Source organism: Streptopelia decaocto (assembly GCF_964273445.1).
Source record: "Streptopelia decaocto genome assembly, chromosome: 4".
NCBI classification, from domain to species: Eukaryota; Metazoa; Chordata; class Aves; order Columbiformes; family Columbidae; genus Streptopelia; species Streptopelia decaocto.
Window position 1 is genome coordinate 62194053 of NC_138658.1, and position 108852 is coordinate 62302904.

At 40.6% G+C, this 108852-nt stretch overlaps 4 protein-coding genes across 5 annotated transcripts in view; 2 read left to right on the forward strand and 2 right to left on the reverse strand.

The window, feature by feature from the left end:
* FGFBP1 (fibroblast growth factor binding protein 1) overlaps positions 1-468 on the forward strand; it is a gene marked incomplete at its 3' end in the record, with an annotated part of 746 nt that extends 278 nt beyond the window's left edge. Inside the window, exon 1 of the mRNA XM_082050814.1 lies at positions 1-468. This exon is cut by the window's left edge and continues 278 nt beyond it. Within this exon, the coding sequence (XP_081906940.1) occupies positions 1-468 (468 nt within the window).
* A 10052-nt stretch (positions 469-10520) lies between these two features.
* LOC309439431 (ADP-ribosyl cyclase/cyclic ADP-ribose hydrolase 1-like) lies at positions 10521-39952 on the reverse strand. The gene is made up of 11 exons (XM_082052012.1): positions 39605-39952; positions 24420-24549; positions 23642-23777; positions 22762-22844; positions 21016-21092; positions 20224-20316; positions 17980-18066; positions 12842-16048; positions 11482-11743; positions 11302-11365; positions 10521-10775 (listed from the first exon to the last, which is right to left on the reverse strand). Exons 1-8 carry the CDS (start codon positions 39841-39843, stop codon positions 15967-15969), a joined length of 927 nt encoding a protein of 308 aa, XP_081908138.1. The 5' UTR covers positions 39844-39952; the 3' UTR covers positions 10521-10775; positions 11302-11365; positions 11482-11743; positions 12842-15966.
* Positions 39953-54296: 14344 nt separating this feature from the next.
* LOC309438735 (ADP-ribosyl cyclase/cyclic ADP-ribose hydrolase 2-like) lies at positions 54297-68263 on the reverse strand. 2 transcript variants are annotated; one of them, XM_082050527.1, is made up of 10 exons: positions 67908-68263; positions 64016-64145; positions 62789-62924; positions 62224-62306; positions 61532-61608; positions 61004-61096; positions 59279-59365; positions 58715-58774; positions 56518-56583; positions 55473-55600 (listed from the first exon to the last, which is right to left on the reverse strand). In XM_082050527.1, coding segments are annotated over exons 1-10 (903 nt in total). In that variant the 5' UTR covers positions 68078-68263; the 3' UTR covers positions 55473-55599. The 2 variants fall into 2 exon arrangements, with proteins under 2 accessions (XP_081906652.1, XP_081906653.1); XM_082050526.1 differs by lacking the exon at positions 56518-56583 and having other exon boundaries at positions 54297-55600.
* A 3490-nt stretch (positions 68264-71753) lies between these two features.
* Positions 71754-107618, forward strand: FBXL5 (F-box and leucine rich repeat protein 5). The gene is made up of 11 exons (XM_082052026.1): positions 71754-71912; positions 84707-84922; positions 86733-86828; positions 87632-87815; positions 90169-90351; positions 92749-92874; positions 93781-93929; positions 94124-94206; positions 95856-96578; positions 99181-99329; positions 106972-107618. Exons 1-11 carry the CDS (start codon positions 71787-71789, stop codon positions 107046-107048), a joined length of 2112 nt encoding a protein of 703 aa, XP_081908152.1. The 5' UTR covers positions 71754-71786; the 3' UTR covers positions 107049-107618.
* The last annotated feature ends 1234 nt before the right edge of the window (positions 107619-108852 follow it).

Sequence of the window (108852 nt, forward strand, 5' to 3'; positions counted from 1 at the left end):
GCTGCGACTGTGCATGTGGAGTGCAAACAGGACGACAGCGAGTTCTGGTGTGAGTTCTCTGGAGACCCTTCTGCCTGTCCACAGTATGCAGCAAACCAGAAATCCTACTGGAAACAAGTCTCCCGATCCCTAAAGAAGGAGAAGCAGATTTGTCAAGACCCAAAAAGTGTCCTAAAATCTAAAATATGTAGGAAAGGCTCACGAAGCGCTCATCTCAAGCTGACCCGCTCAAGCCTGCTAACGTCAGTGGGTCCTGCGAAAGGGAACGCAATTCATCACACAAAAGAAGTTGTTCAGGCTCCAGCAGCTGCCTCTGTGACTGAAAAAAAGCTGGAACACAGTCCTCAGGATTGTGTTGAAGACATCGATTATATTGATCAGAAAAAGGTGGCTGAGGAATACTGTCCAGAAAGCTTGCTTTCTTTGTGCAACTTTTTTGTCACAATGGTGCAAGACAAAAAATGCTGACAGTGTTTCTAAAGCTCTCTATCATCAAAGTCCAGTCTCATCTAAGTTACCACAAACTATTCCAGATTTTATTCTTGTGTTATATAGTGTATATAAGAAAAAAAAGGCATATATTTTTCTGATTTTGTATATACACAACAGACTACACTTGACACAGTTGAAGATGTTATAGATTTTATTTACACATAGGTTGCTATACAGGTGTTACTAATGGATGTTACATGCTCTACACAGAAGTATATAAGTAGTCTCCTTGCCCCTCTTTGAGCTGTGCTAGCCAAAGTGATGAATTCAGTGCCATGCACTTCTTGGTTATGTACAATACTTTTGATCTAAAAAGTATGAAGAAAAATAAATTTCAAAATATATTCAAAATATGCTCTCTCTGTGTTTAAATTGATTTCTCTGTAAGTACTAAGCCTTTATCAAAGTCTGATCTTTCACCAGATCTCGGCAAAGTGTTGCTTATAAAGCAGTTGTAAAAATACTTCTGCAGCTTTTCAGACATCAGCTTTCTCAGCCAGTGCAAGCAACATTTTAATAGGGAACTACAGCATTATTAGTTTTTGTCATTGTGATAAGGAAAGGCAACAAGATTTTCAGATTTTTCCATAATTTTGTGAAGAGTCAGTTATCCAGTCTCATTCAAGTATGTTAGAAAACTTTGCAAACTTCAGTTCTCGCTTTTCTTCTGTAGTATGAAGCACGTTATACTAATTTTCTGGCATCTAAACAGAGATGGAGAGATAAAATCACTTACACAAGTTGGTACCTATGCCCAGGACTGGACTCCTTACTCAACCAGCTACAGCACTTGTGCTCAACACTGCCTGAGTGTTCTTTTGAAGTTTCATTTTCTCTTATCTTTGTGTATAGACTACACTAATAAATATCTTTCTATGCATCAGACTTCACCTATATTAAAAAAAAATCCAAACTCTACAAGAATAGAGATTTTAGAAAATGTAAAGCTAAATAATGACATTTGAGCTTGACTAATATTTGAAACTCTAGCTAGAAGAAATGAAATGCACAAGTTATGTTTTTCTGGTGGCATACAGCTGGGAAGGATGGTCTCCTACCACAGTGACACACTTGGAGAAACTTGAACTTTCTTTAAATACAATTTTCCTGAGCGTTTCTAGCAAATTAAAATAATATTTCTGTCTCTTGGGAAAATATAGGCAGTTACCTTCTGCAATTATCTCACTGCTAGAATATTTCAGAAAATATTTTTAAGATGTTATGAGTAACTAACTTTCTGCAACTTCCCTCTTTTCCTTCATTGTCACATACTTACTTGTTAATTAAATGAGTGAGTCTGGGGAGGGCATTTTAATGCCACACTGTCTCGTTGCTACAGCAATAAAGGCCCTTGGCATTATTTAATATTAGGGAGTATTTTCTCTGCAATGAAGAATTAACTTAGCAAAAATACTTAAATTTAGATGGAAGTCCTCAATAAGGGGGGGAATATGCTACTAAACTCACTGCTTTGGGGTTTTTTGCTTGTTACTGGGAATCAAGCCTTCTTACACACAGTTAAAATTATTTTGGTAGAGTTGGGAAGAAGGCATGGCTTCAGCTTGGACATTAGCTGCAGTATTTTAAAGAGGACAGTATTCTGGAGGCTCTCATAAGTACTTTTTACATTTCTTTGCTACTTACAATATTGCAATGTCTAGGTGACTAATATCTTGAATGTGGGCTGCTGCTATTAGTCAGGCAAACTGTGTTTGAGAAGGGTTCAGCTGAATTTTACCAAGTCTGAATGCTAAAAAAGACGCAAGTTTTTCTTACTGAAGTTCCAGTCTCCGCATGCCCTGTGGAAACACTGGGTATCACAATGCTGTGCAGGAGGAATTCCATTGGACTGATGCCCACAGCAAAGCAAAATTCCAGTAAAAATGGGCATCGATACTAACTCCTGTGTAGTCTGGAAAACACAGCTGTTCTGGTGCCAAGCAGGATGGAAAACCAGCTGCCAGCTCCTTATTATTGAGGCAGAGAGGTAAGTATTGGAAGTGCAGGTGAGTTCCAGCTGCTAGATGCTTTGTGTGTTGGCCTACAGCACTTTGCATGAGGAGATTGTTGAGATAAGGAAGTCAAAAGGTGCAGAGGAAGGATTAGGAGCACACATTTGGCTCAATCAATCATACACTGTAGCAATTAATTATGAATATCTAATCCAGTCTGTGGCCACCTGTATAACAGCCCCAGGTCACAACCAGAGCACTGGGCAGGTCTGGCTTGAGAGGCTCTGTTGCTCCAGATGTTTTGGAAAATGTCCAGCCCTCACTGCCCTCAGCGGCCGTTCCCCTCATGTGTACTGCAATAAGTACTTCATTGCCTGATGTGTGGTCTGCCCTGCTCTGAGCTGCCAGGAGGTTCTGCTCTCCTGTGGCTGCCAGCCAGCCAGACACACCATGCTGGCAGTGACACATCCCAGAGCAGCTTCCAGCTCGGGATTCCAGAGCTGTGAGTTGCATCTCCATGTGCAGGAGTGGCAGCTCCTGGACTCATGTGTGTGAGCTGCACGCTCCTCTCCAGGGATGCTTTACCTTTCTGCTGCTTCATCTTCTTGTTTTCTTTCAGGACTGGCTTAAATTTTCGTGCATGGCTCTCTGCAGGAGTAAAACATGCTCGATCTCAAGAGCTCCTGGGCACATTTCACCTGTGATGCATGCAGTTGTGCCAGTATCCTACAAGAAAAGTGTGGAGCATCAGGAGAGAAAGAAGACCTCAGTGCAGTCTTTTGCCTTGGAAGGTGGGCTAATGTGAGAATGCAGATCTCAAAACTGTCTCAACCAAAGCATGGGATTTTTAATGTCTGTGGGTACGCGGTTTTGACTGTTTTTCAGAAAAGCACATTTCAGAATAGTAGGGTCCGAGGCAAATATATCTGGAGTCTTACTTCATAAACAGCCTTTTCTGTAATTGTACAGACCACAAGTCGACAGCTAAGTGCATTGCACTTACCAAGCCTTGTGTTTGAGTCCTACATCTACAAAGCAATCACTTGACAGCAATTAAGTATGAGTTGCTTTCTTCTGGACATTTATAGAGCCAGCTAGGTCAGTATAACTTTGGTGCTTCTGGAGTCAGGCTGGTTGGGATAAATAAACCCTTTCCTGGCATTTTTCATCTTAGGGTCTGTGGTCCATACAAAAAAGTTCACAGCTGAGCTCTATTCTGTGCCTCTTTGCCCCAGGTGCACCAGTTGTCATTGTGTCAAACCTTATGTTTGAATAACTTGGAGTAATGGTGGTAGTGACTTTTCTAATGCCTGCCATAGCAGGGCAAGTGGGAACACAGGGAAGGAAAACAATTAAAGGATTTGAATTATGTCTGTGCAGCCCAAGTCCTCTGTCCTACCATAAAGAAAACATAAGGATCTCTGCTTCCTCAGCATCAACCTGAGTTATGGAAAAATCAGGCCCATTTTACAACTGGGAAATTAGGTATAGGAAGACTGCATACCATTGACGATCATGAGGAGAAAACCAGTGGCTGAATCAGGAACTAAACAGAGGTCTTTAAAGTTCCCTTCTCATGCCTGATGATTAAATCACTCTGCACAGGAACTACATTTATTTGTTCTTGAAAATATCCTGCTAACTTCTAGGTATTTTAAAATTAGGAGTATCTTTGGTGAAAAGTAGTTTACTTTCTAGGCAACATAGTTTTTCTCCAGTCAGCTGTGGGTATTAAATTTGAATATTTACTTGGAAAGAAGTGTAAGGCTTTTGAAGACAGGAAATTCATTCTAGCTTCAGAGTTAAAAAGTTTCAGGGATTTTTTCCCCTGTTCTTGCAATATGGAATACTTATACATTTGGTAACTGCTTTGGACTATGGATGATCTTTTTAGGTGGATGCAACCCCTACCCCCCTCCCCACTCCAACAAATTCTCACATTCTCACCAACCTTTGGAGAGTCAAAACATTTATTTTTTTAATAAAAGGGGAGAGAAAAATTTTAAAGTTAGGAAATTTTTCCAAAGTTAACTCCTAGTATATGGCAGTCTTACCTAGAAAATTTAAGAGGTATCTAAGTATTGAGTAGGAAACGGGGAGACATTGTTAATGCCCAGCAAAAGGCTCTGGCAATGCAATACTGCTTGAGAATCCATAAAATTTCAGCTCCTTTAACTTTAAAGTTTTTACCCTTTTATTGTTATCTGCAGAGTATTTTCTACTCATTTTCATGCACAATTTCACTTCAATGAGTTTCCGATCCTTTTGCAGCCTCCTTTATGCATTCACCACTTTGGCAACAGTACAGATTAGATATCTAATCTCAAAAGTTGCATGACTACCTATATGAGAATGGAGCTGAGTGACTCAACTTTGCTGCTTCCAGGAGTGCCCTACCCTCCTCTTCCCCCGAGGGGGCCAATGAGCACCTACCGCCTGATATCACCTCACCTGAATTTGACCAACCATGGCCGAGACTGAGTGTTCAGACAAGACACATTTTACGCTTCTGTGCTCAATCCATGTAGACATAGCTGAACCTAGATAATAAATTTCACTCCCTTTTCCACCTTTACCTTGTTTTTTTTCTGATGGTGCCCCGAGCAAGGCAGCTCAATACTTGTTGGTAGCTGCTGTACCTCACCCATGTCTTTGCCTGGTATTCATTCCATTTCAATATATTGTATTGTTTGTTCCTGTAGGCTATTTCCAAGTGATACCACTCTGATTAGCACACTGGGAATTGATCAAGTGGAAGAATCCAGCTTCAAGGATGGGAAATTCAGCAGGTTCCAGCCTGCAGAGGTGCCTTGCAGTCTTGTCACTAGGGTGGTGGTGCCATCCCTGGCTGGAGCATGCATGGCTCCTGCCTGTTTGCACCGTGAATAGTACAACAAATCCCATGGATCTCAAGACCACTGTAGGTATTCCTGTGTTCTAACATCTTTGAAATTCTTCCTTCTCCCTCCCTTGAAAGCGTAGGGAAACTTTGCACCCCAGCTGCAGTCATGACCTCTCTTAAAAGAGACAGAGGAGAGAAAGCACAGTGCAAGAGTCCTAGCAGGATTAGAGTTATCAGACACTGAACCTTTAAAGGTTTCAAAAGGATATTCAGGTGTCTCCCTTGCTCCCTGCATTGCCGTTACCACAGTGAGATAATACAGGGTCACACTTAAAGAGAGGGGACTGGACATGTCACAAAGCTTTTTACCTGTTTGTAAAGCTGCTACTAGCAGAAAAGGATGCCTTAGGGCCAAGCATATCTCTTTAATGAGGATTCATGTAATAGGTTTCTCTGAAAACATGCTGCTGTCCATGTAAAGTAAGTGTTTTATTCAGCTACTAGAACTTCCAAAGTTGTTTATTGATCCCACTAGAAATAGCTGGTTTAAGACAAAGAAGTGTTAATGAGTAGGCGGAAGAACTGTGAAGACTTCCCATGAAGTTGTTGCTACCTGGCTGCCTCAGTCACTGATCATACCAGACCTCACTCAGAAATGACAGACTTAATTAACCTGGAGCTCCCAGTGGACCATGGAAGTCTTGCACTGATTTCCAGGCAACAAACAGGCACATCAAAGGGACTTTGTTATATAATGAGAGCATGCAACATGTTCAAAACTGTCTGTGAGGGTGCACATAGGGGTACTCTGTGGTGCTTTGTGTATGCCAAGGGAGAGGAGAGTTGTTCCAGTCAGCCAAAACCTTTGATCTTAAGATGAATCTTAAAATCCAGGAACTACAATATTATCTGTAACAGGAATGTATTCTATACATCCATAATATGTGCACTAATTATATATAATGAGTATGCTTAGATAATAGAATATTATTTATATAATACGAGTTACCTTCACACCTGTTGCCTGAAGGTGATGTAGTTTCTGGAGTCACTCTAGAGCTGGTGTGATTCCCTGGAAAATCTTAGACTGCTTTTGGGCTACTCCACAGCAGCTGAATCCCCAGAGATGGACATGCCATGGCAGCTCTGTTCCTACTCCTTGTTCCAAAGGGTTCTCCAAAGGATGGCTGCAGTTCCAGCCCTCTCAGTATGAGTCAGCATAAAACCACAGACAAGTCCACCTCAGCAGTTCAAAAGCCAGATAACCAAATACACCCCCCACCACCACCCCCTTATTAATCCCTTAACAATTGCATTCTAACTTAACCTCATAAGGGTGACCCATGATTTTTAAGAGTTTCAAATTGGTAAAATGGAGGGATAGCTTCCAGGCAATGGAAGGGGAATAGTGTTAAAAGAAATCACATTTGTAAACTTGTCTTTTTTTCAAACTAAAAGAAGAAAAAAATGTATATGCAAAATAAATGCTAAAAAATGATCATATGAGATTCTGTATGTGTGATGCTTAGTGATGTATAAAAATATAATTCACAGAAAGCATAGACTGGTAATTTATGTCTGCTTTGATTTCCATGTATTTTTTCAGGGTATAGGGAAGGCTCATAGAAATATATTTTTAAAAGTTCTATGCCTATAATTAAAAGGCTTTGAAGAACAGTGTGTGTTGCTACATTATGCAGAAAAAGAAAATAATAAAAGGAGGAAAGATCTGTTTTAACATACAATAATTTTACTAACAAGAGTAAAACAAAGAGATGTAACAGTATTAAAAAGACTTCTTAGAACCTGAGTGGATAGTTTTCCCTCAACCAGCTGGAGTATGTTTCCAAGGAAAGTTCCAGTGGAGTTTCCCCTCTTCAAAAGCTGGCAATGTTTAACTGGATGCTGCTGCTATCAGATATAATATTTCTTGCTTGACATTCACCTTATCTTCAGGTGAATATTCAAGTATCAGCTTATTTTATAGCCCTTTGTCACAATGAAAGAACTGAAGAAGATGTACATAAACCAGGATTACTCCAGAAGCACATCACACAAATGTATGCCTCCTTCCTCTCAAAGAACAAAGGAAGTATGTGTCAGGGCCATATGAAAAGAAAAATAAACAAACAATCAAAAAACCAAAACAAACACCAGAATTGTATTAGACCAGGTTAAGTGAGGCTTGGTGAGTCATTACAAACTCCTGAACTCACAGGTGCTTGTTGGCTTTTGGAGCCCTTCCTATTAAAAACTGTAGGCATTTATTTTTCCTAATTTTGTTTCAGTTTTGTACCTGGTACTGCAGCACTGAGGTCACCTTAAAGTCTGAATTTAGGATTTTATTAGGAGCTGATGATATCAGATCATACCTGTGTAGTTCATTTGAATTTACCCCGTGCTTGCTCCTGTAGACAGTTCTGGCAAGGGTATAGCCAACATTTCTATTAGTATCTTGGCTTCAGTCTTTGGAAGCAGAGCAAGATTTACTTAGAGATGAAAAGTAACTCAGCTTCCTACATGGCACCCATCTTCATATCACCCTTCTTATCTCTTGCCAAATGAATGCTGAATTTGGCTTCTCCTTTGCATTTGAAAACATTGTATTTGTATTCCTTGAGATGCCCTGTGTTTTCCTCCTGAGGTTTACATAGTTACACAAAACCACTGTTCTCAGGGACATACATCTATTCAACACTAATGGAGCTTCTCTTGACTTACACAACCACTAGTCAGAAGTAAATTTGGCTAATAGCCTATCATTAGTACTAATTTTATCCTTTGAAATAGCTACTATAATTTACTGTTGACCAATAAGGCAGAGGTGGCCAAATAATTAACTGCTTTCAAATAGAACTAATTGAATGACTGAAAACAAGACCAAAGGAGAAAGTAGCAAAGGCACAAAAAAGTCTTTCAACAGCTCTTTCTTTCCAGACTCTTTGTTAATGTAATGAAGTGTCATATCTTTTAGGCTTCTTCATGAATACAAGACACAACTTCTGCATGAGTTCAGCAAACACTTCAGTCAATATGACCCACACTGATACCTTGAGATACCTGACCTATAGAATCATAGAATCATTTTGGTTGGAAGAGACCCTCAGGATCATCGAGTCCAACCATAACTTAACCTAACTCTAGCACTAAACTGTGTCCCTAAGAATCTCGTCTAAATCTGATGAATATGAAAGTTCTTCAGGTTCCAAGAATATGCAGCTCAAGTTTCTTCACAGTGGCTGCCAGCATGTTGGACAGCGCTTTTAGACAATATATCTTCTACTTTGATAAGGGGGTATCAAATGATGATTTGTTTTGAGCATACCTTTCTCCCTTATATTTGCCTGAAATATCTGTTTTGAGAGAATTGCTAGTCCATGCCAAAGACTAAAATAACTAAGACTATGTGTCAACATAGTGGTAGAATCTGTAAGCTAAATCTATTCCTAGTTTACGTAAATTCAAGTTTCTGGACTTATATTAAGTATTAATTTGGGTTCAGAATTTGCTGATTCAGTGTTCATTTACTTGAGTCACCGCAGAATGGCATTTGGAAACATCATGAAGCTGAGTGACCAAGAGCTGGCAATTTCACTGCAATTTCTGAATGTTCTCCTCGTAAATCTTTGATGAATTCCACCAGCACCTACACTCTCCAAGAGCTCAAAATATCAACACTTGTATTGGCTTCTCAGTTCCTCCAGAAGCTGGAAGTGTTTGTGTGGGTGTATGGCTGAACAGAAGCAATATGAACAAACATGAAGTGAGAATCCAACTACTTCCTAGATTCTGGAAGAACTGATACATAATGCAGAGCCAGACGATAAACTTAATCCAAGTCCCCCGTTAAAATTATCAGTCTAGTGGACAATCTACTTTATTCACTAAATGAACCAAATAGCTTTAATTTATAAGCAAAAGAAATCAACTTATAATTTTGAGCATCTTAAAAACCTTTTTATTAGATTATATAATCATGTGAACAGACATGTATGGAAAAAGGCAACTTAAAATTATATGTTCATAGAAATTATGTAAAACATTTACGTGCCTAAGAAAGATCCAGGCATATTTTTTTCTGGTTGTTATTGCAACAGCTACATCCAGTTATCATGGAGTGTTAACTCCCACTCTTTGGCTTGTTGCTGCTGATTTTTATTGATGACGGGAAGTTCTTACGAATGCCATTCCCAACTTATTGTTGTTAATGAGCAACAGTCTCATCCAGTGGCTACTAACATGTCACGGTATCGTTCTTAATTGAAGTCCAGAAAGAAACAGACTTCACTGTTTGTAGTAACACTTGAAATGTTTATTTTCTTTAGGCGTGTTCCCACTAGTTTAAATGTTCTCATTAGTTCACTCAATTATGACAAGTTACTGCTCATCATAGTCACCTCAGATTTCATCTACCAATTAAAACCATGCAAGAGACTAAAACATATCTGCTGTTTGCTAGAAGCGCCTTTGAGACTAGACAATCTTACGGTCCTGTATTTGGGGTGATAAGTGTTTCCAAATGCCTCTGGTCCCTAGAAGTCAATAATAGGGTCTAAAACTTGACTTCTGAACTCTGGGTGTTATAAGAAAATGTATTTTCATGGAGTCTGGGAGTCTTTGCATTTGATCCATCAGCTGATGAATTAGCTGAATTATGCTTCAGAGCTCTGATGGAGGATGTCTAGCGCTCCTTCTACCACGTGCCATTTTGTCATATGGTACTAAATCACCGAACATACTGCTGGTTCACAGGAAACAACACATAATGGGCACAATCTGAGTGGTGCATTGCAGTGCAGACCACTCAGGGGCCACGTGGGCTCTAGACAGGAGATGTAAGAGAAATCTCCTTTGAAAATAGTTGTAGAAAAACAGTTACCAGTTCTCCTCTTGTACCAAGTTGATTTATTACACATTGGATATGCATCTCTCTGGTAACAAGCAGCACATCATAAGAACAATGTTTTCTTTGTTCTTTCTAGAACCCAGCTTGCTTTATCGAGACTTGCAGAGACCTCCCACTGAGATGCTAGTGTGCAGCGAAATCTGTCTGATGAAGGCATCATTAGTGGTGAGCTCCCAGGTAAGCTCCAGCTTGGAAAAAGCATTTGAAAAATATCCTTTTTCACCCACAAGGAAATTCATGTGCCTCTTTTGTGGCCAGCATCTCAAAATCAATGGATGCAACAAATGAAGCAAGCTGGCAATCCCAGCCAACATTTTGTGCAGACTTCAGTTTTCTGCAAAATTCAAAAAGTTTCATGTCTTCTACATCCACATTCAAATCACTTAAACCTGTATGTTGCACTAAAGAAATATATTCCCTGGCCCCAACATCGCTTTAGACTTCCAGGTTGCACTGGCAGCTGAGCAGGTCTGCAGTATTCATCCTGCCTTAGAGACAAAACTCCATGCTCCAAGGAAGCTCCAAAAGCTGGAGGTGAGTCCCTTTCATATGCCTTGTAGCTGAACTTGACTCGTACTTACCACTGTAATGAAGACACAAATTCCAGTTAAATGGCTGCAGTTATCACAAAGGTGTGCCTATAAATATTCAGCTTTTGACCAAAATTTTTGAAAAATCAAACAGCACTAATAATATAATAATAAGTAATGGTACCTGCTGCTAAACTTTTTTTTAATGGCCATTCATATAAAGAGACAGATCCATTGTGGAATGAAATATTCAAACAGTCATGCCTAAGATTTTAGTTTAGCCAAAAGCCAGCAACTATTCATTGTTAATTCATTATATGTCATCTGCTAATGAAGAAAGATTAAGTGCCTCAGGATATATGAGGGACGTGTTTGACTGCATGTAACGTACCAACCAAATCCTTGTAGTGCTTAGTTACAAGCAGCAGCACAGAGTGCCCTGATGGGGAAAGCTGTTGGCATTTTGGATCAGCAGTGGCAAGATCTGACATAGGAGTAAGATGGGAAATAGCAAGCAGCAGCAGAGCAACAGCAGTGGTCATGCTGAGCAGTGTTGCAGAAGTTAAGAGTTTAACTTACCAGCAACCCCGCATGGTCATTCTCAACCACAAGGTTTGTATGATGATGGTGAATACCTTGTTTGCTATTAATAGAGCAGAAACATGTTATAAGAAATACTGTGGGGACAGGGGAAAAGAGAAACTTGTTGCAGCTTGATTTTCCACTGGGGAAATAAACGTGCAATGTGCATGGCCTTACCTGAACTTCATCTCTTTTTCCATCAAGAATTGTTATCCTGGATTTCTCTGAGGACTTCAGGTATTTACCTAGGATTCCGGACATCTAGTAGATTAAATAGAGCCAAAGGAAAACAACATATAGTGGTATAGTAGGTTAACACCTCCTGGACGTATAATATGTTAACAACTTTTGGACATCCTGTTGTCATTTCACATGCTGTCTGCTACGAGAGTCAAGTGCAATAGTTTCATTAGAGGAACCACAGAGAGCAGTGATGACCCTGTGTCACGGAGGTACCCCAAGGTTAGTTCAAGGAACAACAGGGTCCAAAACAACTTTTATTAAACCAGTGAGAAACAGGGTTTTAGCACTCCAAAGTGACTTAAATAAAGGTTCGGATATCAGTTGAGGAAAATTATTAAGGGGCAGCAACTAATACAACAGGCGGTTCACAGTGTGCATACACGTGGCTTCACTCAAAACAATGCCGGAGCTGGTCCTGAGTCCGAGATGAATACACTTGCCTAAACATGGTGTGGGATTATTTTTAAAGAGATACACGTACTCTTAGTGAGTACGGGAAGTGTACACTCACGATTCCGCGAGGGTAAATTTATAATACACTCGCAGTCCTGTGAGGGTTAATTTACTTACACGTGCAAGTGTGCACGGAATCCTACACGTGCTTATGTGGAAGCACGGGAGGAAAATACACTCGCGATTGTGGGAGGGGCTCTCGGCGGCCGCTCGCGATTGTGCGAGGAAATAATTTATACACGTGCTCATATTGAGCACGGAAAGTTATGCGTGCAAATGTGCACGGAAGGAAAATACACTCGCGATTGTGCAAGGAAATAATTTAAAGTACATGTGCAAATGTGCACGGAAAGTATAAATATACTCGCAATCCTGCGAAGGTTAATTTACTTACACCCGTGGCGGCAAGGCAAGCGGAGTCTCAGTCCTGGGGAGCGGGGCGGGGGCCCGTGGCTCCTGGCGGCAGTGGCTAAGCTCGTGCTCCGAGAGACCCGCGACAAAATGGGCCGAGTCTCGATGAGAATCCCATTTTTATCTGATCAGATCTGACTGTAGGCATTCTAGAAGTTTCTCTGCACCCCCACACTGGCTGTGGGTGCCCCTGAAGCCTCCAAACATCCCACACACTGGCCGCAGGCGCCCAGCGGCTCAGTGGCGCCTGGGCACTCCCTTCTCCTAATGGCCCTGGCCAGGGTGCTCTGGGGCCCAACAAAAGAAGCTGTCAGCCTCAAGTAGCAGAGAGAGAGGGACATGTGCCTACTCCTTCCATACTGAAGGAGGGAGGGGGAGAGAGGGGGGTTTGCATTCTGCCACACCCTGTCATCACTGGAACCTGTCACACCAATGCTAATCTTACCTGTGTTACCTTGGACAATAGCACACATCAAAGGATGCATCTAAGTAACCCCAGCATAATAGCTTAAATATATATGTGAACAAGGAGAATCTTTATGTATTTCATGTGTTTCCTGATCTCAAAAATAAGTTTAATAATAGCAAGGCCTTGTCAGGTTAAATACATCAAAGACTGAGAAAGCTGCAATATTGTGGCAATAGGGTCACAGAAGCAGCTTTCCCAGTGCTGTGTGGTTCTGGAAGTCCATAATATTGCTATCACCTTATTACACAATAACTCAGATTCCTCTCAGGTTTCTGAGCAGTGCTCTCTGGCAGTGTTAGCTATGGGCCTGGGGCACAAGTTAGCCCATTTTTCTTGGACAAGTTGTGACAGATGTTAGCTTCATCAGATTGAAAACATGTTTTCAAAACCAAACATGTTTCATACTATATTAAGAAACTATATTTCTTCCATGTAGTGGAAAAAAATCATTGATTATTTTTCCTTTTAGTTAGTTTTCTGTGCATTTGGACATTTCGTATTGGTTTGAGGGGATTTTTGGTTTATAAATTTTCAGCAGAGCAATAGGATATGGAATTATACCTATCCAGCAGGGTATGTCTGCATGGCGTATCAAATGTGTGATCACAGGCAATCTAAATGCTTCTCTTTTCTTGTTGGAAATAAGATCACTCATTTTCTGCTGTACGTGTAACCTGAGCAGCACAGCCTGGAGTGTGTGTTAGTGGGACACCTATGCTGCATCTGTACTCATAAGTGGGACAATGTTAATGCTCCTTAGGGCAAGCAGCATGGCACAGCAGATGACACCAAGCTTTGTGGGCCTGGGGAGCCGTACTGGGGAAAGGGACTGAGGCATATCCAGAGTGTGTGATAGCCACAGTACCTGACCTGACTCTTCTCCCTTTGCAACAGGTGCTAATGAGGGGAAAGCAAATGAGCCATTAGTATTCTGCACCCTCTTCCCAGTACATCTACCTGCAAATCCACAAAATTTGCAGCCCTTCTTGGCAACAGAAAAACCAGTCAGAATGAAACCAGGCAACTGCCATTGTTAATTGTGTTTTATTGCCAAGTTTCCTGTGAAGCTGTGTCATTTTTATATACTTTTAAAAGAAAGACCACCTGTTACAAAGCTGTCATTTACTCCAGCACAGTTGTCTGTATTACTTGTGCATCTCAGCTTTCAAAAACACAGATTTGCTTCTTAACATTTTACTACGTAACCACTGATAAGAACGGTCATCTTTCTTAACTAATATGGCTGAGAACAACATATATATTTGGATGTCTGTGTTGAAAAGGAACAGGATGTTTCACTTCCATCCACCTACAAAGATGACTGCTGTGTACAAGATGGAGAGTGAGGTAGCGAGAGTACAGTTAGAGGAGAACACGCACTGTGACCTTCCTCTGCTTCCTGAGTGGGAATATGTGGACTTCCATATGTTGAATGAATTTCTGAGTTATTTTTAGGAAGTGGCTTGTTTTCATGTTCAGTTTGAGATTAAGTAGAATGTGAAACTGAATTAACGTTCACCATCAGCAATTTTATTATAGATCTCTGTTTTGCAGTCAACGTTTTGTATTACAATAAAAGAGGTACAAAAGTGAGCACAAGGAAGAACGCTTGACCTATAGTCAGAAATAATCTATTTGAAAGTATTGGTATATGTCTGCATTGATGCATCTAGGCAGTTACATAACAGAGTGCAAATAAAAATACATTTCACTTAATGTAAACATTATGGGTGAGGTCATGGGTTTGGTCCAGCTATGCTCAGTGCAGGATTGTGTATTACAAAGCAAAGGTTTATCTAGAGATGCTCAAAATCAGAGCAGCTTGCATAGTTCCATATGGATGCTTCACCTTCTGGGTAGTCACTAAGACATATAGTATTAAAACCTTCTGCCTCTGGGATCATGGAAACCTCAGTCTGCCTAAGGGATTGGCAATTACTGGTTACAATTACACTGCAACACTTAGGAGTATATCTGTAGTAAAGCCTGTTCTGTTCACTTAGTGCCAATGGCACTGCACAAAGGCACTAGAGCCGAGGCCACAGGCTGGCCTCCGGTCTTTATTTTGTTATAAACACTGCACTTGAATAGGCATATGAGACTAGCAAAGTGGAAATCAATGAAACCTGCAGTTTCAGTGTGCTACAGCATGTCCATGCCTGTGAATTATACACCGCAAGGCATCACCTTTCACCTCAGAAACAGAGGACAAGAGAGACTTGATGTTTGTCTCTGTTCCAGTGGGTGCCCAAGCTGTGGCCTCAGGGACCTTTTACGAGTGTTGGAAGGCTTATCCTTACTGCTATATTAAGAATGAAATGTAATCTGAACTGCAGTGGTGTTTCCAGTAGGATTTTATTGGGGTTGCCTGAGTCACTCTTGCTGTTTTTTCTCCCTAGCTACACACTCAACCTGTTCTACAGATGCTGGCAACGCTCTGAGCGGTTTCTGGTCTTTTCTTGGCTCAGCTCAGCCATTTCTCTACCAGCCACTTCCACTTACTGTAATGCCCATTAAAAGGTAAGAACCGCTCTGCCTCTTCCCTCACTTGCTTTACCTGCTCAGAGGTGCCACAGTCCCTGGGAAAAACATGGTTTATACCATGTGCCACTGGCCAATGTTCCCCTCTGGGGGATGTTGCATTGGGACGCAGGGACAGTGTGGCATGCTCCAGTCATTTCCCATCCAGACTTCCAGCAGGGAGGAAGCCAAGCACTGATCCAGGAAAGTTCTGCCTCTGCTGGGAAGTCTCTTTCCTCTCTGTGCACACCCCAGGGCCCTGCTCAGCGCCTCTGGGCACCAGGGGAGCGGCACAGGAGGGAGCAAACCAGGGCAAGGCGTCTGCCCTCAGCCACTGAACATGCCCACCACCCCTCTGAAATAGTATGTTTGTTTGTGTGTGTGTACAGTAATCACAGTTAAAGTATCATCTCCTGCTATTGGGCTGTTAGTATCACAGCAAGGATTTCTGGTTGCGGACTCTGTACACACCACGCTACTACTTATCACCCTAAGCTATGTAGCCACATCTTTTCCAGCTTTACACACAAATAATGGGAGTCTTCAGTAGTGCGGAGGACTGTGTTTCATGGGGTTGCCGTGGTGTTGTTGCAAAGTCTGCAGTCTGTGTGGTCAGGGTTATGCACACACTGAAGGAGCTGAACTGGCCTGTGATAAAACACAAAAACAAATATATATTGGGTAACCACTTTGCAAGTACAATAGCATAACTCCACAGTTACTAAATGCAACATGGAAATCAAGGTGCACGTTACATCTCTGCTCATCAAGTGGATGTCTTTTATTAGGATAACATTTCTTAGATCTTGCTGTAGAAAGATAACTTTGGTGTTTATAGGTGCTAAGGACAAGAGCAAGTGAGTATGAAATAAAGTAGGCTGTGAACTCACAGCATGTCAGCTATGCGGAGATAACAAAAATAATTATGAAAAAGAGTTCAGATCTCTTGCACAGACTATGGAGTTACTGCCATGCTGGAAATTCCCCATCTTGCTTACTCAGTAGTAACCCCTATTGCTACAATGTAAAGCTGTTGCTAACCATGTCAGATATTAGATTTTTTTACTAGAAGTACATCCAGTGAATCTATTTTTTGAGTTACTTCTGGAATACACTGTTGACACGGACAAAAGCAAGAGAAAATGATCAGCATCAATTGCTGTGAGGTATGAAAAGCCAGAAGCTCAGCTGATCTTGACCTACACGGTTCTGTTTGCAGTGACTTTGGGGGAGTGAAGCTAACTTCCATGGCCTATCCTGAAGAGTTGTACTGCACATGTAAATTGCTTATTTTATTATTGCTCTTTATATAAAATAGTAAAATTAATTGTCTGTGTTACTCTACACAGTTGTTTATATTCGTGTTAGTTGAGCTCTGACAAAAAGCCCTACTTGTTATTCTATCTTCAGAAGCGAGTTGTGAGCCATAGCAACAAGTGTGTCAACAACCCTTCCTGATGTGTCAGGGGATTCTCCTTGCTCTGAACCACGAGTGATCTAAGCTACCACATATTTCCCCTTCCTCTCTTGCCCCTTAGCTTATTTCATCATAGCCCAAAATAATCTGTACCTGCCTGCAGGTCCTGGGAGTATTGGTCAAAGGCTGAATTTACCCAAAGGGAAAGCGAGTGCACAAGCATCACAATTTGGCAGATTTATGCACCACACCAGTATTATTTTTTTTTCACAATCTACGGAGCACCCATTAATCATGTTCAGCAATGCCTAAACAATAATATATTGCTCTGCCTTCAGGATTGAAGTCCTATCAGTAGATAGTGCATTTGTCTCCTTTGCAGGCCAACTTTTCCTTACTTAAAACAAGTGTCATGAACTCAGTAGTTTACAGAAATGCTTGTTTACTTTAGAAATGTTCTTATCCAAGTACGAGTTCTTCACTCAGAAAAGCTGTTTCTGACAGATAAGATATGGGTAATATTGAACCTTTGCTGCTTTTCTAATGTCACTAAAGGACACTTTTGCTCTGTGTGGTCCCTGAACTCACACAGGGCCTCAGGTTTTTGTATGTCCTTGGTAGGCAGACAGAGACTTAAGGCAAGTCAGAACTTGGGCTGCTGTTTCCCAGACTCCTGTTTTTCTCTCCTGGCAATAGTGAATTACAGTAATTAGTAACGCTTATCACATCTAGTGCTTCACTCTCTGACAAAGAAGCTGGACAAAAAGTAAACTCAAACTGTAGTGAAGGAAGTAAGGGCTATCCTTGACATAGTGTGTCATCTACATGCAGCTGGGAGGAAAGCTGCCTATTCAGTTCTGATTATTGTAAGTAAAAGTCCGGTCAGATGAAAATCTGTTGAAGGAGGTTGGATTGCTCCTTCCCTGAAGGCAACTGAACATGCTCAAGGGCAAGTGCAGGGCAGAGATCAAGCCCCAGACCCCAACAACATGAGGTCTGCAGTGTGAGTGGAAGCCCCTGAGAAGCACACAGCCACAGCCAAGGGATGCGATGGCAGTAAGAGGGAAGGCTGCTCTAGCTTGCTCTAAACCTACAAGTCTAGAGGGAGATGCAATATTAGTTTTATGTCAGTGAGTTGTCACCAATAAGTGCAGGTAATTACCTGTAATTGTCCACACAGGTGATCTTAAAGTTTCGCTCTTCTAAGATGCTTTTTAACCTCTTTATGGAATGACCTGAGCAGGATTCACTGGAGAGAAAAGTCTTTCGTTACTTGTGTTCCATGTTTGTACAAGAAGCTCAGCTAAATTCCACACTATGTCACTTTGCTTTATTTCACATAAGACTCTTTAAAAGCTAGTTTGCTAATGTGCTGTACATCTTGCACAAGAACTTTGTGCAGGAAGGTATGTGTGGGAAATAACCCGGTTCCATTGACAGTTCAATGCGCTCTAGAACTGCTCCAGAGCTGCTGGTTGCCTCCATCCACAGGAGCATGATATAAGACTCATTCAAATCTGTGGAAGAACAAAGGGATCAAGTCCTCTGTGTGATGAGAAAGGGCCAATCATGAAAACCAGGTAGGACATGAGAGTGAAGAAAGAAGATAGAAAACGTGGTAGGAAGTAGACTATGAGCTCCTATCTGTTCGATTCAGTCTGTGGCTGCTATTACTCTATTTTGACAAGGGGCTGTTTCAACCACTCTTCTACTGGTACAAGCCCTAACTTGTCTATTTTGTTTCCATCCAGCTAGTGGTTTCATGAAGCATGTAGCAATGTCATACCTTTGAGATCTTTATGCTTAATTTGCTTGAAACAGCCCAAGGAGCCCCAGAGCTGTAGTAAGAGGATTGACAAATGTCACAGATGCAGAGACACTGTAAAAGACTTGTTACCTTGGGATAAAAATCATCTGCTGGTCCAAGTACAGGACACACATCAGAGCAATAATACAATATTGGGGCAAATCCAGTTCCTAGCATATGGTATTAGCAGAAAGCAGAGCCAACTCTTCTTTCTTCACTAGACTTGCCAGATTTTATCAGTGATTCAACACAGAATACAAATCAGAAGATAAAAGGGATACGTATATTGGAGCTATGCTCCCACTTTCTCCTTGGAAGTAAGTAGAAAATAAAAAGGAAACTGCCATGAGCTTGGGACCCAATGAGTATGTGTTAAGAAGGCTGGCAGGGCACCAGGTTGTTGAACCTGTTGTGGAGGAACATGATGGCTTTTCTGATGTTGGGAAATCATGGGAGAAAGGATAAAGCGCCATGTTTGGGGGAGCTAAAGTAGGGATTATTCAATGTCTTTCCCTTCAGCAAGCCTCTATGGAATGGGCCACAAGACTAGGTCTGGCATGCTGACCACAGGACAGATGCCTGCGTGTGAGCTGTGATATAGATGTCAGCTTGCGTGACAAAGAGACACTTCTGGGTGTCTGGGCTAAGGGATGGGCTGCAACACCAGAGCTGGTCTGTGTCAGATGGTGGGGCTGTCTGAGCAAGGGGCTCTGCTGGGTCCACACATTCCTGAGCTGCACTGCACCATCACAGCCAGCTGTGATGTATCACAGCTGCTGCCCCTACCACGGGGTTTCTTAGGAACCAGAGAAACCACAGCAGTGCATTAGAACACCAGAACCACAGATAGGGGTCTAAGGCACTGACCATCATGCTCAGTGCTTGAAATGGGATAGATCTGCAGGTAGATCTGATCGGGATGAAAAAAGTCACTCAGAAAGGCTCAGGTGGGATTTGAGGTCACTGTTCTGGTATCAGTAATTCCATGGTAAGCATTTACACTACAGATTTGTTATTAAAAATCACAGAATCACGTAGGTTGGAAGGTACTGCATGAGATCATCTCCTCCAACCAATATCAGCTAGAGCAGGTTGCCAAGGACCCAGTTGTGTTTTGGATATGTACACAGATAAAGACTCCACAACCTTTCTGGAAAATCTGTTCCAGAATTCGAAACTATTTTATCAAAACTTGTTCTACTCAGCACAGTTATATTATTCCTCTTAACAAACATATTTGCCAGCAGTTCACTCTTGCAAACGTGGTAGGCTCTGTGACTTCAGAGCTGCAGCCTCAATAAAGGTCTGTAGAGCTCAGTGGGGTAGGAGGGAATTAAATGTCATGGGACCTCTTGAAAGCAAGGAACAAAATCTTTGTCTTAGTTATAACTGTTCAGCAGTACCTACTAAAAATACTAAAGAAAACAACAGTACAAATGTTATTCTTTCCATTAAAGTAAGCAGCTAGGAGAGTGAACGTAGAGCAGGTTTTGTGATCAGGTTTAAGACAGTGTCACTCTTAGACAGTCACTCATCAACACTGAGCTGTGCCATCTGCCTTCTACACACTGCTCATTGTTTTGTTCTGGCGTGACTTACCTTTGAGGTCCACCAATGTCATGCATAAGCCAGATGTGTACTTCAGAGACTTTATCTGGATTTAGGTTAAAGATCTCAATACTTCCAAAGATGCTGTAAGAATGGGACATGAAAAAGCAAAACATTCCTAGTTATCTGAGAAAGACATGCAGAGTATGTTCCATAAGTATTAGCGCTTATTAGTCCTGCTTTTATTTTCAGTGAAAGAACATTATTTTGCCAATGGATTTTCATAGACTACTTAATTGCCTTATGGTAAAATATTTTCTCCCAATCCTCATTTAACTTTCAGGAGAACTTTTGAAACTGTCTGCAGACTGAAACAAGCTGAAGTTTTTCCATCTTTAGTGCCTGTTCAGTTTATTGGCTGATGACTTCACTTGGTGCGAGGGAAACTAACACGGCTGTTCCCCCAACCAGCGTAATCTTCATCTCTCCATATTATTGAAGGCTGCATTTCCAAGCAGGTTACTCAAGGAAGCACAGTCTGGATGGGTAAAATCCAGTCAGCTCCACGCCATTCATGTGTAATGAATAAATAAACTGTAATAATAAAGTTAGTTTGTGCAGTAAGAGCATACTGGATACTCCACCCTCATACCCTCTGAAGGATTTCAGTTACAGCCATGTACAGAAGGAGTTTAGTGAATCATCAGCTCTATAACAGCCAGTGGCTTAGACCCCTATATAAGGTTTCCAAAATTAATTCTGCACTGGCAGTCACTGGCAAAGACACGTTGACCAGCATGCAGGCCCCACAGAAACATGGATGGTAACATGTTGAGTGAATACCTGCTGCTTCTGAAAGCTCCAGCTTCTACTGACCCATTGAGCATCACTTGAACCACACCACAGGCTGCTTCTGCAAACTGAACAAAACAAATTGACATTATGTTCTGACACTACTTGCAATGCCAGATCAGACTTGGGGCTAGTAGATATTACTGTAATTTCTTCAATGCCACTAGAGCTGACTTAAACAAGAGGATGTGGCCATATTTTTGCAGAACATTTCAGTGCAAAAAACCCCAAACCTCTAAAGGCTATGGCAAAACTGTGATAAAACTGCATTAGCTAGCTATGAGTCGGCAGCCTGTGGTTGCTAGGATGGGTATAGCAACTTTGCTGTCACTGCTGTTTTCTGTTTTTACAGGGCTTTCCAGAGCCTCAGCAGCTACAACTGTCTGATGGGGCTGTATTAACTTGGAATAATCCTCAAACTGCTTTAACTCAGGTGGTGAAGACGAGCCAGAACAGAGATAGCACTAGTTTAAGGGTATACAAACCATCATGCATTCTTTACCTTGTGACTCATGCTCTGTGTTCTCTTGTGGCTTGGGATTTTCTCCCCAGTGGTTTTAGCAAAACTCATCGAGTTTTGTTTGATTTGATTTTTAAATTACTGGATCACATAATCACTACTCTTTTATTCTTTAAAACTCATGTCCAAATATTTAAAGACTACAACATGAATTACCCACTCTAGATCTGCAATCCTTTGGTAAGACAAAAAATTTTTGAAAAGCTAACATGGGTGACTGTACTTCTCAAATCTTCCAAGTCCTCTTACATCTAAACAATGTGGCTCAAACTCAGATCTCAAGAGCAGTAAAACTACAGGGAAGTTTCATTATGTGTAACTTTCTAATGTAATAAGTATGAGTTTTAGTAGATCCTAAATTTATTCAGACTCAAAAGCCTGCAGTCAAGCAAGCCTGACTCTGTATCGTGATTTATCCCCATGGACTCCAGAACTGAGGGGATTAATGAGACCATAGAAACTGTTTTGAACTCGGAAAATTTAGGTACACTAGTTTACCCAGAAAACATTTTTTTTATGGTGAGTAGACTTTTTCTTACGTACATGGGAACTGAAGCATACAGGAATGCTTGTTTTCCGCCTGGGCAGTCATCTACTCACAATCACATCAAGGGTGAAGTCTTGAGAGAGATGTAAAATTAAACTGATTCAGGGGAGCAGTTTTTTCTTATAGTTTTTTTTTCTGTAAAGTGCTGATCCAACAAAGCCAGGGTAACTGCTTAACTCAGACTAGCAGGGTCTCAGTCATCTGACGGGAGTTGGCACCTGCAGACGGGTGGGTACAGCACAGGAACCCTGCCAGATCCCGTGTGGGAGGACATGCTCTTCACGTTCGTGCCGGGAAGGTAAAAGGGGATTCTCAGCTGCCTGGAAAATTTCCGTGCCAATTTGGGCACTGCTCTCAATGTTAACATGCTAAAGCGAGTTTTATTTTGTCAGTTTCAGCCCTGTGATTTAATTAAGGTGGTGGTACACAGTTTCTGTGCACAAATAAGAAAGTCCAAACTACACTGACATTAAATATTGTACAGAAAATATGGGGCCGTGGAAATAAACATTTTCAATGCTATGATTTTTAGCACCTGAAGCTAAAGCTGATATGAACTTCTACTATTCCATGTTTTAAGTCCAATCTGCAAACCCACATTTTTGGCAGTGTCAGGAACTTAGTGCCTTTCAATATTCTTGGATTCGGAGAGATTTATTCTAGATCTTACCAGCTTAGATGCCATTTTCCAAAATACAGAGCTAGGGTTACTCTCACATTCACTTCGTTTTGGACAAGACTCATAGTTGATTCCTGAGAAAAAATATGTTTATAGAATAGATAGGGTTAGAATGAATATTGTTGCAATGTTTATATGGCTTTGAGAGCTGATTAATGATTGCAAAAAGATTTCCTCCCACCAAAGCAGGAGGGCTACATGAAGAAAGGGCTCTAAGAGGATTTGCATGTGTTCAAAGTGTTCCTGTTTGCTCACCCACATTTCAGGGATGCAGCTGCAGGCCCTGTATGCAAATCATTTCAGAAAACGGAGAATGGAGAACATACAGTCCTAAATGTGAGAAACAGGTTGGCTCTTGACAAATACTATCCGATTGCATTGAGAAATTAAACTTTGCCCAAGATTTTCAGTAATTCCAGCCCAGTTTAGAGGTTGCTAGCCTTAAGCACCAACCCAGGAGCCATGCAGCAGCAATAACCCCAGGATACCTACAGGCTGACCCCGTCACTTTGGCCTATGGCCAAGAGCTATTTGAATGGCATTCTTGTTTTTCAGTTTGTCCCATAGAAATCACAGGAAGAAAGCACATAGTCTAAATAAGGAGGGCTAGATGTGACCATTAGTCCAAGCAACAACTTGGTATTTTAATAACAGTCAAAGTTGTGGTTTTTAAATTAACCTGAGAACTAAGTATAATTTTCAATCTTCTACAATGTGGGACAGAAATACAGTTATGGTTTTAAACTAAATTACAATAAAATAATATGTGAAAAGGATTGTGCGGTTGTGTTTAGGTCTAGATAAACAAGACAAAAGAATAATCTGAAATTCCAGTGTTCATATTTGTTCTGCAAAAAATAGGACTTATTACCTGGGTCAGAGGGGTCTCCACACCATGAAACCCTATCAGCCATATAACCCAACAAGGTGTCCTCCAAGGTAAGGAAATTTTGATTGGATTTTGTATAACGATGGACAAGGTCACTTGTCTTGCTCCAAAGCAGTGACTGTGAAATAAGGTACAATGTCTAATAAGTGATAATTATATTAGAGCTGGTCAGGAAGTATTCCTGGAGAAAAACAAAAGGTTTTCCTGATAATGAAGGAGTTTTAGCTTTTATTGAGGGGCTGCAAGTTTACTTTATTGGGTCAGTTCTTATTTCTGCAGCCAACGCTCCCATTTCCAAAATCTTTTGGGGCAGTTATTTTTTTGTGGAAATGGATGTGTTCAGCCTGTAAAGCATTTTGAAAGGTTTTGGCTAGTTCTTGCAGGATATATACCTAATTTGTTGTGTGCTTTTGAGCTGCACATAGAAGAGCAGCTTTTTGGAAGCAGGTCCCTCTAAAGGCATGACAGCATGCTCCTCACAGAGTGCCGTGTGCTCAGGGAACAGGGGCGTCTCCATCACTTCACCAGCACAGCCCCGGTACTGAGGTTTGGGGCAAGCCTCACACAGGGACAATTTCCAGCCACAGAGAATGAACAGGGTCACTGGGATCCAAAGCTGACCACACTACTGCAGTAAGCCTGAGAGCAAAATATCATCCTCATCGAACTACAAACACTCACAGTCACTACAGACAAGATCCCAGAGCACTGCACAGACACGTCGCTGCACAACAATCCTCCTTGTGTATTGTACGGTTACCTTGTTACAGGGTATAGGATGAGTCGCCAACTCCATTAAAGGCTCATAATCCTCTGATGTAATATTACAGGGATTCTTGTAAATGAACGCGTGTTTTAATGATTCCCATATTTTTAGGCAATCCTTATCTCTGTTGAAAGATTTAAACATAGTTAATTAGTATTTATGACTGTGAAAGGATGTCCTTCTGTTGTGGTCAACCACTATGATCAGACATTAAGAGAGTTCCCACTATGCTCAGACACCAAAATACATTATCCACTACAAAATGCAGAGAATCTTCAGCAAATTGAGTATAAACTGACGAAAGAGCAGTTCTAATATCACTATTTCTCCTGAATTTTAAATTACTGAAAATTGCAATATCTGAATGCCCTCTGTTTCTGTTCCTTAAAAAGAGCAGCATTGATATAATGTAACAAGAAGATCAAATTTCTTGCTTTCTTGATTTCAAATTTCTTGATTCATACCAAGTCATGAGAATAAAATGTGGCAGAACGTAGCTTGTACATTTTAAAAATACGGCTGAAGGATACTGCCTCCTCAGGTCCAGTGAGCTGAAAATATGCTCCCTGCGGAGCATTCGACTCCACGGAAATAATATCTATAATTTTATCTAAAACAAAAGCAGAGGTCTGGCAGTTTTGGACCTGATATTACTTTAATTTATGCACTAATTTGCAGCTATTGACTTCGCTGGAGCCACAAGTGATTTGCACACGTGTAACTGAGATCCAAATCAGGTGCTTAGTTTTTTCAGTCTCCTGATCCTCCACCACGTTACAGGTCCTGGCCCTCTTGCTCTCACTGGCGTGAGTCAGAGGAACTCCACTAAATTTATGAGGAGAACTGCTTCATGCCGTGACATAACCCTATCACCTTGGCCTACACTTGTTTCTTAAGCTGCTGCTCTGTCAGCTTAGGAAATAAAGTTCCTCTCTGCTGACAGAAGCAGGGCTCCTTTCTTACTACCAGGAGGAAATGTGTTGCACTGGGCAGGCAAGCAATTGTATCTCCTTGCTGAAGTAGTGCCATGCTCCCTTCCTGAAACTGCAGCCTATACTAAGGTTTGGGATGGCTCAGGACATTTGTTTTCTTGTACTTGAGTTAATGAATGAAAACTTCTCATTAAGATAATTGGTAATTATTGTCTGTCTGGTATCTGTTTTCAAGGCTGTCCCCCCTGGGTGCACTTCCCTTCTTCCTCATGCTCCCACAGTTTCAGGCCTATTGGAAAGCTTGCCCCTCTCCTTACAGCTGTGACAGTAATGCAGTGATTTTGCATCTTTCTCTTCCCTATTTCTATGTAAATTTAAAACGCTGTCTGCATTATGCTGCTGTCTGCATGTCTGAATGGAGCTATTGTGACTGTCTTTGACTCATCCATTCTTTCCTCACTGTTTGCAATCACCTCCCAGTGTGTTCCCACTAAAAGCCCTTTGAAGAATGGACTTTGTCTTCTGTGAAGAAGCTAATGCCTCCAGAATACTATAAAAATAGCACTGATCAATTAGTACATGACAGACATACAGCTGCAGGCTTTGTTATCAGCTGGTACTGGTAATGGGTAGGATGTGGAATTTGATTACTCTTAAAAATAGGCCTAAAGAGATTAAGAAAAACAGTAGTAAATAATTGAAAATTTCCAAACATTTTCAAGTTAATCTTCTCTACAGTTGTCTGATCTCATTCCTACTACGGAACTTGATCAAGATCTCTACTGAGTGCCCATTTGAGCATCAGAGGGGCAAACTGGAATGCAGAGTTGAGCTGTTTGTTTTACACCGGCCATGTCTAAACTCCCGGATCCAGAACCTGTCAGCTTCTGTCTGTTTCCTCACTGCCTGTAGATAAATTCTCTTCCTTCCCTTCCTAAATTTGGTAGAAAATAAACGTTACACAATGAGAAGGCCAGACTTTTCTCTATCTGTGTCCAGAAGAAATCCAGGTCACCTGGAAGCACCATGTACTAGAGGGAAAGCCTCTATCAGACACACTACAGGGTCCCAGCCCAGTACCGTACCAGGAAGGACCAGGCAATTCATGGCAAGATGTCCCTGGCTTTCCTTTCTTTCTGCCACTATTTATGCAGTAACAAACCTAACTTAGCAATATATATATTGGTTATTGGGAGGTCAAACTACCAAGGTGGTTACTACAGCAGGTTTCCATGCCCCAGCTTCTTCCAGTCCCCCTCTGTGAAGGGTCTGTGGTGGATACATCCTCATCTCTCACTTTTGGGGCAGCCAAGTACATTATGCTGCAGAGCTCTACCTGGGCTGAAAATATCCCACAGCCTGACCTTGCTGATTCAAAACAAGCTTGGGTATTGCCACTGTACAGTGCTGTCTGAAATGAGGATAGGGCCTGGGGACAGGGACAAGGGAGGGTGTCCGGCTGTATGGCCAACCAGGGCAGCTCTGGCCACATAGAATCATAGAATCATTTCAGTTGGAAGACACCCACCAGATCATCGAGTACAACCATAACTTATCTCTAGCACTAAACCATGTCCCTAAGAACCTAATCTAAACACCTTTTAAACACCTCCAGGGGTGGTGATGCCACCACTTCCCTGGACAGCCTGTTCCAATGCCTGACAACCCTTTCCATGAAGCATTTTTTTCCTAATATCCAATCTAAACCTCCCCTGGTGCAACTTGACACCATTTCCTCTTGTCCTATCACTTGCTACTTGGGAGAAGAGACCAACACCCCCCATGCTCCAACCTCCTTTCAGGTAGTTGCAGACAGCGATCAGGTCTCCCCTCAGCCTCCTTTTCTCCAGGCTGAACAGTCCCCGTTCTCTCAGCTGCTCCTTGTCACACTTGTGCTCCAGGCCCCTCACCAGCTTCGTTGCCTCCTCTGCACTCTCTCTAGTACCTCAATGTCTTTCCTATAGTGAGGGGCCCAAAACTTAACACAGTATTGAAGATGTCGAATTTCATTTCTTGCCATGCCAGTCAGTTACAGCGGTGGCCCCAGCTGTGTTAGGGACCACACCTCTTGTTCATAGGAACCACATTTACCTCCAGGTAAGTAAAGACTAATAACAATGATGATTTTTTACTGGGCTGTTGTCTTTTATGCAGAAGCCTAAATGCACTTTCAGTTACAGTCACTGTAGAAATAAGAAGCCAAACTGCAGATGCTCTAGGGAACGCAATCACTGCTTTGCTGTTGCACTGTCATGTCAGAGAGTATTCACATGTTCTACTTAGCAGAATTTAACTTGGGTGTATTAAATTTTCTGCTGGAGGAGGCTGTCTCTGGCCACAAACTGTGTAAATAACGCACAGAGACCATTGTCCCATCTTTGGTACTTTATTAAGGGTTGGGAAGTTGTAAATACCTCTCCTTGCCTCATAGGATTAAACATTACCACACTGAATCAGCTGAAATAGAGAGCTCCTGCTGATTAAGGGGTGACATTACAGAATAGGCAGCTGTCCCCTTTGCTTTGCACAGTCAACAGTATCACAAAGAGAATTTATAGGTTTATATCTCATAGACATTTATATGGCTCACACTTTCTAATCTGTCAAATGATTTGTCCTTCTGGCAGGACTCTTTTTTTATATACATCTATTTAAGCTACTCCTAAAATCTGTTATTTGTAAGTGTTAACAGCCACAGGTTACAGCTGGTTACATGGTCATTCATCCTTTCATATTGCAAAATTTTAAAGCTTAGTCTCAGAAGGCAAAATATTTTTCAAGGAATCATTAAAAATATCTGGGTTTTTTTTTATTTCCAAAACAGAGCAGTAAGTGACAGACACAGCACAAAGCATTTCTGCTGCTGGACTCAAGTCACGGCCATGAGAAGCACTAACCAACAACCCTCCAGGTGATTCACGATCCTGCCAAGGCAGCTCGCTGACTCACAAATTCAAAGCATCAGTTTTCTAGCATTTCAAGACCAAACTCAGCACTTGACAATGTGCATGGATGTCACTCATATCTGAGAGAAGAGTCCTTATCCACTGTCCTGGCAGAGCTGAGCAAGACTGTATGTTGAATGCCATAGAAGTGGTAGGGCTTAGTCTTCAAATGGGGGAAGCTCTTCTATAGCTGGTAATCAGTATGATACTTTCAGTTGTACCACACAGAAGAATGATAAGGCATGAAGATGGGCTTTTATAGAAACTGGGCAATTTCAGCATTGCTTTAGAAATCAAAATGCAGATCTTTAATGTAAAAAATACATACAAAAGCTAAACAATATTTCATTTTTGCTGTCTTCACTTATCAACTTGTATATTTTTATGACTGAATAAAAATAATTCATTGATTTTTTTCCATTGGAAAGCATTTCTCTGATACACAGGTTCTGCTTCACATCTCAAAGTGATTAGCAGTCTCGTCGAATTGTAATTTTGGTTGATATAGGAAAAAATAAGCAGTGAGAAGACTTTAGGACTTGCTCATCCCACCTCCAGAAAGCTGTGCTAGTCTTTCCAGCCTCGCTGTTGAGATACACACAACTAATAAAGTTTCACCTGTCCCTTTCTCCAGCACCACAAGAAAATATTTGTCCCATGTGCCACATTTAACTCACACTGAGCAGAGGTAAGGGAAGAGACTTGTTGTAGTCTGCTGTGGTATAAGTTTGCTGGCACTTGGTATGCTAAAAATTCCAGCAAGAACAGTTTCAGGTTGAAACAAGCACATCTGCATTGCCAAAAAAATGCCTGAGAAACAAACTGTGCTCTTAAAGCGCTCTCAACTTCTCATTTGGAAGTTCTCAGTTGCAGAATGGGCTCATTTGATTTTCTTTCTTGCAAAATAGATCACCAGTCTAGCAGCTAATTAAACTTATCTAATTCAGATACAGGAGTCCACGGTGAACACGCTTATGTACCACACTGCTGCAGGGCTCGTGTGCTCTCCTCTTCTGCTTTTTGTTCGTATCTTTTGGGTTGCATAGTGATTCCACATCTTATCTGCAAATATTGTATCTTTATGCATAATAGATTTCTTCCTTTGGGGCTAACTTTGTTTATGCTGAAATAGATATTTAATCTAAATTCAATTACATGTAAAATAAGTACACTCTAATTTTATGTTTAATTTTTGCAAACTTTTTTTTTTTAATGAAAAGAGTTTGGGAAGTGCTGGTAAATGTGAAATAATAACTAGCAGACTTAGAAGGAACACTGTGAAACCTGCTGTAAACTCAAGAACAGAACCTGCAATCCTTTCTCTGGAAAGTGAGGTTGCAGAACTTGCCTTAAGACCTTTTGGAGTCAGAGACTATATCCTGCCCTCAGTAGAGCATTGAATAAGGGCTGAGATACAAATAACCATTAAAACTACATTTCCTTATTAAATCTGAATGTTATATATACTGCAAAGCATATCCTGCATTTGTCCTTACGTTTGGGTACAAGTTGCATTTTCCAATGAATTTGAGTATTTCTACCCATTTACTTTTTATATGAATGTCACATTAATCTATCAAACAGAAGCTGGGGCCAAGAATATTTCCATTAGCAGCTATCCTAGCAGCCAAACTTTGATGTGCATATTAGCAAAATGGACAGCATCTGCATCATTATCTCTTGCATATCAGTACACTGGTCTGGCTAACCTTGAAAGAGCATCTTTTCACTTAAAGGAATGGAATGGCATTGAGCTACCTGGAAAATCATTCTTAATATGGACTTTTTTTCTTTACTTCATAATTTTTTTGTGTGTTTGTATTTTTTTTTTCTTTAAGTAGATACGATGTAGCAAACTCATCTCCAATTTAAACTGATTTAATTGGTATAATATCAAGGATAAGTTTCATCCTGGCTGATTTCAGTTACACCATGAACAATATCTTACTTTCAGTTCAGCACTGGACAGACATTGGATGCTAAAAACATCTTCAGAAGGATAGTGTTTCCTTCGGCTGTGTTACCTCTAGTTTATTTACTCGGAAATTTGAGAGAGGTGTTTCAAGTATAGGACCCATTTTAAATTTATAAGTGAAAAATTACTTCCAGGCTTTGTCCTGGAGAACTCAGTCTTCTCTGCCCATGTTTTTCAGATCACTCTACCAGGCAGAGACACCCCCTTGGTGAGACGTGGTCTCCCCTGCAGTCAACAGCCGCTTTTCCAGGGTCCCGAGTTTCCTTTCTAAAAGCATGACAATGTCTTCAGGCCACTCTGAGATTTTAATTGTGGCTCTGTGGTGAGGTTCTGAAGTTAGAGCTGGAAACTGTCCCCTGAGCCGTTAGTGTAACTGGCCTTTGGAGGGATCAAGCCTCACCAGGAATTGCAAATTGTATAAGAAAATACTTCTCATTTGCTCATTAGCCAAAACAGTAACGCAGATATGCACACAAGCACTCAGAAATTTTGCTCTTTAAAAAGTCAGTGAGAAGTCTGTGGTTATAACAAAGCTGCTTAAAGGCATAAGAACAATTCACACTACTTGGAGTATAAGGTATCATCTTCACCTGTCAAAGGTCAGAACTTTCAGAAGGAGAATGCATATCGAAGATCTAAATGGTGTAGCAATATTTTTGTGCCAAACAGACCCATCTTCACCTGTGTGTCAGTTTATCTACCTCTTTTAGGTAAACTGTGATGGCTGTAGGCAGTGGTGCAATTTATACATCCGTATTAATTTTTTTTTTCATGTGAGTTTATGAGTAGATATGTCTTTAAGTTGTCAAAAATATGCAATGAACATAAATTTATGTCTGTGCTGAGAGGAAGCTCCCTGTAACCCAGAATCCTTTTGCTACCTTTTTTACCCTAAAGATTTCTGGTTTTCCTTCTGCTGTTCCCTTCTACCAGCCTTGCCATGTCTCACTGCTGCTGTGGAGCAGCTTTTTTGGATGCGCTGCCAAGCCCAGCTCAGACAGCTGTAGTTGGACTTCTCTGCAGTCCCTTGGAGCAGATGAAGGCAAGGAGAACACTGCCATCATGTGGGAGAGGGACTGCTCAGGAGCAGCAGCTGAGGTCCACCCCGAATGTGTGCGGTTCTTCGTGCCGGGTGATGGCCCGACCCAGCTCTTGAGCCCTGAGTCAGAAAATGGGTACGTGGATACAACAGATCAGCTTCGTTCCTATTCTTCTAGCACCTAAAAATCTCCTGTCAGGTATCTTTGTGCAGAAATCAGACAAATATGAATTAGGAGAGGTCACCCAATATGCTGTCATCACTGAGGATTGGAGGAGACCACTGCCTGCTGCTTTTAACATGAAGATGATAGAGAGGGGGAAAATTACCAAGGGAAAGGATGAAGGAAAAAAGAATCGTGGAAGAACTGTCAGTGTCAATGTCTTCAATGAGCACCAGCTTCTCACTACCCACTTAGTTTAATTATTGCAAAGTATCTGCCACCATTAACATTTATGGTAACTGATTTTTTTTCAATATGAGAATGACATACTTGATTTTTTTGGCAGCTTGATTTTGCAAGTATTACTCTCAGTTAATTAAATAGTTCAAAAGCCAGTAAAGATGTGTCAGAGGAACTGACTAGGGATGAAGACAGAAATCCAAAAATCTGCCTCAGAGAAAGATGACTTCTGGAAAGGATGCCTCTAACCAGAGCAACTGAATGGGAAGTCTGGATGTCAGGAAAAAGAAGTACAAGGTGAGATTTTTGCTGGGTGTAACTCAGGTCTATATATGTTCCTGCACGAGAACTGACCTGGAACAAATGACAACTCCTCATCACACTGGTGCTTCATCCTTGGCAGGAATGAGAAGGTTTTAAGGGCAGGTATACTTGTAGCTTTGATTTATAGCCTCTGGAGGATTTTATGTGAGTTGAGATTTGGTGCTCCAGGACAACACTGAGCCAAAAGGTGGCACCTATAAACCAATCAGGAGTTTATCTACATAAGCAGATTTTTTTTTGCTGTCTGGATTTTGCATCTGCTTAAGCAGCTGGTGTTTTCAGTGATGCAGGGGGATGCAGCCTCTAGAAGGGCAGAAATCTCACCTGGGCTGCATTTTGACAGAAGGTCATAGTTGCTCTACTGTTAAAGCTTCCAAGCAAAGGCCATATCATCAACAGATACAGAGGGAAAAAATTTAAGCTGGCATCCTACCTCTTGATTAGAAGATGTATTTTTAGTATTGTTTTATTTTTAATATTAAACTTGGAAAAACATTTCTATTAGCAATGATCTAAACAGAAGTATGCTATACTAGGGACACACTGAATGGCTTAATGCTGCTGTAGATTTTTTTTCCCCATAACTTGAATTTGCACTATGTTGTGGTTTTTTATAGAACTAAAACTGCTGAGATGTGGCATAAATGCAGTAAGTCAGAAGAAGTCCCTGCTTCAAGGCTGGTATGTGTCAGCAAGACAAGGAGAAGGGAACAGATGGGAGATTTACTATGAGTGTGAGTGAGCTCCTTGCTAATAACTTATTTTGGTGTCATCTCCTGGGATGCATGTTTAGTATCTGTTTTTACCGTTGGACACTTGACAGAGATTTTCATTTGACCCCTTGGGCGCAAAGGATCTATTCCTCCTGTCCCTGTGGACAAGCAAAGCTACATTTCCCCACAGTGCTCCGAGGTGTTACATTTGCAGGGCACTCTCAGATTTCAGGTTTCTGTTGTCAGTGGAGTTACAACCTGGGAGGGTAATTTTTCTCTCCAGAACTGAGGATGAACTTTGGACAGATTTGGATGGCCTTTCACAGTCTAGCATTGATGCTTATACTCCAGAAGAGCAGAAATAAATATATTGGCAAATAATTATCTCAAGAACAAATAAATGACAGCTAGCCACTGCCATATGAACTTGCCTCTTGCTAAAGAGAAAATTAATTCTTTCTAATGAACTTCCCCTCGAAAGACATAACAATAGAACCCTATTTTACAACCCAGAATAGTTATGGAAATTAGCCTCAAAAAGCATGAGGACTCATTTGAAGGATCAACTATAGAACCAGTAGCCCTGCCTCTAAATCCTAAAGTCTTAATAACTGTCAATTTGTGCCTACTAAATATTATATTCCAGTTGCCTGTTAAAGCTCACTACAGCATATTTCAATGGAAGCGTTCATTTGAGTAAGACTAAAACAATTGTTAACAGCTAAAATTATTATATATTAGTTACCAAGAAATTGAAAGGTCAAAACCACTCATATACAGGTTAGCAGAAAACAACATTAAAAGAAAACCTTGTTATAAATATTGAAGGACAGAAGAAATGAAAAACAGAGTTATGCATGTTCCACATAAAAAAAAGCTAACACAGAAAAGGTATGGAAGTCAATACATCAGCACATGAAGTAGGGAGGAGAAGCACGTAACAGATGTTCTGACTTGGGCATTTTAATAAACAGTGTGTTATTATGATGATACAGTGCCCATCTTAATACTGAGAGACAACTCAAAAGTAGCAACAGATATCAACACTACTGCAACTGCAGATGAGGCAAAACATGTCCGCATCACTGTTTGTCCTAGCTAGTTACCCAGTAGACCCCTTTTAAGTCTAAAAGCATTTTCTAAGAAGTAGAAACATAGGAAGGTACCTCTGGACATCATCTAGTCCAACCCTTGGCTCCAAGAAGGTTGCTCAGGGCCATGTGCAGTCTGGTTTTGAATATCTCCAAGGATGGAACCTCCACAAACTCTCCAGGTATCCTGTTTGACTCTTTAATCAGCTTCATAGTTTTTTGTCTTATGTTTAAATGGAATTCCCTGTATTTTAGTCAGTGGCCATTGCCTCTTGTCCTGCAACTGGTTATCACTGAGAAAAGCCTGTCTCTCTTTCTTCTTTACTCCTCACATCAGGGGAGTATTTATACACACTGGTAAGATCCCCCTGAGCTTCTCTTCTCCAGGCTGGACAGTCCTAGCTCTCTCAGCATGTCAATTTATGTCAGACACTTCAGTCATCTTCATGGTCCTTCCCTAGACACGCTGCAAGCAAGTCCCTGACTCCCTTGCGCTGGGGAGCCCAGAACTCAACCCAGCACTCCAGATGTGTCTCACCAGTGCTGAGCAGAGGGGAAGGATCAGCTCCCTCCACCTCCTGCCAACACTCCTCCTCATGCAGCCCAAGACACCGTTGGCCTTTGCCACAAGGGCGCATTAGTGGCTCACATTCAGCTTGTCCAGCTGGACTCCATGTCTTTTTCCACAGATAGTACAAATAAAGCCATTTATTTATTGCGGAACCAAAAGAGATGGTGTAACAATTATATATATTTTTTCAGAAAGCATAGTTTTTAAAATAAAGAAAAGCTAAATCCTTTGCACTTTGGTGTATATTAAATTGAAACGCTTTAGAAGTCTGCAGTGCACTCTAATAGGATGCTAATGCATTAGCGTTAGGTAGTAACACTGTACCCTTCAGAAGACGGTGATTCAGTGAAGGTTTCTCTTATGTGAAGCATATTTCCTCAATGAAAACCCAAATCTCGAGTAAGTTTCAGTATAATGTCATGGTTATATAAAAACAAACCACAAGATTTTTGTGACACTGAATCAAATCATGGCTGTTGTTTAGTGCTGTGCTTGATATTAGTGTTAACTATCAGTGAACAAATACAAGCAAATTAAATTAAAAATGCCTAGCAAAGCACAAAGGCAAAATGCAAAAGTAAGCATACAACAAAACCCAGGTTTCTTTCTGGAAGAAATTATGCTGCAAGTGCAATAGTATCTCACACAAAATTATGTTCCATATGTTTTTTTTGACAAAATTTATCTCCATCTCCACAGGCTGCAAAGGAATGGAAAGGCAAAATACATCATGATCATGCAGTCAGAAGACAAAGCTCTCCTGGCCGTGTACCAACTTTTACTAAATTTCATGGAACTATAGACTGTTAACATTTGTTGTAACAGGAATTTGATACTAACTATAAAACCAACATCAGTTGACCCAATTGTGTTTAAGGGGGAAATATATCTTGTGTATCCACACAACATTGCATGAGAAACGTATGGAAGTTCTACATCTTGCGTTTTCATCAGTGGGTTTTTGCACTTCTTAGTCAGACACAATGGGATTTCTGGGCCTGGAAAGTCACATACATTACTGAGTTAGCTCCCTGTCTGCATCCTTGATGCTTTCTCACTGGCAGAGATTAGACAAAAAATAAGCTGGTTTAACTTCAGCCACTTTTGAATAGTGGGTCCTTGAAGGCTTGGCTTAGCTTGGGTGAATCAGAGACTGAGAAGCAACTGCAGATCTGAAGGGAGAGCAGTCATTATTTGGGAATGAAAAATCTCTTGAGCTGCAAATGTAAGATGAGTTTATCTCTAGACTGAAAAAGCAGTATTGTTTGTATTTCGAGGATCAGTGTCTGTGATCTCCTTTCAGATGTCTTCTCCTCTCTCCTTCCCCAGGTGCCAATCACACCTGACCTCAGCCAGCCAATTCAAATATGGCAAAGAGGAAAACTAAACCAGGTAACTTCATATCAACAGGTTTCATGCTACATCTGTTACCACCTGTTCTCCCCCAGCAGACATCAAGGTGCAAGAACATCATCACAACACACTCCGAGCGACAGGTAAGTTCTTAGGTCACCACACCTGGTCTGCCCAGCACTAATCTTCTGAAGGATCTGGCCCAGCACAAGCTGGTGCTGCTGGGTGTGCAGCTCTGTGTACCCCAGCGCGCTTCTCTCCTCCGAGATGGGGAGATAAACTATTGTAAACGTAAACTTGTGATGCCTGAGAGCTGGAGTATGAGAATCGCGAGGGTGTCGTTAGCCACAAGAGGGAGTCCGTGTCACTGGGAAAGAGGAGACGAAGTAATTTGCGGTCAAATCCTTCCTTCAACGCAAACTGCCTTTGACCTCTATTCAGACAAAACTACAATACATACCAGTGGCCACGGTTGATGTGTATGGGATTTTTGCAAGACTAGTGCGAGCAGAACTTGCAGCTTTTGTTAATGTTGAGGGGAAAAACCCCAAACAAACACACCACCACCATCAAAAAAACCTACACCAGAACTATTGACAGGTGACAAGCTGTTGCTTTGTAATAGCCCTGCCTTCTGGCAGCAGCCAGTATTTTCCTGGGAAGTCAAAAAGAAATACTAATCTTTAATGTGTGTATCTAGATGGGCAACTGTGTGTGCAGGGAACGAAACCCCCAAAGCTTGCTGCTATAGCATCTGCATCTTTTCCTAAAAATGAGGCTAATACTGCAAAGGCATTATTTGAAGCATTTGATATTACTGCTTGTTTCTTCTCAACTTCGGCATGAAGACAGTTCTAGGCGGGAAGACTAACAGAGGAAACACAGGAAACTGTGTATAAATGATAAGACCCATCCAGCCTGCAGCAGAAATAAAACCACAGGCTGTATCACACACAGGCAGTTAAACAAATCTATTATCAGTGAGTGCTGAATACAGTACCTGAGAATTGTTCTTTAGCGAGCAAGTTCAATACAGCACCTGAATGTTTTTATGATTTTTGAGAATAAGTGAATCAGCAGGATAAAATCTGATTGTATGAGGTCCTTACAAAACTCGACTGCAGGCAGCAACATCTTTCTAGTGGCCTCACTGGGCTTGTGTTCAGCCCACAGTTCGTATCAGAAAAGATCTGAATGTGACTGGAGCATGCTGACCGTGTCTGGGGCTACAGTCAGATGAGGAAGAGCACAAGGGGGTATCTGCTGGGATTAAAGCAGCCATGATGGTGAATGTGTGTGTTAGCACATCCCTGGCCTTATCACACGATTTAGAGCTTGTAGTTGCAAAAGTAGAGCTAAATGGGAGCTGTAGATTTCTGACCCTTGTTAAATCCATCTCTGATATCTAGAAACACTATAAAGTCCATATTAATGTACCTACAATCCACCTTTTCTCCAACACTAGCCAGCTACTCAAATTTGAAATATGGCACTTCAAAATGTAAAAGTCACACTAACTACTGTGGTAGAACAGATTGCAATTTTTTTTAAAAAAAAAGAAAAATATTGTCAAAGATGTTCGCTCTGATACAAAAAAAGTAAAAACATGAGGAAATTCCCAGGAGTTTACTAAAAGTAGAGCTTTTAAAACAAATGTGCATGTTTGCATAAGATTAAAAGGGCAAGAACAGACTATAGACAAATTTATGAGGAAATCAGCAGATATCTAACCACAGCAGTGAGGTTCCTATGGTGGGAGTAGTGGCAACAAAAGTCCTGGCTGAGTATAGGACACAGCTTGCTCAGCTCATAAGCCTGCCCGAGTTCCTGCACTTCCCTGTTCCTACTCCTTTTCTTTGATTAAGTGCACCGAAGATCTCACACTATGCAAGATCTAAGGCCCACATTAATGATGAAAGAGCGCAGGATGAAAGATATGGGGCTCTCTGATGTGTCCTAAAGGCACCCACTTCACTATCAGAAAGTGCCCGTGACAGAAGAGGTTGGTTACACGACAAACTGTACCAAGGTCAGCAGGATCAGAAATGAGGCATCTCAGGCTGGATTCCCAGAAAAGCACCTACGTTTATTTCTCTGTTCAGGAACTTCCTGAATATTTCAGGTGTATGTAAACAAGTATTTTTTTCCTTTTTCAGTGCTCTCTGTCTCAGAAAAAAATGTCTCCTAAATAAAATAAAACAAAAAAGACTCCTACTATACTGAAGTCATTTCATCTGAAAGTAAGTAAGCACACTGTCATGAAGTTATCCAGCTATACTGCTGGATTAAGAATAGCACAAAATGCTAATAGCCTTGTAAAACCAAACATTTTTGAAAACTTCTGATCACAGCTTTGTGATTTTTTTTGAAAGTGTCCTTGAAATAATTGCCTAAACAAATTAGTCCCAGTTCAGACTTAGACTGTGTTATGAAAAAAACATACGTGACAGTAGCTGGACACACATTCACACAAAAGTGGTTTTTACCTCTTCAGCACCACAATTTGAATGAAACAAATGTAAGCAATAAAGGCTGTTCAAAATACTTAAAGATATAAATATTGAGTGTATACTTCTTTAACAAATTAATGTGTGCTTCTAGAAACATGCACATGACCTTGCAAAAGCTTCAGGAGCTTTTTCTTTTTATTTGTAAGAGAAACACACTTCACTAAACCCATTTAGATGTTTAATGTAAAGCAAGTGTTTAAACATCTGCATGCTCAGGACATTATTTTCCATGTGCACATTTCCCTTCAAATGCTGCAAATCAGCTTTTTTGTACAGCACCAGACATCTGAGGCCAAGAGTAGTCCAAATGGAAGAAACTATATACGGCTTTGTCCCCATCAGCTCAATGCTGTGAAAACAAGAAGTGGCAATTGGCTTTCTGAAGACAAGACAAGGATGGTTCTGTCACCTGGCCGAGGTGTGGGGCAGCCCCATGGCACTCAGCCCAGGGTGGAGGAGCCAGAGGCTTAGTGAGGACACAAAATAGGGTGGCTGGTACCACAGAAGTGATGGCTGGGTCCCTGCTGAGAGACCCTGGCTGCTCTGGGGCCTGTCCAGAGGGGCTGGGTGTCCCCAGTACCTGCTGGGACTCTGTGGCAAAGGGATCAGAAAATCAGTTCTCAGCCCTAACACTATATTGCTGACCTGGGCCCAGGGAATCCTCTTCTGCAAGGGCGAAGTGGTGGGCTGCTCAGGGTGCTGCTGCCCTACCTGCTGCCATGGGCTGAGCAGGGACCACCACCAGCTGAAGGTTTTGCCCGGGACAGCTGTGCTGTTCATGAGAACCATCTATACCCCTCCGTGCCAGCTGTCTGTGCTCATCGCAAACTCTTTCCCACATGCTAAAAACATCTGGTTTGGATAACCCTAAGATATTTCTCAATGCTTTCCTAATAATTTTGTCTGTCCTATAAATCTGTGTTGAACCCTCTCCTTTTCCTCCCTCCTGTGTAATTTTGGTTCCGTGAATGCAGCATTGCATGTTACAAGATTCTTAGCAGATTAGCTTTACAGAGACTTGCTTTCAAGCCTACATTCTAAAACCTGTTCGTTTTTATTTTAGCTGGCTTTAAGGAAGTTGCAAAATGTATTTATGACTGAGTTTTGACCTAGGACTAGGATTATTTACACTTGAAAAAAAACCCCACCAGTTGGACACCAGCAGTTGCAGTCTAAGTTTGTACATTTTGCTCCAGAACAGGGGTCTTACTCCCCTGCTTTCACTCTGCCACAGACCCAGTGGATGCAGCTGTGGTGGGGGCGAGATCCAACTCTCTGCTGTTCACTTTATACACCTGATGCACGACCAGCACCGCTACTCACCCCAGCTCAGGGTAGCGCGCCATCACGTAGCTGTAGCATCTTCCCAGGATAACCTCTTGCAGGTTCTTAGTGGTCCCTCTGTCCTTCCACTTCATCATTTTGGGACCCAGCTCTTGCTTCTCGTGCGTCAGGAGGGAGGCCAGCACGACGGCCAGGACGAGGGCAGCCAGCAGCACGGCGCTCCCCACCAGCAGAACGCTGCGCTGCCGCGCCCGGGCAGAGCCCGATCGGAGCGGCATCCCGGGGCCGCCGAGGAGCAGCGGCAGCTGCGCTCCCGCCGCCGGGGAAAACAGCTCTGCAGCCTGGCCCCCTGCGCCTCCCCGCCCCCGGCACAGCCCCGCCGGCCCGGGAGGGAGGGAGGCAGGCTGGGCTGAGCCCCCGCCCGCCCCGGGTCACCGGCCGGCCCGGGGGAGCCGCTCGGGGAGAGCAGTGCGGCTGGTGGAGGGACAGCTGGTCCGCAGCAGAGCGGGTGGAGGAGCAGCTGATGCGGAGCAGGAAGCCACTTCCCACCACCCCCAGGCAATTCAGTCGTTTTTAAAGCCAAACAATGGCGTTTGGGGGCTTGACCCGGGAAGATGAGAGCCTGGCTATTGCTTGCCTACTGTTTCTCGCTTTGCCGTGACCTCCCCGAGTTAAACTTTGCAAAGTTATCTGCATTAACTCACAAATGTGAATCTGGGGGAAAGTACTCATAAAGCGTTTGATAAAAAACAGATCCCATTTCAGCAACGTGCTCCAGGTAATGTATGAACAAAAGCTGAACTCAAATTGCCAAAGTCTGTTTTCTTTAAATGATTTTTTTTTTTTTAAAGGGTAGGTGTTGAATCTGACTTTACCAAAGGCAATTATGAACTTTGCAGGAGTCATAAACATATAGTTTGAGTCATAAACATGTAGTTCAAGTCATCAACACACAATGAAGTATTTTATTTCTCTCTCTTGCAAATAGGATTGTATTAGTTGTCACATGAATTTCTAAGACTAGCGTGTAAATAGTAGGTGTTTGAGCCGTGTGGAATCATCCAACAAGCATGAAGTGTTCTCAGCAAGAGGGAAGTTAGTTCCCTACTGTCCACGCCAAACGGACAGACTCTATGTCCTTAGTCAAAACCCAACCTAAAACCAGACTCAAATCTCGAAAAGTTAGTAAGCAATCTTACAAAGTAGGTGATGTAATGTCAGAATGATGTTAACTATAAATTATTAATAAATTGTTAATAATTGCTTACCAAGAATCTGTATTTAAAAAGTTGACTGCAAGAAATAGCATTTGCAACACATTTCAGTTAGGACCAGTCATTTCTGAAAGATCTGAGAAACACTGAGCTCTGACCAAAGCCTTCACTAGTAAGCAATATGTTAAGCACATAATCTGATTTTTTCTGATCCTGCTTTCTGAGAAATTAAGCAAACTTTGGGAGAGTTTTACTCAGAATTGAAGCCTCAGCCCTGAAGTGGTCAGGCAGTTGGAGTAGATAATGGCTGTAGGTCCCTTCCAACTGAAATGTTCTATTTCTTTTCCTAACAGTGTCATAGAATCATGGAATCACAGAATACCAGGTTGGAAGGGACTTCAAGGATCATCTGGTCCAACCTTTCTTGGCAAAGTCCAGGCTGGACAAGATGGTCCAGCACCCTGTCCAGTAGAATCTTAAAAGTGTCCAGTGTTGGGGAATCCACCACCACTTCACTTCACTGGGGAGATTATTCCAATGGTTGATCATTCTCATTGTGAAAAATGTCCCTATTGTGTCTAACCAGAACCTTCCCAGGAGTCACTTGCATCCATTACCCCTCATCTTTTCCATGTGACTCCATGTAAAAAGAGAGTCTTCGTCTTCGCTTCAAAAGAGAGACAGTGTTCTCTCTTCACGACACTGCTTGTGTCCCCTCAGTTGTCCCCATCACTGGTTCTGCAAACAGTGCAGGAAGCTCTGTAGGAGACAATTCAGTAAGAATTAGCTTGTAAAGGAAGTTTTTTCCCATAATCCCTTCAGTAAACATGCAGGTTTTGCCTTGGCAGGCTCAGATGATTGTTCTTCATATTTTCCTTGTTTTCATCATCCTGTAAATATGCATTGAGGGTATTCACAGCTGAACTTTCTGATATTTTATTATACACAAGAGAGATTATTGTATTTGGTTTATTTTTCCTTTAGTGTTTGTTTGCGTGTGTTTTCAACTTGCTGCTCTTTGGCTTCATTAACAAAGCGAATAACAAGTTGGAAAAAACAAACTAGTTATCATAAGCAATTTATGCAGTAAAACTGCAATCTCTGCTTTCTCTGGGTATTGAAGATACCTATCTTCAGTAAGTGTCAATAGAATAATGGAATAATAATAACAGAACAGTGGAATAGTTAATTTAAATGTTTAAAACTTTTAAACCCCATTGTTTTTCAGTAACCTGATGTGCGAAAACTTTTTTCTTCTGTTCAAAGATGACCTTGATTCATCAAGAATAAAGAAATGAGGTGAGCGCAGAGTCAGTGGCTCTGGAAGGTGTCCTCGCTGCTGATTTTGTAACACCTCGAACTCCATAAGGAATGTCCAAGACAAGTAAATGTCAAGCCTCCTTTCAGCAAGCTTTGGCAGCCTCATCATGATGAATAAATAGGACAAGCAGAGTTGAGCTGGCAGCAGAAAAACCAGTAAAAGCACATACTCCCAGTGGTTCAGAAGGTGGTAGTTTCTTTCCCAGTATGAATGTGAGCATGAACTCACTCCCTGCAAATGTTCTGGCCCAAGAGTATTTCTATGAGAGGCATAAGTAAGATGATAATGGTGCCATTCCCTGAACCGGGTGGTGGGAGGGGAGCACAGAAGAGAAAGCGAGATGATGAAGGATGAAGTGAAAAGCCATGTGTTTTGCAGGTGTCTTGCATCCCCTTAAGTCTGTGGAGTGAGCTGGATTTCACTTCTTTCCTAAGCAGTTTTCCCAGGCAGATGACCTTAAGCTGACTGACTTTGTTCCACAGGAATGCAGTACCCTCAGCAGGACCCTAAGGAAAAGCATTTAGTATTTCCACTGAGATTGCAGGCAAGCCTCATGGATCTGTGTCCTTGTTGAACGGTTTTGCTAGTGGTTATTTTTGCTTTCTATAAGGAAAATTACAGTTTTTAAAATACTGTGTCTCATAAGCTGACAGCCAACTTTTGGAGCCCTCTGAGCTACATGAATTTCCAAGATAGCAAATCTAAACTAATCCTGGTTTTACCCAGGTGTGTCCACTCTGCTGCCAGCATTTACACTAAATCTTTGGGCGGGGTGATTAGATAGTGGGTGTAAAAGATCAGAAGATAGAAATACTTCAGGCCTGTAATTGCCAGCCTCTGCTTTGATACTGTGTATTGCAGCAGGGGACTTCTATAAGAATGGACCTGTATTATGTATAATTTATCAGCCTGCACATGTACTGCTGGGAGCATAGTAAGAGAAAAGCAGCTAGCTTCTGCTGCTACCTGCAAGTTCTGTGGATGGTATTTTTGAGGCACCAACGGTTAATAAAACACCCCCCGGCCATTCCCAAGGTCTGATCACTCAAAAGCTTAATCTATTGTTTTCTTTTTTTACTGTCCATCAAATGTAGATAGTTCTGGCACCCCAAACATATCTGAGGACACAAAGAATCCTTCACAGAAGAAATTGCTGGTAAAAGGTGGTATGCAGCTGGTGGGACAGAACCTGTCCAAAACAACAGTGACCTGCAAACACAGGTAAGAACATCCATGTTGTGCATCTTTTCAGTGCTTCTAGGAAACTCTGAAAATGTTTCTTCCTTGGTAAGTAAAAAGTTTGTTAGAAATCTTTTATGATTGTGCGTTTTGCCTGTGTTTCGGTCATTCCTCACTGGCCTCCATGTCTTGCCCAGGTGTGCTGTGCAGCCAGCACTCTGGTAGAAATGGAAACAACTCCCCTGCCTTCAATGGAAGTGAGCTCTGTTATACCAGCCGTGAATTTGTCTGTATGATAGAGTAAAAAGGCTGCTGCTTCAAATGCTACACAGTTCAGGAGTCATGAAGACTCATTTTAACGTGATGTCTAGATTATGACCATACCACAGTATTCACAGTGCCACTAATCACTCCTAGTCTTGTGGACACCTGTAATTACTGGTTGTCACTTCTCAGCAGAACTTATGAATGAAAGAATTTGAACTGAAAAGAGCAGGAGCTGTTACAATAATTAAAAAAATTATGTCTTTCCTGGCTTTTGTTAGAATAGCAGTGACTCTCATCTTCTCATTGCTTCACAGTTTCACAGGGTAAATGCCGTCATAACAATTAGAGTAGGTTTCAGATGAACACTGAAAACAAAATGATAAATGGGCTGGGATAAGGAAACCAGCTAGTACAAAGTGACAGCTGTGAGGAGCGCTCTGCCATCCAACTGCATGCACCAGCTTCTGCAAAAAATGCATTTGTAACTCAGTGCCTGGGCATCCCATTCAGCTCTCCTTTCTTGCAACTCCTCTACCTGCAACAACATGAGCTTTCCTGGAGAGCTGTGTGCTGGGACAAGGGCACGAGCACTTGCGAGTATATAGGACAGTTATTTCACCTGTATGTTGCTCTGTGTGGCAGCCCCTGCTGCACCTGCCCTAGAGCTACAGGAGGACAAAGGGACTGACAGACAGACAACGGTGCCTTAACTCTGAACCTCCACTTGTGGCCACCTAAAGGACATGAAATATGACCCATTTGTGTCTTCTGCAAGGCCATATCCTCCACTGGGAACACAGACTGCATTATGCTCCTGTTTACTAGATGAGTTGTCTGGAGAAGCTCTGACCACCAGCATTTCCTTCCCAGCCCCAAATCTTTTTTTCTCTGCTGGTTGCCATTACTCAGTTGTCATCTTCAGAGTGGTGGCCTTATTTTGCTCACTTCAACGTTACCTGACACAAACTTCTACTCCGATTGCATTTTCTTCTCTTGTAAATTCCTTAAGACTACTTCTGATGACAAAATGCCTCTTTATATGTGAAGCCTGAGCATCAGGTATTAAGGAGGGTTAATCTCCTCCCTACAGGACAGTGTGGGTTCCAATCACAGTGACACATATTCTATCTAGGCAGGACCTCCCACTCCAATGGGATGTAAATGTATGAGTAAAACAACAAGAACAGCAGTTCTGCAGCCCAGTCCACTAGACTTTGGTTGAAATTGTTCAATAAATTCATATATTTGGAGGGAGGGAAAAGGCTGGAAGGTGTAGGAACAGACAAGCAAACCAAGCAATTGCATAGGCCTCCTTTCATCTGTAAAGCAGGATCAAGATAAATTATTTTCCCACTTTACAAGGGTGCAAATGACTGCAACATCGATGATGCAAAGTGCTGTGTTGTGGTAAATAACAGTATACTGACATATATCTATGTAGGTATATATATATGTGTATATGTATATATATATTGCAACTGCCAGTGCAATATAAAATCTAGCTGATTAACCAGGTTAACAAAGGCATTCAGACCTTTGTCAGCTAATCTGGTATTGCAATGTTTCATCTTTTTTTCCTAATATCGTCAGCATTTTCTCAGTTCTTTGTAATGATATCACATACTTTCATCTCTGCCGCATCATACACAGAAGCTCTCTGAAGGCTGATGAGCCTTTTCTGGCTTTCCTGTGCAGGCTGCATATAGAGCACAGGGCTCTGCTGACATCCAGCAACCCTGCCTTGTGTTAAATCCTGTGGCAGGTGCAGAGATGGACTTTGCATCCTCTGAGCAACTAAGCTGAGAGTTTGGTGCATTTGTCTTACAACTTTGGTCTATCCTGTTAAATTGTTCCGTCCTTCAAAAGGATTTAGTTTCTGTCTGAGCTACGTCCAACTAGTTCACTAAAGCGACCACTAAGGGAGAGGTAAAACTGCTGAGTTTAAAGACGCATGCATTTGCATTTTTTACCCTTTTATTTTACACACTTGTAGATTTCATATCAATAAGATTTGAGACCTGAACTCTTCTTCTAATTATCCTGAAAAACTGTAGATAAACTAGTTGTGCAGCAGTACTCTAAAGTAAAAATGCTGTGCGTGCATGCGTGCACACATGCACGTTGATTCATTGCTACTGAATTTTGTGTGAGGTGTCCCTCAACTATTTCCTTAAAAGAATCAGTAATGCCTTAATTGTTACCTGCCTCTGAGTCGCTAATGGACACTTCTGAACTTGTTAATACATCCAGTTTTAAGCACCCAGGACTCTTCAGTCCAAATGGAAACACCATTAGACCTTAGGCATCCTTATGTTTAAGAATTATAGCACAGAAAGTAGTGTGAAATTGCTTTCTCAAGGCCAGATACAAAGTCACTTTTATGATGAATGTAAGTATTCTGTGGGTGTTCTGAGTATGGCCACTTTATTTTGGTGTAGGTAAGGATATCGTGATCAGTATATCCTTCCCTAGAAAGGAAGAGAGGTGTGCAGAGGGACCACTGCCTTTACCTGCTGCTGTTGTCACTTGGGTAGCAGACATACTGTGTCCCATCACTGTTGTCACTGCATCCAGCTGCGGATGCTCGCACATCGCTCCATGCCGGTGGCACGTTCAGGGGTTAACTGCCCTTACAGCACGCAGGTTTGAAACTACAAAGTCATCTTGCTGCTTCAAACACAGGTCATCTGCTGAGCGCTGCAGGTGAGGACAGGCCCACCTGACCGCAGGGCGCCAGGCCCGAGCTGCCCAACCCAGAGCGCAGGAAATAATCCTGGGAAACAGCACCCGCGAGTCACTATTTGCAGCTTGCCCAGTACAGGCTGCTGGAGCTTTCCGGCTCTTTCATCTGTATCACTTGAAAGCAGCCTGGTTTTCCACGTGGAAGTTATTCATTTTGTTTCATGTGCTGCTGAGGGGTTGAGGTGGGGGAAACGAGAGTGCTAGATCAGCCCGTGCTGACAAGTGCAATGCTTGTCTCTTCTCAATAACCCATTCTGCTCTCTCAACCAGAATGTACTATTTTTTTCCTATGCATTCTCACACATGGGCAGTGTGTGGGAGAAGCAAATGTCACCACTGTGCCCTGTAGCTTTGTCAGTGACCTTTTTATTACCCTACATGCACTTCTATGCTGTGGCTGCTTCTTGTCTCAAGACTCATGCAGGAAGTTGAGGATATGAAGAAAGAAGGAGGGAGAGAAAGAGAGAGGGGAAAAAAGAACAATACAGATATAATCTAACAAATATGAAAATGATTCTGCTTTTTGTGTACACAGCGTGAAGAAGCACGCGTATGACATACCTAACGCTGGACCGCATCCCAAGGCTGATGCACCAGTTTTGAACTGTAGAGCCAGGAAAGCCAGCACAGAGGCACATCACAGAGCGACATTTAAAGTGAGAAGTCTTCATTCAAGACAAAACGTTCCTGCATTGCACAGGCTCGCACCAGTTACTTCTCCTTCCCACCACCCTTTTGCCTCCTGTTTCTGAAACCCAATACTTGTGCACTGCTGAAAGGCCTGGCAGGTATGTCTTAAGGCCATCAGCACACAGGTGTTTCATACCTGTGCCAGTCACTGGATGGTCTGATCCATCTCTCTGTCACCTGCCAGATCTGCAGCAGGGAATAAGCTTAGATGGGCATGGGACAGTGCTCAGTGGACCCACTTGGGTTGCTCAGGGAGATTCCCCCTCTGCACCCCCAGCTGCTCTTGCTATCTCCTGCAGCTCGCTGCCTCGGCCCCACTTCTATGCTTTGTGTTTGTCCACACAAAATCAACCTACCAGACTGATCAGTCCACTGCTCAGCTGCTGAGCACCAGCACTGACTGGGCTGTCTTTTAGTGACTTGGTTGCAGTAGAGGAATGCTGCTTTGCTATTTTATTGAGGATGAATGTTTATAAATATGTAAAGGGTGAGTGTCACAAGGATGGAGCCAGGCTCTTCTTGATGACAACCAACGGTAAGACAAGGGGCAATGGGTACAAACTGGAACACAGGAGGTTCCACTTAAATATGAAAAGAAACTTCTTCACAGAGAGGGTAACAGAACACTGGAACAGGCTGCCCAGGGAGGTTGTGGAGTCTCCTTCTCTGGAGACATTCAAAACCTGCCCGGACATTCCTGTGCAACCTCATCTAGTTGTTCCTGCTCCAGCAGGGGGATTGGACTAGATGATCTTTCGAGGTCCCTTCCAATCCCTGACATTCTGTGATTCTGTGAATTGATCTAGTAGTAGTTTTCTCAAAATCCATGCAGTCGGTAACCCATTTCTAGTTGCTAATCAGCAGGATGAGGGATTTTATTGTCAGAACAGACAATTAGTCAGAAATTACAGCTTAGGAAATGCTGAGAAATGGCCTTATGAAGGAAAACAGATACACAACTGTAGATGGACCCAGTTCATGTGACAGAAACATTTGTGACTGAATGACTGTGGCTTTTCCAGAGACCCAGTATGTGTGACCCCCAGGGGACACTGAACATCAAAAGAGCCCAAGAGCATGAGCTGACTGAAGGACAATCTCCTCGAAGCACTAGAGTGGCCCTATCCTGATGGGCAGGAAGTCGAAGCTGTGGCAGGAGGCCAGCTTGGCTAAATCAGAAATTCCTGACAGAGCTTAAATGTTGGAAGAAAGTGGAGGGGAGAATAGAGGCAGGGACGGACTGTTTGGGAGGAACGCAGAAGCATTGCACGGACTGTTATGTTATGTGATAAAGCTCAGCTGCACACCCACAAAGGAGCTCAGAGAGATAATGGTGGGTGGGGAAACAAAATAATACCCTGCCTGGCTCCTCCCAGGTGCATCACAAGGCCCATCTGCTCAAGCCCAGAGGAGCACCCGGGCACAAAGCCAGCCAAGAACCCAAATTAAGGACTCCTGAAGAACAACCACCTTGCCCAGATCCCTCTAGGGCTGTCCCAGCAGAGCCTTAGGCCCAACACCCAGGCATGACGCCCATCACCATGAGCACTGGGAGCAGCTCTCTGGATCACCTTTTGGACTAAGGCGCTTGCTGTCTAGGGGTGGGATATATTGTGGATGCAGGGGAAAAGCAGTTCATGATCACATGGGATGACTCATAGGATGTTTAGAGGGGGAAGCAAAGGTGGGTCAAGAGAGAGGTTTAGGTAATTTGGGAGGAACAAGAGTAGTAAAATAGAGGGGTAAGGGAATAAAAAAAGGCAACTGCACATAAACAGTTGGCTGGCCAGTTCACTTGGCTGGCCATGCCCTGTGCCTTACCAGGGCCTACGACAGAATTTAAGATCCCTAAATTCGTGGCTTGCTTCTTCCCTTAGTATTGTGCTCTGCTGAAACGGCACTGGAAGGACTAGATTTTAAGTTGCTTTTTCTAGGACTTTGATTTATGGACAGTAAGATTATTTCAGCAGGATCAAGTATCCAGTGAGGTATATTGGCAAGAATATGGGTGTACACTGATCTTTCTCAGAAGTCGTGACATCTGCCCTTCAGCTCAGATGTTTCAAACTGTGCTACAGTTTTGAATACCTCACAATTTAGTAACTTACAATGGATTATGCATTTAAAGCAGTGAAGGGGTCTTTGGGAACAGCTATTCCTTAATCATTCTCTGCACAGATGTGCACAGTCTAGTTCCTCTCCCCTTGTCTGTCTGATTAGCACTTGCTTCTCCACTTGTTTCTGTGCAAGTTCACTTCTAGCCTCCTGGAGCCATGACAGTACTGACTGCTGTTCAGTGTGAGGAAGGGTAACAGACACTAATGAGTGATCTTTTCTTTGTTTATTGCAAACAGAGATCCAAAAGGGTCCAAAAAGTTCCCCTGCTTTGGACCAAGCATCTCCCTCCCATTTCTCTGCTTGTTTCCCTTGCTGGCTCTCTTGCTTGTCAGCCCATCTGCTCCTTCCCCTTCGCCTGGAGAGCCTGGCACTGGGACAGGTCCTTCCTAAGCTTTGCTGCTGCCTGAAGAGTTTCCTGCTGTCACCAGGGCTGCTTGTTGCATTTTGCAGCTCCTGATTGCTTTCTCAGCCGAAGTGATGGGTTTGTAACAAAACAAAGTCATGGCTGGTGTTTGTGCATGGATTTTCTGATGAAGCAAGGGAACGTACGGAGAGATGCCCGAGGTACAAACACACTGCTGGTGGGGAAGGCGGTGCAGTGGGGACACAAGCTGTGGAGTAGCTCCAGGAAACTGGCTGCTTCATTCTTCTGTATCACCTTCAACTTTTTTTGATATGTCTATTTATACGTGTCAGAAGATGATGTCCTAGACAAATTTTTTAAAATTACATTTAAGAGTATATTGTTTAAAGCACTGATCTGCAGAGTGGGAGACACCAGTGTAATGAAGCATGCATTCAGCATGAATCGGGCTATGAATAAAATATTTCTACTCAAGAAATGTTTAATTTATACGAAATAGAAGAGATTGCTAGAAAGTGAGAGCTATACCAAAGCCATAACCTCACAGTTCAGGATCTTACTGTGATTTCTGATGAGGTTGCTGTACTGTTTTTGTGCAAAATATTTTTCAAGGTTTAGTTTAATTCCAGAAGAAAGGCAAACACAGTAACCTCACCAGCTTTAATGAAATCGAGTGCTTGTTTTCTGGCCAGGGCTGATTATGATGCTGCTCACACATTCTGAAGGGGAATGCCCAGCAGGCTCCCATCCCACTGAGGCAGCCAGGGAAACAAAGTTCATAGAGAAGTATGCTCTGCAAGCCCAGGAATGTGTAAATAGCAATTTTATCCTAAAAGAACTGTATGGGGTAGATCTGTCACTTGGAAAGGATCCATGTGATGGTACAAAGGTCAAAAAACAAGTAACTTGAAAAAAGAGATCTTTCCTGGTTGCCAACTATGTAAAATATGCTTTTGCATACATGTGTATAAATATTTGTCCAAGATGTGGTGCTGTGGCTTCCAAGTTTATTGGTTATGTTTACTTTCCTGAACTTCCTTTTGCATGATAAATGCATCACGCACTTTGCTCGCCACCATTCCTTTTTCATATTATTCCAGCAGCTCTTTTTTATTTAAACCCATGCTAATGGTTAGTGGTGAGACAGAGAGTTCAGGGTGAAAGCCCAGAGCATTCATTCTGCTTTGTGGAAATACCAACCCTGGATTTTCTGGCACCTTTCAATAAAACAAAGGGAAAAGTAAGAATGAAGCAAGACACAGGCCAGCATGTCCTGCAGTCGGGATTTGATACTGCAAGACTAAAATTTCCATGGAGTACTTATTTCTGCACATGTGCTTCTTTGCTTGCTGCTCTTCAAAATGACATAGTGTCACCTAGGAGCTCTGGCACACCTGTACCCTGATTTAGTGTAGTATATAGGATACCTGTAATTTTCTTAGCACTGCTCTCTTGACTTTACCTGTTGCAAATAGGAAAAAACTTCCTGCAGTTTGGTAGACCAGCATTTGCCAAATTCTTGACCTAGAATTCTGGTTTACACCTGCAATACTTCACATTGTTTGTTAATTATTTATTCAAGCACTCATTAGCACCTGATAACAAACCATATCAGGTGCAATCACTGACAGATGCCCAAGCAAACACAGTTACTGGATTAAGAAATACTATTTCTTTGTGTAAAACTCAAGTTACTCCAGACCTACAGTTCTGGAGGACTCCCTCTGTGTGCACTTTGAGAGCTGACCACACTTACCGCTTACACAGTGCAGAAGTATTCCTAGTCAGATGGCCACAAGTAAAGGACTAGTTATTTTACTTCACTGCATGCTACTAAAAGGAAACCTGGATTATAATTTCCTCCTCCATTTTCCTTGTATAAAACTTCCAACATCTTGATTTTCCACTCACATACTCTGCTAAAAATACGAAGTAACCCATCTGAACTGAGCTCAGGTTCAGCTTTGCAGCAGGTGGCAGGAAGGAGAGGGAAGGCGGGTGAAGGGGGGCTGCCCAGGAGGAGTGTGGGGGTACGGATGGGCTGCCCAGGCGGGGTGTGGGGGTACGGATGGGCTGCCCAGACCGGGTGTGGGGGTACGGATGGGCTGCCCAGGCGGGGTGTGGGGGTACGGATGGGCTGCCCAGACCGGGTGTGGGGGTACGGATGGGCTGCCCAGGCGGGGTGTGGGGGAACGGATGGGCTGCCCAGGTGGGATGTGGGGGTACAGATGGGCTGTGCCCCCAGGGCCGGGCCCCTGCACCCCTCTCCCTGCCAGCCTGAGCTTGAACCGCGCTGCTGCAGGAAGGGAACAGAGCTCGCCTCTGAGCTTGCCTTTGTAATTCATGGGCAACTACAGGGAATCACGTGCCTGCAGATTATAAATAAAATCTGGCAGATTATATTCTTCACCTTTTAAATAAAATGACAAGTAAATATAGACTGGGCAGAAGCTGGAATTAGGAAAAACCTGAAAATCAGGACAACACTTCTAAAGTGCTTGAGACACCCTAACATGTGGCTAAATTAAGATACTGTGAGTCTCCTTACTGAGCTATTTTAAACCAAGCTTCTTGGCTCTGCTAAAAGCACCCTGCTTCCACTTTACATGCTGAATTATCAGAATTATTTCTAGCTAATCCAATGAAAATAAAACTATCAAAAGAGTTAGATTTCTTTCAATGTTAAATATTATAAAACTTGATGTTTCAGTTCAAGTTTCCCTATATTTGAGACTGCTGATCAGAAACACAGTCATGTCAGCTGAATATCACATCAGGGCCAATAAGACAAAAATAAACACCAGCAGTATAAAAAGGGCAGAGAGGTGAACAAGTTGTCCTTGCCTTATTCTCATAACTTCTTACTCCAGAGCACTCTAGAGTTTGCATATAAAAGTAGACAGAGCAGGTGTGAGCAGATGTATATGTGTGCATGCACACACATGTTGAAAAAAGGAATTACTCTGAATTAGAGTTTGGCTTTTGTCAGATACAATGACTGAAACACATGCAGCAGAAAAAAAAAGGTAGGTTAGCAGAAGGGGAGATTATATTTATTTCTATATAGGAATGAAGAGCATAACTGAGTTATTAATTGGTCCATAAACAGGCAAAGACAGAAAATACTACTTCAGTATCAGTAGCTTCTAAAGGTCTGTCTGCATTTGCAGAGCACCTTGTAATGCTCCTGTACATGGTGCTTTCATTTGCCATAAGTAATTCGATATTAACAGATTTACAAAGGATTGTGGCATCAGCTGAATTCAAAATTATGTGATATACATAATGTTTTCATATGGAATATTTCCCCCTTGAATTCAAGTCCAGAGACAGCTGTTTTTGCAGTACTGCTAGTATAAGTATGAATGACTGAAACACTTTGAATCTACATTTGAAGCACCCTGCTGAACATTGCCAGGCTTGCACGAGTTTATGGAAAAGGGCAGATGCCTTTTGGACATTATGATTTCACCAAATTTGGTGCAGCTGTTACGTGAGAAATTGGTAATTAGAGCATTTACTGAGCGTTTAAGACAGAGCATAGGCATACCTAGCTGATTCTCACCACGTAAGTGTAAAACATATGTGTAAATAGCACTATGCACGCACTTTGTAGATGTAGAAATAATAAAAAAAGAGAGATGTAAGGGATTCTCTTGCTCACAACTTTTTGTTCATGCCTCTCACTCCAGGAGTAACAAATGATGTTGTTCCTGACTTTGCTGACACGTCTTCTGCTCCTCTGCTTCCGAGCTGCCAGTCACACTGTCCTTTTGCACACATTAACACTATTATATTAAACTGAGAACAACCGATCCACACTCAGCTTGAAATTTGCTGCTTTTAACATCTCAAAGAGCCTACGTATCTTTTTACCTTTATTTTATTTTTCTTTTTCCCAGCTGTATTAGTTGGTTAGCTAAAAATCCTTACAGATCTTCCCAAGTGTTTCCAGCAAGATTGAGACACTTCATTCAAAAGATATTGGAAAAAAAATTGCTGTCTTTGCTACAGAGTTGAAGTAATGGGAAAAGAGGGAAGAACATTAGAAATAAGAAAACACTGCAGGAGGTTTCTGAGCATGTTGTTCTTGATTTGAGATTATGCAGTAAATAACCTCAAATTATTTGAATTGTATCTATCTTACTTTGTATTTTTTTTTTTTCAAAACAGCATTATTTAGCACTTCCTACAGTGTGTTTGGTATCACACGTAATGGCCAGCACTGACTGGGCCCCTGGAGTGGATTGCATCCAGAGGCTGGAAAGCTTTCATGGGCTGGAAAGCAAAATTTGGCCAGCTGGGATGCCTGGCTTATGGATGGAAGTTGCCCAAGAGGCTTGTTAACGGTATTAAGCTCTTCTCTGAATCCCGCACATGCTATAATACACATGTCAGTGGGCAGGACAACACTAGGCCAGGCCATGGCCTGGACACCTGTCTGTGAGCCTCACATGCACCATCTCTGCAGCCTGCGGTCCCAAACGTGTCATGATGTGATCTGCTGTGGACAAACAGAAGACTGATCAAAATTGCTTGGGTTTAGTTATCTGAGACGTGTCTGTGTTACAAACAGATATCCCTCCTTATACTGGCAGCTGCAGTTAAGGGCAGCATCAAACAAGCAATAAAGACAAGGAGGATGCTGAAGGAAACTAATCAAAAGAATAATGTTTCAGCATAACTACGGAACAATTCTGAGGTATAATACAGCCCCCAGTTTCAAAGGTCTGTAACTTCTTATTTCAGTACTTTTGCAAGTGTCTGAAGCAGACAGAAAAATCCTTCAAGCTCGAGCCTAAACCTGGCTGTGACACAGGCAAACACAATTAGGTGTGTAATATAAACAGACTTGCATTAAACCCAAATTAAAGATTATTACAGAAATGAAAGCCAGAAAAATAAGCAACAAGAACATATTTCAGATATTTTATCTTTCAAATATACAAGATGATATAGTTGTACGAGGAACTGAAAAGATGTAAATCTCCTATGGAGTCCTAAATCAGATGCACTGAGATAAAAGGAACATCCTATGCCAGTTTCCTGACAACCAGCTAATATAAACACAAATACTACAGAAGCTTACAGATAATGTGCAACAAAATTCTACCTTAAGTTTTTTTGTAGAAGACCAACCATTTTTTCCCAAAGATTTATTTGTCCTTTTGGTAGCTGGATGTCTCGGTGGTTTAGAGGAGCAGAAGTAACTCAAGAGACCTTCAGGATGGCATCTGCTCTCTCCTCAATGTGTTCTGAGGCACGCTGAGTTCACTGCAAACAGGCAGATGTCTGACTTGGCAGGTTCTCATCTGAAGTTGATATGCCATAAATCACATCATGGTGATCAACTGTTGCATCATGGTGGAAAACCTGTGGAACTTTCTAGACCTGGTAGTCCTGACTACTGCCCATCCAGTGGCCAGAAAACAGTCAGCTGAGGAACAGCTGTGCAGATGACAAAGCAGTTGATAGTAGGTGATAAAATACCATATGCAAGGCAGAATTTCCCTGTATGATAGTTTCAGGTAAGTCTAGCCCAAGTACTGGACCACTTACGAAAATGAGTTTAATTTTTCCACTGTCCCACATGTTGTATCTTGTACCAAGTGAGCAACCTAACCTCTTTCCCATCTGAACACTTAGTCTCCAAGGCCAAATGCTAGGATTGATTTTATAAACAAGTAAGCTGTATGAGAGATGTATGGCAGGTATAGTTTCACTTTTCTTTCTAACTATGTGACCAGAAAGTATTTTTCTCAGTTTCATTCTGGAGAATAAGGGCAACAGGAAATAGCAACAGATTTCTTCTATTCAAGAAAAGAAAAAGAAGGGTGAGGCTTTTTAGCAGCAGTAGAATAATTATTGATACTAAAAGTAGTTGGTATCTAGATAGAAGTATGCAGGGTATTAATATGCAGATTTGCCAGTCCCAGAAGTAGGGTGAAATTACAGATAAAAATTAGTTGAAGCCAAATTTATAGCCAACTAAGGCAAACAGAGGATACGGATTCAGCTGATTAACTTAATACAGTAAAGCAAATCTGAACAAAAAGCCTACAAAAGAAACAAACATGAGCTTGTTCCAGCTGCCTCCTCTGTCTGAAGATATAGGTCCTCTTTGTGTTGCTGGTGCAGATCTGAAGAAAAGAAAACAAACAGGATGTTCACAGCACAGAGCTGAGTTAGGATTCTTTTAAATATCAGGGGTTTGTTGCCAAGGATGAAGCTTGCAGTCCAAGTGCTGCACTAGAAGTTTCTTTATAAGAGCTTGCCACCAGATTCCCTTTGGCTGTCATGGTTTTATAAACAGGATATCTGTGCAAAACCCTGGGAATACTTGTTTCTACCTTAATACTTAAGCCTCCTTGTTTCTCTACATCTATTTACTGTCTCTGGCCTTATGCTTGAGATTGTATAGAGCTCTTCCAGACAGCCGTGGTCCCAGAGGTCTATATTTTCACAACACTTGATACAACAGTTTCCAGATCCATTTCAAAGTCTCCCTGACACTGCAATAATGCAAGTTATAAGCACCACTACTAATAGGTTGCACCTGGTTTCCATTCTGCTTATGTTTGTAAGCCATCTATGCCATCTAGTGGGTATTTTTTTACTTACAAGTTTTCTTCAAACATCAAGGTGTGTCAACTAGCCAAAGTCCAAATTTTGACTCAGCAGGAGCATAGTTCAAGTCTGGAGAAGAATTAGGGGCCACTATCACTACCCAAGAAGCCCTAAGTACATTATAGCACCTTCTACACCATCCTTCTGCTACCCTGACACATCCCTCTCCTCTGGTATGCCAATGGAACAGGAGCTGCAGGGACAAAAAAAAGTCACTTGCCCAATTCTGCTCTCTTTGGGCTTGGGACATTATTCTCCAGAGGCTGAAAAGGCAGCTGTCAGTCTGGTAACAGAACACAGCCCCTGTGAGAGAGGCTCTTTACTATTTATGATGGAAGGATGAACACTTGAGTGTACACTGAGCACACACTCTGCAAAGGAAACCTTCTCCTAACAGATACACATTCATAATTGTGATACCACTACTGACCAAAATGTTCCCATGTCAGTAAATGGACCATCAGAGAGCAGGGATCCATCCACAGAGAAAACAGATCTAGAAGATAATCATCAAATAATTTTTATACATCTGGTAAAGGCTCTTTCTGAAAAGGCAGCTAATTTCAATGGAAATGTTATTTATTGCAGAGAAGTGATTTGGGGAAGGGGAAGTATTCATTGACTTGAAGCATTTTAGCTACTTAAATTTCAGGGACAGGCAATGATAGTTGGCATTCAGATTAGGAAGCCCGGTCTTGATTAGGGATGGCACAGGTATGAAGTGAATCAAGCCTCTTACATTGCCATGCATACAGGAGGGAAGAGAAGCAAGGAATCTTTTCCTAAAGAGGATGATAACAGCTGAGTTGCTTAGTAGTTATCCCAGGAGAGTATGAGACAGGTGCTGAAAATTCAGTAGTGATTATTTAGTTTAAGTATTGATATAGATGTAGAGGGAGGAGTGGCTGCTCCCCTGCTTACATGCTGCAAGCACTATGTGGTAGTACTGGATAACAGGTATGCTCATCTCTTATGTGAAAGAAAAATACATTAGTGATTTCCAAATACTTTCACATCGAGATTTCCTCAGCTGAAGAATATACCTACATCACAAAACTCCATGGGAAACGGTTTAAAAACCTGGGAGAAAAGGCTTCTGTTAAGAGTTCATAATACTGTATTTTTTAAAGTCCTGTAAAGTGCTTTTTTCTCCCATTTGTTAATACTGTCACCATACTTACAGCTGCACGGGACATTTGACTCATTTTGCACAGGACAACTATCTTTTCCTTTGATGCAGGAACAAAAGCCTCACCATTCACTGGCAGAACAAGGAAACCCTATTTTAATCTATCATGCCAGTACTATCTAGTAACAAACAAATGCCTCAACAGGCCTAGAAACCTGTTCTATGATCTACTGCCTAGAGGGAGTCTGGAGCTATCAGTGATATCTAAAATGCCACTGTTTTTATCACACATTTATAGGTTGGTGCTGGGATATAATTTGGATATAAGAATAAATGTTGTCGCATGAGAAGATGAGTAAAAACTTTCAGTGACCAGCAGGAAGAGAGAATAGCCACTTTATCTTTAAAAGTGTATTAAAACTGAACAAATGCTACAGAAAGTGATGTACATCTCATTTTCTGTACTGGATGAAGCACAACTGCCCCACAACCAGAGGCAGGCAAGCAGGAGTCGCAGCGCTTTGCTGCCATAACCAGGGACAGCCAGTCAGGTTTTGTACTGCAGAAGTTATCATTCCAGTATGACATACAAAAGATTTGCACATGCTCGAATTAGAACAGACAGGACAGCAGAAAATAGGATGCGGCCAAATGTATGGATTATGCATAAAAATAATTTAACTAGAGAATGACTTTTTTGCATCTATGTATCCTGCAACTTTCCAAACTGAGGAAGCCTTCATATTCAGATGTTCAAGTACCTTATATGCACCTATATATGCAACAGCATATAGATTGAGAAACTTAGCCACAATTGAAAACAGTCATCTTTACTGTAAATTCACTGAAATACATAATAAATTAATTTAATCCTCTTTACATAATAAATAAAAATATGGATAGGAAGGGAAACTATTAAAACCTTGTTTGGGAGTGATGCTTGCTAACTAAGAAAATTGTAGCTTGGATATAATCTGCATTCTCTGCAGATAATCTACTAGCCTAAGGTAAATGTATTACAATACACATTCGGTTTGCACACAAAATGGAAGATTAAAAAAAACCCAACTTCCTCGAAATTTGGAACCGAAAGTTCCAGTAGCTGGATAAATGTTCTTCAGATCTGTTGTCATACGACCTACAATTTCATTATTCAAGGAAGAATATTAATGAAAACATTTTCAAATTTGTAATAGATTTTGCATCAGAACACTGCTATTTACAAACTTGATTCGTACCATCAATGATACACAGTGTGATTGATGAGAACTGAATAATACCTAATTTTGAAGAACAGATGCTCACAGACAATTGTACACAATTTGTAGGCAGAAACTGCTTACTCAATACACGGTTAGTAATAAATCCAAGAATACCATATATTGCATATGGGTGACTTATAGTAAGTGATAGAGGTGGAATCTGTTAAACTGTTGACTTCTGCATTATTTATTTGGTTGTAATGACACTGAGGATGGATTGAGCTTCTTTTACTTACGATGACAGGGTACACTTCGAATCATCAGGATAATCGAGGCAGAGTAAGAACATTACAGACCTGTGAAGATATCATGTTATTTAGCATTTTTCAGGCAGAAAACTGAGGAAAAAAATGAAAAAATGAAACAAACCAGTAATATCATGTCCAAAGCTTCCCTTCAATTTTATCTTACAACCTATTGTGAATAACTAGAACTGTGAATACTACTGTAACTAGTAATTATGCAGACACTCAGTATTGTTTTTAACAGTTGTTTAGATTTTCAATCCAAATAAAGATTGTACAGTGAAGTGGAATACATGAGGCCATCTTCTGTGTCTGACATTCGGCAAGTACAATGTTCCACTTAATTATACAATTATACAACAGAGTATACTGTTTTGCCCAATTCATGGCTGCAAAACGCAAAGTCTGAAAAAGGTGACATCAGCTCTCCAACAAATCCGTCTCTTACCGAAGACACTACATTAATGGCATGCAAGTATTGGAAGGTAAGAAACCATTTAAAATAGATGAGCTGCTTTTGTGAATACACCATATTCATGAAGGATCCTCACTTACTTGTAATTGTCAGTGCAGGTGACATCATAACCAAGGGTTTTCAGTCTGTTTTCTAATATTTTTACAGTATGAGTTCCACAGGACTCTCTGTGAGAAATGATTTTAATATTAATGCAAGACTTATTATCTAATTTTCTTTCATCAAACTTGATGGACTTAGTAAAGTAAATCCCCATTATTTTCCCTCTTCTATATTCCTTAATACCTACAGAAAACTGGTGTATATTGCTATTTCTTATGCTTTCTTTGCTTACAGTCATTTAACAATTTATACTTGTAGCATTTGCAGATTCTATTAACCAATATCTCCACCTTTAATATTTCACTAGACAAACAGAAAAAGAGCTACATAATCTTGTAAAATAATTCAGAAGTGTTTAATTTGTAATATTCTTTGGCAGCCTTTTAGGTGGTGCTGAAGTTAATGCTAGCTGTCTTGACAGAATAAGTTGGTTATAACAAATAAGAATTATTCTTCTTGTTAGAAGCTTCTCCCCTCTCTGGAATACAAATCAATAGAAAAACACAAGGAGAGAGAAAAAAACCAAAACAATCCTAAACAGAGTTTCTGTATCTAGCACTGCTTTTTAAATTTGTGGTCCAATTATCAAAAGAAAGCTTAGCTTAGTACACAACCTACTGAGACCTCTCAAACTCCCACCAATGTCATGTATTAAGGCCAGTGCTACTTACTCATTGGTCAGTAAATACTCATGACTCTAAATAAATCATATGGGAACAACAAAATAATTGTAAAAAGAAATTAATAAAAATACATAAATATCCCCATGCATCTAGATGCGCACAAACTGAAAGACAAATTAACATTCAGTGGATATGCTGACATCTGAGTGGTGACATCTGAGTCCGCTTCTCTGGCTGTCTTCAGCCAGGGCAGATTTAAGACCAATGAAGTGCCATCATGTTATATTAGACCACAGGGACCCTGCAGATGGTTGAAGTAAAACTGAATTCCTCTGTTCCTCTACTCCTGCTTCACTTGTGTACATTTGTAGGGACCCCCACTAAAACTATAATTAATAGACTATTTAATTCTTCCTTTCATCAGGCCCAGACCAGAACTAATTTCTGGCCTAATGATTTCATTTTTTTAACCTCAGAATCCATTTGCCATTATGTTTCTGTTGAAAACTGTCACTTTGGCTATTTATCAACAGGCTATTCTTTTTGGTTGTTTTGTGTATTTGTTTGTGTGTTTTAAATTAAATTAACAGCAAAATCAGATCTTTTAGAAGCCTACTTTTTATTATTAGATTGATGTTAAGTATTGAGAGAAGATGCGCCCCCTGGTGGTATTTTTTTGCTTCTACTGATTTTCAAACAGTTAAGATAGATGAAAATGAAAAGAATGCATATGGCAAGGTGAAATAAATACTTCGCATCAGCATTTAATCTGAAATTCAGATTGATTCTTTGCTTAGTAACACTGTATGTGCTATATCTTCACTCAGGGTCTGAGATCCACACACTTAAGTCTCTAAGAGTGAGATCCGTATCTAGTATTAGAATTTATTTATATTTTGTCTAATTCTGGTCTTTCTATACTCTTTGGGAATGACAGGGTGTTCCTTTCATGTTAGTCAAAGCATCTAAAATATTTTCAGTTTAATTACTATGCAAATATAATCAAGCAAAAAGCTAAGGTGAAATGTCAAAGGCAGGACCAAAAAGTATAAATTATTTTTTTTTTAGGACATAACTTACATATCTGGGCCTTCAATATCATCCACAACCCAGATGACAATTTGTGAAACTTTGTCTTTCTGGAGATTAGGTATTTCATAATCTGCAAAAAAACTGATTCAAGAAACAATTTCTTAGAACTATAAAGGACACGAAAAAGAAACAATCTTTCTTCCCTTTGCATTAATCAAGGCTCTGATCCTGTTGCAGGATATGGGCTTGCTCGATTTTACATTTATATCTTCTGATTACAATCAGACTCAACACAGAACAGAAAAAATGTGATTCACATTCTGAATGTCCTCAAAGGCCAAAGGCATTTAATCAGAAGTTTTGTTTTCTTATTCTTAATCTTAGAGGGGCTCAGCTGAAAAAAAATTACAAGTTAGAGGTGAACCAGAATGAAGTGAACTTTTAAAAAAACTCAGAATCAAAACAAAGGGCATTTGTTTTCTTAGAAAAGAAAAAAAAAAAAACTCATTCTTGTAGTTATTGCTTTTAGACATAATACTATTTTGCTTGTACACGTAAGTAAGTCAGTTTTCTTACCCTGGTTCTGGATAAGCTCCTCCGACTACAGAGCCATTCAACAAGACATGTATCACTCCAGAACTGTGCTGTGCATACTGCAACACATAACAATTTTTTGTCAGAACTCCTCTTACAGATTTGTCATATGACCTAGTATTGTATTGCAAGCCACAACAATGAAGGAAAGAATTTTACCAAGAAGAATATCGGAATTGTGAAAATAATATCAAACTAGCATCTTCACAGGTCACTGCAATAGAGAGGACAAGGAGAACTAAATAACCGGTGTGTCAATTCAGTGCATCTTCTCAATCTGTTTTCTCAAACCTATAAATAGTTTCGTCAGGACAGGAAGAAAGCATTTTGGCACTCTGTATTGGGTTTGATCTGCTAATAAAGGGCTTTCACCAAGGCTGTCAAATGTCACTTAGGATCTGTATTCAGCAGACAACCAGTTTGCTTATTGTGCTCTTACGTGCTTAATATATATTAACAAAGCTACCACAGAATTTTATCACATTATCTAGCTAAGGTGAAAGTTAAGTTCTCCTTGCTAAAACACTGTACCCAGTCTAAATAAGAATATTTGCACCAAAGGAAATAATCTAGCACAGTTACAGACTTAAATCTCTTTTGTTCCAGTGATGTTTTCCTGAACCACCCAGGACACACTCGCTAATGTACAAAGTCAACTCTAATGCGCTATTTACAGTGGCTGAGGCCTTCCTCCAGAATGAGTCCACCGCATTATTTTCACATTCCTCCATGGTAGGGCAGGATTCATAGTCCAGTCCTGTAGGAAAGCATGTGATCATGCTGTTAGAGAGATGATAACAACTGTAAAAAGTGACCTTAGAAAGCAATGAAATATATTTGCACATTATTCACTGAACATACAAGATGGCCTGACATAACACCAAAAGCTGACAGTTGTTATTTTTTTTCTATCATTTTACATCCTTCACAGTTTACACGAACAGTGACATTCGGTGGATCCAATAATTTGGCTGAAATGGCTCTAACTCTACACCGGGGATGCAGAGAGCTACACGTCCAGAGGACTGAGAAGGAAGTTTATCTCTTGTGTGGCACTATTTAGATCTCCCTGTGTGCTCCCCTGACTGCAATGTTAAATATTCACCCAAAGCTGGAGAGAATGAGACAGTGAAGCTATCTCTGATTTTTCATGAGCAAAATTAGTTCCTCCAGAACACAGCAGTCAGTGTCCATTACGCTTTTACAAACACATGTTCAATACAGCACTCATTGTCTTACCAGCGCTGTTTGCCTGCCCGCACCAGTTTAGGTAATCTGCGACAAAGCCGAACAGAGTATCAGCCAGAGACATGTAGCGACGGCCTCTGCCAGCAAAGCTATTGACGAGCAGCTGATTATTTTCCCAGAAGAGAGACTACATAAAGAAAAGAAAAAAAAAAATAGAGAAGAAGTGAACCATCACTTGGGTGTGGACATAATGAGATTGTGGGCTGCTGAAGACAGTTTAAATCATGTTTTGGTATTTCTTTCAAAATCAAGCCAATAACCAGAAATGCTAGCTATCTCTTTAGAGGAACAAAGGGGTTTTTTTACAGTGGTGTGAACCATGATCACTAGAGGCTTAAGAGGCATTCATACTATGATGGTAATGAATGTAGAGCTATATTAAATAGTTAGGTCTAGCTTTGCCTTCCTCAGCAGACAGATTGAGGAGAAGGGAGAAAAAAGGGAAGACATATTTATAAGCCAGATATATCTTACCAGAATTCTCTCACACTGATACGTTGGCTTATGGTGTGAAAAAATCAAACATCTAGCTGTTATTTCCGTGTCTGCAAAACTCTTTCATCAATTAAGCTATGTTGACAGAAGTATTTGTTGGTTTAGCTTGTATAATTTAGAGATAAGGAATAATTGTGCTAGAAGGAAAACTGCTTTAAAGCACAACCTTTCAGACAAGACCAAAGCACACATTCTCACAGGATACAATGGCATGAAGTGCCACAATTTTTGCACTTTCACAGTTCTCTGCAATTGCCAGCACATCAGACCCTTACTGTTTTCTAGCATATAACAGCATCCTATCTCATTTCTGCTTACGCTTGTTTAACATGTCAATGTTTAATGTGTCATTGCCCTGAGACTTGGCTGTGAGGAGTGGAAGCAAAAGGCGACAGCAGGTACAGTCTTTGCAGGCAGAGCACCTAACTTGAGGAAAAGTAGAAGTGGAAGTTCAGGAACTACAACAGAGCTCACAGCAGAGCAGGAAAAATAGGGGGTCTTTGTACTATGAAAACAGAGAAGATGCTGAGAAGTTACTGAGTAAAATAAATGCAGCCAAACACACTGAAAAATGCCGTTGAGCTTGAGTGTGGTTTGTAAACTACAGACAAGCCAAAAATAATGAATCACGAGTTAGCCACAGAATAACTCTTGGTCAATGTTGAACTGTGTCACGGAAAATCTGCTGGATGTCACAGGACTGTTAACATTAACAATCATTACCTTGTTGGGTGGAATTGTGTGAAATGACAGGTTGATAAATAATTCATAGTCGTCAGGTAGAATGTTGCAAGGATCCTTGTTAATAAATGCATTTTTAAATGCTTCCCATATCGCTGAACAATTCTTCTCACTGTAATCATTGAAAAAAACAGACGGCAGAATTGTTTTTTCAAAGAAGAGCGAGAAAGTAATTTGTTCACAAGTTCTTCAAATTCCCAAATTAAAACCCCCAGAAGATTAAGATAGAAAACTGAAATCAGGGTGGTAGAAAACTTGCCATCCAGGAAGAGCATACAGGTCTTGTTTTTCCTGACTCCTAATAGCAGCAGATTAGGAAAAAGTAGCCATGAAAATATATAAGGATTTACACCGTGGAATTACGTAGGAATTTGACAAAAAACTTAAAAAGCGAGCTTGCTGTCCAGCATTGCAGAAATACTATGGAAAACAGCTTTCTTTGAAGTTTTCTAGATTCAAAAAGTCATTTCAATTAAAGTGTAGCTAAATCTGCAAAGCTACTGGAATGTAAAATTACTCTTCAAATATCAGATTCAAGTACAGGAGGAGTTACTGCAAAGTTTCAATGGCAGAATAACAGTTTTAACAAAAAGTTGCCTTCTTTGTATACAGGTCCTAGGACTGTGCAGCTTTCCCTTGATGGAAGGAGTACACTGGCTGTGTGAAGTCACCGTGCAGTATAGTGTCACTGTGCAGTAGCCACAAGAACATTGTTAGCATTCAACATTTAAACTTCTTGTGTAGGGGGACCTGAAATAAGATCCTAGGCTGTGCATTTCCACAGTTCCCTTCTGCCAGCTCTGCCTTGGGGACAATAATCTCCTGTGGAAGGCCAGGCCAGGCCACCTAGGGATGGAAGTGTCTTATCTCTCTGGATTTGCAGGATCTCATCTGTTACATCTCTGAGCCTGCCTGGAGGAATTAAAAAGGGAATTGCTACTTTCCCCACTTTCCCACAGTACCTTCCCCACATACGCTGTGACAATGTGTATGCCAGGAACACTCTGCAGAACAGAATAATGCAGTTTTATGTGCATACAGCACTCCTAATGCAAATAGCTCTAATCGCAAAGCTAGTTTGAACAACAGTAGTCCCAACATGTAAGCCAAACTTTGCCATTAGAGTGTTTTGCTCATTTAATATTATCCATAGACAGCAGGGAGTCTGCTGGCATTTCTCATTGTGATATTCTTTAATGAGCTGCTTTATGATGCTGAATGTCACAGGGCACCTTGTGATGAGCTATGCAGCTCCCAGGCGGGGAATGGACCACAGACTCCCTTACAGTAATCGCTGGTCATGCTTCCAACAACTAACCAGAAACAACAAGATATTGTAAGCAAATATGAGATCTTGATCTGAAAATCTTCAGTGATGCAATACAACCCTTGATCAGTAGTTCCAATGTTTAAATAGCTTTACTTGATAAAAGGATTTGCACCCTATTTCTGATTTCAAGCTGTTAAACTTTAGCTTTTATATACTTATGTCTCATTCCGCTCAAAAGCTGTCTACTGTAAGCACTCATTCATGCTAGTACTTGTAAATTACAATCACCCGAATTCTTAATATCTTTCTTGACAGTTGAATCCAGCAGTAATTTTCTTGTTAATTTCCTTACTGCATTTTTTTCCTTCATGTCTTCTCATCCAGCTTTGAACAGCTTGTAAATCAAAAGGATTATTCTGCTCTGTTACTCAAAATTTCTTTGCTGGCAAAAATATTTTTTGAAACTGCAGGGTGGGGAAGGATTGTAGCTCAAGACAATTCCTTCCAATCTTAATAGACATTAATAAGTCATATTATATTTATTTAACACTAGTCAATTAAAAATATGTTTTCAAGACTTCAATTATACACTATGAATAAGAAAATATGGGGGAAATGCACAACAGGAACATTTGTGTTATATAGCATACGCCTATTAGAAAATTTCAAATAGGATTTTCATTCAAGCCCCTCACTTCTACCTGACCATAACATTTTGTAATATGCCTCTTTTAACTGCCATTTGGCATGTACTGTTTTAATGTAAATTTTTTCTTATGTTTCTGTAATCATCTTTGTGTTTTAGTTATGTTGCAGGATAAAGACATGTTTTGCTAGCTTCTTTTCTGTTAGTGCGGTATTTAAAAAACATATATTCTATTTGCAGATAAATTCAGAAGCAAATCCTACCCTCGTGGCTGTGGCTCTGTAAAAGCTAGCCTGGGGGCAATTAAGAAACAGACAATGAACAGAAAGGGTTCTAGATGATTGGAATATCTGTTTTGCACCTGTGCAATATGAAATTTCCTTTTTGTTTAGATTACACCATTTGCTTATAGACCTAAAGGAAAGAGAAAAAAACACATAACATGAAATTAATTGTGCAGCTCTTCTTCTTATAATGCCATTTTGGGCCTTAATTCAGGAAGGCAATTCTAATGTCCAGCCTGGCTTCAGGCTATTCTGAATAAGAATACTTTGATGAATGTGTTCAGACTTCTCAATTTTAAAATTATGTTCTGAAAATGTCACAGGAATTAACTAGATCACAAAACTGTCATAAACCTGAGACATATGGAAATACTTTCAATAATATTGTATTTACATTTCTAAAAGCCCAAATCATTTAACGAGAAGTTAACATTTCCACAATAACAATACTTTATGTTGCTCATTTTAGTGTATTCTGTATTATTAGTCATGTCCGGCTTCATATATAAATGAAGTGACATCTGTTAACTCCAACAGAAACTCTACCTATGCCTACTGCCAAGACCAGATTCCATATACCTACACAACTGTTAACTGACTTAAGTTTTCATAGTTTATATTATATATTATACTGTAGGTGTGTAGAAATCTATAGTTAAAGTTTACTGGCACCTTCCACTGTGACGCATTTAAAAAATTTACCAAACTTGAATTGTTCAGCTGAAATTTTAGTACTGTGTTATTGGCATTAGGACGATTTTTTTCTTTCACGGGGAACTGGAACCAAAATGTTTCTGATAAGTTAAGAATGTTATTAGGAAGAAACAGCTTGTTTTGACTTCGTTAAAAGCCACGAACCTGTTTTCAGTTCTGTATCCTCCTGGTTTGCAACAGGAACTGAAAATGGGAGGTTGGGGGAAGGAGGTGATATTTGCTGGTATTATGCAATGTAACCTAACCGTGTGTAAAAGTACAGTTCAGTGCTGCAGGAACCCAGCCAGGCCCCCTCTGCAAATACCTCTTCAAACTATCCGGAAAAATGTTAGTAGCAGAATAAAGAACTGGACTCCAGGAGACTGTCCTTCTTAGTTTTTTTCCTTTTTATCAATAACCAAACAACTTCAGGAAGACAGAAAAAGTGGTCATTTCAGCAAAGTGTGTGACTTACCTCCAGTCCTGCATAATTAACACAGACTATGAAAGCTCATGGGTAATCATACTTCAGTAGTTGATTACTACTCAATTTTTTGGGTGGATGAGCTAAATAGTCTCCTTCAGTCCCACAGGACAGCTATAATGTGTGGTGCTTTCCCTCTTACATGACCTGACACGCAAGGCATGCAAAGCAAAGTCGGTCTTCCCTGAAGCACTGTCAGATTTGGTACTTCAGAAATACCATCCCCACCACTTCTGTGCACTGTTCTCCTTATACAGAACAATGTGGCACTAGTGGGGGAGAAGTGTGAAATGAGAAGTTGAAGGATTAAAAATCTTAATTACACTACTTTTATTAATATGATATCCATCAGAGTTCATTTTTTGTTTCCAGACAATGATAAGCATGTTGGCCTCAATAGCATCTTTCATGGCTAGGAGCAAAACATCAGGCTTCTGATTAATAACCATTTTTGTACAGAATATAAAAGACTAATCCATAAAAGAGCAACAACTTACCCAACAGCAGGATTCACAATTCTAATATAGTCATAGCATCTTCCAATGACAATACTTTCCAGGTTTTGTGTTGTACCTTCACCTTTCCATTTTCCCCCCTGCACTTCTGAGAAGCTGTTCATAAACAGAACAGAGACAAGTACGACAGACGAAAAAAGGCTTTTCATCATGAATTCTTGACAGCCCAAGTTCTTTTAAAAAAAGGAAAAAAAATAGAGGAGAGTTAAATGATACAATTTAAATGGAAACCTAGAGGCTTAACACTGATTATTTTAGGTATTGGCTATAGCTCTGTACAAAAATGACAAAGTCAGACGGAAATGTGAAGCTTGCTGCGGACTGTAATCTAACTGTTTCCTGGAGTGATTGCAGCACAGGGACACATCACTTCCTCATGTCCAACCGTTCCCCACTTCAGAAAAACGAGACTTTTAAGGCCATGCTATTGCCACCTGGTGATAACTGGGAAGAATTACAATATATTTCAGGTAAGGGAGAAAAAACCCCTTACCACTTCAGTATTCTTGATGCCTTAGGTTTGCTTAATAGTCATTGCCATTGTACACCTTCCTAAAACATCACAAGTCCTTGCAAGCAACATGTTTTAAACAGTTTATTTTCGGTTTAAAAGGGGTATACTTTTTGCACATATTTCTCTAATGGCTGAAAGAATGCTGAAAAACATATCAAGAACAAAAATATTTGAAATATGCAGGTAAAGCAATGATTGCATAACACCCAAATACTCAGGTGATCTTTTCTCACACATAAGGTAACACTAGTCAGCTCTTTTTCCACTGCTCCCCTGGATACTGACAGTGACATTTTGGTGTGATAATACGTATTTTAAAGTCATCTTCACCAAAAATATTGCCTTGCAAGCAGGAATCAATCATGATGAAAACCGAAAGGATTAAGTCCACATATTTCCTGTGGACTGAAGAAGTTTCTTCAACTTCTGTTTACTCTTATTCTCCCTCCAGCTTCTTTTTCCTAAGCACTTTGTTAGATCATCAAACAGCATCAATTAATCTAATCTTCAGTGTAAATATTCTGTGTTGTACACTGCTGCAAATACAGCTACTTAAAAAAAAAAAAAATAATTCAACCTTAGAGTAATTTGGCTGTGGACCCACATTTCTATGAAACATGTTGGTTCTTTTTCTGTTTAACAGTCTCCATGCCTCAGTGAATAGATACATCTTTATTATTTATATACTTAGTTACACAGCGTCATGCTTACATTGAAGCACTGGTACTCAGCTGATGGATTTTGCTGAAGGCAAAACCTTGTTAATCATCAAGTAAATTGCTGATGATGGATTTCTCCTGTAAATGTGATAGAAAGATAACCAGTTGGTTTGTTACTTGCAGCAGACTCTTCAGGAAAGACAGATTTACCCAGAAATGGATGTGCAGTATTGCTCTTGGTATGGTGGAGACACAGCAAATGCTGTACCTCAGTTACTTTGATACTTTTTTCTCTCCATTTTTCTTCCTAACCCCTCTGAGACTTGGCCATGCCGACAGGGCACCAGCATGTTAATCAAACAATTTCAAGTCACTGCTTTGTGTTCAGGATTAGAGAGTGCAATAATCCATGGAAGTCAATGATTTTTTTTAATTACTATCAACTTTGCTACAACCAAATTTTGTTCAATAATTTCAGGGCTAACAGAAACCAGAGGCATCCCTGATGTGATCTACTATACAGAACAGGGCAGAAATTGTCACTGATTCACTCACAGACTAAAACTTCTGCTTAAAATATATAGTATAAATTAAAAGGACATAAAGATGGATACTGCATTTTGGAATGGCTTTTCTCCAAGGACATACCAGGTCAGGACTCATCAACTTTGGGAAGAATATGTGGATACTGCTCAGTGGTGTTCTCCAAAAAGAGAGACGACGTGTTATAACATCCCAGGGGGAATGGAAATGAGTCCAACAACTGCTCGGATCCCCATCTCATCCCCTATCGACCTCCCTTTCCTCACTGGCCACTTCTGGAAACGCAACACTGGGCCAGAGGTGCCCCTGACTCAGCACAGACATTTTTAATTTATGTTCTTAGTTTTAATTTAAATACTTCATGTGATGGGTAAACTCACACACCTTCAGGCAAATTGTTCCAATGGTTTGGTAGCCTTCAGACTCAAACCCTTGATCTGACCCAAACCCATCTGCCTTTAGCTTCCATTCGTTGGATCTCATGATGCCTTTTTCTGGTACATTAATGAAGAATCTACCCTCAGAAATGTTCTGTATAAATTCTGCTAGAAGTGACCAAGTCTCCCCTTAGACTTGTCAATGAAAAATGCAATATTTTAGTCCAATTATCAGGCACTTTCTCCTGTATGTTATGATACATTCAAGAAATGCACAAGCCTAAAGCCAGAGCTGTGTTTACTGGCCAAGCAGTAAATGCAACCAGGTGCTGGCTGACCAGCTGCACAACACCTGTACTTTACCTTCCTGTTCCCTCATGTGTAACTGCTTTTTTTTTTTCTTTCTCTTCTCAAAGTTGTATGCATTTACCCTTCCCAGATTCATACATATTTGCAAATATGATTAAGCAGGCCAGCATGTTCAAAAGTCTTTGGAGGTGTAAAGGATGAAGGGAAACACCCAATACTACTATTCCTTAAGCCTCATTTCCTTAGATAAAGAGATAAAGTGATTATTGTGCGCAGTGTGATGTAGATAACGCTCACCATGTGACCTCTCCTTCTCAATTCACATGGCAGGGGGGTTGGGACTGGATGATCTCTAATGTCCCTTCCAACCTCAGCCATTCTGTGACCCTATGATACTACTTTCACCAGCAATAATTTCACCGTTTTATTTCACAGTACATTGAGAAATACTGGACTAAAAATGTATGTGTGCCTTTGCTCAAAATATTTCAGTCTGTTTACCAACACTTAGCTTTTAATCTTTTTAATACCTGCAACTTATATTTTGTACAGTAATAGTTTTCGGTCAGAAAGGTCTGCTGCATTTATTGTCTGACAATGCATTTTTGGGACATTCACTACACATTTCCATGCCGGTCAAGGGTTTTACTACACATTGCTGCCATGTTGGCTGACAGTTACACGTTTTGTCAAATCGATGTGTAAGGTCAGTTCTGATGCATGTTCCTACTTTTGTTTTTTGAAATGTTGCATGGGCAGATGTGTACCAAAGGCTGGTGTTCCTGCTCCTTTTGTCTGGGATGCTGAACAAAGCAGCATTTCACTTTGTCTGGCACAAACGCTGCACGAAGTCGGGCGCAGATCCCCCAGCGCAGCCCAGTCTGGGACCCATCGCCATGTTCCTTCATGAACACCAGCTCGCTGCAGACTCTCCTCCTCACACCTTGTCATCTCCTCAGTTTTATTTGGGTGAAGCGAGTTTCCTTTACTTCATGCAAATGCAAAATGCCACTTCTAATTCCTTCCTACTTAACTAAAGGCATAGGAGCTGCTGTGCTCCAGCGTGCCAGGCTACCTGCTGGGCACGGCGACCCGCTCCCCAGGGACAGCGGCCGTGCCCGGAGCGCACCCGGGAGCCCGCCTGAGCCCGCAGCCCCTCCCGCGGCCCCGCTCAGCCTCCGCCCCGCCGCACTTTGCAGGCCTGGCCTCTGAGCGCTGCTCGCCGCGCACAACCGCGGAGCAGCCGCGCTGCCGAGGGCCGGGGCGAGCCAGCCCGCGCCCCCGCCGCCCAGGAACCCGCCCGCCCTCAGCCCGCCGTCGGGCCCGCCGCCCCGGGAAGACGCGGAGCGAACTGCGCATGCGCGGGGCGGCGGGCCGGGCGGCGGCACTCGCGGGGCGGCCGTGGTCACGTGGCGCCGGCGGGGCGCTCTCCGCGGCGGGCCGCGCATGCGCGGGGCGGATGTTACCGCCGGCGTTAGCGCCGCGGCTCTATGGGGAGAACATGGCTCCCTTCCCCGAGGAGGTGGATGTGTTCTCGGCTCCGCACTGGCGGATGAAGCAGCTCGTGGGGCTTTACTGCGACAAGGTAACGGGTGGGGGCGGCCTCTGCCCCGCTCCCCTGAGGCGGGAGGGAGGATTTCGGGAGTGCGCAGCTGTCAGCGCTCCGCCGCCCCGGCGGCAACTTCTCAGCGCTGCTGCGGGGCTCCCCGGCCCTTCCCGCCGCGGGGCTGCGCGGCCGCCTTTCCCACCGCACCCCGCTCGGCCCCTTCAGGCCGGGGCTCCGCCGGGCGGCGCGTCCCGCTCCCCTCAGCCTGGAGCAGCCGCGCCTTCCCGCCAGGCTGGGGGCAACGGGTCCCCGGCGCTCACCCCCCGGACTTGCTGCCCCGGGGTCGGGGAGTGGGCGCCGGGGCGGCCGCGGCGGAACAGCCGCCCCCGTCACGGCGCTGGCAGTGGGCACCCGTGGGCCGCGGAGGGGGGCAGGCAGGGAGAGAGCACCCTCGGGTTTCTATAACTTAGCGGTGCTGTGCGTGGTGCTCGCTAACAACCCGTGAGCGGCTGTGTGTGCGGGTTTGTGCGCAACGTTTAATTGGTGAGTGAGTGGCTTAAAGATGCCCTAGGTAGGTTTTTTATTTTAAGCATATATAATTTTACTCGTAGACAAAACTAATTCTTATTCTTGCATGTGTAGTTAGTAATCGAGGCTGATGTGTCACCTGAAAGGCAAACTTTGCTGCAGCAGCCCTGAGTGTAAGGGAAGGGTTTCAGGCAAATATTTAAAGCCAGTACTCCTGTTGAAAGAAGTAATGCCACCCATCTCTGTGCATAAATGGCTGTTTGGAGAACCAGATTGGCTAACAGACACTTAAAAGGAGAGTGAAGTTACATGGGAGACAGTATAATAGCTTAGTGTTGCCAACAGGGTGAGGCAGTTCTCCCTTCCTTCCCCCGTTAGCCTCATGCCACCTTGTGCTGCCCTGGCGCTGACCAGATCCTTCATGTGAGCCTGTTCAGTTTGCTAATCGAGTAAAGAAAACGTGAGTTGTATTTTGCTGGGTAAGCTAACTGAGCAGGCTGAGCAGAAGGTCGGGGGGGGAAGAAGGTAAGACCTTGTGTAATTTCACTTTGTCTTTTATCTGCAAGTGCGTTTGCAGTTAACTTTAATCTGTGGTGGCGTGAAAACTTGTGATATCTTAACAGAGTGGATTTTACATAATGCAAAACAAACACCTGGGACTTTTTTCCCCCCTGGCCCCCAGCAGCAATATTAGCATATTGTTGACAGCAGCTGAACAGTTTTTGTTTGAACCTGCAGATATCGTAGTCATTTGGGTTTTGTTCCTAGAGAGGCATGTCTGGCACTTTTATTGAGCCTCCCACAAAGTTTTGACCACGTTTACCATGACTTGATAAAACTGCCTGGGGAGGAATGGTTGTTTTTTCTAAATCTTAGTAAATTTGATTAAAACTACACAGTTTGCAATGACCGTAATCTCTCATTAAAAAAAAAAAAAAAAGTATAGGAGAGTTTTCTTGCTTCCTTTTTCTTTTGAAAAAGTGCAAGCAAGACTGAATGGCACTTTTAAAAAAGTGTTCAGTCTTGCATCCTTCAACCCTGCTTCAGAACTTGGCCTGGCCTATGACCTTTGCATCAGAAAAAATTCTCTGAACTGTGTTTGACTTCTTGTGTGACTGAGATGCTGTAACTAGACAACTGTAGTTCTGCTTATATGGCAATTATAATCTGTAAAGCCATGCTCTTTATAAATTTAATTTGGCCTTGAGGGGTCTTTAATTTTGTGAATTACCTTTTACTTGTTGTTCCTCGTGTTCCCTGTACACTGTAATATAGTTGATGTCTCTTAGCAGCTGAATTTAGTAAATTGCAGCAAAAGTTAGTGGGGTGAAATGGGTGCATCCCTGCTTTGCTTTTCAGGGGAAAAGCGGTAATGCTACTGATGGCTAAAGGATGTAGGTACTTCCTTTAGGACAGAGCGACACAGTTTACTTTGTTCTTCTGGGACTTGATGCGAGACAGGACAGTGAATCAGACATTTAAGATGTTTGATGCATTAGGAATGTTATCCTCCTTTTTTAACTGTTGCTAGCAGAGATCTCACCATACTTTTGCTGCACTTTTAAATGGCATTTTTACATGTGTTGTATGCAGTGCCCTGGACTTGGATAAGGAGAATAACTAAAATTCTGTTTTGTAAGGAAACCCAAAAAGTTATCACGTCTGTTGCCTGCTGTGATGACAAGTAGATTCTTCAAGCCCTCGGAGGATGTCCCCCCTGTAGGTAGTGCAGTGCTACAGCAGTCCTGATAGCGAAAATGCTTTTCCTAATGCCTGACGTCATCTTTGCCACAAATAGAGCAGATTCTGTTTTCCTATCTCTAGTGAACCGTTCTTCGTTTTCAGGAAGATCTTGTGCCCATTTGCCAATTGTAGCAATGTAGCAATGTCCTCCATCTTAGTTATCTGTTTTGTGGCCTAAGCAAACCGGTTCCTTCTACCTCACAATGTGGGTCATGGTTTCTGTACCTCGGTGTACTTGTTGCTTTTGTCGGGACCGAGCCGCTGTTCTGTAACAGTTGAAGCTATCTGACTGCCGCTGTTCTGACTGCATGCCTTTCTTGCTCCCATCAGCACTCGAAGTGACTCACAAAGGCTCTGGGCTGGCAGAGAACGTTGTTTTTTTTTTTTTTTTTTTTTTTTTTTAAGCAGGGTAGCTTTTCTGCTGATGCGGTGCTGGTCAGATGAGTACTGAAGCCAGTGTGAGGCGGCAGTTGCGACCCTGACAGCCAGCAGCTAGAATGGCTTAAGCTACTACGAAACCTCAGCCTAATGATGCCTGTGTTTTCCTGAAATCTGTTGTGCAAAATGCGGCACTGCTGGTGTTGAGTAGAGCAGATGTGTTGTGGATGTGTTAACTCTGCATTTTTTTTTTTTTAACAAAAAATATGGAAGGAAATTTAAATATCAGTCCTGAAACAAGCACAAAGCAAGTATGCTCCTGTTAAACTTCTATCCTGTATGTAAAACTATGCACTTGTCCAAGACAACATGTTGGTGTCCAGTAGCAACTGTTTCTGTTGTCACATTGTGATCTTGTGTTTCCTACACTTCAGAGTGTGCCACTCCTGTGTTACCAGCTTTGCCAGCTGTGGCTGAAAGTGTTGTATCTGTCATGAGGAAGCACAGATTTCAACTGATTGTGTATTGAAAATGCCATTGTGGTTTGTCTGGAAACATTGGTAGTGATGGCTTGGAGAATTATTTGCAAGTGCTTGAGCTACCCTGCTATTTCCCATAGACTGTATTAGTTTGCTGTGAGGCAAAACAGTATCAAAAACCTTTGAGAAATCATGCTTTGCAGCATGTATCATCTTCCTCCTAAGTAGTCTGGTTATCTTGTCGAAAGGAAATCAGATTCTTTTGTCTAAACAAATCTGTGCTGGCCAATTGTTACTTCATTAGCTTCAAAATCAGGGCTGCTCAAATTGCAGGCTCTGGTCAAGAGACACACGGCAATTAAATTTTGTCTGGGCCTTCCCCAGAGACCAGACACCCACTGTGGGTTTTCAAATTCCTGCTGTCTTATGGAGTTACTGCAGCTGAAGAGTGCATTTTCAAAGCTTTGTGTTATAGAATTACCCAGGAATTCAGGCGGCTTTAGGAAAAGGAATAGGAAAAACAGTCATGCTTTAAACACTGTAATGCATTTATTGGTGATTGGTGACTTGTTCCTATATCTTTTTTTTTCCTCTTGAAGCTAGTGTGAGACTTCATACTGTGACTGAGTAGATGTAACCACTAGCTGCGGCTGGAAGGGTTAATTGTTGATGATAGCCTCTGTGCTTGTCTGGCCCCTTGGTGAGCAGCTGCTTCATCTGGTGCAGGGAAGCAAAAGGTGATTCAGTAAAACCGGCTTACTAAGAGGTCAGACAAGCTCCAGGAGCAGGTTGACAGTATGGGAGAGGGGAACAGGACTAACCGTTTCAGAAGTGAAAAAGTTCTTTAATAGCTTTATTGTGAAACCTTTGGGTGTTTGATCAAAAACATCTAAGGTCCTTCTGTTTGCTTGACTTCAGTCTTCTGTGGTCTCACCTTTCAACAAAAGATCTCTGCAGTTATTTTTCATGGTTCAGTAATTACTTTGGCCGGTTCTTCCAGGAAATTTGGATCAATTTTGTCATGTTTTGCTGACTTGAATTCATTGAACTTGTATAAATATTTAACTAGTATTTTTCTAGCCTATACTTCTGACTCCTTAAAAATTAATTGCCATAAATATTTTTTCTAATTATCTTCCTTATGAAGACTTGAGCAAAGAAGACATTTAATTTTGCTCTTGTCATCTCTGCCTTTCCTGTTAAACAGTTGACTTAAAGTATCCCTTTTCTTCTTTTATCTAAGTATATATATTTATACTTTTTTTTTTCCTTCTGTGTACTCTGTCCTCCTCGTTTGAAGTGTAAATGCTGCTCTGTTCTACTTGCCTACAGTGATAAGTTTTTTGCTTATTTTTTGTAGGATTCTTTTCAGAACTTCCATATATCTAAAAAGTTCTTATCTTTGTTTCCTAATAATGATTTCTTTTTATAACTTGCATTTCTCTTTAATGTTTGTGTTTATTTCAATAGACTTGTGTTGCACTTCAGTTGTTTCTCTTCCTCACAAGTTTTGGCCTCTGTTGAAGAGAGCAAATTTTTTTCGGGTATTAAATTTGTTATGTTCTTGCAATAAGGAAATTGCAGGTGAACCATTTTAGGAGTGAAAAATACTCCTGAATTAAGTTAAATTGATGTTGTAAAGCGTTGGGCAGGGAATTAGGGGACCACATTATGGTCACACTTTTTGTGGCAGCAGTGGGGACTGAAATCTGAAAAATAATGCAAGTTATCAACATCCTGAATTTCTATTTCAAAGTCAAATATTTTTTGCTTGACATCCTTGAGAACAGAAAATGACTGTTCCATGAAGATAAGTATCTGCTTCTAATCAACAATGTTGATAAAGCTTTCGTTCTACTTTTGACATCCCTTTTCAGTATTTTAGTACACTGCCATTCATTTTCCACTGCCGCTTCAAACGTATGTGTTGATTTAGAAATTTGTAGTATTTGCTTATTACCAGTTAACATCTGTAGCATTAAGCACTTGCCTTTAACTATGTTTAGAATGAATAAACAGCTACTTAAGATGCTTAATGTTAGTAAGCCTGCAAACTATGGGGCTACACTATCACTGCAGGCAGAAGATGGAAGGAAATTCCTTCTTTCTTGATGGAAGAAAATTAAACCTACTCATTAGCATCCAGACGTAGGTGAGCAATTTACTGTCCATGCCTCTGACTATTTCGTCAGAGACTCTACCAGTTGTCTTTCTAGTTTCTGGATGCTCAGGAGTTCAGTAACTTACCTGTTGGGAACTACTGGGTTCAGTAACTTACCTATTGGAAAATAACAGCTTTAAATTAATTCTTCATGCAGAATATTTTGCAGATGAATCTGGAAGTGACAATGTGTTTTAAATATCTACATTTTAAAGCAAATGTATTTTAAGTAAAGTGCTAAAGGAGTCTGAAGTGGGGGACAGCAATGGTAAAATGGTATTTGGAGTTTAAGTGAGGCTTTTCAGATGTGCATAGCAATTTAGCTTCTTTTTCAGGACACTTTTAGTTCTTGTTGCCGCCTTGAACCTTCTCATCATTTTTTTTTTTTTTTTTGTCTAGCAAAACACTGATTTTTTTTTTTTTTCTTACCTATTGGAGCTTTGCTGTTTTGTCTCTCTTTTTTTTGCCTTTATAAGAAAAACCTGAGGGTATTTTCTTATGCCAGACACAGCAGTTGTTTTTTTTTTTCCCAAGTAATTACTTAGCACCTATTTTTGTTCTCGAATTGTAGGAAAAAAGTTTCCTGTTCACCCTTTGCATGTTGCTCTGATCTTTTGTCCTCTCTTCCAGCCTGCTCTGGAGAGCAGTAATAACCCACCTTTGCCCTTCTCCGCTTTAAGCAACAACAGTTTATTCTTTCCTACTCTGTGGCACCAAAAAAAAAAGTGATGCCCTCTAAAAAGTTAGAGACTGTAGTTAGTGTGTATCCATGTTCATACAGGTTTTATGCAGCTATCCTAGGATATGCCTTAACTGATTCATTAAAGTTGTAATTTTTGAGAGACTTGGCTTTTTATTAGCTTTTGCAGTTAGTGCCCAAGGTGGATTAAGCCAGAGTGGTGAATTTTTCCAGTTCCCACCCTCGACTGTGTTAGGAAATTTGTGGCGAGACTGCTGCAGAGGGGCAAAGACATTTTAGCTGTGTTTGTAGTTAGTGAGTTGATGCAGTGGGAGCATGAGCAGTGGCCTTGAGGCTGCTGTTATTTCACTCTTGGGACTTCAGATATGTCCTGACAGAAGGCCAAAAGGCCAGGTCTTAGCAAGAGCCTATTTGCGTCAGGAGGTAAGACAGGAACGAAGCCTTCTATGGCATTCAGAGTGTGTCTAGAAATGCTCTGACACAGATACCTAACTGTTCATCATGCTTTCATTTGAGGCCCTTTTCTTTCATGTGCTTACTTAGATTTTTCTTTAATGTTTTGTTGGGTTCATCTCTGCAGACCTGGTGACAGCCTGTGTCCCTTTACCCCTGCTAGATTACTTGTGGAAACCACACAGTGGAGAAGGCTCAGCTGATTTTTACCTGTGGTATGTTCTGCTCTGGTCCCCAAGGGGATCTGGCACTCATAGCAATTGCATCACTGAAAATCTTGGTGCAGTCAGTCTTGTGTTGTTATTTGTGTCTCTTTGTGAAAAGCCCCTCATGATTAAAAAACTGATCTACAGGTGCTCATTAGACAAAATTGTCTGTGTATGTAGTGCAAGAGAGTGATATGAAAGACCCCAATAAAAATGAAAATACAGCAGGTTTTTTTTTTTTTTTTTTCAACCTCCACTGTGCTCTTATGCTTGGCATTGGCAAGCTTGACCTTAGCCTTTCAAAATATAGAGAACAAGATTTTACCTGCCCTATTGCCTGTGCTCTTTGAATTAGTATTGTGCTGGTTGGTTGGTTGATATGGTGTTTTTATTTGTGTTTTGTTGTTTGTTTGTTTGTTTTAAAGGCTACTTCATTTTTTTAGTTAAGCTGCAAAACAGCTGATGAGATTACATAGAGGACAGGATTATATAGAGAAGACAGACAGATGGGCATTTGAAAGTTCTGGATTTTTTGTTGAGTTCTGCCAGATCCTGTCCTGCTTGCCTGCTTTACTAATTACTATTATTTTAGGTTGACCAACAGCCAAGAAAAGCACTCAGGGTATAAAACCTGTATTAGTCCTCTGATTTAAGGCTTCATACATCTGAACAGGTAGGGCGTGAAGTACTTTAACTGATTTTCTTACTGTTCACCTCAAATACCTCTACATGAAGATAAGCCAAGGAGTGCATGATTGCTGGAGCATATCCCAGGGAAGGTGTCAGAATGTGCAGCTGGAGGTAGGGGCAGAGCTGCTGCTTCTGGGTGTTTCCTCCTCCATCCCCACCCCCCAATTTACAGCAGATTAAGTATAACATGAAACCACATGCTCTTGGTGTTGACACAGGCACACCTTGTTATGGCCTTTAATCCCTTCATTTTCATGCTCGTAAAGCTGAGATAATATCTTTGCAGGGTGCAAGTTCCTGTCCTTCGAACTTTAGTGCTATTGCATAATGCAAAGTGCTAATACATAAAAATGTAATAGTGAAAAGTTGTAGCTGACTAGTAGTGTCATGCGGCTTTTTTAATGGTGCTATTCTATTCAAAAAAATGTTAGTTTTTCTTAACCAAAGTGATCTGCCAGCTCCGTAATGAAAAATATATTACTGTTTTTTAAATGATTTTTAAATCTGCTGAGTTAACTAGTGGTGGAAATGTAGTCTGCATTGATCATGGGGAATACTATGTCTTTATTTCACCTGCAGTGGTAATCAGCTGCTTGTATAGGTCTTAATGAGCAGAGTCGCTGCATATGGAAAGCAGAATATATAGGAATGACCTATCAAAAATTTTACTTGTGATGATATATGAAAAGGAAGAATTTTTTTTTTTAATGTTTATTTCTGGACAGAGTGTAAAAATCAGTTTTCCCTTTCCTGTTCACTTTCCTCACATTTTTGCTGTTTTCTAGCTTGTAGTTGGGAATAGAAAGCTGTAACTGGGAAAGTTAGCATGCAGCATGGACTTTGCTTCTTGCTGTGCTAGTCTGATAAGAACAGCTTACTTTTTCTTTATTCTGGTTGGTTACTTTCTCCTTTCCAGCTAATAGTATGCTTGGATACTTTTAAGGAAGAAGCAAACCTTTTCCACTCATTAAATATATTTTTGGCATAGATATTAGGAAATAGCTGTTTCACTTTACTCATTGTAAACTAATGTTTCTGGAAAATTAATTTTCTTCTTCTAAGAAGACTTTTTTCCATATTGGCACATATGTAAAACACTTACAGAAACCAAGTACTGTGTTTTCTTCAGTGATTAAATTAGCAGTCTTGAGCTTTCTTATTTATTCACAACAATGGATGGAAATATCTGTCTTCATCTGACAGAAAGTTTCATTTTTTTTTTTTTAATGAAAGCGCTAAAGCCACAAAGGAGATGCAAGAGTTGAATGTAGAATTACCTTCAGGTGGGTGTCATGAACATGAAGCACTGTATAAATAGCAATTGCTGTTAATCTTGCTGGTATTGTAACCTTGTTCTCAAAGAACAAAAATCAAATAACAAGCTTACAGTAAGGAAGGTTTATTTGCTCTATCTCTGTACATTCATTTTGACCATGTTAATGGCTCTGTTTTAGTCCAGTGGATTTGGGCACTTACCTAAAACTGGTATATGACTGTCTGAGCTACACTGATTTTTCAAGCATAGCTATTCTTTGATTGTGATTTGAGATTTAAAAAAAGATGTCCATCAAGTGGTGTCTTAATTCAGAGTTACTATTTTGTCCTGCAAAGGAAGGATGGAAATACCTGTTCTTGAATCAGTGGCAGAAAACTTCCAAGTTCTGCTTCTTAATAATCCTAATACTAGTTCACGCATTGCTTTCAGCCCTGATGAAAAGTCAACATTTCTGATTTTTATTTCAGTATTTATTTTAAGTACTATATACTGCAAACTCCCCTAAATTGACCAGTTAAGCATGAAGAACTTCAGAAGAGGACAGCAGTCTTAAGTTAACGTGGCCATTTCCTTGTCATGCTGTTACTTGGAGTAGATTGGGTACATTTTGTGACCTTGTGCTTTACTATGTTGCTGGCACCACAGCAGCCCTTGGATTACTGATGTGCCTTCCCCAGTTTACAAGATGTAAAGGTGATGTGTTGTTGTGTGTGTGCATTTTTAATAAGGATTTAATAAAGAAAGTTAATACTGGCTTTAACACTTCCTGGTTACTTCTGGAGTATGCCTGCATCAGCCAAAGGTCTCTAAAAGTGTTTCTGACAGAATTTGCAATGCAATTGACTAGTGGCTGTTTGTCACATTGCTCAGGCTGTTTGGATTACATATAATTCTTAGATTTCATGAGGCTTCAGGAGACACCAGGACAATTCCTCTTGTGGTAACACTCCTCAATTAGAGTTTGAATTCCAAACACAAGAACAGTTCTGCTGTAACTTACAGTTGTCTGAATGTAGTGTCTTCAAAAATCCAGAAAGCTCCCAGGTATGTCTAACACCTGTGGCTGTGATAATGGGTTTAGTGTGGCGTGTTTTAAGCCCACTTAGGGATCATACACATGCTGTGCTTTATATGTTTGAACATTCAGCAAATATTCTTAATGCAATCCATTTCTTCCCCCTTACTGTTCTTTTGGGATTCTCCATCTGAATTTTGGTTTTCTTTTTGCACTACTAAACTTCTGCACTAGTTTTCCTTGTTTAGAGTTGGTGAAAAGTGGAACTCGTAGTGGAGCAGCTGCTGTCTGTTAATAGTCTTGATCCCTCGTTATAAGACTTCATCAGTCCTGGTAATGAAATTAGAGATCTGACCGAGTGACTTTGTTGCTAGGCTGCCTGTCCTCTGAAAAGCCAGTTTTTCTCAGCTTCGGCTGACCTTTCTAATGCACTGATTGCTGATTCAAGTACAGTCGTTAAACTTCAAAATCCTCTCCATAATCTCTTGGTTATCTGCTGGACATCTCAGTAGCAGGGGTGAATATGCAAGTGTTCCTGGTTACAGTGCTTCTAGAGCAATTAATTTGTAGCAGGAGTTCTTAAATTGCTTGCACAAATGGATTCTTTCTTTATTCCAGATCTGTGGATGATAATAGGTAGGTTCAACAGAAGTTTTTGAGTCATGAAAAAACTTGGAGTCATGAGGATGAGAACATGGTAATTTGTAGTAGAACCAATTTTCTGAGATTTTTAAAAATATTTTTAAACTCAACAGCAAAATACAGTATTTTTGTCTAACCTTCCTGTTGCACACTTCAGCAGCCTTGTTTATGTTTTCACATCAACCAAAATGCCAAACATTTGTGGGAACAAATAGGATTCTTGGGGAAAAGGGCTTTCGGGGGCTGACTTCAGGTATTGCAGATCCTTATGGATAGAATAAGCAATTCAGAGACAGTCCTCAATCAAGAGAAATGCTACATTAGAAACCAAACTTCACTGTTCTTGAGGTCTGAATCACAAATGACTGGAGGTGAGGAGGCAATTCTGAAGATATATTTCTGCACCCAACTCCTGTGCTTGTTCAGACTTCTGCTTTTCACATCTCAGATCCTAACACAGGGCATCGCAAATGTGATTTTTTTTTTTTCTCTGACCTGTCATAGTTGGTCTAAAAGATACTGGGAGGTATGGGGGAAGAAAACAGCAAAACAAAAAAACCCTCAAACTTTGCCCTGTTTTCTATCTACACTGAGGCTAAGTAAATTTGTTTTTCCATAGTAACAGTGATTTTGCTTGTATGTACAGCATGTAATGTACAGTATGCACAGCTGGCTTGGAGTTGCATAAGCACTTGGCAGATGTCCAGTGTGTTTCGGTTGCATTGCTGCTGCTTGCCAGGAAGTGGCAATGCAGTGTCAGAATGAATAAGTACATTTGTGTTTGTGTTTTTTTTTTTTATTGGTGGCTTTTTTTTTTTCGTTTGTGGTGTGGGGTTTTTTGTTTGTTTTTTAATTTTTGTTTTTATTTTGTATTATGATAGAAGTTTTAGATTTCTCAATCTACGGTTGTTTTATATATGGACATATGTCTCAGATTCCCTTTTCTAGTAAAACCCTTAGATTCCAGAATCTTGGTAAACCACTTCTGAATATTCCAGTGGCTTGTTTTCTGAATTAAATGTTTTTATTTGTAGAATTCTTGCTCTTGTATGCTGCTGTAGGCTATGATTCTTGAAGCTGCATGTGGAATAAAACATAAGAATGGAAAAAAAAACCCAAAACTTTCTACATTCACCAAAGGAAAATGCGGTTTCAAAACATTGTTGCTAATGGTGACTGTACACATGTAAAAATGGCACCACCTTGTTGCCTGGAACTTTGTGCTGTATTGATTTGTTGGTTCTTGGTTCATTGGAAACCTTTTCCACTAGCTAGGATAGCTTGTATTCCTTTGGTGGGGTTTAGCGTTCCATCTGGACACCACATCCCTGAACATCGGCTCAGGGGCCTGTTGAGAACGGACTAACGTGTAGATCTGGGAAAGCGGCCGAGCCTATCGGTTCCCTGCTGGGCCGGGAGATTGCGCAGAGTTCTGCCAGGATATCCTTCCACTCTTGTTTATTTCAGTGTTTCACAAGATTGGCTTATGTTGTTTAAACATGATTTTGACTTTACTGGCTTCTTAAAGCTGATGCCACAACTGCATTGTTCTCTCAAGGATGATCTTCCTTTAAGAAGTTCTCATACTTCTTTCCTGTTTTATTAAGCTCTGTTCATTCATGTGGAATGAGGCAGTTGCCTTCAGAATTTGTGTGATTAAATGTAACACGCTTTTCTTTACAATGCGCATTATTACGTATATTACACTTTGTTAAACTTCTGTCCTTATCATTAGTTCTTTGTAATATTTCTAAAATTTATAGCTACTTTTTTTTTTTTCTTCAGAGCCTGTGATGGGAAATGCAGTAACATAGTTACAACTGGAAATGAGAGAATTGTGCAGTTAAATCCCTTAGTTTACTTAAATGTAATTCACAAAACACAACATTGTAATAAAACTACTCTGCTAACTTACTTTGGGGAGTTAACAGAATTCCACTGCAAATGAGTTACTCTTTTAATGAACAGTGAGAGCAAACTTGTAAGTGCAAGGACTGTGCATAATGAATTTTGAAAGTTTTAAAACAAATTTGAGGGCTTTATATAGAATTTGTGCCAATTTATGTTAACAAAAATCAAATGGCCAGTCATGAAGGTTAAAATAAATTCTGTTAATTTCAAAAGTCATATTAATAGGGATATTATATAAATGTTAATGTCTAGTATGAACAATATTAATTCTGCCCACTTCTGGAAGAAGTTGTATTAAATTGTATTTTAATGCACCATTAGAAAAATTACAGGAAAGTTACTATTCAAACAGAAGACTACTTTGTGTGTTTTTATCAATGCACTTGAATCTCTGATTTTTACCTGGTGCACTTGAAGATTAAAAGCATTCATTACTCTAATTTTTGATGACTTTGAAGTGAGTTGCTCAAATGGCAAATTCAGTTTTTATTTTTGCCAGTTCTCCATATAAAACTGAAGGTTTTAAGCTTTTATCTTATAAGTAATGGGAACAGTTGATAATTGGAGCTAATACCCATTCTAATGATTTAACTTGACCTTGACATAATTTTAAGAGATTTTTTTTTTTTCATGTGCTTTTCTTTCTTGCAGCTTTCCAAGACCAACTTCTCCAACAATAATGATTTTCGGGCTCTTCTGCAATCTCTTTATGCCACGTTCAAGGAATTTAAAATGCACGAGCAGATTGAAAATGAGTGTATCATTGGTTTACTTCAGCAACGTAGCCGGACAGTGTACAATGTGCACTCGGACAACAAACTCTCAGAGATGCTTAGCCTCTTTGAGAAAGGGTTAAAGAATGTCAAGGTAAGTAGGCTATAAGAAGAACTTGTGTCCTAAGGAAAGTATGCTGGGATTATGTTTTAGTTTACCTCAACTTTTCTTGATATTCTACAAATAAACTAAAGCAGAAGAAAAAACATTTTTGGTTTCTTGATACAGTAGTGAAAACTTTCCAGTCGAAACACCAATTCTTTTTGCCATTCATCGCAGTTACAAAATTTCTAGTAAATTTTTTTTTTCAGGGCTGTATTTTGTGGCAGAAGTCCATCACTGCATAATTGGAGGCATTTTGGAGAGGTGGCATGAAAGTTTCGAATATGAAGACTGCTCTGCTAATTGGTCAGAACAGTTTCTGACTACAGACATAATGGTTTTTTATTAGTTTGTTAGGAAACCCTGAGTGTCTTTTTTTGTGGTGCGTGGCATTTTATTATTGTCACAAATGGAGATGATTACCCGACTAAAAAAAAAGAGTGTTGTTGTATTTTGTTAGTGAGTCATGTACTCCTTCCAGTAATCTGTTGCTCAGTGATGTTGTTAGTGTTCCAGTTCTTAAAAAACTGTAAATGTTATTTCTCCAGTTGGCTTTTTCACGACTTAACTGCTTCTCCAGTAGAATCCTATTTGACTTCTGCTGTGTGTTTCCTCTGGGTTACCCAACTCCACTCCCCTGTCCTGTACTCTTAAGAACTATAGTCTCTAGTAATAATTTGACATCCTTTGTTACTTTTCTAGTACACATGGTCCATATTTTCAGTAAGAAAGACACTAAATATGCAGTTGATTTATTCTATTTTACTGTCTAAGGCTGTTTTTTGACTTGGGTATCCTGCAAATATTTTTTTCCCTGTGTATATCAAACATTAAAATTTGTCTTAAGCTCTGTCCATTAATGATTTGTAAAAGGAAGTGAAGTGAAGGAGAAGGGAAATTTAACACTCTTGGCTTTGTGTTATGCCTTCTCTGGTAGGATGCTGGTGTTATTCTATTATTTGACTTAAGTGTGGAAAACCAGATTTCTGTAGCTCTCTGTAGATATATTAACTGTTTAACTTTTTTTTGTAATGTGGTTACTTTAATTTAAACTGATGGCTTAAGCTTTTTTTTTTTTTTTTTCTGTAATAGTCAGGGTTTCTTGATGTTGTAGAAGGTGGAAAATAAAAACTTACAACATTTACTGTAAGAGCTATGAGGAACTCCAGTATGTTGCAATTATTGGGCAGACTTCAGAACCAACTTCGTATTACTGGCACAGAGAACAAGCTAACAAATTGATAGATGAGGCTGGTCTACCTTTAGCATTTAAAAGTCAGTTACATCTTTATTTAAGAATTTCTTCAGTTTCCAGACTACATATGTACAGAACATGTCTGTCTATAAATTCTGATTGTAATTTGGAAACTAGAATTGTAGAATAACTAATGTGAAATGTATGCAGTTAAAAGATGAAGTGGAACTGCTGTATCCTAGAACAATTCTTATGCAGAATATGCAAATACTTATTCTGTTACTACTTGAACTTTTGGTGAGACTGTAGATTGGAGCAAAGACTGAAGTTTGCCAAAGTAAAAATGTGATTAGACAAGTTAATTCATATCTGGTAACAAAATAAATTGGAATCAGGCAGGAAGGGAATACTTCGTTCTGCTTAGTAACAGGCTAGTACAAACTGTCAGCTTGTCCTGAACTGTAAGTGAGCATATTCTTACCATGAAGTAGAGCAAACATGCTGCATGCATGAGGAAGACATAATGGGCTTTACTCTGAAAAACAGTTCAATCCTTGAATGAATGGACAAGATTAGGTTATAGTTAAATCTTTGCTTTCTTCTCAGAATGAATATGAACAGCTAAACTATGCGAAACAACTGAAGGAGAGATTGGAAGCCTTTACCAGGGATTTCCTTCCTCATATGAAAGAGGAAGAGGAGGTAGGTAAAAATTTTTCTCAAATATGATGCTGATCTTCCTTGGGGTTTGGAATGACTGAATAGTGACAAAGGGCTCAGAGGTTCATTTTTTTCACAGTTCTCTGTTACTCTGCCAATTTACATTCAGGGCTGTGGTATCATTGTTCTGTTCTCTGACTTCAAAGTGACACATTCCAAAACAGTGAACATATTGAAATATTATGATGAAATTCTGGTCCTTTAAAAAACTGATGATGAAAGTCCACTGGGGCTGGGATTTGATTGCAGCAGGTAGTTACTTAAGGGGATGTCTAGCAGAACTTAAAGGAAAAAGAGAAGTCCTGTAAACCAGTGCTTCATGACTCAAACTGACACTCCCAAACAGCCTCTGACCTATATTGGACACATAGACTAGTACTGCCAGTCTGATGATTTATGGGTATCCAAAAACTGGGAAGCATCTTCTGAGGAGAGTAAATCTTCCAAAGTCTGTCCAACAGAAATATTTCCTCATGTTTTTCTTCTGTGCCACTTTGCATTCCATGTGAGTATCTCGATAAATTATCTCGTTTAAGCAACTTTAATCACTTCCCTTTTCTGTTGGGGAAAACAGTTAAACAGCTTGTCTGAGACTACGCAGTGATCCACTGGCAAGCAGAGGGTTGGAGCTCAAAACTTCCATCATCTTGTGTTTAGGTTCACTTAATGTTCGACATGTTTTACTTGGAGAGAATTTGTAAAGGAAAATTCTGTATTGGTAGGTCTGTGTAGCACTGTTGGCTACCTCTGTCAGCAACAGACTTTTTCCCCCCGCTTTGCTTTAGGTTTTTCAGCCAATGTTGATGGAATACTTTACTTATGAAGAACTGAAAGATATTAAGAAGAAAGTAATTGCACAGCACTGCTCACAAAAGGAGGCTGCTGAATTCAGAGGTCTTAGTAAGTGGAATCAAGCGGAAGAGCTTCAGAAGGTCTTTAAGTATTCTGTGGACGAGAAGGCAGATCAAGGTGAAACATCTAATTAAAGTTATAGTAACTTTCAAACTGCAATTTTTATCTAAAAAGACACACCAGTTCTATACCTAAAGTTACGTATGCACAGTTTAATCAGTTTTTATAAAATGGGAATTTCTTCAAACCAGTTTTGAAACTTCAGAGACTTGACTGTTTGATACAGGCTTCTTGGCAGGTTGTAATGTAGATAGTACTTCATTCTTTACCTGTTCTTGATCTTTTTCCTCTTCCTTCCCTCCCATGGTAATATTTGAGATAATGAACAGGCAGAAATTGTAATTAACTTCTGATTTCATTCTTCCACTGAAATTGTATTTTCTATTTGCAGACCCTGCATTTAATTATTGGTTTTTAGGACCACTTTGTAAGCTCTTGTTGATGGCTTAATAACAGAATAGTTAGCCAACTCACAATATTTCAAATTAAAAGCAACTCACCTTCCCCAACTCCACTACTTAACTTTCCTGGGCTCCTCAGGAATTGGGAAGGAAGAAACTGTGTGTGGAGTAATGCAAGGGAATGAATCCGTGCAGCATGTGAGTAGGTCAGATGAAATGTGCGTTCTGGAAGTGGGTATTTCATTTGTATTCATCTGTAGCTACCTTTCCTGATGAGGCTTAGTCCAGAAGGATAACTACTAAAGTGCACTTCAGGCTTGTTTTATGACTGTTGAAACAGCTCAAGTTGTTTGTGTTTACAGTTTTCACTCTTGACTAACAAAGTAGAGTTGATGTGCCCAAGAAGGGGTAATTAATGTACCAAAAGTGTAATACTGGGGTGTGAGACTGATAAGTAGAGCACGCCCTCATGAACTGATTTTGTGGTGGTGATAAGATGTGAAAAACTTGAAAAACTACTCTGTAATCAGATTTTTTTTTTTTTTTTTTTTCTGATGAAACTTGACTTCTCTGAACTACTGAACTGGTCATTTTCTGCCCTCCAGGTGAAGCCTTCAGAAAAGATCACGGTCCGCGGTGTGAAATGCTATTGAGTCTGAACAGATGAATATGATAGAAGTAGCCTTATGGCATTACTTGCTGTTACGTCTAGCTGGAATACCAGTTTTGGGACAGTAGTAATTCTGCAATGGTTCTGTTCTAGACTTTAGGGAGAAGGAAGTATGTGTCCTGCACCCACTTTTTAAAAATGGAATAAAATAACACAGCTTGCAGTCCTGTGAAGCTTTAACTGCATTTTAGTGTGAAATTCCTGATAGTTTACCTGTAGCAACTTGCCCGGTATACAAATATATCGATTCCTCAAGTAAAACTGTATTTAATTATATTTTTTGAGGTAGCAATAGATTATCACGGCATAAAGTTGAAATTATACTCACTTTTGAAGCTTCTTCGCAAAAATAAACCTGATACTTGTCTTGCTGTAAAATCTTGTGTACTTTGTGTCCTAACTTTAGAAGTAAATCCCCACTAATTTGTGAAACCTACTATTATATTTCTAAGGACTCCTGAAAACTATTTTAGAAATATTTTTTCGCAAGTAAGTTGTCCTCAAAGAAAACATTAAAAATTCTCTTAAAACAGCAAACACCCCACTAACCAAAGCACTGAATTTGTTATTTTATATAGTTTTCAGCTCTCTTTGTACTGTTGTGATAAGGGAGAGCTACGGGAGATGGTTCCTGCTGCTGTCCACTGAAGTATTAATTACAGTGGTCAAATTTTAGTCTCTAACCTAATATTTAGTATTACTTTACAACCTGAATATCTTGTCACCATTCAAAAGTTAAAATTAGTTATCTATACTAGCAGTTAAAGCTAGAAATAAAATGAGACAGCTGCAAAGAGTTGAGCATGGGCTTCTTGCTGTGTCCCAGCTTTCAGTGAGAGTGGTCCCAGCTGGTCGGTTCTGGGTGCTAGTGCTGTTTCCTGAGAATGTGGCAAAGCAGGTACATATATATATATATATATATCTCATGTTTGGCATAGGCAGTTTTTTAAAGCATTTAATTTGTTTTCATTTATAGTAGATACTCCTTACATGTTGCTGTGGTTGAGCAGCAGCAGTTTACTTTTGTCCAGGGCTTTTTCTGGACCCTTGTGGGGGTCAGGGTTGGAAAAAACTGCCAGTGGAGAAAATGGCAAACAGAATAACGGGCTGATTTTTTTTTTTTCCTTTATTTGTGTTGTTTAAGGTGGTGTTACAGTGAAAGTTTTTTTAAAGCCAAAGCGATACCTATTTTTTTTTTTCAACTCTTTTGCCAAACAGCTGTTTACATTTTTTTGAGATGCTATTTTTTTTCATTGGCGTAGTCAAAATGTGAGTTCCACTATTCTAATTTAAAACTGTGAGGGTGTACTTCACTTAACACGCACTTTCTGTATTTCAGAAACTGAAGTAACAGGGCACACCACAAATATTACTAATCTTCCTCCTGAAGTAATGCTGACCATTTTCAGTTACCTTAACCCCCAAGAGTTATGTCAGTGCAGTCAAGTAAGCACTGAATGGGCACAGTTGGCTAAAACTGGATCGCTCTGGAAACATCTCTACCCTGTTCGCTGGGCCAGAGGTAAGTTAAATTTAATTCTTCCTTTGAAAGCATGTAGAAGGTCAGAATTTCTTAGTCTATAGAAGAGAGTGCTTGAGTATAGGCTGACATGTGCAATGAACCTGACAGCTGAGCATCCTGGGAGGGTGTATCCATCTGGTGAGGATAGTGCCCTCAAACTTGGTTAAACGTTTAAAAGCCTCAAAGCATACCTGCATCTCGTAGAATTAGGACACTAGAAGTTGTCTTGGTTGTCACTCACGAGTAGCTCTTGTGTACACACTGTTGATTAGTTTTACTGAGGTTTGTTTGCTTGTATGAATGCTAAAAAGTATATTCACTAATACAACATCTTAATTATAATTTAAGAATTTAAGGAGTTTTGGATTTTAAATGCTGCTGTTACACCTACATCAGCAAAATTTTTATTTCATTAGGTTACTAGGTAGAATGAAAATTTAAACCAAGTGGAGTCCTAACATTTCCTCACAATCTCTTACTTTTTGTAGTCAAACTTCAAAGAACCGTATGAATTAGTATTAGTTCGTTTTAGTATTGATTCTTCAGATATGTTACTTCAACAACTTCTACTGCAGTAAAGATTAAGTGGGTTTTTTATAACTTCTGTTTCTCAAACTCTCCTGTTAATTAATATTTCCTGTTGACAAGTGTAACCTTTGTGAAAGTAATTGTCAAAATAGACAAAATGCTCTCCGTTCCAATGAGGCCAGTTACAAGTTACAGAATATTATTTGTAGGTTTAAATATTTCTGGTTTTATTAGTCCTTATTTATGTGAATATTAAACAATCACTGGAATATGGCATTGCAGGCTTCACAATTGCTGCTATGTCAATGTAGGTGAGTAAAAAGCAGACAATCTGTGCTGCTTAATAAACTATATTTTATGTGCCTTTAAGATTTTTAAGAGAGAAAGCTAACAATGTATAACTTAAATTTGGAGATACATGAAAGCTTAGAACTTCTTTCTGGCCACACCTTTATGACTTCTGAAATCTGTAAAAGGCAGAGAGGAGTTAAATGACTTTTGGTCTGAATTTTTCTTTGTTGTTGTTGTCTTAATCTTACTGAAAATAATAGTTTTGTCCCTTAGCTGCAAAAGACTGAGCGGAGAGGAGAGGTTTCAGAGTTCAAATTGTTAAATTTTTATTTTTGGCTAAAAATTAGTCTGGATAATTCAGTGCTAGGCAAAAAACGGTAACTGGCAAGTGTTTAAAATGACTTATTCCTAAACCTGTTTTTGGCAGAACAGGAAGGTAGATTTGTGACGTGCTGTCTGCACCACTGTAGTTGTTTGTGCAGAAGTGCTGTGAACTGGGTGGAAGCTTCTCAAGTGGGATTTGCTGCCAGAGGGGAAAAAAGAACATAAAACTACAGGCTTAGTTTTGATTTTTTCTTTCCCCCCTTCTAGTACAGAGGGGGCTTCTGAGCCTTTTTATGTGTTATAAAGATGGGTTAAAGAAGATGAGAAATGTTACCAAAACCTTTTGCTTTGCAGTTGTTAATAATCAATTAGGATTTCATTGTCACTTGCTCATATAGGAAGACTTGTTCCTTTAGATACTGCACAACAGAAGTTACTGTTGCTTTGGGGGTAGCAGGATCCCCCATGAGGGAAACAGGAGGTTAAGCTATTTCTGTTTTTAATATCTCTGTGCTCAGGGAGGCAACAGACCTGCTTTATACCAAACCAAACACTACAATAGACTCAAACTAGAAGTAATTTAATAGCTTGGGGAGAGGCAGTGCCCTACGAGGTAAAACAGTGGAACTGTTGCTGATATTAATGTTCATCCAGATGTTCTAAAAAATTGTCTATTGATTTGAGTCATATATGTTACAATCGAGTATTGTATAGCTATTATAAGTAGTCTACTTCTGGAATGGGGTTTCTTGATCCTGGAGTGGTCATGTGCAGTGACTAAAAAACGGGCTAATAAAACAGATCCTGGTTGGTTGAGTGTTTGTGAGATTCCAGAGGAAAATGGAAATGTCTTAAACCTAAATATCTTACTAAAAGTTGATGGTTAATGTATCTACCAGAAAGAACTTCAGCTCATACACAGTCCAAATATTCTATAATCGCTTCTGCTATTTCTGCAGTCATGTTGGACCCTATCAGAAAATAATGACAACAGACATGTCTTAGAGTGGCATAGTAGACTGTGAGTTCTGTAATGGTCCTGAAACTGTTCCAGGAGTCATTTTAAGCTTTAAAACTTAAATGAAATCAGAATTATGTTCACGTTCAGTCCAACCATATTTGAGATGAATGCAGAATTCATTTATATCTTTAGGTCAAGTATACTAAGAAGTTACCATTGCTGTTTTCTGCAGTGATGAGAAGTTTTAAATTTTCTTCCCCCCCACTTTCTTCCTCCTTTTGGGGGATGAATAGGTGATTGGTACAGTGGTCCTGCAGCAGATCTTGAGATAGAACCTGATGAGGAATGGGTTAAAAACAGAAAAGATGAAAGTCGTGCTTTCCAGGAATGGGATGAAGATGCTGACATAGATGAATCTGGTGGGTAAATCTGATTTTGGTGAGGTTTTATGTTTTGCTTTTTTTTTTAAATGGAGTTTTTTCTGTAAAATCAGTTTAAAATACAATTTTTTTTTTAGTTTATTCCAGTACATTACAATAATGACAAATGCAATAATAATTATGTTCTATCTAGATTACATGCTTACTAAGCCAAGCAGAGTTCTACAGTAAAGAAGTTGGCAAGTTTTGTCTAGCAACTATTTAAGATTCCTGAAAGGAGTGCTTTTTTTTTTCCCATTTTTATTCTGACTCCCAGTGGGTGAAAAACAAGAAGAGGAATGAGGGGCAAGGTGGGGGAAGAAGCAGGCAGCTGGTTTTAATAAGCTGAATTAATTCGTCTGGGAGAGAGCAAACATGAATGCAGGTACAAGAAAATTTAGGGGGATGTGTCTGGAGTTAGGAAGGAGGTAAAAGCTAGGCTTCATCTCTTCATTATCTTGCATCCTAACGCATTCTAGGATTAATATAAAATTCGTCTTAAGCTGTTCTATCACGGGATATGAAATGCTTGGTAAGATTATATTTCAATGTATAAGCTGGTGGAAACAGCTGCCTCAGACAGGCCTGAGCAGTACGTAATCTGTAGTAAATATTTCTCTATGTGCTTTAATGATACTTTTCTGTTAAGACCTTTACTGTTTTTACTTGCTGTTGGAGTTAAACTCTTCAGGACTGTCAGAAAGGCAAACAGTTTTTAAAGATGAGGCCTAATTTGTATTTTGAGCTACAGTTCAGCAAAAGTCTGATGTAAGGTACTGTCTGAAACTTACGCCTTAGAAAGCTTTCTTTAGTTTCCCGAAAACTTGTTTGATGCAAGGCAGCAGTGTGAATTCCAAATGACTCAAAGCATATTTTCAGTCTTTCTCTTTGGTTTTATTTTGGCAGAAGAAGCAGCTGAAGATTCACTTGCCATTAATATAGCACAAATGGAAAAACGTTTACTTCACGGCTTAATTCATAATGTCCTCCCACACGTGGGCTCCTCAGTGAAGACGTTAGTGTTGGCCTACAGCTCTGCAGTGTCTAACAAAATGGTATGTCATTTGAAACTGGCATTTGATAATTGTGGCTATGCAGCCTCTAATTAATAACTGAGGAGCTTGAGTTTAAAACACTCAAGTAGTGAAAATGAGCTGAAATTCAAGAGAATGTTAATTTGTATGTTGCCTCTTGACACTGTGTGCAGCCTTATTAGCTTGTGTCTTTACTGATTATTTTCCTTTTCCAGGTTAGACAGATCTTGGAGCTTTGCCCCAACTTGGAATATTTGGATCTCACTCAAACTGATATTTCAGACTCTGCGTTTGAAAGGTTAGATAATTGTTGTTTCCTTTAAAAAAATAAAATCTAACTTTTTTTTTTGGGGGGGGGGGGGGGGGTGGGAACCTTCAGATATGTCTTGGCAAATACATAACTTGCCAATAAAGAGACAAATAGAGAAATTACATTCAGGATTCACATATAACTAAGAACTAAACTAGAATAACAAATCAGCGAAATAGCAAGTGAATAATGTAATTTTGTAATGGCCAGTTAAAATGCTCTGTCTTCACTATTGGATATGTATTAGCTATGAATTTGTAGCTGTCCATAACAATTTTGTTCTAGTATTAGTAACTTGAAATTGCTCATAGATTTTGCAGAGTCAATTAGTTATGGTAGTTCTTCATCTGATACAGCTGGCTGTGTTTGGAGTACTGCGATTTATTGATCAAATGGTGGGCAAAGCTCTAAGGCTTAGATGCAGTAACTGTGGATTCCTGCAGAAGTTCCATTGGTGGCAGTAGGTCTTATTGTGATATTGAAACTTGATGGGTACTTTAGTGTCCAATACTTTCATCATACAGCGCTCTCAAGTCTTCTGTGCTAACAACACAGAAAATTTTACCAGTGTGGATGCTAGTAACAACACTCTGCAGCTTGTGCAAGAAGCTTTAGTTGAAATAAAACTCCTTATGGAATTTCTGTGGCTCAGAAATCAATCTTTGTGAGATTTTGTCAATTTCTAGTGAAAGTGATGTTATTTGCCACTTCTTATATATGTATATTTTTCAACACCCCAATTTAGAACTCAAAAAATGAGTTTGGCTTGCTGTAAATATAAGTAATAACTTACAGAAGGTAAATTATAGTTAACATGAGCTATGGATAAGTAAAGGTCACTTAAATCAGGTATACAGGGGTGAGCTTTTGATAATATGGCAAAGTTTGATTTCTTTACCATCTCTAATCCTAATCACTTTTGTGGAATAGTTAATACTGTACACAATTTATTTCATTAATCCAGCTATTTTCTCTGAAAGTACTGGGAAATGACAGGAGGGTATGTAACTTAAGAACACCGATATTTCAATATGTATAAACAACCAAGCCTGAGAAGCTCATAGTAAAAATTACAGCTATTAAAATACTTTGAACTGAATATTTTGTCTCAGATTTTTTTTGGCAGGGTGAAATAGCTAGTTCAGTAAGTTCACCTTTTGCAGCCTTCTGAGAGGTTAACTGTGGTGTCTAGTAACTTAGATGGCTCTTGGTAACTGCGTTATACACAACAGAAGCTGCTTTTTGAAATTGTTGGCACATGTGTATTTTGTGTTTGCGGTCTGATTTGCAGTTTAAAAATTTGTTTGATGTATGGCAAATTTGAAGTCTCAGTATATGAAAAAAATACAGGTTGTTACTGATTCATGATTCATTTTGCTTTTCTTCAGCCATAATTCTTCTAGGCACATATACAGCACTCACAGTATCAAATCTAACCTGTGTGGGGTTTTCTTTATATATTCTGTGAATTAATATAAGTATTTTACGTATGAACTGTTCTTTTGTATATTTAACCTTAACACCTATTCCTGAACACACACACACACACACACACACACACACACACACACACACACACACACACACACACACACAAAAGGACAAAACAAACAAAATACTTTTTTCCCTGATTTCAGTTGGTCTTCAGTTGGTTGCTGTCAAAATCTCCACCACCTTGATCTGTCTGGATGTGAAAAAATCACAGATGTGGCTATAGAGAGAGTTTCCAGAGCTCTGGGTATCATATCAACTCACCACAACAAAGGTATTCTGAAAAGCTGTAGAAACAAGAATGCTAAGACTTTGTGGAAAAACAGAGAAATTACCCTGCAGTCCAACAAGAAGTATAATAGTTTGCGTGAAATCAGCAATGAAAACCTCATTGAGGGAGGAGATGGTGAGCAGCACTGGACTAAACCGGACGGCTCAGAAACCTTCAGTTCTGCATACGTGTGGATGCTGGATGCAGACGATTTAGCTGACATTGAAGATGCTGCGGAGTGGAGACACAGAAACGTTGAAGGGTTTTGTCTTATGGAACCAACATCCCACATTAATTGTTCTGCGTCTTGCTACAATAGAGACATTTATGGATTAAGGACTAGAGGGTGGCAGCAGCACTGTGCTTCTACTGACTTGATTTATTGCGGTCATGCATTTTGTTGTGCTGGGACAGCACTAAGAACTATTCGAGCACTTCCAGAGTCCTCTGCACTGTGTAAAAAACCAACAAGGACTAAGCAGTCAGAGAAAAAAGACTTGGTGTACTCTGGAAGTGAAAAAACAGATGAAGAGACTGCACGAGTTCTTCAGTTTCTCAGTCTATCTGGATGTTACCAGATCACAGACCGTGCTCTCAGGTGAGGAGATGTTTTTGAGCTATTTTGCTGCTGTACATTTTTTCTATTTAATTTGTTGGGTTATGCTGGGGTGAATCTGCGTAGTTTCAGTAAAAACTTACCAGCACTACTTCAATAAAAATGTTTCAAGTAGTTTTGCATCTCAAAATATTTGTAGTACCGCAGCAGAATACTTTCTCCAGCTTTTCCTTTGGGGATTTAAAAAAAAACTAAATCTTCTAGATGTATCCTCTGAAGTCAAGTATTTTTATGATTTGTTGTTCTAGGCAGTATTAATGCTTTTAGATTTGAGCTTTAGTGGTTTCTTATTAAGAAATTGTGTTGAACCACATTTTTTAATTTTTTTTCCTTGTAATGCCTATCACTACACTTGAAGCTTTATAGAACTGGAGTAACATCTCATTTAACCTGTCTGGATAATGACATAATTATGGACAGGCGCAGTAGATGGGCCAAAGCCAAGGGTTGCAACAACCCCAGGCAGCGCTACAGGCTCAGGGAAGAGTGGCTGGGAAGTGCCTGGCAGAGAGGGATCTGGGGGTGTTGATTGACAGCCGGTTGAACAGGAGCCAGCAGTGTGCCCAGGTGGACAAAAAGACCAACAGCATCCTGGCTTGTATGAGGAATAATGTGGCCAGCAGGACTAGAAAAGTGATTGTGCCACTGTACTTGACACTGGTGAGGCCCCACCTTGAATCCTGTGTTCAGTTTTGGGCCCCTTGCAACAAGAAAGACATCGAGGTGCTAGAGAGAATTCAGAGACGGGCAACCAGGAGAGGTTTAAATTGGATGTTAGGAAAAAGTTCTTCACTGGAACGGTTGTCAGGCACTGGAACAGGTTGCCCAGGGAAGTGGTTGAGTCACCATCGCTGGAGGTGTTTAAAAGATGTGTAGGTGTGGTGCTTAGGGATGTGGTTTAGTGGTGGACTTGGCAGTGTTAGGTTTACAGTTGGGCTCGATCTTCAGGGTCTTTTCCACCCTAAATGATTCTACAATAATTTCAGATGTGCAGAACATCATGTTAAATATGACTTCAACTATTTTTTCTACTCCTTTAATTTTTATATGAAGTTGACTTGAACATTGAGATGGCTTCAAGAGAATTACAAAATTTCCTATATGTGATAGTATTTGTCGTTGATGTTTTGTTTTGTGTCAGAAAAATGTTATTATTGCTTCTTAATGAAAATAGGCTGAGGCTGAAGTACTTGCTGCTCAGATGTGCTGCAGCACTTAGGGCTAATTAAAGCTGTTTGGAGTGGGAAGACTTCGTGCCTACCTGTGCTGTGTGCTGTACGCAACTAAGAAGTAGCGTGAGACTCCGTGGGCACTGATTTCTCTCTCAGGAGACTTCATCCTCATTTGATGTTCAGAAGTACCAGCTGTTCAAATGTCTCCTGCAGTGGTTCTTCTGACGCTTAACTCTTCCACTCACCAGTGTTAGTCTTGCTCAGTGTAAGCTTCAGATGTCTGTGCTTTGTGTTTGAGCTTGTTGCTGTTCAAGTCTTGGAGCAGACTGGTACCTGCTGAGTTTCATTTGGTGGTGAGCAGGTCATGCTGTGTGTAGTTTGCATGTCACTGGTCTGTTTTTTTCATAACTCAGTAATCTAGCACCAAAGGGAGATTGGGCCATTGAGTCATGGGAAGGGTTTAGTTGTGGTGCCAGTTTCCCACTGGTGCTTTCTTGGATAAAAGACACTATTTAAGAGCTGAGAGTGTGCTGCAGCAAGTGCTTCTTGCACTCACCATAGTGTGAGTCCCTGAGGAAAGAGAATGAAACCTAATAAAAAATTTGCCAGTTCATTTAATAGAATAGTTGTTAAGTGATGGCTGGTTTTGTGGTCGACAGTTCTGCTTCTGCCTGCCGACAGGAGAAAGTTGTACTGTGATGCTCTGAAAGCATTTTCAGTTTTATGTCCTGGCTTGAATCTGCAGCTGGGTGGTTCAAGCCTGGTGTTTTTTCAGGTGGATGAGCTTGTTTGTGCTTGAACTTGTGCTGGCTGCCCTGTGAGCTCACAGAGAAGCTCTGAGTGATTGCTCAGGTGTGACACATCCAGGAAGCTCTTGCATCAGCAACTAAACACCCTTGCACTTGGAGGAAAACCAGAGAATTGCGCTTGAATAATAAGGTGGTGTGTTGGCACAGGGGGACGCTACTGTCAGCTCTAGGAAAATAAAAATTTGGATTCCAAAATAATTTTAACCTAAAATTATAAGACACTGGAAGTTTTGGAAGTGTAATGCACCGAACTTGGGAGTGTCATGTTTTTGGAATCGGTGGTGTATTGGAGAAGAATGTCTTGGTAGTTCTTTGAAATACTTGGTCATCTCTGGCGTAATTCTTAAATAGTGATTTACCATTTAAGTCTGTCAGAAAGAATTGTTAGTTTCTGTACAAATCGGTTTATTTTTCAGGTTGGTTATGCAGCTTCGGGGGTGATCCCCTATGTATGGTATGAAACTGCCAGATTTAAAACTCTGTGTTTCATTAGAGGCGTGGGTTTTGCTAGAAGGCGCAGTGAAGTCTGACTTGGTGACGCAGGGGAGCACTTGTGAGAGTGGCGCGGTGCGGGCTCCTGACGCCTCTCTTGTCTGTTCGCAGGGCGTTGACTCTGGGCGGAGGACTGCCGCACCTGGAACACCTCAACCTCTCGGGCTGTCTCTCTGTCACCGGTGCAGGCCTGCAGGATTTAGTTTCTGCGTGCCCCTCCCTGAACGATGAACACTTTTACTACTGTGACAACATTAACGGTAATGTCTTTTTATGAAGATGTGATGCTCTTCTGGGGAGTGAGGTTTGGTTTAAGGACACTTTTTGAAACAAAACAAAAAGAACCATGAAAACCTCACTTTTTTTTTTTTTTTCTTGGCTGTGTAGCACTGAGTTTCACAGGTTAATTATGAAATGACAACTGTTAAACCAGTTTTTCCTCATTTGTCCTTTTGGGTTTTTTTGCTTGACACCAGTGACGGTTCTGTATTTTTAGTCCCTATGTCTCAATTTAGTTTAGCATAAGTAAAGAGGCTAGAAAGTAAGTCTCTGTACAGCTATCACACACTTGCCCTCTCAATATCTTCAGTGTAAATAATGTAATTGTATGTTTTCTCTATGGTCACAACTTCAGACAGAGGCCTAATTAGATCGGTACTAAAGCAATGATTTTTAGGAAAGGAATGATGTGTTTTGCAGTGGTTTTGGTATAGGATATTTTTTGATCCTATCATCCTGTATCCTTATGGAAAATGTGATTTAGTTTTTCTGATTTTGCTTAACTCCGTTGCTTAGGGATGGATCTAAGCTGGAGAAGGATCTGGATAAATGCATAAAATATGTTTACGGTTCAAGCCTTTTCGGTGTTTACCACACTAGAATTCAGTCTATTATGTCAGGTCCAGTAAGCATTCATGGCATTACAGAGAAGAACCATGGTGTGACTTGTATTCCATGTGTGAATTTAGAACAGCTAAGTGCAACAGAAGGGAGAAGGAGGGTAATAACTAACTTCACAGGATTATGATAGCTAATGATGTGTAAAACAAAACTATATTCCCTGGTAGTTCAGCTCAATAATTTGCATCAATATTGAGGTGCAGCCCCAGCAGGGGTACAGGCTGCCAGAGCTTTGGTGCTTCAAGTACATTCATACTGATAGCTGGGTATTCGATCCATTGAAATTGATATGATGCACTTGGATTGGACGCTAATATTAGATGTGAAAGTATTAAATAATATTTTGCTTCCATGATTGTTGCACTTTACACACTTTTTTGACACTGCTGAGTTTTTCTTTCTGTTGTTTTTTTGAGGCACTTGCTTTTTGTTAATTCCTTCCATTCCATCCAGACGACATCTTTTATAATCTTCTAGCATTTCAACCTGAAAATTTTCGTGTTCCTCTTTAAAAATACATCACTGCCTCTTTTCCCTGCATTGTGTTGACTTTAAAGATGGCTTCAAAGACCAGTTAAAAGCTTTTTACATCTGATTCCTTGCTGCTTTTCCTGTTTTCACTTCTGTCAGTAAAACCAGACTTGATATTCTTGTTTGTCTTCTGACACTTCTGTTTCTCTCTCTATTTCTGAAGTACACTGTGTCATCTTAGTTTACAAAGCCGAAATCTCTTGTGTGAGTCCACCACTTTAAAGCTTGGCTGTTCCATAATACCCCCAAGTAATTATTTATATTTGAAGAGAATACTTTTTGGAATCACTCTGTCAAGTTGCCCTGATCCTCTTGCTTTTCATTTCCTTTCTTTTACTGCCTGCTGGAAGCCGTGAGCCTAAAAGCTCTGCCTGGTTCTGTAGAGCATCCTGGTGCCTTTGGAGGAACAGTTACTGCTCTAGAGAGAAATCAACAGGAGTGTGAGTCTGTGCTGGTCCGACTTCTCACACCTGTTGAGAAGCAGTAGCATCTCAGAAGTTGGTGGCTGTTTTATTTAAGAAGGAAGTCAATAAAAACTTATATGGGTGTCCTAGCAAAATCCTGAAATGGGAAATAACCTTTTATAACCGAATCCCCTGCAGTTTTATTTGGGTACAGTTCTTTGTATTTTCACTCAAACTTCATTGTGATAGGGCTATTCAGTGTGAAACTAATGCCTTATTCTGCTCTGTAAGCAGCAGGATTTCTGTCACAGCTTGAACTATTTCTGTATCATTTGGTATTTCTAAAGTAACTGTAGGGAAAGCAGTAGCTCTTTCATTTAAATCAGTCCATACCTGAAGCTGTTTGTTTGCACATACATGGATTGTATTATTACATGCTGCACAAAGGTGACTGATCTGTAAGCATCTAGAGAATAACTTCATAACTTTCTTTGCCCAGCAGCTTATCAGGGGTTGTTTTTGGGGAAGGTGATATGTTCTGGGATCATGCTGGAAAACCCGTCAGTCTTGCAGAATAAGAAATGGAGCCAGCAGCATGGAACTTAGTCATCTTTGAATAACATACCACTTTGTTTGTTGATATATAAGGGCTTTACTTTCACCTACAGCCTATTTTCAGATTCCTTTTTTCCACTGACCCCAACGGGGGTGCCCTTGCAGCTTTATTGGGTTTTCTTTGTGGAGGGCTCGCTGGACTTGTTTGGTAGGCATGTTTGTTTGCAGCTTTTGGATTTTCATTGCAAGTGCTGGTCTAACCACAGCTGCTCTACCTTCCTGGTAGACTGAAACTAGAAAGGTAAAGCACGTGTGGTTAGAAGGACTCAGTCGGATCTGAGTCGCAAACTGTTGCACAGCAGTAATATGATGCAGTTTTTATGAGCAGAGACCATGAATTTGCACACACTTCCAAATTTATTTTCTGTTTGTTTACTGTTAGTATGACTTCAGTTCTTGGTTTACATACTAATATTTAGGATCTCTACCTATGTTTTACTCACCACTGCAGACTCAAAGCTAGGTAACCCTCAGCTACAGCTGAAAACAATCTGTCAGTGTACGCCCCTTCTAATTGCTGATTTTGTTTAATGTCTAAAACACATTTGACTGTAAATCACACAGAACTCAGCAAGGAGAGTTTAATGTTTGAGTTACCTGTTCCCACTCAAGAGTTTGTATTTCCCCATAGGCTGTTTTGTCCAGCTCTGTTCAGTCACTTTACTGTATTCTCAGTTTTAAAGCCTGGGGTGCAGTCAGCTTCACGATTAGAAAAATTAGGCTCCCTGATCTCCGCAGCACTAGTTCTTTGCAGCTTTTAAGTATGATTCAGTTGCTAGAGTTTTTTTTTAATGACGTAGTCCTCAGGTGCAGTAATTAAAGGAATAGGGCATTAATAAAATAAAGTTGTGATGATTCTGATGATTTGCTCTTTTCTTCTGGCATTAGAAATTCATTGGTTGTAGTTTGATCTGTCTTCCAGCAGTAGAGCCAAGACTTCGCAATTTCTGTTAAGATTTCTGAACTCCTGAGTGCAGATTTATATGGGGAAGTGGTGGTGTTAGACTTCAAGAGTCTGGTCTCCCTTTAAGTTCTACAAATAACCAAGGTGCTCTCATAAAGGTCTGTAAGTGTAACTTGACCACAGGCTGACAGAGAGTAGCACTTAGTAAACTTAGATTTGAATTTAATATTGCCTTTATGTAGTTTTCTTAAAGAAAATGCTTAATTTGATCAGTATTTTGGTAATTCCATTGTAATGTGTTATTTTGCTACATTACCATCAAATACAACATGCAGTGTTGATGATGAAGCCTCCTGGTGCTGGTGGCTGTGAAAAAGAACTGTTTGTCCTTCTGACGTTTGTGCTCCTCTCAGCTCCTTCTTACTGCCGTCCTGAGGCCATTATTGGTCTTTCTGTGGTAAACTGTATCAAAAACTGGGGCAGCTGAAAGCTGTGTGTGGTTTGGTGTGTTGTTTTTTTTTTTTTTTTTTTTTTTTTTTTTTTTTTTGTTGGGTTTTTTTTTCTTTCCTGTTCCCAAATGGGTCAGGAAACCATCTTGCTGCAGACTGTGACTGTTTCTGCTGCCACAGGCAAGAGCTAGAACAAGCAGCTAAAGGGATGTCGTCGTGGTGACAGCCGGTTGTCCTGGCTGCAGGGGCTCTTTCAGCGTGGTCTTGGTCTGGGTTGTCATGTGGTCCTGGTGAAATGCCCAACTTCTCTCTAGGAAATTTTTACTAATTTTTGTTTCACTAGTGCATGTGACAAAATGGAGTAATCCAATAGCTATGCTGCTTTCTTACATTGCAGGGTTGTTTATATGTATTTGGTTTGAAAACACAGAGAGCTGTTCATCAGGAGTAACCAGACCTCTGTTCTGGGTCACCTGAAGCATCTGAGTAATCTGATGTGCTTGTAAAGAGCATTACAATAATCCAGTTTAGAGGTAACTAAACCTGTAACGTAGACTGTGGCAGGTTAGATGAGAACCTGATTAACTTTGCTTTCCAAGGTGAACCAGCCCACAACAGCTTTAATTTAGGCACTTCACTGCTAGTGCTCATTGTCCTCACAGTCAGTAGGAAAAGAGGGACCCTTCTGAAGGTGAGGCAGCCCTGCTGTGAGCTGTGAAATGACCATCTCACTCACTGGGCAACATAAAAGGAACTGTATACAGTTACCATATGGCTTAACCTGGTGCATCAGTGCGGTGAGATGGAGACCTTGTGTTATATATATACTCCAAAATCCAGCCCAAATGAGGTCAGTAGCAAAGAGTGGGGAAACTGGAGATCAGGAAATCAAAAGAGGTGTAGCCAAAAGTCAGTTGAAGTCAATAAAGCTAGGGAAACAAAAACAGTCTCTGTGTTTGTCAAAAGCAAAGGCATTTGATTTTCGCTGTTAGTATCAAATGTAAAAAGAACAAGCTAAGGAGGGCCAGGGCATTTATAGAGGAGATAGATGACTCGTGATGGAGGAGATAAATTGACATGTCAAAACATAAATGAGTCATAACCAAATAGCCTTACTGTTAAAACAATCATTAATGAGACTTATATTCTTATTACAACAAGGTAGTAACCTGCAAATTGCTGGAGTTGCCTGTGTATGCTAAGAAAGAATAAAGGGTACGAGATTTCAGGAGATGTGGTTTGAACCCTGAATATTTAATATCATCAGAGTTCCTTATCAGAGGCTATAAAGCAGAGTTAGTAATAGTGTGAGGACTAGACCTGGGACAAGAAATGCAGCATAGGAAGAAAGGCGAATTTTCACTGTGGTGTGGTTAATGTCATTTGTAGTTTGGTGCCTAATAAATTAGGAAAGGAACCTATGAACTTTCCAGATGCTACAGTTTACTTAGAGGTTTCTAAGCTTTTGAGATTTTAAGTTGCTATCAGACTGGTTTAAATTTAAAAACCAAAAGCTAATTAAAGGATAGGAAGAAAGGGCAGGGCTTACTGGTCAGTGCTCAGGAATCTGGGAGGTGGTGTCTCTCTTCGCGTTCCTCCCCCGGCGTTCTGTCCTGTGATCAGTCTTACTCAGCATTCTGTTGCTGTTGTGGCGTAAGAACTACATACAGTTTCCAAGTTCTTGAGTGGTTCTGAGCTGCCTTGGGTAACGATACTGGTGCTTTATGAGCTTCAATATAGCTGTATGTAGGGTTGTTTGTCTGCGTGGTTGGAAGTAATCAAACTGGGATTGCAGGAAACTGAATTTGGAGCTGGCAGTTGCAACGTGAAGACAACGATTTCAGAGAGCGGTCGGTGCTAATTCTGAGATCTTTCCTGTTTGCAGCAACAGCCAAAAAAGCCGCCGGTGTTATGCACCATCAGGGTGTTGAGAACAAGGTAGAGGGTGGTGCTGCATGGTCCTGGAAGCCTTGGGGCACTTGCATTTGAAGTACAGCACGCAGTTTTGGCCTCCCCATCTTGAGGGGTGTCTAATGGAGTTACAGAGATACAGAAGAGCTCTGCTAAAGAGTGAGGGAGTGCAGCAGCTGTCTGGCAAGGAGACACTCAAAAGTCTGGAATGTTTCAATATGGGAATTAGAAGGCAGGATGGGGGGTGGTTTTACAGAACTGGGAAGGCAGCAGATAAGGTGAATGGATGAAAGTAACTCCGTATCCTGCAGTATTAGAACTCGGAGACAGTAGATGAAGGGGGTAGGTGATTAATTTAAAGAAAACGTACAGCGTAGTGAACTTTAAGAACTTGGTCCCGTGGGGAATTGTGGAAGCAGGCAGGATCAGCAGGTTTAAAAAGAGACTAAACAAATGCATGCACAACTGAACCATGAACAAATACTAAAGGGAATGGACTTCAGTGTCCCTACTACAACAGTTAGGGATGCTGGGGAGATGTAAGATGCAGAGAACGGGCTTATATGATCCCCTTCGATAACGCTTGCTGTTGCCAGTGATCAGTGTAGGGTTAGATGGACCATTGTTCAGACCTGGGAGGTCAGTAGTTACGCTCCAGTTATGAGCATGAGGAAGAACTTTCTTAAAATGAGCAAGAAAAGGATGGAAAACAATGTTGAAGTACACAGAGTATTCCCTTCCTTGGGATGTTGTGGTTCTGTTTGTGTTGTTAACAAGCATTTTACTAGAAATGTGAGAGTTTCTTCAAAATTACTGACACATTGCTTAGCTGTGGCAGTGGTGAGGAAGGTCAGCTTCGACTGGGATGGTGCTGCTGCACAGAACATGCTCTGCTAAACCAGCTATTCAGAAGTACTGAGTCTCCTTTTTAAAGGATTTATGAAGAAGCTTTCAAACTAACTCATAAGTGACTTGGAAGATCAAAATTTAGTTCAGGTGAATAAAGAGATTTGAAAAAGAATACAAGTTTATTGACAAATGAAAAGTTTACTCTTTTGCGTACTGTAAGCATTGTCGTTCATTATAGCTTCAGGTTTGTTTTATTCGGTCTCATGTATGTTAACTTAATTACCTTGTAGAATATTGCTCATCGGTGTGTGGCATGAAGCAGAAGGCTGATTTCCAGACACCAGGTTCTTGGGAAATTAATTGAATTATGACTTTAAGTTACAGTTCAAGGGGAAAAAAACAAGTGAGACATAGCATGGTGCCCTAGTTCATTACATTATTTTGCAAGTCCTATCTAAATGTATTAAAAAAAAAAAATCTTAAATATTCTTTGTTTTTTCTCAAATACAAAGGAGGGTAATTTGGGTTGTCCTGGTTAGGTCTTTACCAGCTTGTTTTAGTTAGCAGCCCACTGCCCATTTATGCTGGATGCCGGAGTTCAGCCAACCTGAATGTAAATGTTTATGTCTCTAAAGCAGGCATATGGCTGCAGGAAATAAAATCCTGTACTAATAAATGTAATAGTTTCTTATCTCATGATCACTTTACCATTTGAAATTAAAGGGATAACAGTAAGCGAAGGTAAGTAGAGGTGGGTAGAATTACAGTGATGGTTTATACTGTCTGTGTTTGTAACTTTTTCTTTTTGAATGGCTGTTTTTTAGCCTTACAGCTCCTGGTAATTGCAGTGATACTGAATGTGATTTTTCTCTTCAGTTTTTGAATTTCCAGTCAGAGTGCGTGAGGTGTAGGCAGCGTTCATGGAGGAGGAACCTTCCAGGCTAAAAAAGTGTTTCCATTACAGTAGAAATAGTTCTGGAGATTACGGTTTCTTTGGTAATGCCATGAAGTCATCATCTGAATTGGAAAAATGGGAGTTAAATATGCATTGTGAAAATATACCTCAACTCAGAAAGCTGGCTGTGAGCTTGCTTAAACTTGCTTATTGTACTTCTGTGTCTTTTTGAATGGGACCAGGCTGTCAGAGTGAAAATGTCTTGAAAAATAACTGTTCCAGTTGAGGTTTTTGTACTGTGGTAGTACTGGCTGTGATTCAGACTCCACAGTACTGAATGAAGTTTAGTCTATTAAAAAAATGAGATTTTCTGAATTGCCAGGTTATGAGAATTCGGAATAAATGGCCTTTTCTTCTTTTCACATTTGTTCTGTTTTTGTGCAGGTCCTCATGCTGAAACCGCCAGTGGATGCCAGAACTTGCAGTGTGGTTTTCGGGCCTGCTGCCGCTCTGGCGAATGAGCGCTGACTCCTGACCTTTCAGTCTACTTCATTTAGCTGAGCAGGCTTCCTCTCATGCACTTTACTTACAGTTCGCATCTTGTGTTAACAATCCCTGGAGTGAGACTTGTTATACTAGCCTGACCCTGCCCACAACTTCAAAATCTTAATTATGAGTGTACTGTACAGTGTTGTAACAATCTCACAAAATCTCATTTGGCTTGAAGGGTGTTGGGTTTTCTTTTTCTTAATTTGGGGAAGATGGGAAAACATTCTGAGGGTTTTTTTTGCCACTTTCTTCCAAGTTTGGCACTTAAATATACTTTACTGGATTATTTTGTGTTAAGTGAATGGTTTTTCTATTTTGAATCCGTAAGTACAATATAAATCTCTGCAGAGAATTTAAAATGTATTGTTTGCATTTGGGTAACAGTTACACATCTTTAGGAGCCTTGTTTCTTCCCCTTTCCTCTCATCCTGAAGTCGTTCTTTATATTGCAAAATTAGAGAAATTCCCACCTTCCTTTTGCATTTGGTTTTGTATTTGGGCTTGAAGGACATACTCCAATAAAACATTCCCACCAACAAAAATTCTATGTAGCAGTTGAATGTTGTTGAGGTGTGATATCCAAGCATACCATGCCAGTGGGCTGCAGAGATGGGGTGCGTGGGTGTTGTGGTTGCAGGGCTGTGAACCCCGCAATGTGCGTGGGGGGGTTGGTTTGTTTGTGTTGTTTTGATTTTGGCTTTGTTTTTTTCCTTCTTCCCATGACTGTTAGGATGCATTTTTTGAAACAGCTTCCAAGGAAGTCAGTTTTCATTAATGTGAAATCCATGGACGACAACAGTACCTTTATCCCAATGCTTTGATTTTTAACGAGTCCCTTTATTGAACAGCAGAGACTAGCAGGGAGGCTGAGGGAAACTGGCGCTAGGAATAGAGACGAGTAACGTATGAGTAGTGCACGAGTCTGTGTATGGTGGCATGGGGAAAAGCTGTTGCAAGAGGAAGCGGGTATTGTAGCCCATGTGAAGTTGCAAATGTTAGTGGCCACCAGCTCATGGGAGGCACAGTTGCAGGTGGTTTTTCTCTGGGGCAGAGGAGGGTAGGTGGCAGCCTTTGTAGAAAGCAGACAGGTTTTCACCCCAACTACCTTGCCTAATTTCGAAGGCTGACAATATGTCAAACTGGTAATTTTTACCTGTTTTCTAATTGGATAAATTCTTTGGGGTAGTATTTATTTAGGACAGCAGTCATGGTGACATGTGGCTTTCAAGACTCTCAGTATCTGGGAAGTCAGCTTGTAGGTGTAGCTGGTGATTACAGTGAACAGCAAGTTTTGATACTGTCTTGCTCCTGCTGATACTGAAGAGTAGTGAGGTGAGAGAAACAGGTGAATGTAGAGTTGTCTGCTCACGGTTAAAAGCTGAACAGGGGCTGGAGGCAGAACATCCAGTGCTCAGAAGCCCACAGATGAGGTACAAAAGGACACTGTTACTCCAGCAACTGTTGCTTTGAGTAAGCTGTGTTAAATTTACTTTGCTGCCCAAAGGTGAGAGGAGATACGTGTCCATTTGTGTAACGCTCACAGGCAAGATGAGAGTAGTACCAAGGTACACCGTGGGCTCTCTGCATCTGTCCTTGTTCCACAACTGTTGTTCCCAAGGCTGGGAAGGTGCAGCCAGCACTTCTTGCTGCATGGTGGTGTTCTCTGTGCAGATCAGTAGAGACAGCTGAGGACTGAATCAGTTGCAGGAACTGCTGTTCACTTACACTGCGTTTGTTCTCCCTTCTCTGGAGTTGGACTAAACTCAGCTGATGTCA

Coding starts and splice junctions, on each gene's coding strand:
- FBXL5 (XM_082052026.1), top strand. CDS start 71,787: ATGTTACCGCCGGCGTTAGCGCCGCGGCTCTATGGGGAGAACATGGCT. Junction 87,816..90,168: donor GGACGAGAAGGCAGATCAAG/GTGAAACATCTA, acceptor TCTGTATTTCAG/AAACTGAAGTAACAGGGCAC. Junction 90,352..92,748: donor CCCTGTTCGCTGGGCCAGAG/GTAAGTTAAATT, acceptor GGGGATGAATAG/GTGATTGGTACAGTGGTCCT.
- LOC309439431 (XM_082052012.1), bottom strand. CDS start 39,843: ATGCCGCTCCGATCGGGCTCTGCCCGGGCGCGGCAGCGCAGCGTTCTG. Junction 24,550..39,604: donor GCGCGCTACCCTGAGCTGGG/GTGAGTAGCGGT, acceptor ATCTTTCAACAG/AGATAAGGATTGCCTAAAAA. Junction 21,093..22,761: donor GGAAAATGGCATCTAAGCTG/GTAAGATCTAGA, acceptor TGTTTTGTTCAG/TTTGCAGAAGCAGCCTGTGG.
- LOC309438735 (XM_082050526.1), bottom strand. CDS start 68,077: ATGATGAAAAGCCTTTTTTCGTCTGTCGTACTTGTCTCTGTTCTGTTT. Junction 61,609..62,223: donor GGAGGAAGGCCTCAGCCACT/GTAAATAGCGCA, acceptor TATGTGTTGCAG/TATGCACAGCACAGTTCTGG. Junction 58,775..59,278: donor ACCTGCACTGACAATTACAA/GTAAGTGAGGAT, acceptor ATATCTTCACAG/GTCTGTAATGTTCTTACTCT.